This window comes from Eptatretus burgeri, chromosome 12 (genome assembly GCF_056783735.1).
Source record: "Eptatretus burgeri isolate ZD-2024b chromosome 12, Ebu_testis_v1, whole genome shotgun sequence".
In the NCBI taxonomy this organism is placed as follows: Eukaryota; Metazoa; Chordata; class Myxini; order Myxiniformes; family Myxinidae; genus Eptatretus; species Eptatretus burgeri.
The window spans coordinates 99,070,160-99,185,159 of NC_140972.1; the positions used below are offsets into that span (position 1 = coordinate 99,070,160).

The 115,000-nt window shown below is 44.0% G+C and overlaps 1 protein-coding gene and 1 long non-coding RNA gene across 6 annotated transcripts in view; one reads left to right on the forward strand and one right to left on the reverse strand.

Moving 5' to 3' along the window:
* The first annotated feature begins 2,613 nt into the window (after positions 1-2,613).
* Positions 2,614-81,535, forward strand: LOC147016225 (uncharacterized). Of its 5 annotated transcripts, none has more exons than XM_085849061.1 (11): positions 2,614-2,774; positions 7,186-7,303; positions 11,001-12,376; positions 18,804-18,962; positions 30,437-30,530; positions 33,155-33,292; positions 48,394-48,653; positions 48,761-48,941; positions 63,260-63,323; positions 75,575-75,674; positions 80,866-81,535. In XM_085849061.1, the coding sequence occupies exons 2-11, from the start codon at positions 7,198-7,200 to the stop codon at positions 80,908-80,910; spliced, it is 2,523 nt and encodes an 840-aa protein (XP_085705187.1). In that variant the 5' UTR covers positions 2,614-2,774; positions 7,186-7,197; the 3' UTR covers positions 80,911-81,535. The 5 variants fall into 5 exon arrangements, with proteins under 5 accessions (XP_085705187.1, XP_085705190.1, XP_085705188.1 ...); XM_085849064.1 differs by having other exon boundaries at positions 48,394-48,566; XM_085849062.1 differs by having other exon boundaries at positions 7,190-7,303.
* A 24,383-nt stretch (positions 81,536-105,918) lies between these two features.
* LOC147016226 (uncharacterized) overlaps positions 105,919-115,000 on the reverse strand; it is a 23,617-nt gene continuing 14,535 nt past the window's right edge. The window contains exon 4 of the long non-coding RNA XR_015050066.1: positions 105,919-107,011. This is a non-coding gene — a long non-coding RNA (uncharacterized LOC147016226). The remainder of the gene's footprint in view (positions 107,012-115,000) is intronic.

Here is a 115,000-nt window from a genome sequence, read left to right on the forward strand (position 1 = left end):
CAAACACAAAAAAGACACAAACAATCACACACACACAAACACACAAACAAAAACACACAAACAAACACGCACACACAAACAAAAACACACACAAACAAAAATACAGACAAGCACAGACAAAAACACAGACAAACACACACACAAACACACGCAAACAAACACACACACAAACAAACACACAAACACAAACACACAGAAACACACACACACAAACACACACACACAAATACAAAACAAACACACACAGAAACACACAAACACACACACATACAAACCCACACACAAACAAACACACACACAAACAAACACACACACAAACAAAAACACACAGAAACACACAAACAAAAACACACACAAACAAAAACACACACAAACAAACACACACAAACAAACATACACACAAGCACAGACAAAACACACAGAAACACACACACAAACACACGCAAACAAACACACACACAAACAAACACACAAACACAAACACACAGAAACACACACACACAAACACACACACAAATACACGCAAACAAACACACACAGAAACACACAAACACACACACATACAAACCCACACACAAACACAAACACGCACAAGCAAACACACACACAAACACACAAACAAAAACACACAGAAACACACAAACAAAAACACACACAAACAAAAACACACACAAACAAACACACACAAACAAACACTCACAAACACACACAAACAAACACACACACATAAACACACAAACAAAAACACACACACAAACAAAAACGCACAGAAACACACACACAAACACACAAACACAAACAAAAACACACACACAAACACACACACTAAAACACACACAAACATACACACACAAACAAACTCAAACAGGCAAAAACACACAGAAACACACACACAATCACCCACACACAAACATAAACACAAACACACAAACAAAACATACACATAAGCACAAACACACAAACAAACACACATAAACACACACACAAACACACACAAACAAAAACACACACACAAACACAAACACACACAAACAAACACACAGAAACACACACAAACACAAACACACACACACACACAAACAAAAACACACAAACAAAAACACACAGAAACACACAAACAAGAAAACACAAACACACAAACAAACACACACACACACACAAACACACAAACAAAAACGCACAGAAACACACCAACACACACACACAAACACACACACACAAACACAAACACACACACAAAAACACACACAAACAAAAACACACAAACAAACACACACACACACAAACACACACAAACAAACACAAACACAGACAAAAACACACACACAAACAAACACACACACAAACAAAAACACAAACACACAAACAAAACTTACACATAAGCACAAACACACATAAACACACACACACACACAAACACACATAAACAAAAACACACACACAAACACAAACACACACAAACACAAACATACACACAAACAAACAAAAACACACACACAAACAAACACACAGACAAAAACGCACAGAAACACACACATAAACACGCACACACACAAACAAAAACACAAACACACACAAACAAACAGACACAAACAAAAACACACACAAACAAAAACACACACAAACACACACACACAAAAAACACACACACAAACACACACACAAACAAAAACACACACAAAGAAACACACACAAACAAACACACACACACAAACACACATACACAAACACACAAACAAAAACTCACACTCTCAACCACACAAACAAAAACACAGACACAAACACACACAAAGAAACACACACAAAGAAACACACACACAAAGAAACACACACACACAAACACAGACAAAAACACACAGAAACACAAACACACAGACACACACAAACAAAAACATAAACACACACAAACAAAAGCACACACACAAGCACAAACACACAAACAAAAACACACACAACACACACACAAACAAACACACACACAAACACACACACAAACACAAACACACACACAAACAAAAACACACACAAACAAACACACACACACACAAACACACATACACAAACACACAAACAAAAACACACTCAAACACACAAACAAAAACACAGACACAAACACACACACACAAAGAAACACACACACACAAACACAGACAAAAACACACAGAAACACAAACACACACAAACAAAAACATAAACACACACAAACACACAAACAAAAGCACACACACAAGCACAAACACACAAACAAAAACACACAAACACACACACAAACAAACACACACACACACACACACACACACACACACACAAACACACACACACACACACACACACACAAACACACAAACACACACACACACACACACACACACACACACACAAACAAAAACACACACACAAATGGAGGCAATCAACATAGTTGTCAATTTTGTTTGTGTTTTTATTGCCAAGTAACAAACAAGACCCTCTCCTGTGGCGAGGGTAATAAAAATGGCCATCACCACGCCTTGGAGAAGCTCACCCTTTCAGCAAGAGGAAGATTCAGTCTTTGTGATCGCCAACGTCATCACGTTGTTACATCCGTTCCGTTCTCCAAATACGTCATCGCGTTCAAATCCGCCGAGATCTCGCGAGAGTCAGAGTTGGACCCGTGCGGCGGTTTTTGTGAATTCATTGTCTTTTGCTCTTCTTCTTCTTCTTCTTCTTTCTCGTCCTGAAATTGGTGTTTGGGTGTTCCCTGCGCTGTTACAAGTAGTATCCACTACCTGGTGCAGGTATTTCCAGTTTGTTGTGTTTTGCGCCCTCGGTATCCAAGGCAGACATGGCGAGAGCGATCCCACCTTTGAACTGCCTCGTCTTGATGCCGTTTGTCGTGTGCACGTTAAGCCGAGTGTCCTGTCCGCTCGTATTAATTAGTGTCTGATAAATATGGAAGAGTCGGTGAGTTATCAACAGCAACCTGAACAAATTACTAATTCCTGTGGGAATCACTTGAATCCGAACGTCAGACCAGGCAGGCTTGCTGAGAGACCAGAGAGAGCTCGTCCCTGGCGACGCCACAACAACAAAGCGCGAATAACGAGGTTTTTGGAATAAGTAGATTTACATCATTGCTGGAGGAACAAGTTTGGGAAGATCGCCAGAGAGACTGATTTGTTTTCTCATCGAACAAAAACTTTAATTTGAGCTGGTTTGGTGAGGAACACCCTCAGCAGGATGTGTACCCCTCTGTAAGGAACCTGGTTTGGTGAGGAACACCCTCAGCAGGATGTGTACCCCTCTGTAAGGAACCTGGTTTGGTGAGGAACACCCTCAGTAGGATGTCTACCCCTCTGTAAGGAACCTGGTTTGGTGAGGAACACCCTCAGCAGGATGTGTACCCCTCTGTAAGGAACCTGGTTTGGTGAGGAACACCCTCAGTAGGATGTCTACCCCTCTGTAAGGAACCTGGTTTGGTGAGGAACACCCTCAGTAGGATGTGTACCCCTCTGTAATGAACCTGGTTTGGTGAGGAACACCCTCAGCAGGATGTGTACCCCTCTGTAAGGAACCTGGTTTGGTGAGGAACACCCTCAGCAGGATGTGTACCCCTCTGTAAGGAACCTGGTTTGGTGAGGAACACCCTCAGCAAGATGTGTACCCCTCTGTAAGGAACCTGGTTTGGTGAGGAACACCCTCAGCAGGATGTGTACCCCTCTGTAAGGAACCTGGTTTGGTGAGGAACACCCTCAGCAGGATGTGTACCCCTCTGTAATGAACCTGGTTTGGTGAGGAACACCCTCAGCAGGATGTGTACCCCTCTGTAAGGAACCTGGTTTGGTGAGGAACACCCTCAGCAGGATGTGTACCCCTCTGTAATGAACCTGGTTTGGTGAGGAACACCCTCAGCAGGATGTGTACCCCTCTGTAATGAACCTGGTTTGGTGAGGAACACCCTCAGCAGGATGTGTACCCCTTTGTAAGGAACCTGGTTTGGTGAGGAACACCCTCAGCAGGATGTGTACCCCTCTGTAATGAACCTGGTTTGGTGAGGAAAACCCTCAGCAGGATGTGTACCCCTCTGTAAGGAACCTGGTTTGGTGAGGAACACCCTCAGCAGGATGTGTACCCCTCTGTAAGGAACCTGGTTTCGTGAGGAACACCCTCAGCAGGATGTGTACCCCTCTGTAAGGAACCTGGTTTGGTGAGGAACACCCTCAGCAGGATGTGTACCCCTCTGTAATGAACCTGGTTTGGTGAGGAACACCCTCAGCAGGATGTGTACCCCTCTGTAAGGAACCTGGTTTGGTGAGGAACACCCTCAGTAGGATGTGTACCCCTCTGTAATGAACCTGGTTTGGTGAGGAACACCCTCAGCAGGATGTGTACCCCTCTGTAAGGAACCTGGTTTGGTGAGGAACACCCTCAGCAGGATGTGTACCCCTCTGTAAGGAACCTGGTTTGGTGAGGAATACCCTCAGTAGGATGTGTACCCCTCTGTAATGAACCTGGTTTGGTGAGGAACACCCTCAGCAGGATGTGTACACCTCTGTAAGGAACATGGTTTGGTGTTCCTCGGTGAGGAAGAATGGTGTACACCTCCTCACTTGGATGTGTACCCCTCTGTAAGGAACCTGATTTGGTGAGGAACACCCTCAGCAGGATGTGTACCCCTCTGTAATGAACCTGGTTTGGTGAGGAACACCCTCAGCAGGATGTGTACCCCTCTGTAAGGAACCTGGTTTGGTGAGGAACACCCTCAGCAGGATGTGTACCCCTCTGTAATGAACCTGGTTTGGTGAGGAACACCCTCAGCAGGATGTGTACCCCTCTGTAATGAACCTGGTTTGGTGAGGAAAACCCTCAGCAGGATGTGTACCCCTCTGTAAGGGACCCGGTTTGGTGAGGAACACCCTCAGCAGGATGTGTACCCCTCTGTAATGAACCTGGTTTGGTGAGGAACACCCTCAGCAGGATGTGTACCCCTTTGTAAGGAACCTGGTTTGGTGAGGAACACCCTCAGCAGGATGTGTACCCCTCTGTAATGAACCTGGTTTGGTGAGGAAAACCCTCAGCAGGATGTGTACCCCTCTGTAAGGAACCTGGTTTGGTGAGGAACACCCTCAGCAGGATGTGTACCCCTCTGTAAGGAACCTGGTTTCGTGAGGAACACCCTCAGCAGGATGTGTACCCCTCTGTAAGGAACCTGGTTTGGTGAGGAACACCCTCAGCAGGATGTGTACCCCTCTGTAAGAACCTGGTTTCGTGAGGAACACCCTCAGCAGGATGTGTACCCCTCTGTAATGAACCTGGTTTGGTGAGGAACACCCTCAGCAGGATGTGTACCCCTCTGTAAGGAACCTGGTTTGGTGAGGAACACCCTCAGTAGGATGTGTACCCCTCTGTAATGAACCTGGTTTGGTGAGGAACACCCTCAGCAGGATGTGTACCCCTCTGTAAGGAACCTGGTTTGGTGAGGAACACCCTCAGCAGGATGTGTACCCCTCTGTAAGGAACCTGGTTTGGTGAGGAACACCCTCAGTAGGATGTGTACCCCTCTGTAATGAACCTGGTTTGGTGAGGAACACCCTCAGCAGGATGTGTACACCTCTGTAAGGAACATGGTTTGGTGTTCCTCGGTGAGGAAGAATGGTGTACACCTCCTCACTTGGATGTGTACCCCTCTGTAAGGAACCTGATTTGGTGAGGAACACCCTCAGCAGGATGTGTACCCCTCTAACTCTCCAACGATCCTCGTTTGGCGAGGTTCTCCGAAATATCAAATTGATATTCTCTCGAGTTATCAAATCTAATGGTGATACCATACGATCATCATGTTGGTGAAGCACATCCTGATATCTTGGTGGTTGATAACACTTTGTCATTGGTGAGGTTTACTTTCAGGATGCTGTTATGGAAGAGGTTGAAAGGCTCCTACGTCCACTGACAGTTGTACTCGTGCAGCTCGGCTGCTCTTCGAGCCTTGTGAACACTTGTTTCCCTCGAAGGGTCACTCACTAGTTATTCTGAACCACTGAAGACGACACTCACTAGTTATTCTGAACCACTGAAGACGACACTCACTAGTTATTCTGAACCACTGAAGACGACACTCACTAGTTATTCTGAACCACTGAAGACGACACTCACTAGTTATTCTGAACCACTGAAGACGACACTCACTAGTTATTCTGAACCACTGAAGACGACACTCACTAGTTATTCTGAACCACTGAAGACGACACTCACTAGTTATTCTGAACCACTGAAGACGACACTCACTAGCTTCAGACTAAAGAATGTTCCGAATTCTCGAAAAGGTTGACAGCTCAGCTCAAACAACTTCACTTTCACTTCCACCACAAACCTGTGTATTTGCTTCTTGCAAGGTGTCACGACCACCCTTGTAATTTTGTTTTTCGAGCAGGTATTGATCCCATCTTTTAAAACAAAGTGACTTGAGACATCCCCTGACTTGCGCTTCATATATCTAATGGTGTTCCAATTTGGTGAGAATGTCAAGAGCTGTATCGAGTTAAGAAAGGCGAACAGTATACTGTACTGCATGTCACCTAACTTTGATCTAAAATACATGAGATGTCCAGTGAAAGTGCTTGACCTCTTGTTACCTCCACCACCCAAGGTGTACGGGGGTTATATTTTCACACCTTTCTTTCTGTCTGTCTGTTTGTGAGCAGGATATCTTATGGATGGAATTTGGTGAACAGGTGTGCGTGCGTGCGACGAGGACGAATTGATTACATTTTGGTGAACATCCCAATCCGGTTACGAGAGGTTTTTTTTAAATCCTCCAATAATTCGTCGCCATTGAGAGTTCAGGCCAAGAACGGAACGTAGCACGATATTTCAATTCGTTGTGGATTGATTCCGATGATCCTTGGTGGACAGGTTGGGTCGGTGACGATGACTAATTGATTAGATATTGGTTCATGTCCAGATGTCTGGATACAGATCTGCCCTATCAGTGAGATACAAAAGGTAAACTGCTCAACCTGGCGGAGGTGCATATGCGCTTTACCGAGCGATACTTTAGTTTGAGGTTGAGGACATCCTTGCATTTATGACAAGCAGCCTGACCTGGGTGGAAGCCAAACAGACACTTCACCACAATGTAATGGAGTATTGTACTTTAAAATCTTGTTGATAATAATGATGATATTGCATCTTAATCATTGTCTGCTTCAGACAGAGTGGCCAATGCTGTGCCCATACAACCCACCTGGCAGCTCAAAGCTTTTCTACATTCCAATGGATCCAGAAACGTACAAGTCCTCATTTTCTATCTTGGAGAGTAAATGTTATGGTAAGTTACCTGGGGGGAAAAGCTGTGGAAAGGAGTGATATAGCTCCCCCCCCCCCTTACCTTTATGAGGAAGTAATACAAACTTTTTTTATGCTTATGTTGATGAAGTCACCTGAGGCATTATGTGTTTGGGTTGTCCGTACGTACGTACGTTTGTATGCATGTCCGTGCTAATTTTCTCTGTTTTCTCTACAACCGCTTATCTGATTGACACAAACTTTTCACCCTCGGTGCGACCACTCATGTAGAATGTTTTAATGATAATTATGACATCATAGGTCACATGGTGTGGCAGCCATGTTGGAAAAAAGGAAATAAACCAATGTTACCCGCAGGGTGACCCGTATCTTGCCAAAAGGTGACCACGTGTGACTTCTTTAAGGTCACACTGAGGTGAACAGAGCTGCTATCCACCAGGAACGACTCCTTGAGGAATATCTGCCTACGAGAGATTCCGATGAGAATCGTTCTACAGAGTAACCATGAAAAATATGTTTTTGCCTCATAACGTCACCAAATGACGTCATAATGTCTCAAGCTTGACATATCTAGAAAGCACTCATCGAGGTGTTCAATTTGAGGTACGACACGATATGGTTCCTAAAACTTGAAAATTTGACCTTGGGGTCAAATATGTTTGACCTGAGGCGCAAACCATGAAGGTCAAGGCCGATCTCCACCAAAAATTAATCAGCTGAGCGCCAGACCATGAACTATATTCCCATGAAGTTTGAAGACAATCCGATCAAAATTACTCAAAAAATAAGGGTTTCGTCGACTCCCCTGATTTGCGACAAAGTGACCTTGACCTTTGACCTTGACCTTGACCTTCAAAATTTTGTGCACTGAAAGGGACCTCTATAGGCCTCTGATATGCGAAGTTACAAAAATTTCCAATGATAACTGTGCTCTGCAGAATTTTTTTATCTGTGATTACAGACAAAAAATAAAAATAAAAAAAACATACAAGCTGACTAACATATCTTGCAAAAACTTCGTTTTGGCAAGATAAAAACTTTGGACCTCTATCTCTGAAACCACTCTGGAAATTTTTTTTGAAACTTGGACCATGTGAGGTACTCCTCATGGGGAATAAGTGATTTTTTTTTGATGATGTTATGATGTCATAATTGCATCCGTCGTACACTTTATTGAATCGGTTTGAAAAATTTTGAGGGTCATCTCTGGAAAAATTGGGTGTGAGGGGAAATTGGTGATGTCATCGGTCATGTGCTTCGCTAGTCTTTATTAGCTTATCTGGAATTTAAATTCCAGATAAGGTGTTTTCATTGTGCACCATCTGTCTGTTTGTCCGTCTCCTATTTCGACTTTTCTGGTGAAAGCGCTAGGGCGATCCGGCTGAAATTTTGCAGCAGCGTTCCACTCCTGACTGGTAACAGAGATTGCAAAGTTCGTTCTGGTCATATAACTTTAAGGTTAAAATGGCTGATTCCTAATTTTTTTCAAAAATCTTCTCCAGACTCACCAGTCAGAATGCTACCAAATTGTGATTACAACATCAGGCCAGGGTTGGGATGTTAAATTGCAGAGGTCTTTCCGATCGTGTTACCGGAAGTGTCAAAATGGCTGCCTTAATCAATTGTTGGAAAAAATCTTGTAAATTCCTTCAGAATCTTCTTCTCCAGGCTCACCAGTCACAATGCTACCAGATTTGGGTTACAACTTTGGACGCCATGCCGATTACATGACCAGAAGTGTTAAAATGGCCATCGTGTAAATTCATTCAAAAATCTTCTTCTCCAGACCCGCCAGTCAGAATGCTACCAAATTGTGGTGACAGGCCAGGCCCCAATAAGCTCCAAGTTGTCCTATTATATATATATATATATATATATATATATATATATATATATATATAGTAATCCCCCGTTTCTCGCGGGGGTTACGTTCCAAACCTCCCCGCGCTAAGTGAAAATCCGCAATGAATGGACGCCTCCCCCAAAAAATCGACTCATCTGGTCTGGTCGGTTTGGGGTGATTGGGTTTGAGGTGCTGGAGATCGACTCGTCTGGTCTGGTCGGTTTGGCAGTGATTGGGTTTGAGGTGTCGGAGATCGACTCGTCTGGTCTGGTCGGTTCGGCAGTGATTGGGTTTGAGGTGCCGGAGATCGACTAGTCTGGTCTGGTCGGTTTTGAGGTGCTGGGTATGAGCAATGCTCGTCCAACGGCGGCAAACCTTTTTCCTTCCCAAAGCATATATCGAGCACCTTTACCTTAACCTTCTCGTGGAGCATCCCAGGGCCTTCCTCTGGCGCTTCGGTTCCTTGCCAGAAGCCTTATATTAGAAGGTGCAGGGCGTTTGGGCGGCATCGTGGGGCTTGGAGAAAAAAAACGTAGAAAATATTCTAAGTTCACAAGCGAAACTTTGTCTCGTGCGTTGTGTGACTGGTCGTGCACCACGCGTTATAATTTATTGCTTAAATAATTTCTATTTTATATATTATTACCGCGATATACAGGGGGAATCCGCAGAAAAAAATAGTTACGTTCCAAGGGAAAACCCGCGATGAACCGGGGGCGCGATAGGTGAACCGCGATGAAGCGGGGGTTGACTGTATATATATATATATATATATATATATATATATATATATATATGTATATATATATATATATGTTTATGTTTAACGTAAAAGCCTTAAAAAATCATCTTCTCTGAAATTGCTGAACAGATTGTGGTGAACCTTTCAGGTATGATCGCCCATCTTTGAGGAACAAAAAGTTCTCCACCTATGGCATCATAGGTCACATGGTTTGGCAGCCATGTTGGATTTACCCTTAAACTTATAAAAATGCACGACTCAAAAGAAGTCTTGGCGAGGGTCTGCAAGCTCTGATTGCTCTTTTTTATGATATTGATTCTGTGCAGAGGTTGTTAAAGCTCATGCAAGACCAACTTACCACATAGCGTGCAGGTCAAGAATAGTGAAGCAAGCGATAAGGAAGCCCTGAATGGAAATGACATTTTTTATTTATTCACATACCCTGTGTTTTGTTCATTAATCCATTATGTTTTCTATTAGGTTATGTTTTCACCCATGTTTGTCTGCCTCTCTGTCAGCAGGATATCTCAGAAAGTTATGGACAGATTCGGCCAAAACATGGTGGGCAGGTTGGTTGTGTGAAAAGGATGAATTGATTAGAATTTGGTGAATATCCAGATCCAGATCCAGATCTAGTAGATTCTTCACCATTGAGAGATGGGGCTAAAAACGATATTAATCGCACTATCTTTCAAAAAGTTAAGGATGGATTCGAACAAAACTTGGCGGATGAGTTGTATAGGTGACAAGAACAAGCCGATTAGATGTTGGAGGTCCAAATTATCAGTACTGTAGGATATAAAATGTAAAATGTTCAGCCTGCCTGAGGTATGTGCTCTACCAAGTGTCGTTCTCGTTCCTGTCTGTGATGGGAGCGTGATTGCTTGCTGTTGGCATTTGGTAATTGTCCCATGTTTATCAGAATGTAGGGTTTACCTTTAAACCCTTTAAATCCTTATGCGTATTGTTTTCTGTGCTCCAGCATGATGATGTCAGGTGTACAGCCACCTGTTAGACTTGAATGGCTAAGAGAGATTGTGCAGTGTTCACTCCGTGATTTATTTATTTTATTTATTTTTTGGTTAATTTTCATTTAAAACCTTTCCGTGTTTTTGCATTTCCTTCTTACCACAGGTTTGACATGGGGGAGCGAAGGAAAAACGTGTTGGAAATCACTTCCGGTGAAGCAGAGTGACTCCTCAAATGTAGACGAGCAAATCCGACGGCCAGGATCACCACAAACGTCGACATTGGACTCTATTACCAGGCAACACGATAACAAGACCCAGTCCACTGTGAAATGCACCTTTTCAACACAATTGTATGAAGGAGCGAATAAATGCAAAGATTTGTCAAAGTATGATGTTGAACAGAACTTTCCTTCACATTATCTGGGTGCGAACAGAAAAAGACTGGCTTTCTCGCAATCAGACGGTGTTGGTATTCACAATGGTCGAGACGGCAGCAGTTTGTCTGACAAACTCCCCGTCTTGTGCAAATCCACAGAGGTCGAAGGCGGGTCGAAGATTCAAGGCAATGGATATGTGTCACTTACCGAAGTCTGTGGTGTTCTTCGTTCCAATGGTAGTCAATGTAAGCAAGGCTCAATTAGAGAAGGCAAGTCGTGTGCAAATCAAGAGACCGGTTGTAAAGATGTAAACGTACAAAGGCTGGGTACATCACACAGTGTAACTGACTTTATCTGTGTGAGGAATCGGGAAGGTGAAACTACTACAGATGGATACAGGTCAGGAAGCTCCAATGGACGGCATTTCGTGAATATTCCAGGATGCAACCAGCGAGATGAGACATCATATTCGGGTACATCGGGAGATACTGTTCCTATCTCTGTGATAGGTGCAGATCGAGTGGCATACAAGGATGTGATGAAACAATTTGCCTTTGGCAGGAGCATCGTGACCGATGCTGCCGCACAGGATAAAGAGCAACTCGTTGGAACGGGTACTGTGCTGCCATTGAGGGAAAAAATCGAACCAAAAGCACCCGATACAAAACCGATGAATTTGACATTGGAATGCAAGCATCCAGGAGAGATAGTTTGTCACTCTGAGAAAATGATGTGTGCAGAGGTGAAGAACGATCGTGACAGGCGGTTGTTGGAAGCCTTGGATAGAATTTGCAATCTCCTACACGTGTCTCCCATTCGCTCGAATGTCGAACACCGAGGGACGCGAGGAGCGAGGGTTTGCAAGGTGTCGTCCCAGGCCGATTCGTCCATTGCCACGCTCGAGAGCGCAAAACTGGGCAGGTGCCAATATCGTGAAAAAGGTGAAAGGAACGTTCTTCATGGTCAAAGGGAATTGGAGGCCCAACAAACAAACGATGGTTATCCGCCATCTTGTCTGCAGCGGCAACATGATTTCAAGATTTGTGAACCGAGTTCAGAACAGAAAGCTACAGCTCGGAACTTTGGAGAAACGTGTCAAACATATTCATCCTGCAAGGACTTTGGAAATATAACTGGACATCGCTTCGCAAAATCAACGTGGGTAAGTTTGGGGCTAAAAGGGCCACAGCAGGTTCACATTTTCCAATGTTAATTAGATGGGGTCTATTGAAACCTTGTCCACAAGTAGCAGTACAAAAATGGGCCTTTTAGTTTGTTTAATAACTTTATTTTGTACTTGCTTTGTTTTGTTGACATAGGTTTGTTTTGATTCATCATTGTTATTAATAAACTATACAACTTGTATTTCTCCTTGACAAACCTATCCTTCATCAAGGCTGGTTCTGGAGCCATTTTTATTTCAGATGTTCCTGTTACTATCACTGACAAAGCATGAGGAAGGCCTCTCAGAGTGATTCATTCAATCAAAAGCTGTGATCATGAGTTGAATGATCCCTGTAAATTATCCAAAGTTTGAAATTCCATGTAAAGATCATTGTTATAACCTTGGGGAGGCATATTGATGTTTGTTTTGTTTGTTTTGTTTGTTTATCCTCGTGCCGTTAGGTGCATTAAGGCTGCCGAGGCAGTTTCATTGGCAAAGGGTTACAATCCTGTTCCAGCGATGGCTCACCACCTCATCACAAAGGATGTGTGGGATCTTTAACTACCACCAACCAATGCATGCAGACGAGACTCCTGGCTTAACGTCCACCGGAGGGACGGCACTCCTATTGATGAATGGCCCTGCCTGTGAAACACCGGGATGGCAGTTTATAGCCGATTCAGGATTCAAACCCAGGCTAGACAGTTAATGAGTATCATATGGACATTGCCTTTTTTATTATTTAGTTATCTGGTGGGTGACATTCATGATCAGATTTCTCCAAACATCTCAACCTTGCACTGCTTCCTGAAACTCTGGCAGAGACAGCTTGGCTGCAGCCTTTACCCTATCCAGCGCATACATCGTCTGCCTCTGCCTCTTCTTCCATCAATCATACCCAGCATCGTTAACTTCTCCAGACTTTCATTTTCTGCATCCATGATGTTTCCAAAGTATGACAGTTTCTGTTTCAGCGTCAGCGATTTGAATGTACATGGTGGTCTAATTTCTTCAAGCACTGATTTGTTTGTTGTTCTTGCACTCCATCAAAATTTTAACATTTCAAGTCTCAGACACCACATTTCAAAACTGTCAGTCTTCTGTCTCTTTCTTTTTCACTGTCCATGACTCGCATCCATACGTGGAACTGGAAATACCCGAGCATTCACCAGCCTCCCCTTTGTATTGCCACATCTTTGTCTTTCCTGATCCTTATCAATCCTGACATTGCTGTTCTCCCCAATGCCAATGGTCTATTCATTTCTCATCCACATTCACTCTTAGAAACCTGGAACTTTCCACTATTTCCACCTGATTGTCTACAAATCAGAACATATTGTTGCAGGTCCGGGGTGGCGGGATTCTCACCCGACTCTTGGCGCCACCCTCACCACCGCCGTCTCTGGGGTTATAATGCCGGCTGGCTCAGCACAGGCCTAGGGTCACGCGTCTTCAATCGCGATACCAACGTAATCCTTGTACCTTACCAGTTGGGGAAATAGAATCCCGGTTACAGACTGGTTTTGTCGGATGCCGAACGTTTTCTGCCAGTCTGTAACCGTTTTGGTTTTATATGCCAAATGAATGGATCGTTCCTCGACTCGACACAAATTAATCCATAGTGGCAACTTCATACGAACCAACCAGATTTATTGGGGAACATCGGGGAACACGACACAAGCAAAACATTCATGACAATGTTTTTATTAACAATCTTTAACCAGTTCTTAACTAGGGAACTACGGATTACAGGTTTCAAGGGGGTCCCTACTGAGATATTCCTTATACAACACGTGCAGACAAGACAGAGTACTTGGTGAGGTTTCATGGACGAGAGGAAAGTGTCAAAAAGCACGAATGTCGCTCGTAACAAGCGGATGTCCACGGATTCGAGCCCCCAGCTCGAACTCGAACATGCCGCGTGGCAAGACTGCGCTTGCCCTTCTTCTCCGCACAGCACACGGTCACTGCGCGCTCTGACCCCGCGCAAGGTCGACGGCACAAGACCGTCAGATCAACGATGGGCCTCAGCTGATCTCTGTCAAGGTCCAGCATACAAATCCAGGCCTGGCCTGTGCACCAGACAAGGCCCAAATCGAGGTGCCAAGCTCCGCAGGCGGATCTACAAACGTGTTGAGCCGTGAGGTGAGTAAGGACCTTCAGAGGCTCCGTCGTTTCCTCTCTTGCCTTCCCGCCTCGAAGCCCAACTTCTCAACTCCGTCCTCTCAGTTTCTTTCTCTGCAGAATCACCTTTTCTTTCCTTTTCTACGCTCGACTCTCAAAGCCGGCTGCCGTTTCTCTCACGGCAGAATCACCTCCTCATAAGAGTCGATCACCGACTCGACGTGCAGGCAGCCTCTCTTACTGCTAAAAATGCAGACTCGGCACGCTCAGGTTCAGCGTCTCTCCCGGCAGATCCAACACTGTCCCTCCTTCATTCGCTCGCTTCGAAACACGAGCACACCTCGAGAGCGACTGTTTTCCCAAACCGAATCCTTTCTCTCTTTTTACCAGGTCCTCGTTCGCTCGCTGTGAGACACTGGCTCCTCCCCCTTTTCAAAGCCGACAAACTCTTCCCCTCAGTTTCACTTCCTCTTTTTGGCCACAACCTCTCAGCCGACTGGGCGGGGCCTCGTCCGGGATGGGGAGGAAGAAGAGGGAGCTCTCGACACACCACCACTGCATGAACAATAACATGCATCCTACACCGCCCGACACACAAGTAACGTCCATTTTACCAACAACCTCGCTAAACATGCATTTAATGGGGGATCTGAGCTAATCGTATATTTAGCAGCATACGAAGGACCATTTGCGTAACAATATTGATAAGATTTTTATCTTGCCAAAACGAAGTTTTGCAAGATATGTTAGTCAGCTTGTATGTTTTTTATTTTTATTTTTTTTGTTTGTCTGTAATCACGTATAAAAAATTCTGCAGAGCACAGTTATCATTGGAAATTTTTGTAACTTCGCATATCAGAGGCCTATAGGAGGTCCCTTTTAGCGCATAAAATTTTGAAGGTCAAGGTCAAAGAAAAAGGTCACTTTGTCGCAAATCAGGGGAGTCGACGAAACCCTTATTTTTTGAGTAATTTTGATCGGATCGTCTTCGAACTTCATGGGAATATAGTTCATGGTCTGGTGCTCAGCTGATTAATTTTTGGTGGCGATTGGCCTTGACCTTCATGGTTAGCGCCTCAGGTCAAACATATTTGACCCCAAGGTCAAATTTTCAAGTTTTAGGAACCATATCGTGTAGTACCTCAAATTGAACACCTCGATGAGTGCTTTCTAGATTAGATATGTCAAGCTTGAGACATTATGACGTCATTTGGTGACGTAATGAGGCAAAAGCATATTTTTCATGGTTACTCTGTAGAACGATTCTCACCGGAATCTCTCGTAGGCAGATATTCCTCAAGGAGTCGCTCCTGGTGGATAGCAGCTCTGTTCACCTCAGTGTGACCTTAAAGAAGTCACGCGTGGTCACCTTTTGGCAAGATGGTTTTTTTACTTATTTTTGTTGTTGTTAGGTTTAAATAAAGACCAGCTTTTTCATTTTCCTTTTTCACTGATGATAGAAAGTAAATAGGACTTGATGAAACTGCTGCAGACTGTGGTATCATCAGCATACCTTAGGTTGGTGATCATCTTCCTCCAATCCCGACTCCAGCATCTGTCATCCAAGTTTGATTTCCTCATGATGTACTCATTATACAGGTTGAACAAGTAAGGAGAGAGAATGCACACCTGTCTAATCCATTATCCATTTCTAAACCATTCTCTCTCTCTTTCTCCACACTATATTCTTGCTGAAGCGTCTTGTTTAGTGTAGACTTCTTATCACATACAAGCTGGGGTACCTGGTGTTGCCCGGTATTGTTTTAATCCTGTTGGCATTTTGAAGAAATCAAATTAATTTTTATTCTATTTTTTTTTTTTGTGGGGGCCTAAAACGCTTCCCTACAGCCACAAAGCAATGAGGTTTGGGATCATTTAATATTACCTTCTACAAAGCTACAAAGGCTTGGATACAAGAAAGCAATTAAAGAAAAAAATCAATCTTAAAAAAAACAAAACTTTTATTTCCAAAATTTTCTATTTCTTATTTGGGTACCCAGTCAGGACTGGGTAACCTATTGTTTTTCTTCTGTTTATTAGGGTACCCAGTCTAATGGACTGGGTAACCTATTGTTTTTCTTCTGTTTATTATTAGGGTACCCAGTCGATTGGACTGGGTAACCTATTTTTCTTCTGTTTATTAGGGTACCCAGTCTAATGGACTGGGTAACCTATTGTTTTTCTTCTGTTTATTTCCTTATTATTTTTCTTTTTCCGCCGGTAATTTGCAGGCTTTTTCGCTTTAAAAATCATTTTCTCAGGAACGGTAAGTCCGATCGACACAATTTTCACCATAGTATGTATCTTTTTTTTGATGTCATAATTACCAAATAAGTATGCTATCATAGGTCACGTGGTATAGGCGCCATCTTGAAAAAACCGATAAACTTTGGACCTCTGCATCTCTGAATCCGTGCAATGGAAAAAAAATTTGCTTCATACATTTTAATAAACTCCCCATGGGGAACACGGGTGATTTTTCGTGACGGCATCGGTGAAGCGGTATGCCGGTGGAACGCTGCATGGGAAAAATCTGAAATTTCTTGAGCGTCATCGACACAGCAAATCACCATAGAAAAAAATTATTATGATGTCATAGGTGACTTGGTTCGGCAGCCATCTTGTTTTGAAAAAAAAATCAAAAACATCTTCTCCAGAACGGCTGAACAGATTGAGGTGAAACTTTACACCCACATTCCCCATGACATCCTTGTACAAGTTTGCTAATTTATTATTGATAGGTCACATGGTTTGGCGACCATCTTGAATTTACCTTAAAACCTTCAAACATCTACAGAATGGCTGGTCAGAGGAAGGGGAAACTTAACAAACGTATTGCACACTATCGGTGAATACAAGTTTGTTAATTTCTAATTGAGAGGTCACATGGTTTGGCAGCCATGTTGGATTCAAGAATTGTATTAAATAATGTTTTCTCTGGAACCACATCACATATCGAAGCGAAACTTGGCAACTATAATCTACCCCCATGCCTGCATATACGGTAAAAATTATGATGTCACATGGTTTGAAGGCAATCTTGGATAGAAACACACACCTTGTCCAATCAACACGAAACTTAACAAGCATAATCCACTTCCCCATTAGAGGGAGAATTTAAATTTATGTTTTAATAGGTCACATGGTATGGCAGCCATATTGGATTGAAAATTAATAACTTTAAAAGTCTTCTTCTCTGAAACGGCTGAACAGATCGAGGCGAAACTCCAAGTATGACCGCCTCTCCATGACGAACAAAAAGTTCTCCCCCCCCCCCCCCTTTTGATGTAAGACTCATTGTTTGGCAGCCATATTGGATTGAAGGGAAAATATTAATTCATGTTTACTCCAGAACTACTGCATGAATAAATGTGAAACTTCAGGTTTGTGATGGAACAGTCATGTGGAATGAAGGGTTTAAATTTCAACTCGATCAGCCCCATGGTTTGGCAGCCATGTTGGATTGAAGGGGAAATATTAAGTGATATTTACTCTGGAACCGCTGTCAATATATGTGAAACTTCAAAATTATAATCTCGCCGAGATGTGAAACGTGGGTTTAAAATTTCAACTCGATTGGCCACGCGGTTTGGCAGCCAGAATTATTTAATTATTTTAATCTGAGAACTTTTCGATTTTATTTTTTCCAGAAGGCTCACTTGGCTGCACCTGCATGTGTTTGAGGGTATAGGAATAGCAATTCAATTAATACCGACAATGTCCCCAGTACAGGAAAAAGGGCTAACTGCATACGGAATACATGGATTGAACACTTTGTGTTACCCGGTTCGTAACGAGTCAGTCCCACGCTGTATCGAAGCAGGGCTGTATTTGTGTCACTATTAAATAATGTTTTCTCTGGAATCACTTATCCTATTGAAGGGAAACTTTGCAACTATCATCTGCAGAAAGTTTCATGTTGTATCAAAGGTAGACGTCTGCGTACCCGGTCATCACTGCCAGCAGATATAAAGTGGCAGTTCTAGTTAATTTTTTTTTTGGCCTAAAACACTCCCCGGCACTCACTGATGAACCTCCGGAAGTTTGACGATGATCTCATTGGCCATATCTGAGAAAAATGGTGGCACACAGACAAACATCTCCCTTATAGTAAAGTATTGTTCGGAATGTATAGAGTAACATGGTCTGTGTGCGAGTGGATATCCATCTTGATGTATAAGTCTGGAAATGTCAGCTTAAGAATTGTCTTGTTTGCATGTGTGCCATACAGGGGTGGTGGTGATAATATAATTATGGTTAAGGAAATTGTGTGTATAACCTCGATGCCAACCTCAACCAGGAAATCGCTGGAAGACCCGGCGCGAAAGAGGGGGGGCGGATCTATGAACACCTCCCGAGGGGCGGAGCGATGGATCGCCTGGGAGGGTCGGAGCATTGCCCAGAGAGGGGAAAGGGAGGAGCTAAACGGGCAGTGGGAGAGAACATTGGAGACGACAGGGTAAGAAAGTCTGAGGAGAACGTGGCTGAGTTTTTGGTGTGTGTGAGAAAGAGGAGAGCTTGAAGGAGTTCATCCTGCCTGCCTGTCTTTGTCCTGTGCCTGGTCGTCCTGCCTACTTGCCTCTGCCCATTTTGTCGTTCCTGCTTTGTCCCGTTTCATTGACCCGCCCATGTGCTTTGTCTCCTCATCGTCTGCTCACCTCATCATCTTACTCCTTGTCCCTCATCACCTACTTGTCCCCCCTGCTGCCAGAGCTGAGTCTCCCAGTTTTTGTTCCCTTTTCCTTGTCTGTAACTGAGAAAGGAGTGAGGCACCGTAGTTTCTTTCGATTCATTTTTACCTCATTGTACACAATTATTTATTACTTTTATTCCATTCCTTCCCTCCCAACCTGCCACCGTCTCCGAGTTTTTATTGGTTGTGGTTTGGGAAATAACCCCTTGGTTTTAAATGCTGTAAGGTTTTCTTGTGTGTCCTCATGACCCACGCACGTGTTGGCCGCCATTAATTCAGAACGTCTCCACAGGAGTTAAGCCACTCGGGACATCGCGAGATTCTACCCTCCCGCCGTGCCGAGCTCGTGCAGGAGATAGCGGCACGAGGAAGCGGCAAGAAGAAAGGAAGTGAGCTTGGGTTGGGAACCACTAAGATTAGGGTAAGAACCTCACCCATTTCTGAGTCGTCAAGCCAGGAAGGGGGTGCGATGACCATCCTGGCCGTGTTGGAGAGATTAATTAATAAAATGGATGAGTTTAATATGGAAATGAAGGGAGAAATGAAAAAATATAGAATGAAGGGATAAACATCACAGAGAACGAATGGATAGAAATAAAGGCGATCTGGAAAACAAAATGAACAGAAATGAGGAGGTCTTTGGGGAACGGGAGCCGGGGACATGTTTGTTCAATAATAATGGCTTGGAAGATCATCATGCTTGTGTGGATGCCGTTCTGTCCCAGAAAGAGGATATAGAAGAGGGGTGAGACTCCGTGGTGTGCGAGGCTACCTCCGTGGTTTACGGTGTGGCACTCGTGGGTGTGTGATTGGACCCGGCAGGGGTACTTCTGGTACACCGGGGCCCGTCAGTGTGCGACGCGGTCCGAGATACATGCAGGCGGTCGAACCTGACCCGGCAAGCCAGGTGCCCGAGCCTGCGACATGTAGGGCAATGGATGAACCTGCTCATGGGAGCGAGGCTGGACTGCTGGTGTGCAGGTCCAAGCTCGTGCTGTAGAGAGAGGCTGCCTCAGTCGTCGGGTGTGAGCTGAGGTCGTGTCGGCTCTTGGGGCTGTTCGGGGTGGATCCTGACTCGGTGCCTGGGATTATTGCTTCACAACGTACGAAGAGTGTTTTGGCTGCCACGGGGCAACGGGTAAGAAGAAGGAAATTAAACAGTCGGGCACTGAGAAATAGATACAGGCCAATGTGGGCCGGTGTCAGTTGGAGCCTCAATTGGAATTGCTTGTTAAACGTGCTTGTTTTTGTTACTGAGGTAGGAGAAGTGAGTCATGAGCAGCTGGCGACTCGTGACCATGGAGGAAAGGAAGAGCAGGAGGCTCAATGCCAGCAGCGGCTGCAGGAGGGAGCAGAAAAGTCCAATAATGGGGTAATTATATGCAGCCGCATTTGGAAACACGGGGTCAAGAATTTTAACGTAAAATAATAATGGGAAATTGTTTTGGAGCAGCCTTGGTGGGTGTTGGTCCCCAGGCTGTAGGATTTGAACCAAGTGAGGTTAAGGGGGCCGGCGTCATGGGAAATTTCCCCCCTGGAAGATTGTGTTGAGCTGGGGAGCTGCGCCGGCAGAATTTGGACGTGGGGTCCAACCATCGGTCCTGTGGCACGACCCGGGCCCCATGGGGAGTCTGGTGGAGTGTAGCGTCCCTTGTCCATCGGGGTGCCGTCCAAGTCAGTATCTCGGGCCGGTGGGGTTGCCGGACCCTGGAGGGATTGAGACCTCTGGGGGTCCGAGGTGATTTCTTCTGAGCACCGGTCATGGTGTACCATGCAAACCACTAAGGGGAGGTGTTGTGGGTCGTGCTTTGATAGCGGAGCCACTGAGGGCCTATAAGGACCTGATGAGGTGACCACCTGAGCATGCAGCCTGCAGCCTCTCCCTGACTCTGGGATAGCCAGCATGTGGCGACCATGCTCTGCTGGTCTATGGACGTGGGTCGATCCACAACAAATGGGTATGTATACAGCCCAAGACGTCGTGAGGTCGACAACTGCATTTGGACTGTGGGCACAACAGCCTGAAGCGCCTCCACCATCTTGTTTGTACAGAACCTCCCTGCTGCTGGGTTAGGGCCACACCTGTAGTGTTTAAAGATGAAGCCATGGCCTTGCAAGGAATGTGATGGTAGTGGTTGTTCTTGTTGTTGTGTATGAATGTGGGAATGTTCCACTCGGTCCCATTACATGTGACTTGATATGTACTATGGAGGGCAGATAGCCCGTGAAATTGGATATGTAGTTTTAAAATTGGGTATTTGGGCTCAGCTGACAGCTGGAGCAGGTGACATCCACTGGGGAATGTGGTCAAGTAGATGAGGGTTTGATTTGTTTCAGGTAAATTGTGGTTAAGGTAGGCCTGCTTGTTTGTTCATTGTTTTTGGAAGCAATTCTCTCCCTGCCCCAGGACATCGGAGCGTGGAGACAAGAGGGAAGACCGTTGTATATAAAAATTGTAAAGTGTTGAATTTTGTTTGCAATTAAGGGGATAGTACGGAAAGGAGGTTAGGTAAGTTAGTTAGCTACAGCTCGCTTCCCACAGCCCCTCCTGATTTATGCCATTGAGGTTAATTAGGTGTGAGTCTGTAAATGTTAAAGCTACAGCTGTTGCCCCTGCATTGAACCTTTCAGGAAATGTGGCTCCAGAGAGGGGGGGCTGTTATATTTGTTGGGGGGGGGGGGTGTTAGATATCCCGATAGAGCAGATTGGAATGAACAGAGTAGAATGGTCCGTGTGCGAGTCGGTAGCCATCTCGATGTATAAGTAGGGAAATATCAGCTTAAAAATTGTCTTGTTTGCATGTACACCATACAGGGGGTGGTGTGAGGTAATAATTAGTTGGGGATTATGGTTAAGGAAATTGTGTGTATCACCTCTTTGTCAACCTCTACCAAGAAGTGCTGGGAGACTAAGCACGAAAGGGGGGGGGACGGAGCTATGAACGAGCGCGATGGTTCGCTTGGGGGGGGGGAGAGCGTTGCCCATAGAGAGGAAAGGAAGGAGCTAAATGGTCAGTGGGAGAGAGCGTTGGAGACGACAGGGTAAGAAAGTTTGAGGAGAACGTGGATGGGAGTTTTTGGTTTGTGCGAGAATTAGGAGACTTTTAAGGAGGTCGTCCTGCCTGCCTGTCTTTGTCCTGTGCCTGGTCATCCTGCCTCTGCCCATTCTGCTGTCCTTGCCTTGCCCCGTTTCATCAACCTGCTCGTGTGCTTTGCCTCATCGTCCTGTTCCTCATCCCTCTTCATCAACTGTTCGTCCCCGCTGCCGCCAGAGCTGAGTCCCCTGGTTTTTGTTCCCTTTTCCCCATCTGTGACTGAGTTTTCCCCTCGTGAGTGAGGCGACTGAGTTTCTTTTTCTTTTCGATTCATTTTTACCTCATTGTACACAATTATTTATTACATGCATTCCATTCTGTTCACTCCCAACCCACCATCATCTCTTCACGATTCAATAATCTCTGGTTTTTAGCTCACCTGGAACATAGATCCAGGGAGCTTATGGGATGGCGTGACGTTCCTCTGTCCGTCCGTTTGTCCACAAATAATTTCAACTTCTCTGAAACTACACACATGATTTTGATGAAATGTTACCACAACATTCATCACCGTGTATGTACCAAAGTTTGTTCATTAAAAAAAATTGGGGCCTCGGGGTCCACGGCGGTTGCCCCCTCAAAACCAAAGTTTGTTCACGGCATTAAAAAAAAAAATCGGGGTCTGAGAGGGGGCCTACGGTGGGAGTTTATGGGGGGGAGGAAACCCCCTCCCCCAAGAGATATTTGCGTTCTTCTCTGAAATGGCACGCACAATTCCGATGAAACTTGACCACAATATTCATCACCCGTGGTGTACCAAAATTTCTTCATGAAATTACAAAAATCGGGCTCTAAGAAGGTGCAAGGGAGGTTACCCCCCAAAATATGTATTTGCTTTCTTCTCTCATAATACACACGCAATTTCAATGAAACTTGACCACAATCTTCATCACCCGTGATGGACCAAAGTTTGTTCATGCAATTAAAAAATTAGAGGTCGAAAGGGGTCTATTAGGGGGTTGCCCTCTAAAATAGGTATTTGCTTTCTTCTCAGAAACTACACTCGCAATTCTGATAAAACTTCACCACCGCCTTCATCTCCCATGATGTAACAAGGTTTGTTCATGACATTAGAAAATTTGGGGTATGGGGGGGTTACCCCCCAAAAGAGGTATTTGCTTTTATTATCAGAAACTACACACGCAATCCTGATGAAACTTGACCACTGCCTTCATCACCCGTGATGTACTAAAGTTTGCTCACGACATTAAAAATTGGGGTCTACAGGATTCTACATGGGGGTTGCCCCTCAAAATATGTATTTGCTTTCTTCTCTGAAACCACACACACAATTTAAATGAAACTTGACCACAAACTTTATCACCCGTGATAAATCAAAGTTTGTTCACAGTTAAAAAATAAAATAAAATTCCATCGGTATTTACTTTCTTCTCAGTTACATATTTTGTTGGTCATCCATCCCTACCGGTGGTTGCCTCGTTATCTTATCCAGCCGCTACCAGGTGAGCACCCAGGAGTATTGCCCCTATGTTTATTGGTTGTGGTTTGGAAAACAAACCCGTTGGTTTTAAAAGCTGTAAGGTTTTCGTGTCTCTCCTCGTGACTCTCGTGTGCGTTGTCCACCATTAATTCGGAATTTCTCCACAGGAGTTAAGCCGCTCGGGACATTGTGAAATTCTCCCCTCCCACCACGACGAGCTCGATGTTATTTGAGTTGTCGACGCTACAATATATACAGTAGATATCAGATGCTCTGACATCCCCATTTCTCTCAGCATGATCAACACAGTCAAAGGCTTTGCTATAATATTTAAAACAGTGATACACCTTCCTTTGATATTCCCTTGTTCAATGTTCCATGATTCACCTCCGATTTGAGGTTTCATCTCTAATACCTCTTCCTCTCCTGAAACCTGCTTGCTCAACGGGTATTTCTCTCTAAAGAAGTCGTCTATTCTGTGTTGAATGATCTTTAGCAATATCTTGCTCGCATGTGAAATCAAAGCAATGGTTTGGTTATTTGAACATTCTCTTGCTTCCCCTTTCTCTGGCAATGGTATGGAGACTGCTTCCACATTTTAGGTCACAATCCTGCTCCAGATCTGTGTTCAGATCAATGTTAAAATTTTAATATTTTAATGTTCTACTCTCAAGAGCCCCAATCCTAAACCTGAACTTTCCTGTGATCTCTGATATTTTGAAACGATCTCTTGTTTTTCCTGCTCTGTTGTCACTTTCTATATGTATGCATACCTCCATCAAATGTCAATCTTTCTCTTTCCTAGCTTGTCGTTGGAAGTCAGTATTTAGCCACTTGATGTCCTCTCTTGAGTGCCTATGGTTCTCATCTCTCTTCTTCTCTCTGCAATATTTATTGCCTCTTCTGACAGCCATTTAACCTTCTTCTTTCTGTTTGTTTTTGGGATGTTGTTTTGGACCTCTTACTTTAAAATGTCTTCAACCTCTGACCACAATTCGTCTGGCATTATATCAACCAAGTCCAGTTCTGCAAAATCTGCATTATATTTGTATTTAAATAATATAACAACAATTGAGCATGTAGAAGAGCATCATTTTTCCACATCGTCCTCCTCCTTTTCAACACACTTCGTCCATGGTTCACAAGCTTCTGTATGCCCTGAGAAAAAAACACGTTTTTGGCTGAGTGATGAGCCACACATGCACTGCTTCTTTCACTTGTTGGTCACTGGCAAAGTGGTGGCCTCTTTGAGTGAACCAAACAGGTGAATGTCCGAAGGGGCCAGGTCAGGACTGCATGGAGGATGCTCCAACACCTCAAAGTTCAATTGCCGGAGGGTTTCCATAGTATGGATGGGCATTGTAACGCAACATCTTTTGACAGTACCCTCGGCATTTCCATCAAATATCCGGTTTCAACTGGTCCCGGAGCATTTCACAATAACGGACACCGTTTACCGTTGTGCCCCCCTCTTGATAGTGTTCCAAAATTGGGCCTTGTGAGTCTCAGAAAAGTGTGAACATCACTTTTCTGGCCAATGGTTGACCTTTGAACTTCTTTTTGACTGGTGATGCCGGATGCTTCCACACCATACTCTGGCGTTTGCTCTCTGGCTCGTAATGGTGGATCTACATCTCGTCTCCAGTGACAATGTGTCTCAAAAAAAAAACATTCCCTTCATGACGAAAGTGGTTCAACAGACTTTGGCAGATTGTCCCACAGTTGCGCTTGTGCTCTTCTGTGAGTTGTTTTGGAACCCATCTTGTGGAAACGTTATGAAAGCCAAGAGTCGGTTGTTGATGATTTAATGTGCAGAACCATGACTGATGTTCAGATGTTGTGCCACTTCGTCAATAGTCGACCGTCGGTTATCCGCTCATGGTGCGGACTCATTCAATGTTTTCTTCTGTTGTGGACGTGGATGGGCGTCCACATCGTTCATCATCAGTGACACTTGTGGGACCGTTTTTGAACATGGTAATCCAATCATACACACTCCACTGTGGTAAGGCACTGTTCCAATATCGTGCTGAAAGTCTGCGATGGATTTCTGCCCCGGTACACCTTCAGGCCACACATTATATCACTGCACACTGCTCTTCTTTAGTCCAAATGGACAGCGGAGTAGACATGTTAACTTCCTTATAACGACACAACTACTGACTGCTCAAGGTTGAAACTGCTTGACAATGGTGCAGACAGTTCGTGCTTGTACCTGCAAGTCCAATAAGAAATGTAGTCAACACAACACAGTTTTTAATAAATCGTTGCGGATACTTTTCAGTCGTCCTCGTATATTGTTTAGATACCTTTTCAAGATCATATCTGGTGAGAGTTTTTGATGTTTTCACCTTTCTCAATTTCACTCATTTTACCACAAGGAATTCATGATCTGCCACAGTCTGTGCCTGGCATAGTATTGGCAGATTGCACACCACTTCTCCATCTTGTATTGATTAGAATATAGGCAGGTCAGGTCAGGTATGGGAGCATGTGCCAGAACAGCACGTCGCTGCGTCCACTTTCCGCCGGTACTCCAGGGGCCTCCGTCTGGCCATCCCCCAGGCAGATGCCAGGCCCATCCCCATCTCCTTGAGATGATGGTCAACCTGTTGCAACCATGAGGCACGTGGTCGACCCACTGGCCTCCTCCACTCATGAGACTCCCTCGCTGAGAGAATCTGGTGAGCAGGATCAGAGTCAGGAAAACGAGCCACATGTCCATACAGCCGCAACTGACGCTCACGGACTATGCAGGTAACAAATCTCATCCGAGTCTCTCTCAGCAACCGCTCGTTGGACTCAAAATCCGACCAGCGATAGCCAAGGATTCTCCGAAGAGACCTGGTACCAAAGGAATTAAGTCTCCGTCTCAGATCCTTGGTCAGAGTCCAAGTCTCGCACCCATAGAGCAAGACTGGAAGTACCAAGGACCTGAAGACTCGGACTTTCGTCCTCCCGCACAGGTACCGGCAGCGCCACACCCCAAGATCCAGTGAATCCATGACTCCCCAGGCCCGACCCAGACGTCTATTGACCTCTGACTCGCAGCCAGCAGAGACATGAATATCACTGCCAAGGTAAGTGAATCTCTCCACGACCTCAACATCCTCACCACAAACAGACACAGACAGGACAGCAGCATCCAAGATGTCACCGAAAGCCTGGATCTTAGTTTTGACCCAAGAAACCCGTAATCCCAACGGCTCCGACTCCTCATTCAGCACCTCGAGGGCCCCCAAGAGGATGTCTAAAGTCTCCGCAAAGATGACTGCATCATCTGCAAAGTCAAGGTCCGAGATCTTGACATTCCCAAATGACGCACCGCAACTTGATCTCTCCGATATCCTCCCTAGAATCCAGTCCATACAAGTGCTGAAAAGTGTGGGGGCAAGTACACATCCCTGACGAACTCCAGTAACAACTGGAAATAAGTCAGAGATGGTACCACCACACTTCACAGCACTCTCAGTACCAGAGTAGAGTTCAGACATCAGATCGATCAGTTTTGGTGGCACCCCACGAAGACCAAGAATCCTCCAGAGGACATCCCGATTCACTGAATCAAACGCATTACAGAGATCAACATCGGCTGCAAGCAGCCCCTGCCGAAACTCTCGTCTGCGTTCGGTGAGGACACGAAGTGCAAGGATACGGTCAATCGTTGACCTCTTTGGTGTAAAGCCTGACTGCTCTGGACGCTGGTGCTCAAGCAGATGGTGGCGAACCCTATCGAGAATTATCCGAGCAAAGACCTTGCCCGGCACTGAGAGCAGCGTCACCCCTCGGTAGTTGTTGCAGTCTTGGCGATCACCCTTCCCTTTCCAGAGAGGGACAACAAGGCCCCTCTTCTAGTCAGTTGGGATGATGCCTGTGTTCCAGGCAGAGCACAAAACTGCATGCAACGACACAAGTGCAGCATTTCCACCAGCCTTGAGAAGTTCGGCATGGATGCCACAGATCCCTGGAGCTTTGCCCCGTTTCAACTGGTTCACCGCAGCCCGTGTTTCCACAAGCGTAGGTGGACCACAGTTGATTCGAGGGTCAGCAACAGGGACTGTAACACCCTTGACGTCCAACTCGACAGTTGGGGGATCAGCCTGGTACAACCGCTCAAAATAACCGGCCCAGCGGGCCTTCACTTCAGACTCCTCTGTCAAGAGCCTACCACTCTCTGCTCGAACTGCAGTGCTCAGAGGGATGGGCTTGGATGAACGTAATGCGCGAATTCCCCTGTAAGCGGGACGAGAATCACCTGTCCACAGGTGATGCTCTACCCCCTCACAGATTCCTCGCACATAGGCCTCCTTGTCCACCCTCAGTGCACGTACAGTTTTACGCCTCAGCTCCCTGAACAGCATAGAATATAGGCAATCTGATTTCAATGTTGCCCATCAGGTAAAGTCCATGTGTATAAATCCTATGCTTGAGTTGTTTGAACTCTGTGTTTACAATTACGAATGAGCTCATTCTCCACACATAACCCCAGCATTCGGTCACCTAGCTCATTTTGGATGCCAAGTCCATGCTTTCTCGTAATCCCTTGTGCTCCTGCTTCTCCAATTTTTGCATTCCAGTCTTCCGTAATGATTAAAACATCTCCTTTAGGCACATGTTTTTACTTGTTCCTGCTGCTTTCAATAAAACTCCACATTTTCTTAATGCTGCAGAAGTTGGAGCACATATCTGAATGATGGTAGTGTACACTGGATGTCCTTTCACCCTCACCGATATCAACCTGTCCATTGACTGGGTTGTATCCAAGTACTGGCCCTGCCATCCTTTTATTGCCAATCGATGACGCTCCATTTGTTTTCCAGGTTTTGTGACCAGAAAAGAACACTTTGTCATAGTCAGATTGAAATGTCCCCAAACCAATCAATCTAAGTTCGCTTATATCCAACATTTCAGTTCTTATCCTCTCCATCTCTCTATTTACAACATCTAACCTCTGATTCATTGATGTTGCATTCCATGTTCCAATTTTGTGAAAATTTGAGAAGCTCAGTTTGACTTTCAGTTCTGGCAACTTCGGCAAATTAATTTCCTTGCTGGTTTGATCCATTCCAGCCATAACGGCCAGTTGTACTCATTAAAGCACCTTTCTCTTCCCCAGTAGCCATGTGGGTGCTTCAAAACGTGAGGGGAGGTGGTGGGGGTCATCTTCGATCACTGTAGTTTTATCTCTCAGATTTCTGATCACGATTGTGTTCTTGGTATGTACAGAAGTGGTTTGCCACTACTTTCTTCTCAGCAGTGTCTATACGAGACAGGTGATCATAGCCATTGTTCTCCATAAGAGAATCCTTTGCCTACATCAAGGCTATGCAGCCCATTACTGGCAATACTTGCCAGCTGCCTGCATGGCCATCCACCACACGCAACATGGATAAAAGGGCAGAGGACGGACACGCAACGTGGATAAAAGGGCAGAGGACGGACACGCAACGTGGATAAAAGGGCAGAGGACGGACACGCAACGTGGATAAAAGGGCAGAGGACGGACACGCAACGTGGATAAAAGGGCAGAGGACGGACACGCAACGTGGATAAAAGGGCAGAGGACGGACACGCAACGTGGATAAAAGGGCAGAGGACGGACACGCAACGTGGATAAAAGGGCAGAGGACGGACGCGCAACGTGGATAAAAGGGCAGAGGACGGACGCGCAACGTGGATAAAAGGGCAGAGGACGGACGCGCAACGTGGATAAAAGGGCAGAGGACGGACGCGCAACGTGGATAAAAGGGCAGAGGACGGACGCGCAACGTGGATAAAAGGGCAGAGGACGGACACGCAACGTGGATAAAAGGGCAGAGGACGGACACGCAACGTGGATAAAAGGGCAGAGGACGGACACGCAACGTGGATAAAAGGGCAGAGGACGGACACGCAACGTGGATAAAAGGGCAGAGGACGGACACGCAACGTGGATAAAAGGGCAGAGGACGGACACGCAACGTGGATAAAAGGGCAGAGGACGGACACGCAACGTGGATAAAAGGGCAGAGGACGGACACGCAACGTGGATAAAAGGGCAGAGGACGGACACGCAACGTGGATAAAAGGGCAGAGGACGGACACGCAACGTGGATAAAAGGGCAGAGGACGGACACGCAACGTGGATAAAAGGGCAGAGGACGGACACGCAACGTGGATAAAAGGGCAGAGGACGGACACGCAACGTGGATAAAAGGGCAGAGGACGGACACGCAACGTGGATAAAAGGGCAGAGGACGGACACGCAACGTGGATAAAAGGGCAGAGGACGGACACGCAACGTGGATAAAAGGGCAGAGGACGGACACGCAGAGTGGATAAAAGGGCAGAGGACGGACACGCAGAGTGGATAAAAGGGCAGAGGACGGACACGCAGAGTGGATAAAAGGGCAGAGGACGGACACGCAGCGTGGATAAAAGGTCAGAAGACAGACACGCAGAGTGGATAAAAGGGCAGAGGACGGACACGCAGCGTGGATAAAAGGGCAGAGGACGGACACGCAGCGTGGATAAAAGGGCACAGGACGGACATGCAACATGGATAAAAGGGGACAGGACGGGCATTTTTATAATTAGTGTTTGTTTTTAAAATCCTATTTCATTGAGAATTTTCTCATTTTTTGAATCGGATTACCATTGGTTGTTTGTAATGATGTTCTCACTGTTCGCTGAGTATGTATTATTATTCCTTCCATGGCATGCAGGCTGGCAGGTTCAATGAAAAGGAATCAAAGGAAAGTCCATCTGCCTTATCTGTGACATCTGGGTTGCAGGTACAGAGCAGGGGGATTCAAGTCGGTAAGTGTGCCATTTTTATCTACCTGTGTTTACATGTCGGTGTTTAAAAAAAAAATTGTTTTTTTTTTCTTTCCACTCACTGCCTGAAATAATTGATCATGTGGGTTAATGGGTAGCTTAAATAAAGGTAGCAAATGAACTTCATTTTAGTTCATTAATTGTTTATAAGTTCATCAATTTTCAGGTATAGTCAACTATATACTGTGGTGATGCTCTGGAGTTAAAACCTTTCTGTGTTTTTGTGAGGAATTTTGGAGCATGACTCGACTAGTGTGCCTTTGTGGCTTTCGTTGCCTTTTGAACTGGTTAGTCAATCTTGTGGTCTGAGGTGTACTGCCAGATCGACGAGCTTGACGAGCACACAAAGCGGCCTTGGCCATAGTCCCACAAAGTGTTCTAATTTAGCATAACTTTTTTGTCTAATTTAACCATTTGTTGATTTTGTACCTTGAATGTGGATGATGTCCAAGTTGATGTCCACTGTATTGTCAGCGTTTATGATTTATTCCAATGAGGGCATCTCGTTTTTATAGATCTTTCATTAATTGTGGAATTTAGGTTGATAAATAATTTGTTAATAACAATGGAAATGATCAATGTGTTGTTATTTTAAATCATTTTTTTTAGCACAGTTATATAAGATTAATACTATTCATGTTCTATATTATTTTGTGTAGTTTATTGTTAAAATGCAGTTTCACTTGTGATTAACGAGTTCATCACCTGATTAAGATGTGGTTATCAGTCTAGACTAGTAAAGTATCAAGCTTTAACATCCACCAACAAACTGGATACAAACGTGTATTGTATGGCCTGAGAATTAGCAGGAGTGCGACTAATGAGGCACCGAGCCTTAGGGACTCCTGAGCGGCTGAGAGTTCCTCGAGATGCCATGAGGGCAAATTTGTTAGGATTGAGGACACGGGCACCTGAAAGAAGACCTGTGGCATGCAAGTTCCAAGAGGGCATGGTGGGTGTCAGGAAGAGTGCCATGGAAGGCCCCACAATTGGTTAAGGAGTGAACGCTCGAGGTAAACCCCAAGGTCTTGGGTGCCACAGAAAGATAGAGCCAGGCGAGGAGGCCTGAGTTGGGGCTAAGCCACGCAGCCAATTAATTATGCCATTGCACAAAGTTAGAGGAATTTATGATGGCCATGTGCAAATTCATAGGATAGGACTAGCAAGTGAGCAACGTGTAAATTGGTCATTCGGACCACTGTCATAAGGACAAAAGTAAATTGAGAAATCAGTGTTTTGATTAAGTACAGCAAGTCGATGATTTATGTCGTGGATATGTTCCTAAAAACTGCAACGTTGTACGAAACGACGTTACTCAGATGTGATGTCACCCTAACTTAACTTGTCCTTCACTTAAGTACAGTACATATTAGACATACTCAAGTACATACTTACAGTAAGTACACTTCACCACAGGGTGACATGTGAGACTGGGAGATAAAGCAACTCGGCATCCACTAAACGCTTTCCATGTTGTCAGTTCTCCACTAGTGGGCGATGTGACCTTGTCGCTTCTGCACTGGCAGATGGTGCGCTGCTGTATTTAACCATTTGCAAGATGCACCACTACAGTACTGAACTTTAAAATTTCAAACGACGTTAGCACAACTTCAATCGATTATTGTCCCATAATGTGTTGACGACGTTCTATTGAAACGACGCAAATAGACTTGACGACTTAAATTGGTGACTTGTTGAATTATGATTTTGAGTGGATGCTCTCTTCTACACTATAATGTGTGCTTATCACTGGTAAAGATAGGGTAGGCTAGTTGGCATTTTACAGGACCCATTGAGTCTCAAATTGTTACAAGGTCCCACTCGGCCACCCTCTCCACTAACGAGCCAAGTAGGACCCCACAACATCAGCCAGCAAGCTTTCCAGGTGCACCTACTATTTCCTTCCAAGGAAGGAAATAAAGTTAAAGTTGGCTGTCCTCCCCTTTACTGCCAGACCTACAGCCAAGAATGACAAGTTGTTCCAAGTCTCAAGACCAGTCTGTTCCATTCCTGTCAACACTAAACATTTTCCTCGGTCTCTGACTTTTCCTTGCCAGCCCAATGGCTGTTGAACTATTGCTGCCATGAATACACTTCTGCCACGAACTAGTGCCCACTCTTCTGTGAACTCCAAATGTATTGGTTGCTGTGCAACTTTTAACAAAGAAAATGCTCATCCTCAAAGCCACTTTGGTTTTTTTTGCATTTCAAAAATTTTGTGAAGTAATGAATAAGTGTGCACAAGGATGAATGTGTCTGACTGACAGGAAATAAAAGGATTCTGGTTGACAGAATAGATACATGACCACATTCACTACACTTTGAATGCTTTGGGTATTAGAGGAGGACAGAATGATACCTTCTTTGATTGATTAGCACTGATTCATGGAAAAGGAAACACAAATGACCAATATTGTAAGCCAAAATAATTCAACATGTTGTCATGGTACAAGGAGTTGGTGTTATGGTAACACCGTACACGTATGTGAATCTTTGTGTTTGAAACAAAATTGTCCATGTTTTTATAAAATGAACATTTTCTGTGTGGGTTTACTTTTTACACCTAGCAAGCTTCATGATGCGTCATAATGTGCTTGTGTGTGCAGACGAGGGACAGCTGGGGCCTTGTCCTCGTCCCCACACTCAAGATGCTGGCTGCACCTGTCCATCACCTCAGACAACAAACCGCTCTGCCTTTCCTGTTTGTTTAGATATGGAGAACATCACAAAACCAAAAGCGGGCAGTAAGGACTCCAATTTTTTTTTACCTTTCCTGTTATGATAACTCTTCCTGTGTCCCACAAAGTAAGTATAATTTATTTGGGGAAATTGTGAATCTGTTTTGTTTCCTTTTCTACTATTTGTTGAAGATTTTTCATTTTTAGGTCATCTCTATCATCTCAGTAGAGACGACCTAATAATAACAGTCTCGAAGTCTGTCCGTCTGTCCATCTGTCCGTCTGTCTGTCCGTCTGTCTGTCCGTCCGTCTGTCCGTCCACAATCAAACAGAGTGGAGACAAATAACCAATAGTGGAATGGATAGAGGTCGATGAGACATGCACAACGATATAACTTTCAAGGTCGTCCAAGGTCGATGTCAACGTCATGAGGCTGTCAAAGTTGCGAAAATCGTCGATTTCAAATCGTATCTCCTCCCTCATTTATCAAGAGAGATCAAATGTTATTAGTGATTCAGTTACTACGGACTATTATCTAGAACAACACGAGCCATCTTTTTTGAAATTTGCTCTCGTTCCGATTTTATAGCCCTTCAAACTTCGCTCTGATTCCCCGTATGGGCCGTTCATAAAGTACATACTAAAATAAAAGTATTAACTTAACCGGAACTCTCCGAGACAAATATTACATTTGAAGCTTTTGTCAGATTTAACTAAAACAATGGAACACAAGTTTATATGCACACTTACTTTCATTTATGACATTAACATTGTCTTGAATGTCAATTTGTACTTTTATTTTCATAAATGACGTGCTGTGATATTAAATGAAAAAGGTAAATTACACCGTGAGGGACTGCATCGTCATGACTTACAAACATCGGTTCATAAGGAACTGCTGGCTTTGCAAGCGATTAGCGATGTATGAGGGGGGTGGGTGGGTGGTCACGAGCCTGCATACAGAGGGGGGTGGGTGGTTTTGAAACCCGGAAGTAGAGCGTACGTACTTGAACTGCCCCTATTCAAGTCTGGCACAGAGTTACTTTCGACCTCTGGCAGAGATGACCGGCACTCCCGCTCGGGGGTATTTTTTATAATGGTAACTCTGGGTTAAATTCCAAATGCAGACCTATCTGTGTTCAAGATCGTGATGAAATACAAGGACATCTCGACACAAGAGGCTGTAGAAACAAACTCTGAACCTTCAATAAAATTAGAATATTTATTCAATACACAGGACACATTTAATATGCGCATAGGAGATTCTGGACAATACATACAAGTTCCAGATTCTCAAAATAACCGGAGAATCTTTGTCTTCATATAGTTTCCAGTAAGACTTTTTTTTTATTATAATTTTCTGACGCTGACGCCAGTTCGCCCAGTCTTGACAATTTCCAGGTGAACCTTATCTTCAATCTTCTTTGACAGCTCCTGCTTAAATGGTTGGAACACATACTCAAACCTAGACATATTAATCGCACAGAATGCTAGAATGATGTCAAACACCAACCCTAATGGCCATTAAAACAAGTTTTCATCTGATGTAGGTTAAAAGTCAGTCTGCTTCTCCCAAAAATGGGAAGATGTATTATTTTGAAGCGACCAGAGCACCTGTACATTTTCTTAAGTCCACATTCCAACTCGTTTGTGTCTTCCATACAAAATTCCCAACATAGTTTTACATGACAGGCAATTCTTCTTTATATTCAACTTACTGGCAAAATTCAACCTGTTTATACATTTAATATAAAGGTGATCTTTCCATACAGCGGAGAAATATAATTATGTTAATTTCAAATAGATACACACTTAAAAAGAATATCATATCATGTTTGAGTATTTATTTCAGGATTTATATATTTTATTTTAATATTAGGTTTTAATCATCATCAATTTATTTATTTTATCACCCCTAAACCCATCATGATAAAATGTTTCAACAAGGCCAATAGGCCCATCATGCCTGTGTCACCTACAAACCCCACCACCCTTCCCCCCTTCCCTCTTCTCCACCCAAAACTCAACCCCAATCCCACAACCACACTCACCATCCACACCATAAATTTAATGCAGCCTGGCACACACTCACTCATTAGGAGGTGGACGTGTATGGGGGTTGGTGGGCAAAGTGGAACATCACATTATATGGGATCATGTATCTTGGGTTTTTATTTTTTAAGAAAATTAGACATGAGGGGGTTAAGGGTTCGGAGCAGTAAAGAGTGGGTTGCATCAACATAGATAATCTGATGTTTGACAACACCCATCACTCCGAGAATCATTATCTTAAAGACTTAAAACAACATGACAGCACAACATAGACACAACAGCCATGGAAATCAACTGACTCGATTCCAGTCTCCCTTGTCACATTGCTGTCTACGCTATCGCAGATGATTCACCAATAAGTGATGAATCCGGTCCAGTCGCTGAGGGGAGTGTATAGCATTTGGCTCTCGGAGCATGGTAGGGGTCAATCGTTTATATAATCCTAGCCCCCTGGGCATAATCGATTATGTGAGAGCTGATTGGCTATTCTCTCCATTCACAAGCGAGAGATGTGGGTGGGTCTTTATATATATATATATATATATATATATATATATATATATATATATATATATATTTCTTCTTCTTCTTTCGGCTGCTCCCTTTAGGGGTCGCCACAGCGGATCATCCGTATGATCCGCATAGTGATTTGGCACATGTTTTACGCCGGATGCCCTTCCTGACGCAACCCTGGTCGCCTCTGAGGACACAGGGATATGGTACACCTATTTTAACCGGGGTATACACCGGCCCAGTACACTGGTACTCATTTCGCCGACCTCGGAAGGATGACAGGCTGAGTCAACCCCCTGGTGTATTAATTCAGTGGCCCAACGGGGCTTGAACTCAGGACCTTTTTAATCCCAAGCCACTGCCCTAACCACTGCGCCAACACCAGGATATATATCATATATATATATATATATATATATATATATATATATATATATATATATATATATATATATATATATATATATATATATATATATATATATATATATATATATATATATCATATATATATATATATATATCCTATAGAAAGGCTCCACCCACTTTCTAAATTTTCACCTTCTGTTGTCTTGTCGCCTGGAATTGAATTACATAAAATCAGACTTTTTCACCTTTCTGTTCACATCGTAACCTACAACTTCCAAGTGAAAAACAAAATCTATAAATTTCAGGAAATTAATTAAAAATACAAAACTAGAATATCTGGGTATAAAAATATTTCAAAGGTCTTGAATATCGATTAGAACACAATGAAGACAATCATTAAGAAGTGGGAGGATGAGAAGGGGAAGGGTGGGAGGAGGGAGAGGGGAAGCGGAAGGGTGGGACCCGGCCTAGCTCAGGCCATCCCTCCAAAGTAGATGACCAAGCAAGGAGACTGATCAGAGGCGTCACCAAGAGGCCAATCACAACTTTGAAAGAGCTACATGACTTTGTCATATACTGGTCGCTGTGTGCATGTGACAACAATATCCAAAACAATCCACAAGTCTGGCCTGAAAGGTAGGGTGGCAAGAAGGAAGTCTTTACTTAGAGAGGCCCACCTTGAGTCCCATTTGAGGTTTGCAAAAAAACACTCCGGAGATTCTGAAGCCAGGTGGCTGAAAGTTTTGTGGTCTGGTGAAACCAAGATGGAACTTTTTGGCCTAAATGCAAAACGTTACGTTTGGCACAAACCCAACACAGCACATCACCCAAAGAACACCATCCTGACAGTGAAGCATGGTGGTGGCAGCATCATGTTACGGGGATGTTTCTCATCAGCAGGGACTGGGGCACTTGTCTGGATGGAAGGGAATATTAATGGAGAAAAATTCTAGAGGAAAACCTGCTCCATTCTGCAGGAAAGCTGAAATTGGGACGGAAGTTCACCTTGCAGTATGACAACGACCCAAAGCACACAGCCAAAGCTACACTGGAGTGCCCAAGGAACAAAACTATAAATGTCCTTGAGTGGCCCCGTCAGAGCCCCGATCTCAATCCAATTGAAAATCTGTGGCATGACTTGAAGATTGCTGTCCACTAACGCTCCCCACGCAACTTCACTGAGCTTGAACAATTTTGTTCAGAAGAATGGGCAAATATTGTCCAATCAAGGTGTGCAAAGTTGTGTATTTTTAATTAATTTTCTGAAATTTGTAGAATTTGTTTTTCACTTGGAAGTTGTGGGTTATGATGTGTAAGGCCGAAGTCACATTTGCTCTACGGCGAGGATACGGCGGCCGTACGCCCTCTGAATTGACAGAAACGTGCGGCGGCCGCAGAGTTTCTGCAGTGGCCTCAGGGTGGCTCTACGCCGTTTGGCTATATTTTACAGGTCGTAAGGTCGCCGTGGAATTATAACACGGAGTTATAACTTTTTCATTTCTACATTCGCCGTAGCAATTCGACAAGCCCAAAAAAACTGGTTAAAAAAATAAATAAAATTAACCCATTTGTTACCGTCCGTCTGGCCGCACGTTCGCCTTAGGGCCCCCTGCGGTCACCTTGCGGGCACCTTGAGGCTACCTTGCGTCTGCCTTGAAAATTATACGAGGGCCGCAGGGCCCCCTTAAGGTCACCGTGCGACATCAAATCAAAGACCGTACGGCAACCCCACGTTTTCGGTCTCCACAATTTATAAGACCTAAGGCCTAAGTCACATTTTCTCTACAGTGAGGATACATACGGCGGCCGTACGCCCTCTGAATTGACAGAAACGTGTGTCGGCCGCAGACTTTCTGAGGTGGCCTCAGGTTGGCCCTACGCCGTATGGCTATATTTTACAGGCCGTAAGGTCGCCGTGGAATTATAACGCTGAGTTATAACTTTTTTCATTTCTACGTTCGCCGTAGCAATTCGACAAGCCGAAAAAAAGAAAAAAAAAACTGGTTAAAATAAAAAAATTTTTAACCCATTCGTTACCATCTGTCTAGCTGCACGTTCACCTTAGGGACCCCCTGCGGTCGCCTTGTGGGCACCTTGAAAATTCTATGGCCGTCGCAGGAACGCCCTAAGGTCACCGTGCGACATCAAATCAAAGACCGTACGGCAACCCCACGTTTTCGGTCTCCACAATTTATAAATACGCCGTGCAGCTCCCCGAAAAATAAAAACATATGTGACTGCTACATTGTGTGACCGTGGAAATACTGCGGCCGCCGTATAATTGCTAGTGGCCGTAGATTTTGGAGACCCCATGGCCGCCGTGGAAAATGTGACTTTGGCCTAAATACGCCGTGCGGCTCCCCGAAAAATAAAAACATATGTGACTGCTACATTGTGTGACCATGGAAATACTGCGGCCGCCGTATAATTGCTAGTGGCCGTAGATTTTGGAGACCCCACGGCCGCCGTGGAAAATGTGACCGAGGCCAAAATAAAGGTGGAAAAAGCCTGAATTAATGTAATTCAATTCCAGGCTATAAGGCAACAAAAGGTAAAAATTTGGAAAAAGGGGGTGAAGACTTTCTATAATATATATATATATATATATATATATATATATATATATATATATATATATATATATATATATATACATACATACATACATACATACATACATACATACATACATACATACATACATACATACATACATACATACATACACACACACACACAGTGGGGAGAACAAGTATTTGATACACTGCCGATTTTGCAGGTTTTCCCACTTACAAAGCACGTAGAGGTCTGTAATTTTTATCATAGGTACACTTCAACTGTGAAAGAAGGAATCTAAAATAAAAATCCTGAAAATCACATTGTATAATTTTTAAATAATTAATTTGCATTTTATTGCATGAAATAAGTATTTGATTACTGACCAACCAGTAAGAATTCCAGCTCTCACAGACCTGTTAGTTTTGTCTTTAAGAAGCCCTCCCATTCTCCACTCATTACCTGTATTAACTGCACCTGTTTGAACTCGTTATCTGCAGAAAAGACAGCTGTCCACACTCAATCAATCAGACTCCAACCTCTCCACAATGGGCAAGACCAGATAACTGTCTAAGGACATCAGGGACAAAATTGTAGACTTGCACAAGGCTGGGATGGGCGACAGGACAATAGGCAAGCAGCTTGGTGAGAAGGCAACAACTGTTGGCGCAATTATTAGAAAATGGAAGAAGTTCAAGATAAGTCAATCTCCCTCGATCTGGGGCTCCATGCAAGATCTCACCTCGTGGAGCCTTAATGATCATGAGAAAGGTGAGGGATCAGCCCAGAACTACACGGCAGGACCTGGTCAATGACCTGAAGAGAGCTGGGACCACAGTATCAAAGAAAACCATAAGTAACACACTACGCCATCATGGATTAAAATCCTGCAGCGCACTCAAGGTTCCTCTGCTCATGCCAGCGCATGTCCAGGCCCGTCTGAAGTTTGCCAATGACCATCTGGATGATCCAGAGGAGGAATGGGAGAAGGTCATGTGGTCTGATGAGACCAAAATAGAGCTTTTTGGTTTAAACTCCACTCAACGTGTTTGGAGGAAGAACAAGGATGAGTACAACCCCAAGAACACCATCCCAACCGTGAAGCATGGAGGTGGAAACATCATTCTTTGGGGATGCTTTTCTGCAAAGGGGACAGGACGACTGCACCGTATTGAGGGGAGGATGGTTGGGGCCATGTATCGTGAGATCTTGGCCAACAACCTCCTTCCCTCAAAAAGAGCATTGAAGATGGGGCTTGGCTGGGTCTTTCAGCATGACAACGACCTGAAACACACAGCCAGGGCAAATAAGGAGTGGCTCCGGAAGAAGCATCTCAAGGTCCTGGAGTGGCCTAGCCAGTCTCCAGACCTGAACCCAAAAGAAAATCTTTGGAGGGAGCTGAAAGTCTGTGTTGCCCAGTGACAGCCCCGAAACCTGAAGGATCTGGAGAAGATCTGAATGGAGGAGTGGGCCAAAATCCCTGCTGCAGTCTGTGCAAACCTGGTTAAGAATTATAGGAAACGTCTGATCTCTGTAATTGCAAACAAAGATTTCTGTACCAAATATTAAGTTCTGTTTTTCTGATGTATCAAATACTTATTTCATGCAATAAAATGCAAATTAATTATTTAAAAATCATACAATGTGATTTTCAGGATTTTTGTTTTAGATTCCGTCTTTCACAGTTGAAGTGTACCTATGATAAAAATTACAGACCTCTACGTGCCTTGTAAGTGGGAAAACCTGCAAAATCGGCAGTGTTTCAAATACTTGTTCTCCCCACTGTATATATATATATATATATATATATATATATATATATATATATATATATATATATATATATATATATATATATATATATATATATAATAGTAGTAAATACCACTCATCGCTTTGCTGACAGGATATTAAAAGAGAGGAACAGAGAGTTGGTGTTTCTAGTTTTGCCATGTGTGCCCATCCATACACATCTTCCTTTTATTTTATTTTACTTTTTTCTCTCCCCCTCTCTCTCATCTCATCACACACCTTCCCTGAAGTTCTCTAAATCAACCGTCATTGGTTTCCTTGAAATCCGTTCTCAAGTTATAGCACGACAAACAAACAGACAGATAAGGCTCCTTTTATAATATAGACCAGCAGAGGTGCCTGCACCTTGTACGGAAGGAATTTAGAGTTTAATATTGTTGTGGTTGAGGAAATTAGCAAATCACCATTCAGGTCCGATAGGTGAGATATCTCTGTAAGTATATGTGTAGTTAGCCCAAACCCGTTGCTTAGAGGGAATAAATGTCATTCATTTGGGCTGCGACCCTTTAAGATAGCCGTTTTTCTGTTCTATCTTTATTTTGAACCAACTACGTCCCAACCGCCATCACACAACAACCACCAACCGCAACGCCGCTTCACAACAACAACAACGCCAACAGCCACGACCTTTACCGTCACAACTCGCTCTCGCAATCATCGCATCACCGCCATGCCAAGCGTCACCGTGGCCAGGGACCACCACAATAAACCCTCCACCACCTTCACCTCTCCTCCTTCTGCCGCCATTCCCGCACCGCTTGTGGGCACCGATCCTGGACTCGTACAGGGCGCGCGCCGAGCAGCGGGTGCAAAAAGCGGCCTTTCCGGGGAAGTCGGATCAGGAATGATTCACGCCCACTTCTGTTCCGTCCTATCAGCGAGCGCGGGGCGATTTGGCCCCGCCTCCAGGCGCGTCGGAGTAGAATCAATATATGCAAATTCGCGGATCGGGAATGATTCACGCCCACTTTTCCTCCGTCCAATGGGGGAGCGTGGCTCCGCCCCCGAGCCGATCCTGATCCAAAAATCTGCATATGGTTTCTCCTGTCGCACTATAAAGCGCCGAGCGCGGAGCGAATTGAGTCGAGTCGAGTTGAGAGTTTCTGTTTCGGGCTCGGGCGAGTTGGAGAGGTGTGGCAGCGGCAGAGAGAAGAGTTTCTGTTTCGGGCTCGGGCGCGTTGTGGCGGCGGCGAAGCGTGGCAGCAGCAGCAGTCAAGACGGGGTTCGGAGTGTGTCTGGGAGCTGCGGAGAGGGGAGGCCGGGAACGCGGTCGAGGTCGCAGTGGAGTCACTCGTTGCGGGACCCAAGCAAGCCAGATATCCTCTTTCCCCAGAGCATCAACAACCCCCCCTGTTTCCCCCCGCGTTGAGATAGTGCGAGAAGGGGGCCCCGTTCCCACCCCATTCCAGGCAGTGCCAGCGAGGCCCGCGGAGGAGCGTGGAGTCGGGGCACCGCCGCCATTTTGCGGCTCATCACCAGACGGGTAGGCTCGACGCGGTCTCGGGCCCCAGGCCCGTCTGCCCCCTTGTAGTTGAGGGTGGCCCCTTTTTCTTTTGCTTTGGAGTATATGTGTTGTCGGCGCCGTCTGTAAAGTAAAACTGTGTAAGTGTTGCCGTGTGCTCGCGTAGTCGGTAGTAGATCTGCATTGTGTCTCTTTTGTTGCATTTGCTTTTTGTGCATAATTGTTGTGTTACTTTTACATTTGCTTTTGGTGCATAATTGTTGTAATTGTATATGTGTGCTTTCCGTTTGCCGCGGAATAAATGTGCCTTATGTTGAACTGTTTTTCCCGTTTCGCTTCGTCTTTTCTTTAATTGAATCTCCATCTTACTTCACGTAAAGGGTTGGTCGTGGGCTAAATACGCCCAATAATTAATCGGAACCGTCGAGGTTGACAATAACACCGCTCGGTGATCCCGATAGTACGGAACGGGTCGCTTAAAGTGGCCTGTGTCCGAAGTCGACCTGCGGCGAGGTGCGATCGCCCGGTCTACCCTCCGTGTGGGTACTTAGGTAGGTCGAATTTGGCGAACAACCCTATCCCACGCGGGGGGCCGATTGGCACGATCGTGGTGAGCCCGAAAGGCCCACCCGTGACTAGTTCCCGGCGTTAGTCCGAGAGGGTCACGACGGAATTGTCCGTCCGGTGGGCGACGTGCCGCGATTCGAGTTACGTGGCCGTTCGCACGCCGGCGGGCGCGAATTCGCAACAATATAATAAGATGATTTGTAATACTGCCGACCACCAGGTGGTGCAATACAATAAACATTTAAATAGAGAGAATTGGGGTCTTCCCCCTACCCTGTAGGTTTGAAAATGTTATCTTGCATCTCCATTTGCCAAGAGTATTCCAGTGGTATGCAATATGATGGGGTTACTACCGGTGGGGCTGATTCTATCGATGGACAGCCAGACAGAAAATACAACTTTATAAATGTAGACCCCGCTATTCGCAGGGGATACATTCCTGAAAATGTCACAAATGTCGAGGTCCACGAATGTCGGGGCCTATCCCCTCCTCTCTCCTTCCCCTCTCCTCTCCCCCTACTACTGTTCCCTCTCCCTCTCTCTCCTGTCTTCCCCACTCCCCTCTCCCTCCCCATTCCTGAAGCATCAATCTTCACAGCAAGGAACCACGATTCATGGACTATGCTGTCTCCTTATCTGTGCTGCACCCAACAGGGCCTTCCCTGGTCCTGAAGTATCAGTATTTCCCTCAGCAGGAACCAAGATTAATGGACCAAGCGTGTTTCTTATCCGTGCTGCATCTCCCCCTCCCTCCTCTCCATCCCTGAAGCAGTGATGATGCAGACCCATGTGGCCTCTGGGGTACACCGGTCTCGATCCCTTCCCTCTTGGATCCATCTTTTCCTGGTCTCACCCCTCCTTGATGGGACAGAATTGGAAAAACCCAGCAAGCCGCTGTGCAAGGTCAAGATGCTAGACCATGACCCATACATATGTCAATAGGCTCAACTCCGGGCACCATGTGCGTGGCCCTTTGCCCCATCAAAACTGTTGTCCCCGGCTCGGTTCTCACTCGCATCAAAGCTGTTGTATTTGGCGCGGTCTTTGATCCCACAAATCTCAGTCTCTGTCGTCCTCAACAGGCAGAGCTTTGCAAGAGGGAGTTTGCAAAAGCTCAGGCCTTCTCTCCTCGAAGCACGGGGTCAACAAGTCTCACCACGCTGCAGGACCAGGCCACGTCACACGGCATGATATCGGGAACCTCGTGCGCAGCCTGTCCCGTCCAAACTGCCATTTTCGGCTTGGTCTTCACTTCCTTCAAAACTGATGTATTCGATGCAGTTCTCAGTCATTTCCGTCCCAAATGAGAGGGAGACGGCATATAAATGCCGTCTCCCTCTCGCCAACACCATCTTCTTCGTGTGTATGTGTTTTGGGGCAAGGGGTGCGTGGGAGGGAGGAGGCAGGGGAAGTTGTGGAAAGAGGAAGGAGATGAGTGAGAGTCCAGTTGGAGGAGTGGGAGGGGAAGGGTTGGCATCCAGAAGGAGAAGGGACAGATGGGAAGGGTGCAAGTCTGGTCGGGGGATCGGAAGGGTGAGAGGAGGGGGAGGGGAAGGGTGGGAGTCTGGTGGGAGGAGGGGGAGGGGAAGGGTGGGAGTCTGGTAGGAGGAGGGGAGGGGAAGGGTGGGAGTCTGGTGGGAGGAGGGGAGGGGAAGGGTGGGAGTCTGGTGGAAGGAGGGGAGGGGAAGGGAGGGAGTCTGGTGGGAGGAGGGGGAGGGGAAGGGTGGGAGTCTGGTGGGAGGAGGGGAGGGGAAGGGTGGGAGGAGGGGAAGGGTGGGAGGAGGGGAGGGGAAGGGTGGGAGTCTGGTGGGAGGAGGGGGAGGGGAAGGGTGGGAGTCTGGTGGAAGGAGGGGGAGGGAAGGGAGGGAGTCTGGTGGGAGGAGGGGGAGGGGAAGGGTGGGAGTCTGGTGGGAGGAGGGGGAGGGGAAGGGTGGGAGGAGGGGAGGGGAAGGGTGGGAGGAGGGGGAGGGGAAGGGTGGGAGTCTGGTGGGAGGAGGGGAGGGGAAGGGTGGGAGGAGGGGGAGGGAAGGGTGGGAGTCTGGTGGGAGGAGGGGGAGGGGAAGGGTGGGAGTCTGGTGGGAGGAGGGGAGGGGAAGGGTGGGAGTCTGGTGGGAGGAGGGGGAGTGGAAGGGTGGGAGTCTCGTGGGAGCAGGGGGAGGGGAAGGGTGGGAGGAGGGGAGGGGAAGGGTGGGAGTCTGGTCGGGGGATCGGAAGGGTGGGAGTCTCGTGGGAGGAGGGGAAGGGTGGGACTCTGGTGGGAGGAAGGGAAAGGGAAGGGTGGGAGGAGGGAAGGGTGGGAGGAGGGGAGAGGAGAGGAGGGGAAGGGTGAGAAGAGGGGAGAGGTGAGGAGGGGAAGGGTGGGATTCCAGAGGGATGGGGGTTGGAGAAGGAGAAGAAAGGGAGGGGGTGGGAGAAGGGAGGAAGGGGTGGGGTGGGATGAGGGAGGGGAAGTTATGGGAGGAGGTACCTGGCATTGCCCAGAAACGTCAGGTACCTTTGCTAATGTTCACACCCCTCCACTTTTTAAAAATTTTGTTGTGTTACAGCCTGAATTGAAAATGGGTTGAATTGAAATTTTTTGTCATCAATCTACACAAAATACCCCATAATGACAAAGTGAAAACGTGTTTTTAGAATTTTTTTACAAATTGCTTAAAAATTAAAAGCTGAAATATCATGTGTCAATAAGTATTCAAGCCCCTGAGTCGATACTTGGTGGAAGCACATTTGGCAGCGATTGCAGCTTCGACTCTTGTGTATGTCTGTATCAGCTTTGCACATCTGGATTTGGGGATTTTCTCCCATTCTTCCTTGCAGATTTGCTCAAGCTCTGTCAAGTTGGATGGGAAGCGTCTGTGAAGAGCAATCTTTAAGTCTTCCACAGATTCTCAATGGGATTCAAGTCTGAGCTTTGTCTTAACCACTCAAGGACTTTCACATTCTTGTTCTGAAGCCATTCCAGTGTTGCTTTGGCTGTATGCTTGGGGTCATTGTCCTGTTGGAATGTAAATCTTCACCGCAGTCTTTGGTCTTTTGCACTCTGAAGCAGGTTCTCAAGGATTTACCTGTATTTGGCTCCATTCATTGTTCCCCCTATCCTTACAAGTCTCCCAGTCCCTGCCACTGAAAAGCATCCCTATAAGCATGATGCTGCCACCACCATGCTTCATGGTCAGGATGGTGTTAGATGAGTGATGAGCTGTGCTCTATTTCTGCCAGATGTAGTGCTTTGCATTCAGGCGAAAGAGTTCAATTTTTGTCATCAGACCACAGAATCTTTTGCCTTGTGCACTCGGTCTTTCACCTGCGTTTTTTAAACTCCAGGTGTACTGTCATGTGCTGCCTTCTCAGGAGTGGCTTCCATCAGGCCACTCTCCCATAAAGCCTAGATTTGTGAAGCGCTGCAGAGACTGTTGGCCTTCCGGCAGGTTCTCCCATCTCAGTCAAGGAACTCTGTAGTTGTGTCAGAGTGGTCATTGGGTTCTTGGTCACCTCCCTGACCAAGGTTCTTCTTGCCCAGTTGCTCAGATTGGTTGGATGGCCAGCTCGAGGAAGAGTCTGGGTAGTTCCATATTCTTTCCATTTCCTAATGATGGAGCTCACTGTGTTCTTGGGAACTTTCAACACTCTAGAAATTGTTTTATACCCTTCAGCAGATCTATGCCTCCTCACAATTATATCTCAGAGTTCTACGGACAGTTCCTTGGAAGTCATGGTAGAGTTTCTGCTCTGACATGCATTGTTAGTGAACTGTGGGACCTTATATAGAAAGGTGTATTTCTTTAAGTCATATCCAATCAATTGAATTGGCCACAGGTGGACTTCAGTCAAGTTTTTGTAGACATCTCAAGGATAATCAAAGAAAATTGGATGCATCTGAGCTCAATTTGGAGTGTCATAGCTTTCTATGTATGGGTGTGAATACTTTCTGAAGGCACTGTAACGAATAAATGGATTCTGCTTCTCCTTAACAGCACTCCTTATCTCACTACTCAATCACCCTGGCCTTTTTCTGCCTCTAGTTTTACACATCATTGGAATGCCCTTACTCTGCACTCCATAGCCTGGTGTTGGCTTAGCGGTGAGGGTGGCTGGCTTGGGACATTACAGCCCTGAGAGTTCAAGCCTTTGTCGACCGTTGAATTAATACCAGGTGGGGTTGACTCGGCCTATCATCCTTCCGAGGTTAGCGAAATGAGTACCATTGCACTGAGGTAATAATAATTTGGGGTAACCTGAGTCGGAGTGGCGACCCGTCCAGGACTGTACTCCTTTTCAATGAAACTGTCTCGGCAGCTCTATGCACCTTTACGTCATGAAAGGAATGGTATTAATAATAATAATAATAATAATAATAATAATAACAATATTATTATTATTATTTTACTCTACACTCAACATTTTCTCCTTGAAGTTCTCCCATTTCTCTAATGCAGAGTGCCCTCTTCTTGGCCTCTCCCAATGTACATCACCCAACTCTCTCCTTATACCCTCAACATTTGCTTTCTTGAAATCTAATAACCTTACTCGACTATCCTGAATGAACTATTAACAGAATTCTTGCATACACCATGTTATGATCACTTGATCCTAAATGCTTCCCTCCCTCCACCATATTGGGATCGTTACTTAAAAGGAGGTCTAACAATGCACTCCCCCTCGTGGACTTATCTAAAACTGGGTTAAAAACAAATCCTGGACTAAATCTAGGAAATCCTCATCTGCTCTGCCCTTTCCCTGTTCCTGGACCCAATCTGTCCCTGGCAAGTTAAAATCCTCCATAATTAATACTCTTCCCTTACCACATGCCCTTTTGAATTATTCATGTATTCCTCCTTCCTCCTCTTCCTTCACACCCGGAGCCTTTTAAAGCATCCTGCCAGTATCTTACTGTTTTTACAATCTCTAATCTCTAAACAGAATCCTCAGCATTTATTCCCTCCTTAATGTCACCGTTTTCTCTTGATGCAATGCTGTCCTTTACCCAGATTGCTACTCCTTCTCCTATTCTCTCCTTCCTATCACACCGATACACCTTGTAGGCTTCTTATCCTATCCTCCAGTTACTCTCCTCCTTAAACCATTTCTCGCTGACTGCAACTTCTGTATTTTCACACAATTAATCCCCCCCACCCCAGAAAATTTCAGGCATTTATAACCCACACACGTTTGTAACATGCCAGACAGCTTTCCTCTCAACATGATCACAACAACGCGATCTCCACCATATCTTTAGTAGCCAACACGGCTTTTGTGGTGAAGAACCAACGAGCAGCTCTTGAAATACAACTGCGGTTAAATAACCAATTGACATTAACCCTTAGGTGCAGGCCTCAAAAACTGATTTGGAAGATAACCAAACAATGCAATTTTTTTGTTTTATTAAATACTTCCCCTTATTGTGGTGGCATGATTTCATGCTTTCAACTGGCTATGATCAACAGTGCAACACCACTGCTACCAAGTATGGAGGCACCACTGATGCAATGCCCCTAATCCTGGTACACTGGTACTAATTTCACTGACCTTGGAAAGATGACAGGCTGAGTCAACCCCACCTGGTGTTAATTCAGCAGCTGACAGGGCTTGAACTCAGGACCCTAAGATCCCAAGCCCACCACCCTAACCACTAAGCCAACAACAGGCTTACAATGCTAATAATAGAATGTAATCAAGTAACATAAATAAGTCCAACTTTTGCAGAATGCGTTCCGTGATAGTTTTCTCTTGTTTTCGTTCGTTTTCATTCTCACAGATGTATGTGATTATGGAGAATAGAAGAATGCAGCTTTTTGGATGTACCACATGCCAGTGCCACACATTTGTCTTTTGCAGAAGCCGCGAGTTGGTTTGTACCTTTGAACGACAAGGGAATCTCCAGTAACTCTCACACGTGCAAACTCAAGATTGCAAGTTGCACCCCGTTTGAGCGGAACCACGGCTCTTCCTTTGAGCACATGGCGATGACAAACGACGAGCCAATGAGGTGGAAACCAATGACCTTGCAGGTACAACTTGGAAAAGTTGTGAGAAATTCTTGTTGGAAATGCAGTTTAGTCTTGACGAGCAAAATCGGACCAAAAATGAAAACGAAGGTTTGTGAATAAGTTTGATGTTTTCTCTGCAAACCAATTGTCATGGGTGACATGACTGCATTGTTCCAGGCTGTAACAGTCAGTGACTCCTGAACCTCTATTTACAGGAAGCTTTGCGGTTAAATCGACCTTGGCTTTTGTCCCGGTCACGGGAACGTGTACGGTGTCTTGCACTTATACATGCTGAACGTCGGTTGAAAGTGGCTTTGGATGAAGAGCGTCGGCGCCTGTTTGCTCCATGCTCTGGATGCACAGCAAAAATGGCAGAATCTGGCATTTTAACCCCCGGTACAACAAGGCCTGCTTTTAGTTTGAATAAGTGTCACTGCCTCCTCTTTGTGAAACGAATGAGTTAAGCTGTATTACCTGAATGGGTTAAAAAAAAAACAAACATGATCCAAGGCTCATAGTGGATGACACACACACACACACACACACACACACACACACACACACACACACACACACACACACACACACACACACACACACACACACACACACACACACACACACACACGAAAACAAAAACAACCCAAAGAGATTCTTTCGCGAACTAGGAAAACAAATGCAAGATGTAATAAGTCCCCCCGAGAAGGATAGACTTGAAAACTTTTGTAAAGGAATCTAGAAAGATCCAACATAACACAACTAGAACTACGTTGTTGATGGCACACCATCTCATATTCCCGCGTGCACTGCTTTGTCCCATTAACGCTCGGTGAAATTTTATCTTGCAAAATGGATTGACTATTCTTTTCTATTTGATGTGCTTTATGACCAAAGACTTACTATGTTTACTAAATCAGAAGTCATTGCAAGCATGTCAACATTTCATGAAACATTAATTTAACACTGTGCATCAATTTAATCATAGGAATGAACTGTGTATAATATTAATTATAATAATTATTCATAATTAGATAAATACAGTAAAACCTGTGACTGTTTGTCACTCATGGGGGCTACATAAGTAAGTTCTTTATAAAAGAATTTACCATGTACAATGGTAAATACACTTTAAAAAAAAATCAGCCCCCATGACCCCACCCCCTCTTGCCTGGCCCCTCGGGGTCATATCAAAAATCCGACAGTGTTGTGCACTTCCCAATACATATATCTACTATGTCCCAAAGTTTCAAGTTCTTATCTCAAACGGTGTCGGAGGAGCTATTTTGACCCCCTATCTGCTAAGCACCCCCCAAGCACCCTCTGATCATCATGTGTTTTAAAAAAAAATGTTGTTAAATGTATAACTCATGAATATGTTTGCTTTCAAAAGCTACAAGACAATTTAAAAAAAAAAATCGACCCCATGACCCCAACCCCTCTGGCCCGCCCCCTAGGGGTCATATCCGAAGGTGTTGTGCACTTCCCCATACATATATGTACGATGTCCCAAAGTTTCAAGTTCCTATTTCAAACGGTGTAGGAGGAGTTACAGGGTAAAGCAGACGGACGGCGGAGACAATCACAATATTCCCGCTTTTCTTCAAAAGCGCGGGAATAACAAGGAGGTGGATTGGATCCAAAACTTGGAAAAGCAAAAGCAACACCTAAAGGAAATGTCCCCAGTGATAATTGATGAAGGAAAAAAAAAAAACACTTCCAAAAATGCCAAACTTTAAAAGCCTAGGCCCGATGGATTTCCAAATTTCTGGCTAAAGCAACTCGATGCTCTCCACAATCGCGATGCTCAAGCATTCAACAAACTTATCTAAGGGGAGGAGGTATTGGATGAGTGGCTCACCGAAGGTAACTCCGACCTCATCCCAAAATCTGAAGAAACCCAACTACCTTACAAGTATCCACAGTAAGGTAATCTTCATCCTGATGAAGCAGCACTTGTATGGAAGGAAGGAAGGAGGTATATAACAATAACATGTCTTCCAACAACATCTAAACTTCTGACCAGAATTATCACAGAAATTATGCATCAACTAACACAACAAGGAGGCCCAGAGACAGAACAGAAGAGATGTAAAAGAAGATGCCATGGAACAATCGACTACCTACTACTAAACAAGGCCATAGTTAAAACTGTAAAACGAGAAGAACCAAATTGTCCACTGCCAGGATAGACTATAAGAAAAAGCTTTTGATAGTGTTCCACATTCGTGGATGATAAAATGCATCTACTTGCACAAGATCAACCGAAAAAATCATCAAACTGAGTAAGAAAGTAATGAATCTATGGAATACCACACTCGTGCTGCAGCACTTAGAAGGAAAGATCAAAATACCAGGAGTGAAGATGCATCGCTGGATCTTTCAGGGTGACAGCCTTTTGCCCCTCCTGTTTGCCTGGCTCTGGACCCACTGAGCAACCTCATGAATGACCAAGGACATGGATAAACCCTTGCATCCAATAAGAGAACGTCCAAAGAGACAGTGAACGTGGCGCATCTACTGTGCATGGATGATTTAAAACTCTTTTCATCAAACAACAAATTATTGGAAGAACAACTGAAATTAGTGAAAGGGAACTACGCCAACATGAAAATAGAATTTGGTCGAGATAAGTGTGTCAAGTGCACATTCATACAAGGTAGACCAACAAGAATGGACAACATAAAAATTGATACAAATACAACAGTGCAGGAGCTCGACAATGAAGCATCTTACAAATACCTCGGAGTAGAAGAGGGCCAAGTATGTCACAAACAAATGCGGAAAACAATTACCAGAGAATACCTGTGTAGAACGAGGCTGATCCTGAAAACTTACCTCTCTCCAACGAACAAAGTCAAAGCCATAAATCAACTAGCAGTACCAGTATTCCAGTCCAGCTGTGGAATAGTAAACTGGTCACAAGCAGGAATCAACAAACTAAATATCAAAACAAGGAAACCCCTCACCACCAAATGTTTTACAATAATCAATGTATCCCGATAATGTACGTGCTGATACGAGAAGGAGGTAGCGGCCTGATGGAGCTCAACCAAGTGCGCAGAGTGACAAATGTCAGACTGGCTGAATACGTGAAAAGTGCAACAGACTACTGGATCTAATTTGTACACAAACACAAAGACAGCAAGCCAGAGAAGGTATTCCTAACTTACCAAGCAAACAACTTCCAAAGACAGTTACGAATGGAAGATGTCGCACAAGAAACTGAAATGGCAACGAATACAACCCCAGTGATTGCAAAAAACACAAAAGAAAAATATAAAGCGAAATATCAACAGACATGCACCAACAACTGGGAGAACTATAAAATCAGTCAAACAGGTGGAGGTTCTGCAAGGTAGAAACAGAAAATACGAGTTACCATCTATCAGGATGTAAAAAAAACCCCCCAAAAAACCCATGTCAGAACAGCTGTATAGTACACATTTTGGCACAACAAGGTTTGTGCAGCAATCCACTAGCATATCTGCAGAAATTTCAATATTCCAGTTCCAGAAAACTCCTGGAAACATAAACCAAAAGCAATCATTGATAGCAAGGAAGTAACGCTCACGTTCGACCTGATGATCCCATTGAGCGTGAACAAAGCAAACAAAGCATTGTGACCGGCTATAGTACTGAGGAATAAAAAAACGGCATTGCTAATTGAGGTATCAGTTACCAGCAAATTTGGCCTCAACAATGCAGAAATCAAGAAAATGATCAAATACCAAGACCTCAAAAATGAAGTGGAAAGATCCTGGAAGCTAAAGAATGCCGAAATTATACTAGTGATCGTTGGAGCAGTGGGAATGATGACGAAGAAACTCATGAATCTTAAAACAACATCCCTGGGAATAGGAATACAAACAAACTGCAGTTGGAAGCTGTCTGGGGCTCAGCGATAATCCTCAAAAGACTCGAAGGAACAAAACTTTGAGAACAAAACTTCACAGCTTGGGCCATGAATCGTGACCTCATCCCTTTTTCCAAAACAGAGGTAGATACTTCGAGACCTGGGAGAACTCCGTTCCACCTTCTGAAACCCGCATATGGAGATGACAACCAACAATGCACACACACACACACACACACACACACACACACACACACACACACACACACACACACACACACACACACACACACACACACACACACACACACACACACACACACACACACACGAAAAGACTATTAGAAGAGACAAACAGCCACTGAGATTGAGGGAAGTATCGTCACTTCCCAGGGCACTTTGGGTATCAGCAACACCACAACAATGGCTCCGCTTTTCTCACCATGCTCTTCTCGCTGAAGGGATGAGTCAATTTATTTGTATAATCCTAGCCACCTGGGTTTAATTAATAAGGTGAGAGCTAAATGGTTATTACTAACATGCGCAGGTGAGATGTGAGTTGGTCTTTGTTTTTCATTTTTTTTTTCTTATTTATTTTTTACCTTTACTTGTTTATTTTAATTCTTTCACACAACTTCCAATGCTAATGGGGACCTGTTAATACAAAAACCAACCAAATTCAAACAAGAGATTACAATGACATCTAAAAACCTTCTCGCATGACTGAATCAAACTCTTAGCAAAACAACCCCTCTCTCTCTAACATGATGGAAATGCATCTTCTTAGAACGAACCACACAATCATCCTAAACAGACAAATTCGATCAGATCTAATAAGCTGAGATGAAAACGCATTGTAGCTTATCTTAACTGCGACTTTACTAGATGGAAATGTACACAAGACAGGAAACCTAAAACATTTAACCTGATGACACACATTTGTACTGGACCTAAAACTATTTTTCCAACTCTAACTACCACATCCAGATATGTCACTACACTATCATCACGACGACTCTTATCTGCTATTACGCTTTCTGGATAAATCCTATGAATCAGTATCAAAAAACATAATTAATCACACATATATCATCAATATAACGACATGTAGAAGATAATATTTTAGCTCAGCCTAATAACTTCTTCTCCTTCATCGACTTCTGCACAAATGAAAACTCGCATTAAACAAGGAAAATATCCACTAACACGGGGCTACAGTTCCTTCCCATTGGAATACCTTTTATTTGTTGAAATATTTTCCCACCAAAATATACAAAAACGTGAAACAAAATAAAATTAACATCATCTTTCAATTTTTGTTGGTCAAAACAATTAAAACCCATAAAAATAAAGATTTATTATAAAAGTTAACAATTTTATCACGAACATGAAAGAGTGCCAAATCCAAATTTGTATCCAAGGTAGAAAAATCGAAAACATCAACAGATTTAATATTGAGGAATCTAATCCTATCCAACAACTTGAAAGTGGAACTAATACACCAGAAAGTGTTAAGACTATAATTGTTACTAATTGATGAACAATATTTCCTAGATTGATCCCTAACGACTCGGAAACCTGAATTAACCGTAACTGACAACTGTTTCAAAGTACAGTGACCTAGCTCCCTCAATAAACCTAAACTAGGATGGGTTTTATGAATTTTAAGGATTCAGAAAAAACGGGGAATACACAAATTTATCTCTTTACATTTAATGTTAAAATTATTACCCAAAACTTTGTGATGCTCAGCTATAATGACTTGGAGAGGCTTTTGACATGGAACATATGTGTTATTTTCTGCACTGATAAAGGTAACTATATCAACAGCTAACTCCCTTCATAAAACCTTAACGTAAAACTTTTTACAAACCACCACAAAATTATTAGCTGCTTTATCTGCCGGAGCTATAACATGCTTAGCATGCAGATCCTCAATATCCTTACGAACCTGCAGATCCTCAATATCCTTACGAACATTTAAGCTTATTCAACAATGGTTTTGACCAATCCTGGGAAAACAAGCCTCGACTATGGGCTGTTTCACAATGAGGACACCAAGTTTGTCTCGCAACCACTAAAAATTCAAACTCAGTATTTTTATTTCTCCAAATCCAACATTGTTAATTACAATATTTATATCCAAATTTTTGGAGCATCTGAATGAATATTTCTTATTTAAAATAATACCCCAAGGATGTTAGGAGAGTATTTTTAAAACTATAACAGTCATTAATACAATTCAACTATAACCACAAAATAACAACACTATCAAACTTCAGTGGTTTCCATATGTTCCACAAGTATTATTCCATTACTGGAATTATGATTCAGTATACAAATGAAGTATATTTGTAGAAATATCAATAAAAGACTGAACTAAGTTTCAAATATCCAGAAAAAAGATATGTTTTAATTACCACTGTCACTAATAGCACTGCATATGATGGAACTTAGCACAAAATTTTAAAACTACATGTACTTTTCTACATATTCTGAAAAAATTACTAATTTATCTCTGAAAATAAAAGTTTACCACCACAATGAAAAAATGAAGAAAATCACATATTTTTTCCGGAGAGGACATAATTTTTTGACATGAAGCAATACATTCTGTACAAGATATAACTGCAAAGTAATACATTTATCTTATAATGCCAATACAAAATACACCTAGTAAGTGAATCTAGACGGGATTTTGGCACTTTTTAAAACCGGCTGTATCATTTAGCCCAACGGTTTCTAAAGATGCGATAACTTTGAGATGTATTAGTATTCAGACATTTATTTAATAATATATTTTATTTTATTTAGTAATATAATTTAAAGCTATATGCAAAATAGGACCTGTCCTGAAAAAAAACAGCAGTTTATTCCATACACTAAAAGTTTCTCAGCTTGTTAAATATCATTTGGAAATTCCCCAAAATGCTTCCGGAGAGGACAATATGTTTTGACATGAATGTATGAATATTCTGAATAATATAACTTGAAAGAAATACATTTATCTTATTTTCAGATACAAAATATATATTTATTAAATCAAAACATAAGATATTATCTTATTCAACATGATCATTTGTCATGTATACATCATTAATCATACATTTGACACAGGCAAGACCAGTTGGAAATGTATTGTTACTCAGACATTTAAGTAATACATGATTAGTCACTAAAATTTATATATAACTGAAATATTCACCCTGCCTTGAAGGAAAAAGAAAGAGTTCATCTCCTGAACTAAATATTAATCTGCACAATCAAAAATAAGGAAATTCTTCTGGAGAGGACAAAATGTTTTGACATGACAAAATATACATGTAATGTCATGGCTACTTTTATAAGCATGGGGATGAAGATTACTGCATACAGTACTGTATCATCTTATTTGATTTTACTGAAGGCCTGAGTAACAGAGGCAAGATCCTCTATTATGAATGGGTCATTTCCCAGCAAAGTAATAGGCCCGAAGAAAATAAATGAAACATGTAAGTTTTCCTCAATGTCCCTGCGTCTTGGCCATTGGAATACTAAAGCAGTAACCACTATAGCAGTACAATGCTAAAACTACAGGAGAGTGAGGGGTTATTCTAACTGCCACCACTGTTTTCCACCAGCAGCAGTTGATTAATCTGCAAGCAGAAAAGTAGAAAATCTACATAAAGCAACAGGCATACATACGTCAAATATTTTTGTCCTCTCCGGAAAGTAATATTATGGGCTCTTTTATGTCTAGTATTGTACCAAATATCTGTATATTATTATTTGGGTGTAACTATATGTGATGACATGTTACTACATATTTATTTTTGCAAAAAGTGATCATACGGTGGGAATTATATCATATTTCTTTCTCAGACAACTAAGCATGTTCCAGGAAGCCCAGGTTTAGCCTTCAAAAACTAGAGTAAATGTGTTAAAAGTAATCAAATTCAGCATACTTTATTAACAATAGTCAATATTGTGCTGGATGAAGCAATAATTATACGAAATTCAATGTCATTTCATGTGATTAATCTCCTGTTGAATGCCATTGAATAACTTTCCGGAGAGGACATTATGGACATGGACATTCAATCAGTGTTGTAACAAGATAAATTACATAAATGTAAATACCTTTTACTGATGGATATTCATGACTATGTCAACCTTACAAAACATCAAAATTTATAGCCAGCAAGTAGTTTCCTTGTAACTCGTGGCAGTTTAGGTGTTTCCGGAGAGGACACGTTTTTGATGGACACATGTAAGGCAATCAGTGCAGGCCATGCAAATAGAAGGTTATTGGTTACACTCAAACTTTGTAGCATAATATCAGTGCAGGTATATACACACGTGGTAAAACACACAATAAACTTTAAAAAATATCCTTTATTTATATATAAAAAATGTATTCTACAATATGCATTTCCGGAGAGGACATTTTTTGACGGACGAACGGTGGGACATATTTATTGAGGGTGAAATAAATATTCATAGTCTGAAATGAATAATATGTTGTGGACAAAGTACAGAAGAGGTATTAAATTAATGCAACAACAAATAAAAGTCCCAATTTCTGCTTTTATTTGTTTATACACTGTGAGTGCAGTGTACCTGGAGAAAATGAGACAGCTATTTGTCAAAAAATGGCAATTTTTATGTCATTCTGCCAAAAATTGACATTTTTTGTCAAATAAAAAGTGGTCCAAGTTGTGCCATCACTAGTACCAACTACTGGCCCTAATGACAGAGATACTACAGCCTCTCATTTAGCTATTTAGCATGCAAGTGTACAAAATACCAAAAATGACCATGACTGTGAAACAGCCCCTATTAAAAATACTTGATCCTGTTGTCCAAAATATCCACAACCCTATCACACCATGTACTCAAAACATTTTCAGATAACCTAAACTTTTTATACATTTTTACGAACAAAAACAGAATTAAGAATAGAAGATCTAATATTGTTGCAGGGCCGGGACGTCGGCCACGGTCCATCAGCTGGATGGAGCCGCAAGTTAGCTCGACCGATCGCCCGGAATTCAGATCGTTGCCCAGGATAAGTCCGGGGTCGACAGGTCCTCTATCGCAGTGGTTCTCAACCTTTTGGAGCCGTGACCCACCAAAAAATTTAAGTTGGGGTTCGCGACCCCCCTCCCGACTCGCACTTGAAACACACTGCAGTGACATCACGGAGCGCATAAAAAAAATCCACAGTGCCTGGAGCACATTGGTCAACGCCTAGGTACTGCCAGCTGTTAAAACTAAACAGAACTAAACGAAACTGGCATCACAAATTAATTATTTACACTGATGTATAACACAGTAAAAACAGCCAGCCACATTCATAAAAAAGGCTTCTGTAATTGCAAAGAGCGGTATGTAGCCTATTTATGCACAGGACACAGACTGGAAGATTGAGCGACCCTCTGCTGCAGACAAAGGTTACAATCACACATGACAGCTACCAGACATACACAAACCTTGCATTACTGACCAAAAATATACAAAAAACAAAACAAAAAATTACCCCCGTGTGGGGGTGACGGTCATCTCTATAACACCACAAGTTCTCAATGTTCAGTTATGACCGAAGACTACTGCGCAACTCGAACTGCACAGTTTGGTTAAAGATGACTCGGCATTTTGGCGCGCGCGCACGAAATTATATTTTGAAAATAAATGCCGACGTTTACATTTCGGGTTTTGAAACTTTTCCACCTTCGGCGGAAAATGTATAAATATACAAGAGTCCAGTAGCAGCAGTAGGAAGGAGTTTGACTGTGAACTTGAGCATCACGTTGTCCATCATTACCTTCCTACCAAACCATCCCATCCTTCCCACCGATTAATTTGTTCTATAGTCATCATTTACTTTCAGTTATTGCAGAGTGTCTAACATGCATTCTGTAGAAGTTTGCTTAGTCCAAGTCAGTAGAATTGGTCGATTTTGATGGATGAGATGTTTGACCTGAACCAAAGAACCGAGCTAATCACCCCAACCGAACAGTAAAATAACCAAACCGCACACCCTTATTAATAGTGAAATAGTAAATGCAAGAAAAGCTCTCCAATAGACCTTATTCCTCGTCCGAGTTCGGAACATCTGAGCATGTGCAGTGCATTTTCAGCCTTAAATTTTGGTCAATTTCTCATCTATCACGAGCTCAAAGTTGCTGAAACTCGGCGATCTGTACTAAAAAATAATTCTCTACAAGTTAAAACCAAAACTAGCCTTCTCGCTGTTAAAATAAAAAAAGTGTTGCAGTGTTCCGAACGAGAGCCGAATAGGGTCTATTTCCTGACTTACCACACAGCTGTAGCTGTCTACTGGACACCAATCACCAAATTTATATACTATACTCTCCTCTGCACTAATGCCAACGAGTCCGTCAAATAATGCCTCGTTGGTATATGGCCAAAGTCCGTAGAAGTAGGTGGTATAATCACTATCACTCTATGTAGTAGAGTAGGTAGGTACACAGCAGCAAATGGCAGACAGACAACTATGACACAAACCAGTCAGTCAGTGGATTTGATGGGTAGATACGTAGGCCTGGCCTTTTTGTTTTCCAATCTCTTATAAAAAGTGCAACAACAACACTGACGACACCACACTACTCACTCTTACTATCCACAGTTCTGTTCGTTCAGTTCAGAATATTCCAGTGGACTCCACTGGACCAACCGATGACTAAGACAACTGATGACTGTGCACTATATGCAGGAATAATATTTATATGTGTACGACATAAAATAAACGCGGAAGGAAACCGGATATATCGCAATCACACATGGCGATTATTTGACGAAGCAATGATAAACACCGGAAATATCAAAAACACAACACTGTAAAAACTTCATATGACTGGACACCTGTCCCGTCGTGTCGGCTGCCGATCAATATTCGTGTCAAAAGAAGGATGGCGTATATCAAAGTGCTGGAAAACAATGGAGATCTCTCTATTGTTTTCCAGCACTTTGACGTATATTAAACACGTAACGATATGCCATCCGATATTTTTCGATTCTGATAGCTTCCATGACCTAGGCCTATGGCGATTTGCTGATTTGGTGGGGACATTCGGCTATGAGTGGGGGAACCTAAAAAGCTATGCTATGGGCAGGCCACGGGCGGGCAGGCAGGCAGATTATATAATAGGAGTCACAAACCGAGAGTTAACGAATACCAAGCACGAGAACGACCTTTACAAGCATGAGTTCCTGTTACTAGGGTGTAGTGTTCTCGGGTCAGGAGGGATTTTTGGCCAACTTTGAAGTCACGTGACGCGAAAACGAAAGCGAATATCGAAAATCCGGCCCGACCAAATCTAGATATTGTCCCATAGATTCATATGCCACAATCAAATTCAAGATAACTTAAGAAATGTAGGAGGAGATAGATTTTGAAAATCGTCATTTTGCAACTACATGAAGCAGTTTTCACAAAATTCAGTCACATGACGTGTACGTATTCGAAGATATCGGTATTCTTTCGAATGGACATGAAAGACAAGGTCTGCTGCTATGCAATGGCACCATTCACTAACTTTTACCATGCCCAGTCGAGAATATATAGCCTCCTGAAGGTAGGGCAGTTTTTGAAAACTTTGAAGTCACATGACGCGAAAACGAAAGCGAAATTCGAAAATCCGTCCCGATCAAATTTAGATATTGTCCCATACATTCATATGCCACAATCAAATTCAAGATCGCTTGAGAAATGTAGGAGGAGATAGATTTTGAAAAATCGCAATTTTTGCATTTTTTGCCAACTTTGAAGTCACGTGACACGAAAACGAAAGCGAATATCGAAAATCCGGCCTGACCAAATTTAGATATTGTCCCATAGATTCATATGCTACAATCAAATTCAAGATCGCTTGAGAAATGGCGGAGATAGAATTTGAAAATCGTCATTTTTGCAACTTCAAAGGCCTCGTGACCTTGACCTTCGGTGACCTTGAAAGTCATACCATCGTGTACGACCATCGACGTCTATCAGGATAACTAATGACCAGATCTCCAGCTTCAACTTCATTGTGAACGGACGGACGGATCGAAGGACATCGACACCCATATTATTAGGTCATGCTTGAAGAGATGACCTAAAACTAAATCAATTTGGCTTTAAGTACAGTTTTAAATTTTACTCAAGATCCGACAGCACAACTAATTGTGAAGGAGGCAACAGGACTGCTTTACAAGCTGATGGCAATAGGCTATTATCATTCATTCTCATATAGCTGGGCCTGCAAAACAAAACAACATATCCTCGTACATTTTCCCCTCGTAGCTGTATCTTGCAAAAACAAGTAACTGTGCATCACTGGAAACATCCGTTGTTTCGTCAATTTGGAGGGAAAATCTTCCACTTTTCTTCACTCGGTCAATGAGCTGCTCTTTAATGTCGTTGGCCATTTCACCAATGCGCCTCGCCATTGTGTCATTAGACAGTGGAATAGTCTCAAGTGTGCTCGCTATTTTTTTTTTCAACATGCATAGCTCTGGTCATTGCAATCGCTGCTGGGCGGATCAGGCTCTCTGCAATAGTATGGGGCTTTTTGGATTGAGCAACCAGGTATGCCACTTCATATGAAGCCAACAGGGCTTTGACAAGGATTGTAGAGTGCTCACGTAAGTCGTCTTTTGGCTCTGCAGTTCTCCCTCCTTACGAAGAAAAAAAATCTAATGGTTTGTCAATGTCTCTTCAATTTCACTGGTTTCAAGCTTTCGTGAGCAAGCACCTCTGAACACAGAACACAATGTGGATATTCCACTTCATTTTTGGCTAGGCATGTGAATCCGTACTGCAGAAAGTCAGTCTGATATTTCCGATGCTTGTTGGAGGCCAAATCTGTCGCTGGCGCCTTACGTTTTTCAGTTGAACTTGTAACAGTTGGCCCACCTTCACATGTGTCATCTTGGTCCGCATCTTGAGCTGGCAGACGTTTTTTGACAAGCCACCGATCCATATTCAGCCACCTTGCGCTAACATTGACTTTCAGCACCCGCCACACTGTGCCTCTCTCTCTCTCTCTCTCTCTCTCACACTCACTCACTCACTCACTCTCTCACACACATACTAATTTCACTTGCTGCTCAAATCTGTTTCATAATGACTACATTATAACATTGGTATGGGAGATTTAATTGAAAAATCATTTTCAAAAAATATTTATTAATTTCTTTATTGTTTATTTGTTTTGACAACCTTCCCGCGACCCCCAGGTTGAGAACCATTGCTCTATCGGACCGAAATTCGCCAATGGATAGACCACGTGGGGTAGGGTCAATTACCAATTTCAATTTACCTAAATACCCACGTGGTCCACTACCGGGGAGTTTCACCCTCTACGGAACTCGTACGGAAACGAGCCGCTTTGCGTGCTCATTCCGTGTGCGATTCAGAGCGGTTGAATCGCCGAGAACCGCCGGTCCTGATTATCCTGTGACAACGGCAATGGCCAGCTAATCCCTCACACGTGACACGCTCAGTCAATGCAAGAATAGACACAAACGAGCTGAAAACATTGAACAATCGGGGTATTTATTCACAATAGGGAAAGTGTAAACACAGAGCAGAATTAAACCGACTATAAAAGCAATGCAGTCAATGTACAGGCAAAAATCACTTAACCATTCCTACTTAAAGACGGGGCCCACAAGACACACACACGCACACACAAAGACCCAGGACGACATTGACCTTCCCGCCTCGTGCGGTCTTCGAGACGAGCGAACCAGGACGAGACCAGCCCAGCGTCGTCGAACTGCGACCCGTGCCCGAGATGACCAGCGAGCGTCCAGATGTGACCCGCGCTCGAGCTGACCAGTGAGCGTCAGGATCAGACCAATCTCTCTTCCTCATCCAAAAAGATCACCAACCTCTCTTTTCTCGTAGGGAGGGGCCTCTTCTCCTGACCACTCGCCTGTTGATTGGCCGGAACCATCGCGCGATTCCCTGGCCACCCTCCATTGGACAGATGCACGGTAGGCGGGGCAACTCCCACCCTCCTGGGCGGAGTCCCGAGCGGAGGCGTTTGTGGCTCCGCCCACCTCCTCACCTCTGACCGCGTGCTTCATGGCGATCGGGTTGAATCGGAAACGGGGAGGGTGAGACACCCACTCCTTGCCGATTGGCTAAGGAGGGACGCCATGCCCACGCTAGACTCCACCCACTGGCGAGCGCGCGAAGAATGCCGCGAGCGTCATGGCGTCAGGATGGAAGTGAAGATGGCGTTGTTATCGTTGGTATCGTCTTTGGTGTTGTTAAATAAAAGAAAACCTGACTATTAAAATAATTTCACAGTGCATTTACATTTATTCACCCATTAGACTAGGGGATGGATTCTAACTAGAAAAAACATACATATTGAAATAACTAAGCTATAGGAACTTGAATGTCTGTGTGCTCATGGCTTCCAGATTCACAACAATATAACGCCATGGCCGAATCACTGGTTTCCTTTATTTCAATGGGGTTCGCTCCCTCATTTTTTTCTGGCAACAACCTCTATGCTTGAGTCCCTAAAAATTGAATGTACATGAAGCGTATCCACCTGCATGCTAGAAAATTCACAAATCAAGAATTCATTACGAGTGTCATTTTTGGCAGGAGACTTACTGAAAAGAACCCTGCCACATAAAAAAGAAGTAAAGAGACTTAACCTCGTTTATTAAGCACATGCTCATCTAATGTAGTAATAGCTCGGTCCCCTTCAATGTCATGTACCAGTCTCTGCTGCACTTGTCCATTGATTTCGGTTTCTTTCTTTTTGACCCTGTTTTGCTGGCTGTGTATGCAACCTGACATGATGCATTATCTATCCTCATAATTCTGAGACTCATGTTCCCATTTGTTTTCTAACAGGAAAACAGAAATTGCCTCGGAAGAGAAAAATTTTGAGAAAGGAGGCTATCTTCAGATCAAGGCTGTGAGTTTGCTACTTCCTGTGATTAAATAATGTCCCTTTTCTTTATGTTCCTCTTTACAAGGGGCATCGGTTTGGGAAATAATTATAATGTTTGTTTTGTGCCATTCATTATTTGGCCGTTGGTGAGTGTCTTCTGACAACATTAAGGTCGGTGATGACAAACTTCACCGAAGTTTTGGACTTGTGGTAACTTGTGCAGCTTTATGCAATATATATATATATATATATTTTAAATTATCTTAGGTCATGGAAAGTAAAAATTATGTTACTGTGTTAACTTGTGAACCAGTGACTTGATTTTGCCCAAACTTGGTATCGGTATACAGTGTGAAAGAGAAATGAACTGATTAGTTGGTGGCATCAAGAGGTCAAAGGTTAGAGTCCGTGATAGGTTTTTATTCACGTGATAACTTAAGAAGAGCTGAAGTGATCTTCGTCAAACTTGGTTACAAGTATGTATAATGATGTATCCAAAAACTGATGAGATTATGGGGTCAAGAGGTCAAAGGTCATATCAGGTAAAAATGTGCTATTTGAGAACAGCTGAAGGGATTTAAATCAAACTTGGTACAAGCATGTATCGTTACGAATTCTCGCCCGCCGGTGTGCGGACAGCCGCTTTTCGCCGAATCGTGGCCGTACGCCCACCGGACGGACAAGTCAGTCACGACTTTCCGGAACAATGCCGAAAACCAGTCACGGGTGTGCTCCAAGCACACCACAACCTTGTCCGCACTCTACCCGCGCGCTACAGGGTCCGATCGCCAAATAATCGATTTACCTAATTATTCGCGCGGGTAGATTACCGAGAGATTGTACCTCAGCGAGGCCTGCTTGGACATGAGCCGCTTAAGCAGCTCGCTCCATTTTGGGATAACCGAGCAGGGTATTATCGCGAGGCCTCGCTGGACCCGATTCTATTATCGGCTATTTAAAAGCCCACTATATTCCGACGGCAAGATGGCAGTTCAATTGGGAAAAATGATGCGACGAACAGGTCAACATTTAAAGAAGCACATTTATTTCCAAACAACACATAAGCACGTAAGCAGTCATGCAATGAATGGGGGAAGCAGGCATGCAATTATACAGCCAAACACAATGCAAAGGAACTACGACCCTTTATTTATTATGTACAGTTACTTATACAATTCTACTTGACGGACTTGGCGCCACAACTTCCATACAAAGAAAAGCAAGGAAAAACCGCCTTAAAGACTGGACCTCTCGGGGTCTTTATGTCATGGAGCTTTGAGGACCGAAGGAGCTCCAAGAGGCCGCGCAGGTTACCTTCACCTCAGACCGTTCGGTGCTGGTTGGCGAGCTCTCTCCGGCTCTCTCCACGTCCCGAACAAGAACACTCAGCTCCGCGCGGCACAGCAGGCTTGGCTGTGCTCGCGTCTCCTCCGTTCTCCTCAGCTTTGCCACCGACTGCAGGCTCCAGGCACTTCGAACCCCAACAGGCACTCCACAGACTGGCTGACTGACCCTCAGCAGACCCAATTCGACAACCACCTCGAGAGACAGACCGACCACGACCCTCTCGTCAGCTCCAAGAAAAAGACCTCGAGAGAGACTCTCAACAACCGCCAGACCTTCTCATCAGCTCGTCCTTTATATCCACGGTGCGTCCCCCCTCCCCTCCGCGGCGTGTGGGGTGGGGGGGGGGGAACATTCCAACAGAGATCGGCTGGATGAGTTGTTTCCCAACTGTAAATCTTGTTTACCCGATCTGAGGGAAATTGGGGCGGGAGTTGAGTTCCAACCGTCAATCTTGTTTACCCGATCTGAGGGAACTTGTAAAGTGAATGCTTTTAACAGTCGCTTTCCGAGGGAGTGATGGAGTTGTTGTTGTTGTTGTTGCCCTTTGGTGTTCGTGGAGATGTCGGCGGTTGTGGAGAAGTTGGTTTGTGGTTGTTGTAAAAGAAAAATGGCTAACTGAAGATTCACAGCCCTGCACACGAATAATTGCCCGTTAAACATCGGTGGGGAAATCTAACTGAACACAGACTTATCGACATAACTGATCAAAGGACCTATATGGTGTCCTGTGAATTTCCACAGCCGTAACAGTATATTGATGTAATAATGTGGGTGGAGGCATATCTGGCAACGTCGTGACGTTGAAGAGTGACATATTTCAACAGACATTTTGACAATCTGGCAAACGCAAACTCACCAGTCACTTATCTGTGATTATCATGCGATATGTCTAAACGCATTCAACTTTAATGGCACCAACCGTTCACGCATCATGAATTCGAAAATTATTTAGATTTTATTACCAAACTTTAAAAGAGCTGCAGTGGCCTTCAAAAGTATTCACCCCATACCAAGTTTCGATGAACTACAAATTATGTAAAAACATTCTTTCCAAATTAACTTTCTTTATTCAATACTGAAGAGATCATGCTAAACACTGTTATAGTTGAATGAGGTTACATGTCAGGAATATGTAAAAAACATGTACAAATCAAAATTCACTGGTTGTAAAAATATTCAGTCCCTTTCTTAGGTCAGTACTTGGTGGAAGCACCATTTACAGCAATGGCTGCTATGAGTCTTTGGGTTGGTCTTTCCCAGCTTCACACAGTGAGATGGTGAAATCTTTACCCATTCTTCACATGACCATCTCTCTTGTTCTACCAAGTTTAATGGGGATCGTCGATGGACTGCAATCTTCAAGTCTTACTGCAAATGTTGAATTGGGTTCAGGTCAGGACTTTGACTGGGCAACTCAAGAATGTTTATTTTCTTCTTATTCAACCACTCCAGTTTAGCTTTGTGCTTCAGATCATTGCCCTGATGAAATGTAAATCTCCTACCCAGGTTCAGATTCACGGCTAACTGAAGCAGGTTTTCATCAAGGATTCTCCTGTACTTTGCACCGTCCATTGTCCCTTCTCTCCTGACAAGCTTGCCAGTCCCTGATTATGAAAAACAGACCCATAACGTGATGCTGCCACCACCATGTTTGGCAGTCTTGATGGTGTTGACTGGGTGATGTGCAGTATTAGGTTTGCGCCAGCTGTAACACTTTGAATTTAGACCAAAAAGTTCAATTTTTGTCTCATCTGACCACACGAGCTTTTAGTTGACTCGTTTTTCAGTCATGGCTTCTTTCTTGCCACCTGTCCATGGAGGCCAGCTTTTTGAAGGGAATGGGACATTGTTCATCGATGAACACCGACCCCCATCTTGAAAATAAACCTTGTAGATCTTTCAAAGTTATTGTTGGATTTACAGTGACATCCTGAACCAGTTTCCTGCTTGCCTGGCTGCTGAGGTTAAATGAGTGACCTGATATGGGTGGTATGATACGTCTTCCACTTCTTAATGATGGATTTCACCATACTCAAAGGGATAATAAGTGAGTTTGAAATCTTCTTGTAACCCTCTCCTGAATGGTGCTTCTCCACCACTTTATGTCTGACTTCTTTGGAAAGCTCCTTGATCTTAATGTTTACCTTGTTGGTTGACCAAGTGAGTTGTACCTTAAAACTCATTAGATAAGTGGGGAGATTAATTTTTAAGTTAAACCACTGACTGCAAACAGGTGTAACCTATAACACTTATTTTGTAACCTTTTAAAGAATTTGCTCCTGAAGTGATTTCTGGTTAAATGACCACTTGATGTGCAAAGATGATCTACAGCTCATCAGAAAGGACTTGGATAGTAGAGTGATGAGGATTTTTTTTTTCAGGGAGAAGTGGGGCAGGTTGGGCAGGAGGAGGAGGGATGGAAAGCTAGTTGACTTTGCAAAGGAAAATTTCAATTGGCAATATTTTTTATTTTTGCGTACAAAGTCACAAGACTGAACAAAATGGCCAGAACAGTACAAAGCGGCTAAACAGATAAATATCTGAAATTGTAGGAAGTCAAATACAGGGATTAAATAACAACAGAACAAATAAATGGAAATATGGATGTGAGGGAGAAGGGAAAAAGCACAATAATCTCAAAAGGAGGGTGTTGGCTTGGGTGAGGGTTAATGAGGGTAGAAAATATTGTTGTGGTTACCAGATTCGCAAACCACCATTCAGGTCCCTTAGGTGAGGTATCTCGGTAAGTGCATGTGTAGTTAGGCCCAAACCCGTTGTCTAGTGGGAATACATGTCATTTATACGTGCTGCGACTCTTCAGGATAGCCGTTTTTCTTTTACTATCTTTATTTTGGACCAACCGCCAGGATTACCATCACAATTACAACCACAACCACCGCTTCACCACAACCGCCACGACCTTCACGCACACCTCACAACCGTAGCATCGCCACCGTTCTTGCCCCGCTGTGGGTACCGGTGTTGGACTCATGCAGAACGCGCGTCGAACAGCGTGTACAAAATCACGGATTTTGTGCTTCAAAAACGGATCAAAAACGACACACGCCCACTTTTTGCCGTCCAATCGGTGAGCGAGGGGCGAATTGGCCCCGCCCCCAGGGCGATCGATATATGCAAATTTGTGGATCAAAAAGCCTTCACGCCCACTTTTTCTCGGGCCAATGGGGAGCGAGGTGAAAGGTCGAAGGGAGGGGGTCAAAGGCGAAGTTACGGGGGGATAAAAGGACGGTGTTCGTCAGTCAGAAGAGAGTCGCAAACGAGAACGAAAGAAGTCTGGAGCCCGAAGCCTGCAGTGGCTGGAGAAGCTGAAGAGAGCCGGACGAGGGGGTGCTCGCGTCGGTGCCAGGAGCTGCACGCCCGAGGGAGGCCGGCAGCGCGACCTGGCCGAGGTGGAGACGCACACCAGGGATAATAAAGATCCTCTATACCCCGAGCATCAGCAACCCCCTCCTGTTTCCCCCCGCGCTGAGATAGTGCGACCAAGGGGGCCCCGTTCCCACCCCCTGCCAGGCACTGTCCACGAGGCCCGCGGGTTGCGGGGCCATCGCCGCTCCGCGTCTCATCACCAGACGGGTAGGCCCGACCCGGTCTCTGCCTCAGGCCTGCCTCATTCTTGAGGGTATTTCTTTTCCTTGGTTTTGGGTATGTGTTGTCGGCGCCGTCTGTGAAGTAGAATTGTATAAGTGTTGCCGTGTGCTCGGTAGTCGGTATAAGCTCTGCACTGTGTTTTCACTTTTATGTTTGCTTTTTGTGTAAATGGAATTGTGTTTTCTTTTTTTTGTGTGCATTTGGTGGAATTGTATTTGTGTGCTTTCCGTTCGTCGCGAATAAATGTGCTTTATTGTTGAACTGTTCTCCCGCTTCGCTTCGTCTTTTCCCCCATTGAATCCCCATCTTGCTTCACGTAAAGGGTTGGTAGTGGGCTGAGTACGCCCGATAATTAATCGAACCGTCGAGGTCGACGATAACACCGCTCGGTTATTCTGGTCGCTTAAGTGGCCCGTGTCCGAAGTCGACCTGCGGCGAGGTGCGATCGCCCGGTCTACCCTCCGCGTGGGTACTTAGGTAGGTCGAATTTGGCGAGCAACCCTATCCCACGCGGGGGCTGATTGGCTCGATCGCGGTGAGACCGAAAGGTCCACCCGTGACTGGTTCCCGGCGTTAGTCCGAGAGGGTCACGACTGGATTGTCCGTCCGGTGGGCGACGTGCCGCGATTCGAGTTACGTAGCCGTTCGCACGCCGGCGGGCGCGAAAACCGCAACACTGGTGTCAGGAGTGGGATACAAATTCATCGCCCTCCTCGCGGCACTGGTATCGGAGAACAGGAAAACGGGCTCTCCTGTCTCCAATTAAATTCACGGGAATCGGTCCAGGGGTGAGAGAAGCGACCCCCGATTCCCTCCAAATTACGAGCGAGCAAATTAACCCTTCACGAGAAGCAAGATGGCGTCTCAAGGCGAGCGGGAGCCGGGGGTATTAGAAATGTATATGTGTAATAATGTAGAGTCCATGGTCCAGGATGGAATCCCCGAGCAGGAAATGTTGATTGTGCAGGAACACGGACTCGCCCAACTGAACCCAGGGCCCGAGGTGGGTGCGGCAGCGGCCGCGGTGTATGACACCTCCCCCCCCCCTCTCCACCAAGACCCTTCCCCAACCCTTGCCGAAACGGCTCAGCTGAGTGCATCCAACATGGCCCAGCTATGCGCCATGCTGGCGGCAATGAACGAAAAGATGAATGCGAAAATGATCGAAAAAATGGATGCAAACACAAATGAAATGAAAAACGAAATGAAAGACATGAACAAGCAAATGAATGAAGTGAAAACGACGATGGATGCGAATACACAACAAATAAACGAAAAGATGGATACAAAAATGAACGGAATGGAAACAAAAATGAAAGAGCTGCGGGGTGAGACGCAGAACATGGGCCAATGCCTGCAGGCGGGCATGAAGGCAGTGAGCAGGGAGCTTAAAATGGCGACTCCACGTGTGGGAGCAAACGAGCTGGGTGGGGGTGCAACGGCTGACAGGCCCGCGGTGGAGGCGGGTGAAAAAATAATTCGTGGAACGTGTTGGGCGAGGGTCGTGACGATGACCGAAAGGGAAAAATTAAATGGGGAGACCAAAACGTGTGAGACGAGACACGAGGTGACGACAACGGAAATAATAGTTGAGACAAGGGAGGTAAAGGGTGAAGAGTTGGCAGAGACACGGGAGACAAACAAAATAGAGGGAAGACGACACGATGAAGATGGGGTAAGTGACGCACACACACACACGGAGGTAGTGGAGGACAATGGGGGTGAGCTCGCGGAGCGTGTAGAGACCCAGTGCGAGCAGCTGGATGGCCTCCTCCAGGAACGAGGGGAGGGAGTCTGCCCCCTTGAGGCGAGTCACGACCAGGTGAGTTCGGTCGTGCTTTGCGAGGTTGAGAGGACGGGTGCTGTGGACAGGTGCTTGGAGAGCTTGGGGGGTATAGAGGCCCCGGAGACCCTTGTGGGGACACGAATCCCCAGTGTGGTTGTCCCTGTGTGTGTGGTGCAAGGGGTGAGTGCGTCCCCGTGTGTGGAAGCGACCCCGTGTGTGAGTGGTGTGGTGGCGATGGTGCCGGAGTACGTGCTTCCCAGCACGCCGTGTGTGGATGAGGTACCGTGTATGGAAGAGGCCGTGTGTGTGAGTGAAACGGCCAGTATGAGTGAGGAACCGCGGGTGAGTGCCCCCACGTGTGTGGATGAGGCACCGCGGTTAAGTGCCCCCGCGTGTATGAGTGAGGCACGGTGTGTGGATGAGGCACAGCGGTTGAGTGCCCTCGCGTGCGTGGGTGAGGCACCGCGGGTGAGTGCCCCCGCGCGAGTGAATGGAGCACCACGTGTGAGTAGTATGGTTTGTGTGAGTAGTGAGGCACGCGTGAGTGAACGGCCGTGTGCAAGGTCGCTGTGTGCCAGGGAGACCGTGTGTGTGAGAGAGCGGTATGAGAGGGAGATGTCAGTCGGCATGCGGGAGCACGCAGCCGCGTCTCCCCGTGTGAATGTGATGGAGTGGACTGTGTGCGTCGTAACACGCAGGTGTGCGTGGGTTGAATGGCGACGACGGCGACATGGGAGGAACGAAAGCCGGGTAGCGGCTGTAGTTGTTTCGAGGACCGTGCCGGGTTCACCCAGCAGTGAGCACGCGGTTCGTGCTGTGCAACGCACGAGACCACCACGTGCTCGCTTGCGAGAGTGAAGTCCCGGTCCGGAAACGCACGCGGTGGATTTGCCGATCCCGCGGACGGACAAAGTTTAGGCAGGTAAATGGATTTGGACCGGACGGGTTCTCCACGCGATCGTGTGTGTTCAGCTCCAACGGGCAAAGCACATGTGTTCGCGTGGGAAACCCCTCGAGACGTGGGGTTTGTGTTTTTTTTTATGCGCACGGTGACGTCATGGCTGCACGTGGGGTTGGAATCCGGCAGGAGGGGTATCTCTGCCGGATGGTAGCGTCCAAGGAGGGACGAGGAACACGTGCAGCTGCATGACGTCACGGCCAGGTGCAAAGTGCGCGAGCTCTGAGTTGCCGCGCAGGTGCTGCGCATGGAAAAGGAAAAAGCAAGCCTCACTTTCGGGTGCACAGGATTCCTGGGCAAGGGGTGAAAGACCCCCTTACCCTGGGCACAGGATGGAAACTAGTTAGGGGGAAGGGTTAGCTTAGTTAGACCGACTTCATGGGGCAGGGGTAAGTCCTCATGGAGTCCGTGGAATGGATTAGTTAGAGGGATTGTAGCCAGATTTAGGTTGGGAAATTGATTTATGGGATTATTTTGGAGACAGTGACAGACTTGTGGATGTGTAGAGGGGACGTAGCTTAGCTACGTAGTGTTAAAAGGAACGTGCTACTAGTTTAAGGGACGACGTGGGAGCACGAGTTAGTTAGGGGATGTAGTTAGAAGAATGGCAGAGTTCAGCGGTGAGTGTGTTGAAGAGTTGGTGAGTTGTGAGGTGAGGACATGTTGAGTGAGTGAGGCCAGCGGGTCTGTGTGTGTGGAGTGAATGGGGAATGCATGGTGCGATGAGTGATGGGGGGGAGGAGTGACTCCCGCCCAAGGGACCCCGGGGTCAGTGTAGAGTGAGTTAGCTGGGTTAGTCAAATTGAAAAATGGAGGTCGTTTTGTTGTTGGTGGGAAAGTAGGCTCGAGACCCATTTGGAGGGGTGCAGGAGCCCTGTTGACGGGCTTGGGAGCGTGGCTGCGAAAGGTGAGTATCGCTGAGTGGGTACCCCGGGCACCAGGCTAGTCGGCCGCGGTAGGCCATGGGCCCATGGGGGACCTGGATAGAGTAGTGGGCACGGGTGCGCCTGCTTGGTGCGGGGGCCCGGGGCGCCATTAGCCGCGTGGGCAGTGCAGTGGGCACGGGTGACCCTCGGAAAGGGGCCCGGGAGGCCGGCCTGCCACGTGTGCGTTTCAGGGGAGGTGCCATGGGGGGCACTCCCCGGTGTTAGGGAGCTGGTAGGCTCGGAGGCAGTGTAGTGCCCGGGGGTGCCATAGCGGGAGATTCGGCAGAGGGTCGTGCCTGCCAAAGGGAGCCACGTGTCCCAGCCAGGAGACCGTGTGAGGGCACGGAGAGAAAATTGGGGGGCGAGGCCCGAAATTGTGAGGACACCAACACAGGCGACGGGAATCTGGGTTTATAGAACCAATAGTTTAAGCGAGAGGCGCTTGTTGAAAGCCCCGGGGTAGTTTAGCAGTTAAATGGTTAGGGTAGATTAGGAGATGTACCCCTCCGCACCATCCATCCCCTCGCTGTCGTTGTGGGCCGCTGGACCCACTTTGGTTATAGATCGCCGAACTCTGGGGAGGCCATTCTGAGGCTTCGTTGGGCCTCGACACAGGACGTTAGCTCTCCCTTGTTCCCCTCCGGGAAGGGAACGTAGGGGTTGGGAGTCGGCTAGGTGACAGGATAGGTTAGCCGAACAAGGACGATAAAGGGGGTTAGGGGACGATTTATAGTGGGGAAGTAAAAATAAAAACAACAAAAAAAATAAGTGGGGGCTAAATTGGTTTTTCACAAATTAAGGGAGTGGGTATGTACAGTGACGGGCAAAGGCGATAGGTTGGGAGGGAGACAGGTAGGTAGGTCCGAGCCCGCCTTCCAAGTGGCCAGCACCACCGCACTCCCTCCACCAACCTCCACTGAACGGCAAAGGCTGGCCAACTTCATCGGCTGGCCGTGTTTGTCTTCAAGGCGGAGGCCGGCCAACTTCATCGGCAGCTGTTGTTTTGCTGCAAGGCCTGTGCCATCGGCTGGCCGTGTTTTGCTTCAAGGCTTGTGCCGGCCACGTCGTCTGCAGCTGCTGTACTTCAAGGCCTGTGCCGGCCAGTTCATCTGCCCGCTATGTTTGCCTGCAGCGGCCTTCTTCTGCGGGCTGTGTTTGCCTGCTCACCTTTGCCATGCCATGCCCACTGCCCACGTTCACCAGCCCCGTTCAATTTTTGCTTTGCCCCCCCTGTTCATTTCCATGTGCGCCAGGATCCGCAAGGCAACAGTTTGCAAGCTGCGAGAACTGCCCTGTTGGCAGCTACAACACGGGCCTGCAGTGGCGGCCCGTGCACCGTGTTTGTGTTCATGCATCCATTCGTTGTGCTCATTGCGTGTGCCACTTGAGCTGGCACGGAGACTGCGTTGTGCAGCCCAAGCACCGTTGTGGTTCACTGAGTTCAGTTCAAAAGGGAAGGCCTTGGACTGCGTGTGAGCAGCCAGCCACGTTCCCTGTCACCTGCATTGTTTGAGCCAGAGACTGCATGCGGGCAGCCTGGCTCCCTGCTAACTGCTTTCTTTTTGCAGAGTTCAATGATCCTGGGCCATGGTTTAGTGTAAAATTTGTAAGTTAAGGTTAAGATGTACTGTACATATGAGTGCGCCCCCGGCATGTTTGTCTTAACGCCGGCAATTTTATTTAAGTCGTCCGTGTGAGTGAGTTTGTTTAGATAGTTACGCAGCCCTCAGGTTATTTATTTTGGGGACACGAATACCATGAATGTCGCACTCAGGGATCCGTAGGTAAAGTGTACTAGGGGAAAACTACACATGATGGCACACGAAAATTTGACGACTCGGGACGAGTCTGTAAAAAGGGAAGGGGGTAGTGTTGTGGTTACCAGATTCGCAAACCACCATTCAGGTCCCTTAGGTGAGGTATCTCGGTAAGTGCATGTGTAGTTAGGCCCAAACCCGTTGTCTAGTGGGAATACATGTCATTTATACGTGCTGCGACTCTTCAGGATAGCCGTTTTTCTTTTACTATCTTTATTTTGGACCAACCGCCAGGATTACCATCACAATTACAACCACAACCACCGCTTCACCACAACCGCCACGACCTTCACGCACACCTCACAACCGTAGCATCGCCACCGTTCTTGCCCCGCTGTGGGTACCGGTGTTGGACTCATGCAGAACGCGCGTCGAACAGCGTGTACAAAATCACGGATTTTGTGCTTCAAAAACGGATCAAAAACGACACACGCCCACTTTTTGCCGTCCAATCGGTGAGCGAGGGGCGGGTGGCCCCGCCCCAGGGCGATCGATATATGCAAATTTGTGGATCAAAAGCCTTCACGCCCACTTTTTCTCGGGCCAATGGGGAGCGAGGTGAAAGGTCGAAGGGAGGGGTCAAAGGCGAAGTTACGGGGGGATAAAAGGACGGTGTTCGTCAGTCAGAAGAGAGTCGCAAACGAGAACGAAAGAAGTCTGGAGCCCGAAGCCTGCAGTGGCTGGAGAAGCTGAAGAGAGCCGGACGAGGGGGTGCTCGCGTCGGTGCCAGGAGCTGCACGCCCGAGGGAGGCCGGCAGCGCGACCTGGCCGAGGTGGAGACGCACACCAGGGATAATAAAGATCCTCTATACCCCGAGCATCAGCAACCCCCTCCTGTTTCCCCCCGCGCTGAGATAGTGCGACCAAGGGGGCCCCGTTCCCACCCCCTGCCAGGCACTGTCCACGAGGCCCGCGGGTTGCGGGGCCATCGCCGCTCCGCGTCTCATCACCAGACGGGTAGGCCCGACCCGGTCTCGGCCTCAGGCCTGCCTCATTCTTGAGGGTATTTCTTTTCCTTGGTTTTGGGTATGTGTTGTCGGCGCCGTCTGTGAAGTAGAATTGTATAAGTGTTGCCGTGTGCTCGGTAGTCGGTATTAGCTCTGCACTGTGTTTTCACTTTTATGTTTGCTTTTTGTGTAAATGGAATTGTGTTTTCTTTTTTTTGTGTGCATTTGGTGGAATTGTATTTGTGTGCTTTCCGTTCGTCGCGAATAAATGTGCTTTATTGTTGAACTGTTCTCCCGCTTCGCTTCGTCTTTTCCCCCATTGAATCCCCATCTTGCTTCACGTAAAGGGTTGGTAGTGGGCTGAGTACGCCCGATAATTAATCGAACCGTCGAGGTCGACGATAACACCGCTCGGTTATTCTGATAGTACGGAACGGGTCGCTTAAGTGGCCCATGTCCGAAGTCGACCTGCGGCGAGGTGCGATCGCCCGGTCTACCCTCCGCGTGGGTACTTAGGTAGGTCGAATTTGGCGAGCAACCCTATCCCACGCGGGGGCTGATTGGCTCGATCGCGGTGAGACCGAAAGGTCCACCCGTGACTGGTTCCCGGCGTTAGTCCGAGAGGGTCACGACTGGATTGTCCGTCCGGTGGGCGACGTGCCGCGATTCGAGTTACGTAGCCGTTCGCACGCCGGCGGGCGCGAAAACCGCAACAATATGATGATGAATGAGGGATGGTAAAGGGTTAAGTTTGGGTTGTTTGTCCCATAAATAATGGACATATCCCACTCTGCCACCTAAGTGTCAGTCATGTAAAAGATGACGCAAATTTGAGAAGTTAATTTAATAAAAGAATAATTGCATATCCTGGATTTTTATTTTCAGGCTGTATGAGCGGCTGCCAGAAATTGTGAAGAAGAAGAAACAGCAGCAGCAAGAAGAGATGTCAAGGCTTTATAGGCTGAAAGCTCTGCAATTCACACAAGTAAACATTTTGTCTATTTTGTAGAGAAATGTTTGGCCATTAATTTTGGTGATCTCTTGATTTTTTTTTTTTGTCAATAATACTGTGCAGGGTGGTCACATGATGAAACCTTTACAACTTTGAATCACTGAATGAAAACATCTTTTGATGGGGTTTGCTTTATTGAAAAGAGCATCTCAAAAAGTTTATGTTCACTCATTGTCATTATTCCACTTCAACATGAGCGCCCTTCATTACCCGGAGAATATCAAGACGATATTCTAGCTCTTGCCAGGTTCATTTGAGCATGCTTGCGTCGACACTAGAAACAGCATCAATCATCTGTTGCAGTAGTCGGGTAAATCTACAACAAAAAATAGCCTTACCCCCAAAAAATTGATACAAAAGGTTTTTTAACGGTTTTGGGTAGGGTTTGACCTCCAAAATAACATACTAAAAATCTACTCAAATCCACCTACCGGAAAGGGCGTATTTTCAAGATGGCGTCCAAAATGGCCGCCGTGGGCTTAAATTGCCATAGAATGGGCACTAGTTGGCCTATATTTGCGATTTTTGTGTCAATTTCTATGTTTCGGAGGTCAACAAATCTATTGAAATCATTTTCAAAGTTGATCAGTGATGGGAAAGCCTTAAATCCAAGATGGCGTCCAAAATGGATGGCGTAATTTCTGGGCGGGTCTAAGCCCTGATCTTGTCATCGAACAAACCTTGATGAGATCCCTGAAGAGCACTGGTGGCCTAACACGCAGAAGTGGGATGGGTGAAGAACAACGGTCACTATGGACAATGTCAATGCCGGTCACGTCGGAATATAACAGTGCGATGCAGGAATTCACTGATCTTTTGTACACGACTAGTGAACAACACAAGGAATCTAGTGGCGCAAGGATGGAAAGAGATGCTTCTGACCTAGCCAAAATCAGTTCAAAACTCATTGAATGCTCTCCATTTTCTCCAGATCCCTCACTAAGAAATGTTGTGACTGGAGTGGTGGCCGTGTCGGATGTGAATGTCCATGAGCATAAGTCTGTTGGAGAGAAGATTATGGAAAGTATGGTCAATAAACCCGCATTCACATCTTCCTTCAAACAAAAAGACAAAGCCAAAACACTTGGAGATGTATCTTCAGTCAAACTTGGTCCAGACAGAGCAATTGACCCTGCTCTACTCTTTCAAAGATTGCTTGTTGTGTCAAAAACAGGAGACATTTCGTTGGAAGATGTCATGGGCTATGAGCTGAGCCCATTTCCCCCTGCCCTGTTTGAGGGTATAGGTATTTTCAGAAAGGCTGACAAACCTCAATTAGTTCAAGCTATCAGAGACCATTCTGCCAAAGTGTCAAATGATACCGTGTCTGACTCAGTTCCCCAAACTGAGCACTATGTTCTTGATGGTGGCTCCTTGCTGCATCGTTTGTCATGGACAGCCGGGGACAGTTTCAATGTGATAGCCAAGTCGTATGCTGACTTCACTATTCGTCACTATGGAAAAGCAACAGTCGTTTTTGATGGTTATGATGATGGACCATCTATTAAGGACAATACACACAAGCGCCGTGGCCATATTGTTCATCCCGAAGTCAGCTTCACACCTGGAACAGAATTCTCTGGCAAAAGGATGAGTTCCTGTCCAGGAGCTCCAACAAGCAACAGCTCATCAACCTCATCAGTGAGGAAATGAAGAAAATTGGCTTGAACGTAATTCATGCACCAGGGGATGCCGATGTAGACATAGTAAAAGCGGCAGTGACATCGTCATACCAACAATCAACTACCCTGATTGGAGAAGATACAGATCTGTTGGTGCTATTATTGCATTACGCTAGCGTCGACAGCAAAGAACTGTATTTTCGTTCTGACAATTCATCCAGGAACTGGAAGGTGCACAATATCAACCAGCTGAAAGTATCATTGGGTGAAGAGCTATGCCCACATCTTCTCTTCCTTCATGCCTTCACTGGGTGTGACTCGACATCTCGAGTATTTGGAATTGGAAAAAAGTCAGCATTTCAGAAACTGGCAAAGGGGGATTCAGCAATCAAGACTTGTGCAAACACCTTCCTTGTCCCCAACCAAACAAGAGACATGGTCGTGGAAAACGGCAACAATGCCATGAAAGTATTATTTGGAGGACATCCCTGTGATTCCCTCGCCAAGTTGCGATATAATGTCTTTGTGAAGAAACTGGCTTCAGCTAAGTCGTTTGTCACCCCAGAACGTCTGCCACCAACAGCATCTTCAACAAGGTTTCACTCTCTGAGAGTATACTATCAGATTATGGTCTGGATGGGGAGGAACGGAAACTTGAAGGCAACAGACTGGGGTTGGAAACTGGAGGACAATAAACTAGTTCCAGTCATGTCAGACAAGGACGCTGCTCCAGAAAAGTTGTTGAAGATGATGCGATGCAACTGCACAACTGGCTGTTGAACAAGTCGCTGTAGCTGTAGGGGATACGGTCTGCCATGCCACAGCGTCTGCGGACCCTGTCAACTTGATACCTGCGAAAATCCTTTCAACAAGACAGTATCGGAGGACGAAGAGGAAGCATAGTTTATCTATGGTAAATGCCACTTCAATGAACGAACTTTCGTTGATGTTTTCGATTTACCCTAACTTGAAGGCATTTTAATTGAAAGTACGTTCTAGAGGAAATGGTGATCATTGTGAGAGCCGATTAATTTATTACTTTCTAAATTACCAAAGCATATTTTTATTTATGTTATGCACAAGATGGTCAATTAATCCTGATCACTACACATGGGACAACTTTTCAGGTAGACACTATTTGAAGGATTGGGCATGACCTCCAAAACATAGGAATAAAAACAAGCACTACAAATGTAGTCCATTTATTGCTTGTTTTAAAACAAGTACACGCCCATGGTGGCCATTTGGGGGGGGGGGGGCATTTTGGATGCCATCTTGGATACAAGGCCTTACCATCACTAGTCAACTCTGAAAATGATATCAGGTGATTTGTTGACCTCCAAAACATAGAAATCGACACATACATCACACAAGCACAGCATTTATTGACAATTTAGTAGCAAATTTATGCCCATGACGGCCATTTTGGGGGGCCATTTTGGACGCCATCTTGAATTTAAGGCTTTTCCATCACTGATCAACTTTGAAAATGGTTTCATTGGATTTGTTGACCTCCAAAACATAGAAATTGACACAAAAATCACAAATGTAGGCCAGCTATTGCACATTCTATGGAAATTTAAGCCCACGGCGGCCATTTTGGACGCCATCTTGAAAATAGGCCCTTTCCGGTAGGTGGATTTGAGTAGATTTTTAGTATGTTATTTTGGAGGTCAAAACCGACCCAAAACCGTTGAAAAACCTTTTGTATCAATTTTTTGGGGGTCAAACCACAAATTTACTCTACTACAGCTCCTGCATTGTGTTCACCTTCCTGTAGTAAACAATATCGTTGACATATCCGCACAAGAATAAGTCGAGTGGGGTTATGTCAAGAGAGCGGGGTTGCCATGGGATTGGACCTCCCCTGCCGATTCAGCGACCTGGAAATGTTGCATCAATGTCATTTTTTTTTCTTTTTTTAAACTCTTATATGAGCCTTGACAATTTATACAAAAAAACAACTCCAGCTTCCTTCTCCAATATGGGGGTGGGTTGGGGGGGGGTGGCACTGTCCTGTAAAAATCACTTGCTGGAGGGGAGCCACCCAGGGGACAACATGATTCTGCTACATCTGTAGGTAATTGTTGTTGTTGATGGCTGGTTCACCAAAGAAAACGGGTCCCACAACATGGTCATGCTTGAGTCTGCAAATCACGTTTACTTTCGGGCTGTACGTTCCGTGTCTCGAACAACATGGGGCTTTTTAGAGCCCCAGATCCTGAGGTTGTGGTGATTGATGTGCCCTGAGACATGAAAGGTAGCCTCGTCAGGAAATGCCATGCGTTTTAGGAATTCATTATCCACATTCAGCAGTTTCACCAAGTCCATGGCGAATGCGTAGCGTCGCGGACAATCATCGGGCTCGAGAGCCTGTACAAGTTGAATCTTGTATGCATGCAGCCTCAAGCGCTTGTGTAGCACCTTGTGCACTGTTGATTGTGACGTATGCAATTCTAAGGTACATTTGCGTGTGGATTTCTGAGGACGACGCAAGAACGATTGTCACATCTGTTCCACATCTTTAGCACTTGTGCTTGCATGCCTGGACCCTGGCTGCCATACGACACTTCTAGACTCCATGAACTTCTTATGCCAGTCATGTATCAATGATCTACTTGGTAGTGTCCTTTGGTCTTTCTTTCAGAAATTAGATTGCACCTGAACGTCCAATTTTGTTTCCATCAACCATGTTGCACACTGCCTTTTCCTGTGGCGTCGTTTTGGGGTTGCTCAATCACCTACATTCACTTGGAATTAAAAAAAAAACATTGTGCTGTAACAAACTTATTGAGTTGCTTAACATGATGCAGAAAACCCCTTCAAATTATATTACCCCATTTGGAAGTGAGGCTTATTGTAAAATGTAACGGTTTCATTAACCTCCACCATCGAAGATGGATGGAGGTTACTGTTTTCACCCGTCAGTTTGTTTGTTTGTTTGTTTGTTAACAGTATTACGGATAAAACTCCTCGACGGATTTCGACGAAACTTGGTGGGGGGGTTAGGTATGGTCCAAGGATCATGCCATTAGATTTTGGACTTGGTCCAAAGTCCAATATGGCCGCTATGGCGGCCATTTTGAAAAAAATATTTGAATTTTTGCTTTTACATTTCTACATGTTATAAGTGATTTCCAACAAAAAACATGCCAAAATTATAATTGCGGCTGGTTTTGGAACTTCAGGTGGATATACCCACGTAAAATCAATTTCTGTCTCAAGGAATCTAGTTATGACTAATGAATTGAGTATGTAAAAGAGAAAGTTGCAAACTATAACTCTGAGCACTGTTGACGTCAAATTGAATGAATAGGATATCAGGTTCACTTGAGTGACCTAGCAGTATTGGCGGCGGAGGTTTTGCACTCCACCGAGTGCTCCCCCTCTAGTTTTTCATGTGATCATCCTGTATGTATAGACTACAAAACGTATGGAAAACAGAGCATTTGATAGACTTTTATTACGATGCATGTCACATTGTTGCCATTGTATCAGGTTTGATTTTTATTTATTTATATTTACTGTCATGTCTCCTACAGAAAGTAACAAACCGGGTTCTCGGACGCAGCAAGGCGTGGGAGTGATGATCGCAGGCCCTGCAGCAGGGGTTGGCACGCGTCACTGATGGTGGGATATGGGTCATTATTATTTCTCCAGATTCATGTCAGGTGTCTGTCAGTAACCCCCATGTAACACAATAAAGGTCATGTACATCTGTCCTCTTCCGAGGTCAGCAAAATGAGTGCCAGCATGCTGGTATACTGTGTTAGAGTGGCAACCTGTCCAGGATTATGTCCAATAGCCAAGGAGACTGCTTAAGCAGCACCAACGCTCTGCACAGAGTATGGTCCCAATCTCCTTGTGTATCCGCGCGCACCATCTGGCTCTTCCCACCACCGGAATTAATCTTCAAATGTTAATATGCCGATTGTAAATGCTCCGCATCATTCATCAGCTTTTCATCCTTCCTTTGATTGCAGTGAATTATTGTTTTTTTATTGTTTTGTTAAATTTGCTTCACAGAAGTATCAGTTTTTACCCAAATCAAATTAGCAAAAGAAAAAAATAAATTAACAGCAAGCTTGAATAACTGACAACACCATGTGGGGTGGCCAAACCAGTTTAATGGCCAAACCAGTTTGAATCACTTTTTATTTGCATTGTCTATACCAGCGTTATGTCTGAGATATTAAAGTTGAAATCACCTCACTGACGTGGTCTCGTTTATGCTCGTGGAATTCTCTGAAACACCTAAACTGAATACTGTTTTTTTTTTCTCTCTCAAACTTGTGGAAAAACTTGAGCTTAATTTTTACATTTGGGTCAAAACTGGCATTTATTTGATCCAGGTAAAGTGCGTGCACCATTGGACTGTACAAGATAATTTGTAAAGCAAACTCCTTGAAGGAATCTGACGGTATCCATGACGAGTGTTGATTGTTTTTATGTCTGAGAATCAATCCTGGACATGTCATCTATCCATCTTTCAAAATACTTCACAATGAACTTTTGGTTCAAGTTTCTTATTAAGTGATCGATTCCATTTCAAGTGGTGTATGATTAAAGTTAGTCATGTGTAGTAATACTTTAAATAATATTAATAATTAAATAAACCAATGTCACCCGCAGGGTGACCTATATCTTGCCAAAAGGTGACCACGTGTGACTTCTTTAAGGTCACACTGAGGTGAACAGAGCTGCTATCCACCAGGAGCGACTCCTTGAGGAATATCTGCCGACAAGAGATTCCGATGAGAATCGTTCTACAGAGTAACCATGAAAAATATGCTTTTGCCTCATAACGTCACCAAATGACGTCATAATGTCTCAACCTTGACATATCTAGAAAGCACTCATCGAGGTGTTCAATTTGAGGTACGACACGCTATGGTTCCTAAAACTTGAAAATTTGACCTTGGGGTCAAATATGTTTGACCTTAGGCGCTAACCATGAAGGTCAAGGCCAATTGCCACCAAAAATTAATCAGCTGAGCGCCAGACCATGAACTATATTCCCATGAAGTTTGAAGACGATCCGATCAAAATTACTCAAAAAATAAGGGTTTAGTCGACTCCCCTGATTTGCGACAAAGTGACCTTGACCTTCAAAATTTTGTGCACTGAAAGGGACCTCTATAGGCCTCTGATATGCGAAGTTACAAAAATTTCCAATGATAACTTTGCTCTGCAGAATTTTTTATATGTGATTACAGACAAACAAACAAACAAAAAAAAAAACATACTAGCTGACTAACATATCTTGCAAAAACTTTGTTTTGGCAAGATAATAAGTTTTAATAAAGATATTGCGTTGATGTGTTGACTGACTATGTGGACACAAGTTTGACGTTGTAGGTCCATTGATGTTGAGTAATCTACTGATGTGGACCTGCGACCAGGGTTGTGGATCCATTGTTTGGAGAGATTCTTGGCTGAAAGGATCGAAACCTCGATGATCAACGGTGCCCAGCTGATGATCCAGGCAGCTGGGAAATCAGAAAATGGTTTATAAGTTCAGGTTATAACTTAAAATAAAATAACTTTTCAAAGTACTTACCAGTACATAATATATCCATGTTTGTGTGTTATATATATATATATATGTTTGTATGTTTATATATACTAGTACGTTCCCGTAAAGAAAAAAATATATATATATATTTCAACCGCGAGCAACAAACAACAACCACACAAGCCGTTTCTTCGCTCTCGCGTGCCCGTACGTGCGTGGCGCGGAAGTTCGCATATTACAGTTACAATGATTTGCAACTTAGGTTTTAATGGCCAATTATTCAATTTGCACCAACGTATTTTGCTTTTTCGCAATGTCATCGCAAGGAAAAACAAAAAGAGAAGAGAAGAGAAAAAAAATTACTTCCTGCTTCGGAGCATACCAGCACTCTGATGTTACCGAAATTTATGCACCGTCTCATATGAAAACGATCATAACTTGCGGCATTGTGTTTATCTATAAATGCGCATAAGAAATCGAGAAATTATTAGAATACACGAAGTCATCACTCTCTGGAAGTCCATACGTTGTAACCCGTAATGGGGAACGCAGCTGAGCTTCCCTTCCCCATCGGCCACGCACACGCAACAACGTGTCTTGTCATTGGTTTGGTAAATAAATGGCCATAACTTGGGAAGCACTTGTCCGATTAATATCAAACCTTGAAAAGGCACATCCTCAGGGCCCCAGCAATATACCTGGCAACTTTCCATTAGATCGGACCAGAGGTTGTCGAGAAACAGCGGTCACAGACACACACACACACACATTGCTGGAATTATAATATATATATATATCTTCTTCTTCTTTCGGCTGGTCCCGTTCGGGGTCGCCACAGCGGATCATCCGTATGATCCGCATAGTGATTTGGCACATGTTTTACGCCGGATGCCCTTCCTGACGCAACCCTGGTCGCCTCTTACGACACAGGGATATGGTACAGCTATTTTAACCGGGGTATACACCGGCCCAGTACCCTGGTACTCATTTCGCCGACCTCGGAAGGATGACAGGCTGAGTCAACCCCCTGGTGTATTAATTCAGTGGCCAACGGGAATTGAACTCAGGACCTTTCGGATCCCAAGCCGCTGCCCTAACCACTGCGCCAACACCAGGCTCATATATATATATATATATATATATATATATATATATATATATATATATATATATATATATATATATATATATATATATATATATATATATATATATATATATATGTATATGTATATATATGTATGTTTAGATAAAGATAAATAGTTCTGGGTGTACTACAAGAGGGTATCCTCGGTTCCCCTCGGAATTTCCATGCCTGAGGCTGCTGAGCAGGAATAACTGTCGTGGTGGGTTGTTAGGCAACTATGTGCCAATTAGGTAACCACATGGTCCAGTGTCCTCCATCTAATTGCTGTTTAACTGGAGGTCACGCGGTCTCCTGGTCGGGGGACATGCCGTCAGCTATGCTCATCTTAATTTGATCTTAATTGGGGTGGCCAAGCAACCGCGAGTGCATACCGGACTTGGGATGAAAGCCAATTAATTGGAGAATTAGGACAATGGAAGGACAATGTAAAATGTGAAAAAATGGTGATGTGCAGCATTTGAATGCACAAGCAAGCAATCAAAGAGGGGAAATGCGTTTAAAAAATGTATACAAGGATAATGGTTGCAAGTGAGTACAGGAAAGAAAATTGAAAAGAAGCAGAACTTAACTCTCTATGCCTTACCTATCGGCTATATATATATATATATATATATATATATATATATATATATATATATATATACATATATACATATATACATATATATATATATATACATATATATATATATATATATATATATATACATATATACATATATATATATATATACATATATATATATATGTATATATATATATATATATACATATATATATATATGTATATATATATGTATATATATATATATATGTATATATATACATATATATATATATATATACATATATATATACATATATATATATACATACATATATATATATATATACATATATATATATATATATATACATATATATATATATATATATATATATATATATATATATATATATATATATATATATATATATATATATATATATATATATATATATATATATATATATATATATATATATATATATATATATATATATATATATACATATATATATATATATATATATATATATACATATATATATATATATATATATATATATATATATATATATATATACATATATATATATATATATATATATATATATATATATATATATATATACAGGACATGGGTACCCAATCAGACTGATCTCGGAAGGAGAAGATAAGGATAGAAAGAGGAGAGAGGATGAGGTCATTTGACTCTTTGCTCACTGGGCAGGGCAGTGACCCAAACGCGAAAGGGAGGGGTCAAAAGTAGGAAGACTGAAGGTGCTTGACCGTAGAGGTGCGGTGGATGCTCGTAGTGCACGTGGTGCAAGAGGAAACTGTGAAAGTGCATATCAGTGGTGGTGCCCTGAAAGGGCAGTTGGTGGCAGCAAAGGCCTTGTTGAGCTCCTGCGTTCAAGTGGAACGATATATTGGAAAAGCGAATAAAAGAATGCATGAGATAGAGAATTGTAAAGTGTGTGCATGGGTGGCTTGGCTTCGGCCCTGTGCTTGCTCTGTCCATCCAACTCTCCAGCTTCCCAGGTCCGACCCGCCAATGTGAGCACCACCATTAGAGCCGCGATCGTTCTCTTGTGAAGCCCCACGAAGCAAGCACAGGATGAGCACCAAAGCCAAGAACCAAAGCGCAATAGTAGCGGCTCTTTTCCCATTTTTATAACCATTCAGTGAGGACGGGGCCTAAATGAGGATCAAAATGGCCTCCTGGGGTAATCTCGGCCGCCAATTGGTGCATCACCGCTTTCGCCACCCATGCCAGACCTCCACGATTCCTGCCCAGTTGGTCACTCAACCAAGACATGTGATGGACCCTCTGTAATGAATATGGGTGGGGGCTTGGGATGCGTTACAGGTGGGGGGCGAATGCTGTGAGCTCGTAATTGCTTGTCGGAGCAAACAGAGCGATTATTTAACAACAGGACGCTAATGGCCAATTAGTGCCTGTTTTGACAGTCTGGAGAATGGATGCAATTGCCATTGTCCTGCGTTACCGTCCCCGTGGTTCCAAGCCACGGCAGTGTCTGGGGGGGGGGGGGGGGAGGTTGCAAAGATGAGGTGATGATGGAGGAAGGTGGATAGTTCGTGTGTGGTGGAGTTGACGTCATGGATTGCATGTTGCGAGTTTTTTGGGTCTTGGGGTGTTAAATGGTGTGTATAATGTCTTGATGCAATGCAACTTAACGTGTGAAATAAAAACCAAGTGTAACCATTATTTAAAGAAAGATGTCGGGATGGTTTCGCACAATAATTTCTTGTGACCATCCCTACCTTGTTTACATACTTTTTGGAGAAACATCCAAACATCTTTTTCCATTTTTAACCTCTGCCACCGAAGGTGAAAGAAGTGTCTCTCTGTTTGTCTGTCTGTCTGTCTCTGTGCAGGATATCTTAAAGTTGTGGATGGATCTGAATGAAACTTGGTGGGCAGGTTGGGTGTGTGACCATGACAAATTGATTCGATTTTGGTGAAGATCTGAATCTGGATACGAGAATTATTTCATTTATCAAGTTAAATTGTGATGAGTAAGGCCAGACAAGAAAATATAATTTCAGGAAGGGAAAAGTTAAAGATATGCTCTACGAATGCCAGAAGTTTAAATAATAAGATGGAAGAGCTTGAAGCCAAAGTAGATAGCGAGGAGTACGATATAGTTACAGTGAGTGAGACATGGTTTAAGGACGAGAGTAACTGGAGAACAGGATTAGAAGGCTACAAGGTGTGGGCGGTGTGATAGGAAGGAGAGAATAGGAGGAGTAGCAATCTGGGTAAAGGACAGCATTGTATCAAGAGAAAGAGGTGACATTAAGGAAGGAATAAATGTTGAGGACTCTGTGTGGGAAGAGATTAGAGATTGAAGAAACAGTAAAATACTGGGAGGATGCTTTAAAAGGCTCTGGCTGTGAAGGAAGAGGAGGAAGGAGGAGTACATGAAGAATTCAAAAGGGCACGTGGTAAGGGAAGAGTATTGATTATCGTGGATTTTTAACTTGCCAGGGATAGATTGGGTCCAGGAACAGGGAAAGGGCAGAGCAGATGAGGATTTCATAATTTTAGTCCAGGATCGCTTTTTAACCCAGTTTGGAGATAAGCCCACGAGGGGGAGTGCAGTGAAAGACTTCCTTTCAAGTAACGATCCCAATATGGTGGAGGTCGGTGAGCATTTAGGAGCAAGTGACCATAACATTGTGTGTGCGCAAGGATTCTGTTGAGTAAGGTTATTAGATTTCAGGAAGGTAAACCTTGAGGGTATGAGGAGAGAGATAGGTGATGTACAGTGGGAGAAGCTAACAACAGGACAATCAGCATCAGAGAAATGGGAAACCTTCAAGGACCAAATGTGTAGAGTGCAGAGTAAGTACATTCCAATGAGGTGTAAAACTAGAATCATAAAGAGACCAGGGTGGTTGAGCAGTGAGATAAGGAACTCTATAAAGGAGAAACAGAAGGTATTTATAAGGTTTAAAATAACAGACTGGAGTTAGATTTATATCACTATCAGAGTAAACAGAGGCAAGTGAAGAAAATAACTCGGCAAGCCAAAAGAGAGGATGAGAAGGACATGGCTCAGAATATTAAACATAATAACAAGGCTTTCTTTAAGTACATCAGGGGAAAAGAATAGGTTAGGACCAGTGTGGGCCCATTGGGGAATCACACCGGGAGAGTGGTTAGTGATGAAAGTGAGATGGCAGGCTTATTAAACAGGTATTTTTCTTCAACTTTTACACAAGAACAGTCAGGAGAAATGCCAATAGCTGAGAGTATCTATCGAGGAGGTGAGGAAGGGCTTTTACAGAAGATCCAGGTTGGAGTGGAGGAAGTAAAGGAACAGCTAGGTAATCTAAGAGTAGATAAGGTTCCGGGTCTCGATAATATGTACCCGAGAGTATTGATAGAGGTGGCTGAGCAGGTAAGCGAGATGTTAACGGATATTTTCAGTGGTTCCCTGGAGTCAGGGACAGGTACCGGAGGATTGGAGAGTAGTAAATGTAACACCATTATTTAAGAAAGGATCCAGACAAGAATTGGGGAACTATAGACCTGTGAGTTTGAGTTCAGTTGTGGGGAAGATGTTGGAGACATTAATTAACGACCAGATGAGGAACCATTTAAACAAATACAAACTAATTAAAGGTAGTCAGACAAAACTACCTTTGGTAAACCCATACTAACAAATCTTTTAGAGTTCTATGAAGCAGTGTTTGATTGGGTGGATGAGGGAAAGGCAGTGGACATAGTATATCGACACTTTAAGAAGGTATTTGAGAAGGTATCACATCGGAGGTTGTTAGCCAAAGTGAGGGCTTGTGGAGTGGCTGGTCAGGTAGATAATTGGATTGCAAACTGGCTTCGTGATAGGAAGCAAAGAGTGGCTGTGAGTGGGAGGATGTCTTGCTGGGAGGATGTAAGTAGTGGGATACTTCAAGGATCAGTACTCGGACCATTACTATTCATTATTTGCATCAACGATTTGGATAATGGGGTAAAGAGTAAGCTTTCCAAATGTGCAGATGACACAAAGCTTGGAGGTGAGGTGGATCGGAGAGGGGGTGGTAATCAGATTCAGGAAAGTATTGATACTTATGTAGATTGGGCAAAAGATTGTCAGATGGAATTTAACCTGAGCAAGTGTAAAGGCGCTGTCACACCTTGACGATTTAGCCAACGTATGCCTGACTTATGCAAAATTGGGCTAAAATGCCGGCACACGTCGAATACGTTATGGGTAAGTTTGTATACGTTAAGAGCATGCTGAAAAACACTGCCATACGTCGTAGTACGCTGGCTTTCATCGTTGTACTTTGCCGTTGTCCTCAAATTTTAGCATGCTTGAAATTTTACGACGTATGCCGGCGTATGACTCACACGTTCTGCTACACTGGCCATAAGTTGTAGGCACGTTATGAGATCGTTGACACACGTTACTTGTAAGTTACTCATAAGTCGAAACACGTCGAGGTAATGATTAGCGTACCCGAAACTTATTTATAACCTATGAGTAATGTGTTGTAGGCACGTTAAACGATCTTGCACACACGTCGAGGCACGTTATGCGATCGTTGACAAACGTCGAGGCACGTTGCTTGTAAGTTACTCATAAGTCGAAACACGTCGAGGTAATGCTTAGCGTACCCAAAACTTATTTCTAACCGATGAGTAACGTGCTTTGAACCTATGGGTAACGTACCTCCGTTGACGTATGTTGGCGTATTTGGTTGACGTCTTCCGGATGACCACAGAACTTACTGAACGTGTTTCTAATTTACAGCTACCGTATAATGGCGTATTGGCAGCGTTGAAAAAAAACAAAAAAATCAACAACAATAATTTCCGATATTTCGTCACGTGCCGTGACGTCATGTCTGATTGCCTCTTCAGTTTGCTCATGTCTTATTCTTAGTTCCTCCTCTGTGAATATTTTCTGTTTGAGGATATTGTCACGTCGACGTCGAAACTTAAAAGCAAATGTCTGAATATATTTTAAAATTTGTGATAGACTAAAAAAAAACAACCAGATATTTCGTCACATGCCTTCACGGAACCAAGGAGAAAAAAAAGAAAATGTGCCTTGACGGAGAAAATAAGTTTCGGGTATGTTAAACATTACCTCGACGTGTTTCGACTTATGAGTAACTTACAAGGAACTTGTGTCGACATGTGTCAACGATCGCATATCGTGCCTACAACTTATTCCCAGCGTAGCAGAACGTGTGTGCCATACGGCGAGTACGTCGTAAAATTTTGAGCATGCTTGAAATTTCACGACGTACTAAACGTACCACGAAATATGACAGCGTACTTCGTTTTTCAGCGTGCTCTTAACGTATACACAACTTACGCATACCGTATTCAACGCGAGCCAGCGTTTTAGACACATTTTTCATAGGTCGGCATACGCTGGCTAAATCGTCATGGTGTGACTGCGATGTTGACACTTTCAATTTTCAGGCGGTTATGATTTAAATCGGCGAGCGGCAGGTTTTTAACAGGCTACGCCACGAGTTCGTCGGCGATACGTGCAGTGCGCTATGCCTAAGTTAAACTATCGTTGGGCATCGGTTGTGAACGCCGACAACAGGCTAAGCATTCGTTGGTATAAGTTATCTATAAGACAACGAAACGTTCTGTGCCCGTTACTAATATGTTATGCATATGACCAACACGTTATGAATACGACCAAAACTTTAAAATAAACATCAAAATTTCAGCGTACGCCAACGTGTTACATACATTTTTATACGTTGCCATTGCTGGCTAAATCGTCAAGGTGTGACAGCGCCTTAAAGTGTTGGGGATGGGAAAGAACAATGAAAATAGAGATTACAGGATGTAAGGGGTAATTTTGAAGTGTGTCACACAGGAGAAGGATCTGGGGGTGGGAATAGATATGGGAGGAAAGAAGGCAGCACAGTGCCAGGCAGCTATAGGTAGAGCAAATAGGGTTTTAGGTTGTATTCGGAGGGGGATCATTTATAAATCAAAAGGTGGTGTTAACATTGTACAGTAATTTAGTGAGGGCCATATCTAGAATATTGTGTGCAGTTTCGGTCACCACAGTTCTGGAATGACATAGATGCCAAATAAAGGGTTCAGCACAGGGCTGCAAGATTGAAGGTAGAGATAAAATAAGTTCAGATGAATTATTCAACAGAGTAGCCAGTGACAGAACCTGGGGCCATAGCTTGAGAGTTAAGACAGTAGTAAGGTAGGGGACTTTCACTCAGAGAGTAGTTAATGCATGGAATGGTCTCCCTGGAAAGGTAGTGCCAGCTGAAACAGGAGATAAGTTTAAATTAGAATTAGATAAGTACCTGGAAGTTATGGAGATGGAGGGGTATGGGGATTTTGATAAGACATTTAGGTATTATGAGCATTGATGGGTGATTGTGTTCATGTGTACGGAGTGCTGTTGGTGGGGTCTTGCCAAGGGGTGTTGTGTGGTTGATGTGTGTTTTTAACCAAGCCCATGCCCCCTCCCCTGAGGGGAAGAAGAAAAAAAAAATCAAAAAACTTAAAATAAATAGATAAAAGACTAAAATATATAATTTTGCATTGTCTTCTTTGGAACTTGTGTAGATGAATGAGTATTGTGTTCGTGCAGGCATGATGGGCTGAATGGCCAACACCTGTGTTGGATTTCCTTGTATAAAGTGATTCTTCACCATTGAGATACAGGGCCAAAAACGATATATAGCATGATATTTCAAAAATGTATTGGGCCCGATATGTTCTCGTGGATCAGGCATTACGGGGCGGAGGCATGCACTCTACCAAGTGTCCTTCTAGTTTAAAATATTATTCCTGGTAATAATACAGGTGATAAACATTGTTACAAGTCGGGTTTCGAGTGTGCACGGGGTGGTCGCCAGACCCGCTTCTCGCCCTATAACCCTGAGTCCATGACGCCACGGATAATTCTGACACGCATGTCTTTTGAGTAAGAGGTCCAGGCGTGCATAGTGAAGTTGGTTCCAAATTTCAGTCTTTAATGGGGAGTAACATTAGTTGCTGTTGACAAGATGAAACAAATCGAGTTCGTCATCAGGCAAGGCCATTTGCCAACACTTGGCAGGCAATTAATGTGACCTCAGGGCCATAGTGATTTGCCTTCCAGACTGCGCCGTTGTAACGTTCTGCTTGTCCGTTACCCTGCGGATTATAGCTAGTGGTTCTGCTGCAAGCAATGCCTTTACTTGTAAGGAATTCAAGGAGCTATGTGCTCATGAAGGAGGGCCCACGATCTGAATGAATGTAGGCGAGCATTCCAAAGAGGGGAAAAAGTTGGCAAAGGCAGTCAATGACAGTAGAAGTTGTCATATACGCACAAGGGAATGTCGAGTCCAGTACTCATCTATGACGGTGAGGAGGAAGTACTGGTGTTTGTCAGTGCTTGGGACAGGACCCTTAAATGCATATTCAGGCATTTGAATGGCTTTTATGAGACAAGCCCTTTAAGAACCTAGGTTTGCACTCTGCACAGGAGGATTGCACATGAAATGGTCATCTGTTGCACATCTTTCACTGAATGAGGCAGGTTTCTCGATCTCATGAAGTAAACAATGGGCGAGAACCATAGCTGCCCATAATAAACTCCAAATACAACAGATAGCAGAGAAAACAAAATAAAACTATGATGAGGCCAACAACAGAAGAAATCAAAATCAACAGTTTGAAAACAACCTGAAAAAGATCTAGTGAGAGCTTGGGGAAGAGAAACAAAATATGACAACTCCCCCCACCCCCCACCCCCAAAACAAAAAAACAAACAACACCAAATGACAAAGCAAAAAATTAGAAAACATCTCGCAAAAGTGCCGGACTTCAAATACTCAGGCCCGGATGGAATTCCAAACTACTGGCTCAAACAACTACGTGCTCTCCACCCTCACTACGCTCAAACATTTAACACAAACTCATCCAAGGGGAACAACCAGTGGATGGATGGTTCACAGAAGGCAAAACTTTTAATCACAAAATCTGAAGAAACCCATCGACCGAACAAGTACAGATTAATATAACATGGCTTCAAACAACAAACAAACTTTTAACAGATATAATGTTGCCTGCTGTTGACTTTGTGGTTGGAGTGGTGGCTTGGGATGCTGGGATGAAAACATAGGGTCTTGAGTTGGAGTCCCGTTAGCCACCGAATTAACACCAGGGGGTTGACTCAGCCTGTCATCCTTCCGAGGTCGGCGAAATGAGCACCAGTGTACTGGTAGGAGGAGCACTGCATCGGCGGCATAGCTGCACCCAAAACCAATGATGCGGCCAGCAGCCAAAAAGGCAACACACGATGGGAACAGATATAATCACTGATGTAATTTACAACCACCTCACTCAACAAGGAGCTTCAGAAGCAGAGCAGAAAGGATGCAGGAGAGGATGCTTTGGAACAATAGACCATTGATTGTTAAATAAAACTATACCCGAAAACTGCAAGCTCTGACAAACCAACTTATCCACAGCCTGGATAGATTACAAAAAAGCCTTTGACAGTGTCCCACATTCATGGATTATAAAATGTGTGCAAGTATACAAAATTGACCCTCAATAGTCACACTGATTGAGAAAGCAATGACACTGGAACACAACTCTGATACTACCTCACTTGGAAGGAAAGATTGAAATCCCAGTCAGTAAAGATACGATGTGGTATCTTTCAAGGTGACGGTCTTTCCCTCCCTCTTTTGTCTCGCTCTGGACCCAATGAGTAACCTCGTCATTAAACAAGGACACGGATACAATCTGATATGATCGGATGACATTTGGATTCGAGCAAGAAAACGACAGACTAGAAAAGGGATCTTTAATCTATTCAGCAACAAACTTCCAGACAGGTGCAAATTATGGATACTACTTAGGAAAATGAAACAAACAAATGCAGCCCCAATGATTGCAAAGAAAAAGGAACCCAAACAAAGAAAAAGAAAAGATGAAGTCAAGAGGAACCTGGATAGGATTCACATTTCAGCTGCAACTCCTCTACCCTCAAACCCATCCAATCACAGCCAAGTGAGCCTTCTTCCAAGAAAAAAAAAAACCCAGATCAAAAAATTTAATAATTCTGCCTGTCAGGGCATTCGTCCAATGAAGTTTAAAGTTAAAACATATATTCCCCATCACGACAAGATCATAAGTGTGAAGTTTCATGTCGATTGATTCAGTGGTTCCAGAGAAAACATTATTTAATACTTTTCGTCAATCCAATATGGCTGACAAATCATGTGACCTATCAATTATTCCTTAACAAAGTTGTACACCCATGGCTTGGGGAACATTTGTGTGAAGTTTCCCTTTAATCTGTACAGTCATTCTGGAGAATGTTTTTTGTAGGTTTTCGGGTAAATCCAATATGGTTGCCAAACCATGTGACCTATGACATCATATGTATGAACCTTTTGCTCCTCATGGATAGGCGGTCATACGTGTAAAGTTTCACCTCTATCTGTTCAGCCACTTCAGAGAAGAAGATTTTTTTTGAAGCTTAAAAAAAAAACATGGTTGCTGGTTGCATCATGGGTTGGGGATGCAGCTATGCCACTGATGCACTGTCCCTATTACCAGTATACTGGTACTCATTTTGCCGACCTCGAAAGGATGACAGGCTGAGTCAACCCCACCTAGTATTAATTCAGAGGCCAAGGGGGCACAAACTCAGGATCCTAGGATCCCAAGCCACCACCCAAACCACTAAGCTAACACCAGGCCTATTTTCATACTGGTCAGATGTGGCATTCTACATATGCAATTATGATGTGATAAAAAATATCACTTATTCCCCATGAGTACTTCTTGCTATGTGCCAAGTTTGAATTTTTTTCTTTGCTGCGGTTTCGGAGATAGAGGCCCAAAACTTTCCTGTTTTTCTTTCCTGTTTTCAAAACTTTCCAACATGGCTGCCACACCACGTGACCTATGATGTCATAATTATCATTAAAATATTCTACATGAGTCGCTCCTATGGTGAATATTTTGTCTCAATGTGACAAATGGTTGCGGAGAAAAACATGAAAGTTCTGTGCGAACAAACTAATGGAACCAAATGCAATACCCTTTTGTCTGGCGATGGTAAATATCAGCAGATATACTCTGACAAATGGGAGAATGACGAAAGAGCAGGAAGATTTAGAAAGGAGTTTGACAGGATGGGGATTGACAAGGAAGGTTCATTGGAATGGCGAAGAAGAAGTCAAATTGATTGGGATGTAGAACGAGTCATCATCAATGCCCAAGACCAAGGACAATATACTAATGCCTTTAAGAAAATGGCGGGATTGAGCCAATCGGACAAATGCAGGTTTTGTTGGGAAGAAACAGAAAGTACCAGCTAGTCATCTCCTCTCTGGATGTAAAAAAACACGCGTCAGAACAGCTGTACACAGTAAGACATGACAGTGTCTGTAACGTAATCCCATGGCACATCTGTAAACATTTCAACATCCGGACCCAGAACAGTCATGGAAATACAAACCAGATCCGACCCTTGATAATGAACAAGTAATGCTCACGTGTGACAAGATGATCCCATCAAGTGTGGACAATGCAAACAAAGCATTGTGTCCGGACAAGGAGCTCAAACACAAAAAGGAAAAGTCGGCATTGTTGATCGAGGTTTCAGTTCCCAGGGCCATTGGACTACATGCTAAAGAAATCAAGAAAATCACCAAATACCAGGATCTGAAAAATGAGGTCAAGATGATGTGGAAATTTAAGAAAGCTAAAATTATACCAGTGGTAGTCGGAGCTACAGGTATGAGAAAGAAAACCCTTACTGAGTAGTTAAAAATCATTCCGGGGAATATCACTACAAACGAGGTACAAGTGGAGGTTGTTAGAGGTTCAGTGAAGATTGTGAAAACAGCCCTTGGAACGAGGCTATGAGAACGAAACTTCACAGTTTGGTTCATGAATCACGATCCTTCCCCAAAAAATAGGAGGTGGACATTTTGAGTTCTGGGAGAAATTCCTCCCACCTCCTGAAATCCAAAAATGGAGATTACAACCAACGTAGTGTCGACAACGTTAAAAATAATAATTATGAGCAAATCACAAAAGTCATTCCTCTTTTTCCCCACATTTGGAACACTCCCACACTCTCTTCAATCCCATTCTTCCCTCCAGGTCTTCAAAACAGCTGTTCACCACCATTTCTTAGCTTCCCCCATCCAAAACCACGATCTTTTCTACCCCCGTTAATCCACCCCAAACCAACCTCTTTCAAATTCCCTGCTTTCCTTCCTGAAAGTTCCCTGTCGTGTCAGGTCCTGAAAGTCCCTGCAGTGTCCATCTTGTATAAGCTGTGTACCCTGCCGCATCCCTCTCCCTTCCACAGATCTCCTCATGCCTCTGTTCCCCACTGTTTTGTCCTCTTTCCCACCACTCTTGTCTCCTGCCCCCCTTGTGCATTTGTGTGTTAGCTCTCATATGAGCTTTGACAATGCATACAAAAAAAAAAAATATCAAAACTCTCACAATCAAACTGTCACAACAAAACTCAGGAACATTCTGACACACAACTATGTCATTCTCACTCCATCCACACACATGATCCACCACACAGGTATTCTCACTTCATGCACACACACGATCTTGAGGTTTACAAACCTCATCCGCACACAGTCAATCTCACTCCGTCACTCCATCCACACACACGATCTACCACACAGGCATTCTCACCATCCACACATACGATCCACCACACAGGCATTCTCACTTCATGCACACACGATCGACCACACAGTCATTCTCACTCCGTCACTCCATCCACACACACGATCCACCACAAGGTCATTCTCACTCCATGCACGCACACGATCTACCACACAGTCATTCTCACTCTGTCACTCCATCCACACACATGATCCACCACACAGTCATTCTCACTCCGTCACTCCATCCACACACATGATCCACCACACAGTCATTCTCACTCCATGCACGCACACGATCTCCCACACAGTCATTCTCACTCCGTCACTCCATCCACACACATGATCCACCACACAGTCATTCTCACTCCATCCACGCAAACGATCTACCACACAGTCATTCTCACTCCGTCACTCCATCCACACACAGTCATTCTCACTCCATGCACGCACACGATCTACCACACATTCTCACTCTGTCACTCCATCCACACACATGATTCACCACACAGTCAATCTCACTCCATCCACACACGATCGACCACACAGTCATTCTCACTCTGTCACTCCATCCACACACATGATCCACCACAAGGTCATTCTCACTCCATCCACACACACGATCCACCACACAGTCATTCTCACTCCATGCACGCACACGATCTACCACACAGTCATTTTCACTCCGTCACTCCATCCACACACATGATCCACCACACAGTCATTCTCACTCCATCCACACACACGATCTACCACACAGTTATTCTCACTCCATCCACGCACATGATCGACCACACAGTCATTCTCACTCCATCCACGCACACGATCTACCACACAGTCATTCTCACTCCATCCACACACACGATCCACCACACAGTCATTCTCACTCCATGCACGCACACGATCTACCACACAGTCATTCTCACTCCGTCACTCCATCCACACACATGATCCACCACACAGTCATTCTCACTCCATCCACACACACAATCTACCACACAGTCATTCTCACTCCATGCATGCACACGATCAACCACACAGTCATTCTCACTCAGTCACTCCATCCACACACACGATCCACCACACAGTCATTCTCACTCTATGCATGCACACGATCAACCACACAGTCATTCTCACTCAGTCACTCCATCCACACACATGATCCACCACACAGTCATTCTCACTCCATCCACACACACAATCTACCACACAGTCATTCTCACTCCATGCACGCACACGATCTACCACACAGTCATTCTCACTCCATCCACACACACGATCCACCACACAGTCATTCTCACTCCATCCACGCAAATGATCTACCACACAGTCATTCTCACTCCGTCACTCCATCCACACACATGATCCACCACACAGTCATTCTCACTCCATGCACGCACACGATCTACCACACAGTCATTCTCACTCCGTCACTCCATCCACACACATGATCCACCACACAGTCATTCTCACTCCATCCACACACACACAATCTACCACACAGTCATTCTCACTCCATGCATGCACACGATCAACCAAACAGTCATTCTCACTCAGTCACTCCATCCACACACACGATCCACCACACAGTCATTCTCACTCCATGCACGCACACGATCAACCACACAGTCATTCTCACTCAGTCACTCCATCCACACACATGATCCACCACACAGTCATTCTCACTCCATCCACACACACAATCTACCACACAGTCATTCTCACTCCATGCACGCACACGATCTACCACACAGTCATTCTCACTCCATCCACACACACGATCCACCACACAGTCATTCTCACTCCATCCACGCAAATGATCTACCACACAGTCATTCTCACTCCGTCACTCCATCCACACACATGATCCACCACACAGTCATTCTCACTCCATGCACACACACGATCTCCCACACAGTCATTCTCACTCCGTCACTCCATCCACACACATGATCCACCACACAGTCATTCTCACTCCATCCACGCACACGATCTACCACACAGTCATTCTCACTCCGTCACTCCATCCACACACATGATCCACCACACAGTCATTCTCACTCCATCCACGCACACGATCTACCACACAGTCATTCTCACTCCGTCACTCCATCCACACACATGATCCACCACACAGTCATTCTCACTCCGTCACTCCACCCACACACACGATCCACCACACAGTCATTCTCACTCCATGCACGCACACGATCTACCACACATTCTCACTCTGTCACTCCATCCACACACATGATTCACCACACAGTCAATCTCACTCCATCCACACACACGATCCACCACACAGTCATTCTCACTCCATGCACGCACACGATCTACCACACATTCTCACTCCGTCACTCCATCCACACACTTGATCCACCACACAGTCATTCTCACTCCATCCACACACACAATCTACCACACAGTCATTCTCACTCCGTCACTCCATCTACACACTTGATCCACCACACAGTCATTCTCACTCCATCCACACACATGATCGACCACAAAGTCATTCTCACACCATCCATGCACAACATTTGTGCTGTTCTTGTTCCAAATTAAATTGTAACGAATGACGTTGTGCTCCCTCAAAGCTTACTCTGTTGAAAAGTTGAGTGCTCCAACTCCAACAAATAGATGTGGCAGCTAGTTGGACAATCTTTAAATTAGCAATTTGTCCTGACGGTATCAAAGCACTCATCCTCATAACCTATGTAACCAAGGCGTCTGCTCCTCTTTCACTACTTTTCTCCAGGTTCTTCTTTGAGAGTTTCCTGCCACGACTATGGAAGGTGTCTCCTGTCATTACTATGCATAAGATGAACACCAAAACAGACCCTCCAACCTACAGCTCTATTCGACCTCTTCGCAAAACCAGTCTGGTTAAGCAATTGATAATCTCAGCATACCTCAAGGCCAACCTCTTGTCCAACTCTTTAATATCAAGTCATCAATTTTACTTTTATCCTGGCCCCTCAACCCTGTACATTATCCTCCTGATTTCAATGTCAATTACTTGCAGGCACTGTGATGAGATGAAATGGACAGAAGCTCCAGGGACATGCTGCAACAGTGGCAAGGTTCAGCTGCCCCAAATGAATAGTCCTCCTGAACCTCTTCGTACATTGTTGACAGTCAACAATCCAAATGCAAGTCATTTCCAAAGCAACATCAGAAGTTATAACTCATGCTTCAACACGACATCTTTCAGCACCACAAAAGATCAGCGAATCTGGCTATATGCCCACATTTAAAATGCAGCGTCAGCTTTATCATCAGCTTGGCAGTCTCCAGCCGCTCCAATCCAAATCCATTGGGACCATACTCTGTGCAGAGCGTCGGTGCTGCCTATGCAGTCTCCTGGGCAATTGGGCACAATCCTGGACGGGTCACCACTCCGACACAGGATACTGGAATGGCTCAATCATCCCAGCAAGCTGGTACTCATTTTGCCGACTTCGGAAGGATGACAGGCTGAGTCAACCCCACTTGGTATTAATTCAACAGCTGAGCGGGATTCGAACTCAGGATCCTAGGATCCCAAGCCCACCACCCTAACCATTAAACCTACAGCCACTACCAAGCTGGAAGTGGTGCTGCAGTTGCAAGATATGCTCCACAAGGAAAACAACTATGTTCAGTCTCAAGTGTGCCATGGAGAAGATGACACCTGAGTACAAAGTTGTCATTCATTCAGACAAAACTCCAGCTGGGGAGCATGAGCGGCACTTCGATGCACCTTCCACACCAGAAGTGGCTTACATCCTTGCTGGTAAAAACATGGCAATCGAGACATTGTGTTGCAATTCAGAAACAACTCCCTCCAGAGAATTGCTGAGACACACCATTAATATGATGCACTTCAGTATCCACTAATTTTCTGGCAGGGTGATGAATGGATACCATTTTGAACTGCGACAAACAAACAAAGCAACAAGACTGCCGAGTGAAAATAAGATTTCTGCCATGGACTTTTATGCCTACAGGATGATGCGAGCTGGAAATATCAATCACATCCTGCATTGCAAAAATCTCTTCCACCAATCTGTCATGGACATGTATGCCAAAATTGAGGCAGAAAGGCTGAGATTCATTCGAAAGAACCAAGAGAAACTCAGAGTCAAAAACTATGTTCACCTCAGGAATGCCATGAACAACGATGGAAATGCTGCCAATGTTGGCCAATTGGTCATCTTGCCTTCCAGTATCACAGGTGGTCCCCACTACATGCATGATTGCACTCAGGATGCCATGACATATGTGCGAAACTATGCCCTCCTGATAGACTAGGGAAATTCGGCAAGAAAGGGGTCATCAACCCAAAACAAATTGCAATAGTAATGATTCCAATATTATTCAACAGAGAAATATTCTGAAACAACATATCAAAAGTACACTTGAATGCAAGTATGGGAGCATTGTCTAATTTGCATAAATCTAAGATGGCTGCTGGTATGATGAAATGTATCATGTTCCAGCTAGTGATGTTATTCTATGTTGAGCAGTTCATGTTTGATGGTGTTTCAAGTGCTTACAGTTGTTACGAGCGGATAATAAACAACAATGACATATATGAGGCATCCCGCAGCAGAACTTGGAAAAAAAGTGCTTTCGCAAAAGCACTCTCAGCATCAGTTATAAAGCCCCATCGGTTATTATTATTTATTTCCTTTAAAATAATTTCTGTTACTAATTATTTACGAAACAAATTTTACAGTGACTTATTGTTGTCTGTAATGTGTAATATGTGTGTGTGTGTGTTTATTGTAATCTAGGTTGCCTGTAATGTTTCACTCATCCTCATCTTATAACAGTGACATGTTCGTGCACAGTCTTCGGTAGTGTCCACACCTGTAGAGCAGTGCAGTCCATTCTTGTGACAGGTACAATGTCTGGTACTACACCCAGATTTTCAGTTGCATCTGACTACTTCAAGCAATGATGAAGGAGCTGCTGCTCTATCAGTGAGCATCAGCAGGAAATTATCACCTTGTGTGTGTACCAGCCCCAATCCTCTGGTGACATCTCAGTGGCTTTACCCATCCAGTCCTGAACTTGTGGGTACACACATAAGCTGTGATATGCTGCAGCAGCTGATGAGGGTGGGAGCACTTCAGGTTGCATGAGTGATATACTACTGCCTACCTTCTGGTGAAACTGTTGGAACCTAAGGAAGTTCAATGCATCTCCAAGGAGACCTTTGTAGATTTGAAGTAATGCCTTATCTTCTGCAGCATTTACCTCTGCCTTTGTGCTGTTCTGTTTTGAGAACACCTGTGCTTGCTCAAAGAAGACCTTATTTGTGCGAATCAACTTCAGACCTATCTTCTTGCCAACACCATGCAAATAAGATGGCACATGTCAGGATAGCATTCACAAACAGATTGTTATCGCATACCTGTGGACCAATTCCTGTTCGCATCACTGCCATATTCCAGCATCTTGGACATGTTTTTGCACCTTCACGAAATTCTGGTCTGACTATATATCTGGAATTGATGGTTTCAAATGCCAGCAGAGCAGAATGAGGATATCTGTGTCATCAGGAACCAGGATTGTAGGCCGAGAAGGAGACTGGTGGGCAGCAGCAATGGCATTCTGAACAATCAGCAAGTCAGCATCCATTTTGGCATGTTCAACATAGCAGCCTGAGTGACTCACGTGATCAGTTAATAGGTGGATCAAATTTTGTTTGTCGACTTCATTGGAGAGAAAAATCATCTTTCTTCCCTTGGAACACCATGGAACCAGACAGATACTTGTACAGTAACGCCTACTTGTACAGTGAACCCTCTTCTTTGACGAGTCACATCTTTACTTGATGGCCCCTCAAGATATCCAAATAGAACAACCGCTCATCCATAATGGCTTCTGAGCTACTGTACTTTGTGTAGACTTGGCATATATCATCATACATCATTCCCTGAATACAAATTATTCTGTGTAGCAGCGCACTGTCATCCAGTATGTATTGGACATCACCTGATGGAGCGGGTATGTCAGAAGGCATCATTTTCCACAGTGCATTCACCAATGATGACTTAGTTGCAAGCTTGGGAGTTGTCCTTTTCTCAAACAGTGCGAGTAGATAACTGGGTGGAAATGTGAAAGGAACAACGAACAAAGATATTCACGATCTCCATCAAATGGGTTGATTCATTTGTCCAAGGTTTCCACCACTGCAGTGACTGATGCTTGATCCTTCACGATATGGGGTTTCTGGAGTTCAGCATGGTGCAGATCAGATTTTGTCAAGCCAATCACATCACAAAACTGATGTCGGTAAGCTGAGCGGTACTCGACAGTTAGTTAAAAGCAAGCAACCGCTCCTGGTTTCAGACTATTTTCTCACACCACCAGAGGTTTTTGTGTCCTTGTTGACCATCTCCTCTCTGGTCTGGTCTCCTGAAATTCTGGAACTTCTTGGTGTATGATGTCATCCTTAATGACAGATCGGAGACATTATGTTGCTTTGTAAAGATATGAGTATTCTTATCAGGTGGTGCTTTGCAGCTGTTAAAGTTCATCGATTAATTGGAAATTTTATTTTGTGAGCTTATACCTGGACAGATTACCTGGCATGATGTGAAGTTTACCTCCTTCTGGGAATATGTGCAGCATTTCTTTGAATTCACATTCCAAGTGTCTGCAGATGTGCTTCTTGGTTGAGTCCTTAATTTGTTTTAACACCAAGTGATTCCATGTAGTAAGAGTGAATTTAACCACTCGGTCATCATGCGGATGACTTTAGGTTCAGCAAACAGTTCACAGTGAACGAAGTCAAAAAAATTTCCTTGGGCTTGTTTCTCAAGAGTGTGATAGTCAACTTCATCAATGTCTGTTGAACCACGTGGGTGAGCATTATCAGATCCACATGAAACCGAATCAGGCATTGATCTACGAATGGAATCTTTCACAGCTTATTTGGTAATGGGGTTCAGCAGCCACAATCCAACGGGATAATAAGGACATGATTTTGTCATCCTGCTTCTCGGTAGCAATGGCTCTGAAGGATTTATCTCCCCATAGATCAGTGCATTGTGTAAGTGTTTCCCTTGTGTTTTGCTTTTTCTTATAGTTCTCTTTTTGTTTTGTTTTACACAAGATGCAGGACTTTTCAATACCCTGGAAGTTGAAGGGGGCTGTCTCGTAGAATGCTTATTGGATTGCACATTCTCCTGTGTGGTTGTACATTCAGCTTTGGATGCACTGCATTTATCTTCTATGGCATCTAGATTTCTACTCAGTCTGAATCTGGACCAACATAGCCTCTGGTGGTACACGACAGGAGATTATTGGTTCATGTCCGTCCATCCCGCTGATCAGGAACAACTTATTTAAATGGAATTTTATATTTTAAACACGAATCAGAAGACAAGTCTTTCATTTTAACGTACTTTTTCTCTGAATTCTTCCCGAGCGTACATGTGCAGAGAGGATTTTTTTTAAACTGTTTGCCCACCTAGCAGTCAAGTAAAATTGAAAATCATTCCAAACAGGAAACCAACTGTTTTTACAGATGTCATAAAGGACACAAACAAAAGGCACGAAGAACTAATGTAACTTGTTTGATAGGGTGATGTAATAGGCACTGGGTAGAACCCGGAATTCATTAATTTATACGCCTTTAAGTCGTTATTCAAATTAAATTATGGACTTGAACACTGCAGAACACAAATCGCCTTCATCATACCTCCACGAACTATGCTATACAGTTCCTATAGAAAGTCTTCACCTCCTTTCACAATTTTCATCTTTTGTTGCCTTATAGCCTGGAATTAAATTGCATTACATCAGGCTTTTTCCACATTTATTTACACGTCGTAACCCACAACTTCCAAGTGAAAAACAAATTCCACAAATTTCTGAAAATTAATTAAAAATACAAAACTAGAATATCTTGGTTGGATAAGTGTCCACCCCCCCCCTACCCCCACCCCCAAGTTAATACTTGGTGGAAGCACCTTTGATAGCAATTACAGCTGTGAGTATGTTGAGATAGGTCTCTACTAACTTTGCACACCTTGATTGGGTAATATTTGCCCATTCTTCTTTACAAAACTGTTCAAGCTCAGTGAAGTTGCATGGGGAGCGTTGATGGACAGCAACCTTCAAGTCATGCCACAGATTTTCAATTGGATTTAGGTTGGGACTCTGACGGGGCCACTCAAGGACATTTATCTTTTTGTTCCTTAGCCACTCCAATGTAGCTTTGGCTGTGTGCTTCGGGTCATTGTCATGCTGAAAGGTGAACTTCTGTCCCAATTTCAGGTTTCTTGCAGAGTGCAACAGGTTTTCCTCTTGGATTTTTCTATATTTTGCTCCATCCATTTTCCCTTCCTTCCCTACAAGTGCCCCAGTCCCTGTTGATGATAAACATCCCCATAACATGATGCTGCCAACACGATGCTTCACAGTCGGGATGGTGTTCTTTGGGTGATTTGCTGTATTAGGTTTGTGCCAAACGTAACGTTTTGCATTTAGGCCAAAAAAGTTCCATCTTGGTTTCATCAGACCACAAAACTTATTGCCACATGGTTTCAGAATCTCTGGAATGTTTTTTTGCATACCTCAAAACAGGACTCGAGGGAGGCTTTTTTGAGTAATGGCTTCTTTCTTGCCACCCTACCCTGCAGGTCAGACTTGTGGAGTGCTTGGGATATTGTCACATGCACAAAGTGACCAGTCTTTTCTATAAAGGGCTGCAGCTCTTTCAAAGTTACCTTTGGCCTCTTGTTGGCCTCTCTGATCAGTCTCCTCCTTGCTTGGTCATCCAATTTAGAGGGACAGCCTGATCTAGGCAGGGTCTTGGTGGTGCCATATGCTTTCCACTTCTGAATGATTGTCTTGACTGTGCTCCAAGGGATACTCAAGGCCTTTGAAACATTTTGTACCCATCCCATGAATCTGTGCCTTTCCACAACTTTATCCCCAAAATTTGTAGAATTTATTAACTTGGAAGTTGGGGGTTATGAGGTGTAAATAAAGGTGTAAAAAGCCTGATTTAATGCAATTCAATTCCAGGCTATAGGGCAACAAAAGGTGAAAATTTTGGAGATGGTGTGTAGATTTTCTATAGGCACTTCATGTCAATATATAGCATGAGGGCGTGAAATGTGAGAGGGTCGGGGTGAAAATGCCACTCATATGGCTATGTACAATGCTAATTGACGATGCATTCTATGGTGATCAATAAAGTTTCCATCTCCTAAATTGCGACTCAATGTTGTCTTATTACAGTGTAAAAGGATCTGGAGAAGACTGCTTTAAAGCGCTAACCTTCTGGATTTTTTTTTTTCAACGATCTTTAAAATCATCACTTAATTAAAATTGAAGTACGAGGTGTCCACATTGAAAGGAAACAACTTTCATGCCTTATAAGTTTTTATTGAACAAGTAAAAAAAGACATAAAATGTCATAGCCCCATTCCGAGGAATGCTCGAGGGCATGTTCGATACCTTTTCTTATTTTACAACTAAAATGGCCACCAGTCGGCCATCTTTGATCACATTGAGAAACCAAGTGATGTGCATTTGTATACCATCATGTGTTGTCTTTGTCCCAAGTACGAATAAATTCGGTCCATACATGTCCGAGATATGGTTGCGGATGCATGCACGGACACGAAACTAGAGACCAAATCCATAAGTCCCCGTTTCGGACAAAGTCCAACGGGGGCAAATAATGCAAACAGAGGAATATTCACACAGCTCAGTCGGTATGCTTGAGTTTCATTTGGTATATGAGTACATATCATTCAGGTACATGAGTAAACATTCAACATGTACACCATTCGTCGCACGGACGAAGTCACAACAGTACTCATTTTCCCTCCATACATTTTCGAACATCTCAGGGGTTATGGAGGCCACTGCCGCTGTGATGCACTCTTTCAGCTGAAATGTTCTGCAACCTTTGTGTAGTACACTTTGCACTTCACATAACCCCACAGAAAAAAAAGAAAAAAAATTGAGTGGGGTAAGGTCAGACGACCTTGGTAGCCAGGAAATGGGTACATCTCTACCCAGCCAGAGGTCTGGCACCCAGACATCAAGGAAGGAGCAGACATCATGGGACCAGGGGGGAGGAGCCCCATCCTGCAGGAATATGAAGTTCGGATGGCAGTCCTCTACCTGCGGTGCCATGAACAGCTTAAGCATGTCTAAGTACACATGGCAGGCCACAGATTTTTCCGCAAAGAAAAATGGGCCAACAATCCTGTTATGCATAAGTCCGCACCAAACATTAACTTTGGACTGTCTCTTTCGACCTTCTGGATTACATGTGGATTGTCCGCTCCCCAGATGTGGAAATTGTGTTTATTAACGCACCCACATGTGTGAAATTTTGCTTCATTGGAGAACAAGACAGTTCAGGTACTCACGGTTGTTGTCCAGACTGTGGAGCACATGCATAGCATCATTTCTCCTTTTGATATGATCATCCACTCTTCGCTGCTGAACCAGTTGAAGCTTGTATGGATCGAGCTACAACCATGTGCACACAACTTTATGCACAGTTGAACATGGAATTTGCAGTTCGTTGCCGCCACAACGGATCGACTTCCATGTGGAAGGCAGCACATGTGCGTTCAACATCTTCCTTCGATGGTCTGGGCTTTCCTCCACCATGCTGTTTTAGAACACTGCCAGTCTCCTCAAATTTCTTCATCCATGCGTACAGGTCTCTTGGGTCGGTGGTTCCTTGTCAAACGTTGTAAGGAATAGTCATTGTACCAGGTTAGGTGACTTCAATTCGGCCATCCATAACACATTTCACCATTTCTTGTGGGGTCATCATATTTCAATCTGAAACACAAAATAAACTTTAAGCTCAGAAACTGACACAAATGGTGTGGTAACTGTCTAACTTTCAACATAAAAAGAATTACAAGGCATCAAAGTCGTTTTCAATGTGAACACCCTGTATTATACTTGAACAGTGCATGGGGTCAGCCTAGTGTTGGCTTAACGGTGAAGGTGGCTGGCTTAAGATATTAGGGTTTTGAGTTTGAGCCTCTGTTGTGTTATTGAAATAACACCAGATTGGTTGACTCAGCCTGCCATTGAAATAGCACCAGATGGGTTGACTCAGCCTGTAATCCTTCTGAGGTCAGTAAAAATGAGTACCAGTTACTGGTAACAGGGGGCACTGCATAATCAGCAAAGCCATGCTCCCAGAAAATGATGGAACCAGCAGCCACAAGCTGCACGGGGTATCGTGTTCAATGAACTCTCTTGTTATTTATTTAATTGCGTTAATCATACATTCAGGATCATGCATACAATATCATTAAAATATAGAAAATTTCAAGTCATATTGTATTGTGTTCACCAAAAGGTGATCTGTTTTGTCATAGGGGTTAATTTAACTAATTTCAAAATGATTTTAATTTTTTTAAATTGTCATTTGGTAATAAATTTAATTTATTTCCCAAAATTAATTTCGCTGAACAAAAATTTAGCAACCGAGGTAAAATGTACGTCTTAGACCAATTTGAGCATGCTCGTTTCGAGTCTGAAAGCAGAATTAACCAAACACGAAAGGATTTTTACTTACACAGAAATAATTGGAAATGCAATGTTACATATTTTGAGTGTTCTTTTTAATACTGTGCACTTCAATATTATATTTTAATCTACCTATATAAAACACGGTGTGTATTTGTCTGTCCCCCTTCATAAGGACGATTGTTGTTGGGTCTTAAGGCCAATTTTTAAAAACACGACCATGTGTTCACTGCGGTATATTTTTCAGGATAAAAAACTCGAAAAACATTTTCCGTAAAAGAGTGATTACGTCCCTTCGATTGGAATTGTAGACGGTGACTTGCAAACCAAGCCTCAAATGCGGTGTACAGAAGCGTTTTCTCAGAATAACAATAAATACAAGGCATAGGGAGGTGAAATATGTTGCACATGATGTGCAACGCAGAGAGTAAAAAAGGGGTGTTCATTTATGTCCGTAGGATGTCTAATAAATAAATAAGGAAGCACACCTGAAGCTGAGCCATAGCCTCAGAATTTGGCTGTACCGTCGAAATGAAACGGGCCAGAAGATAAAGAAAATAGGATCACATTTGTACACGTAGTGTTTTAAAATAATATTTTCTAACTATGAAACATAATATCCTCCAATCTCCTTGAATATTTCAAATAAAATCATTTCAACCCCTCATTTTTGATGGGCTTTCAGACTAGTATTATTATATTTCAGACTAATATGAATAGACGAACGCGTCTCAACATGCAGACTGCTTTTGCTACGTATGTGGCAAGTATACGCCTCGTAACCAACAGAAGAACATGACCCATCGTCTCACGGTCGCATACAAGCATGACTGGTTGCAAGGTTGGCGACCAAGACAAGACATGGGCACCACACATATGTTGCACTGTTTGTACTTCCAGACTGACAATGGTTTAATTTAATGGGTTAAGGGGCTGTCACCCCTTGACATTTTAGCCAGCGTATGGCAAGATCTCAAAATGTATGTAAAACGCTGGCGTACGCTGAACTATTGATGTTTTTTTTTTAAAGTTTTGGGCGTATAATAACGTGTTGGACGTATGCATAACGTATTAGTAACGTAAACAGAACGTTTTAATCACATATAGAAAACTTATACCTACGAATGCTGAGCGTGTTGTCGGCGTTCACAACATATGCCCAATGATAGTCTAACTTATGCATAGCGCGGCAGCGTATCGCCGACGATCACATGGCGTAGGCTATTCATAGGCTGCGGCTCAACGATTCAAATCATAACCGCACTAGACATCGAAGTGTGAGGCCGCTGAAACACCTTGCCAGCGTATGCCGACGTATGAAAAATTTGCCGAACCAAGCTGGCACACGTCGAATACGTGATGGGTAAGTTTTGTATACGTTAAAAGCACGCTGGCATACGTCGTCATACACCAAGTACATCGAGAAATTTTCAGCATGTTGGAAATTTCTCGACTATTACTAACCCTAACACATGTTCCGCATATGCTGGCATAAGTTGTAGGCATGCTACGTGATCGTTGACACACGTTACTTGTACGTTACTCATAAGTCGAAAAACGTCGAGGTAATGGTTAGCGTCAGTGTTCCAGACTCCCTGTTGTTGTTTTTTTTCTTCGGTATGACGGTTATGATTTTAATCGTTGAGCGGCAGCCTATTAATCATATTATATTATAACCGCACGAGAAATCAGTGTCAATATCACCGTCATACCGAAGAAAAAAAAAAAACAGGGAGTCTGGAACACTGACGCTAACCATTACCTCGACATGTTTCGACGTATGAGCACCTTACAAGTAACGTGTGCCGACGTGTGTCAACGATCGCGTAACGTGCCTACAACACGTTACTCATAGATTAGAAATAAGTTTCGGGTACGCTAATCATTACCTCGACGTGTTTAGACTTATGAGTAACTTACAAGTAACGCGTGTCGACGTGTGTCAACGATCGCGTAACGTGCCTACAACTTATTGCCAGCTTTATGCGGAACGTGCGAGTCATACGCTGGCATACGTCGAAAAATTTCAAGCATGGAAAATTTGTCTAACACCTCGGCGTACTACGACGTATGCCAGCGTGCTTTTAACGTATTCGACGTGTGCCAGCGTTTTCGCCAAATTTTGCATACGTCAGGCATACGCTGGCTAAATCGTCAAAGTGTGACAGGGCCTTAACGAACATCTACACCATTCGCGATCCCAGTGGTGTGTCAAGAGCCAAAGAATTGTCTGAATGACTTACTTCTGCATGGTTAAAGTGGCTGGATTCACAAAGAAAAACATGGGTAAAAAAAAAGTAAACAAAAACAAGATAACATATCCAGACTGTGAATCGGCACGAAAATCTGTGCCGCATGGTGAGGACAATCCCGTACCTCTTCCACCAGCTGCTGCTGACATTGAAAGTGATGATGATAGTGATTACACTGATGACATTAGGCTTTATGAACCAGCAGAGTTGAAGTATGTGAAACACCCTCACCTGACCAACCAGGAAGAATTAAATGACCTTGTCAGGGACCTTGAGCTGTTAAGGCAAAAGGTGAAGTCATTGGGTTCATGTTTGCAAGAGTGGAACTTGTTGGCAGAAGGCACAAAAATCGAATTTTTGTGAATGCCATGCAAACTTGGCAACATTCTACCAGAAGGAGAATAGTGTGTGCTTCTGCACTGATGTGAACAGCCTCATGAAGGAACTAAGCTACGAACACAATTCTGATGAATGGAGGATATTCAGACTCCAGCAAGCACAGACTGAAAGCGGTGCTTCTCCACAATGGCAATGAAAATCCATCTGTGCACGTGACGCATGCTGTCGACATGAAAAAGACGAGTCCATGGAAGTTCAACTGAAGCTAACAAAATTCAATGACCACAAATGGAACATATGCGGTGACTTAAAAGTGATAGGCCTATTGCTTCGTCTGCAACTTGGGTATACCAAACATATGTGCTTCTTAAGCCTGTAGAATAGGTGAGACGAAGTAAATCACTACAAGGTCAAAGAATGGTCAGGAAGAATGGGCCATACTCCAGGAAAATTCAGTGTGCAACATATATGCCACAAGTACATCCGCAAATAATATTTCTTCCGCCACTGCATGTAACACTGAGCCAAATGAATAACTTTGTAAAGGCAACGAGTGTTGAAGGTGTGGGATTTCTTTACCTGAAAGGAAAATTTGGAGCGATTTTAATTGATACCAAATTGAAGGCTGGAATATTTATCGGACCACCCACTGGAGCTGGCTGCATGGGAGGCTTTCAAGCTGGGAGTCCACAATTTCCTTGGGGAACCACAGAGCAGCCCACTTTTCCAAGTTGGTTCAAGATATGATAAAGGCCTTTAAAGAAATTGGCTGCCATATGTTGCTGAAGTTGAATTTTCTTCATTTACACTTGGACTTCTTCCCAGCCAACCTTGGTGCTGTGGGCGATGAGCACAGTGAGAGGTTCCAAGATATCAGCACAATGGAGACGTGCTATCAGGGCCGTTTCAACCCCACCATGATGGGAGACGACTGCTGGTTTATTCAGAGACAAAGCACTGCAAGTCAAGCAAGTGCTTAAAACATTTCTAAACAAACAGTTAATGTAAACTTTATAGTGTTGATGTTGTTCAATATGCTTCAGTTTATGGTAAACAGTTACTGTATATTATACAATGTGTTTATATTGTGCAAATTTTGTAATGTGCTTGCTTTTTTTTTTTTTTTAAATAAACAATGCTGGAAAAATGTCATATTTCTGTATCATAACCAAAATTCCTGAGGTACTAATTCAATTCCGACTTCAGATTTGGAATCACATGCTCAAATTATTGAAGGGCACCGGCATTTATCTCTGTAGCAGACGGAAAGTTTATTATTTTTGTTGGTGTTCGGTGTTTTTCGGACCCAAAGGAGCCTCAGATTTATATATATTTTTTAATGTTTTTTGTATACCAAGTGGAAGGTTGTAAAAAAGATGGAACAGAACAGAAAATTAAACCAATGAAAAGCAAGAAACACACCAACAGTAAGGTAGAGGGACACTTGGAAGAAGAATGGACGGGTGGAATAATGGAGAGTGTCAAGGGATGAGGCGGAAGACAGGGCATAAAAGCCCAAGCACAAGTAGTAAAGAGCTGAAAGTACAAGAAAGGAAAGCAGGGGATGAAATAGCAGTGTAATAAATAAAGGGTGGGTCAAGGGAGAGATGAGAAACAACAGCCAAAAAGGGTGAGCTTGGGGAGAGTTAATGAGGGTAGAAAATATCAATATTGATGGGAGATGATGTCAGACAAACAGCCACCTTCACGCTATTGGCATAGGACATGGTTGAACAGATTGATGGAGGAGGTTAGGTCCAAATAGGTCGGAGATAGGACAAATGAGTGAAGGTGAGCATTGTGCCTCGATTTGGGAAATTTCAGCAGAAATGAAAATACCCAAAACCTTTGTTTCAAACAAGCACTCAATGACATGTTTGGGGCAATGATCACAGCAAGGTATCGGCAGTTGGAATGATTTTTGAAAAAATAATTTTCACATGAAGGTTGGAGATGGAATTCTAGAGGATAATTCCCATCTGATGGCATATCAAGATGCTTTCCTCAATAGTAATCCAATAAAACCACATACTTATTAATTAAACCATGATGTTTATCTTGTCCACCAAGACTCACCTTTAAGAACACTAACATTCCACCTCTACACCTCCACCCTCCCCCAACACCCCTTTGCTTTTGTACAATATATACCTGAATGTGAATTATCCTGATTTTTGCACAATTCAATTTTTGTTTCGTTTTTATACAAAGTCAAGGCTCGTGGAAGAGCTACAACACTGAATTGATCAGGTTACAACACAACAAAAAGAGGAGTAGAGAAAAGAGGAAAAAAAAAAACAGCAGGGTTGAAGCATAAAATAGAGGGAGACTCAGAAAAATAAGCGAAGTGGGGAGGAATGGGGGTTAGGAGGGACGCATGGGTTAGACAAGATGGGTACAGAAGCAATCTCTCAGGAAAGAAAAACTTGAAATTTGGAAGGAGGACCAAAGCACCAAACACCAACTTTAAAGAGCGACTTCAGTTCAGAAAGTGAATTAAATGACTTGGTATCAATAAGGTATAATAAATGACCAGGTTGTATTAATTCATCGATAAAGTTCCATTGCTTTGATATTTGATACTCATTTCAAAACGTGTTGAATAATGCACCCTCTATAAACAAGTGGCATATTTATTGATTCCCAGTTGAGCGGCAAACCCTGAGACAATGGTTCAGACTTGCTCGTGGCCGCTTTCACTTCATTTTCATGTGCAGACTGCCTGGAATGACTGACGAGAATTCTTCACGAAGAATAGACTTACGAGAGGCCCAGCGGCATTCGTGACACAATGTTTCTCTGCCCAAACAGCACCTGGCTAGATGACTGAGAAAAGAAAACTAGGTTAAGCCAGTGCAGCTGTTGTTTAATATAAACCTCAGCTCTCCTTCATGGTTGAGGTGAAGGTAAATGAGAAACGAGCACCAGTCAGTGATTTGATACGATAACGACAAATGGAGGATAACTCTGACATGATGTCTTTGGACAAAATGTGGTTTGTAATTACCTTCAAACGTGTGCTGATGGAACTACACAAAAGAACTTTCAAAATGTTTTGATACCAAAAATGAGCTGGAAACAAGGCATTGGATTTTTGTCTACAAGAGAGAACATGCACACGACTGCTTGCCATTTAAAACCGCAAAGTTTGATGTGACAGATGCCTGTTGCTCAAGGCAGCGGATGGAGCGGGTGGGGAGTGTGAGGGTGTGAAGGAACATTGCTCAGATTTAAAGAGACAAGGGTTGGGAATGTCGTGTGGGTGGGAAGTGACATAGCTCAGATTTAAAGGACAGGGTAGGGAATGTAGTCTCATGTGGTTGGGAGGCTTGCGGGTGTGCAAAACGTTGTCCTGTCGTCAACGTGAAACAATACAACAAGAAAGTTCATAACCAATGATTTATACCCAGAAAGGATCGTTTCAAGTATAACTTTTTGCTAAATAAACACCTGCTTATCAGTACCTGCCCAAGAATCATCGTCCCATGCAAAAGCTTTTAGAAACCATCTCAAAAACAAACGTTTTTGCTCTTGGGATAAGAGTGAAAGTCATGAACAGAAGACTTTGGGTGGGGAGGGGGGGGCAGAGAATTATCACTCTGCAAGTTGGTAAGCATGTCCATACGCCTCGATTGGCTATTCGAGTAAGCGATTGTATTTCGTGAAAACACCAGTTTTATGATAAAAAATCGATCTTGCTTTTTGTACCATTTCTGTTTTTGATTTAGAATGCCTGATGGAAAATGGGGCTGGCAGGATCACAGAGACATAGAGGTAGGCACACCTGCTTCTAAGCTGTCTAGCCTGGGTTTGAATCCCATCCCAGCTAAAAACTGTCATCCCAATGCTTCATAGGCAGTGTGATTCATCCATGTGTATGCCGTACTGTCTGCTAGCATTAGTTGGACATTAAAGATCCCGGTGTCCTTCACGAAGAATAGGCAAGCTATCACCGGCACCATTAACAAATTACAAATTCCTGGCCCTGACTTCCAGAATCGGAGTGGTGACCCATCCAGGATTGCAGCCCAGCAACTACTTCCACAGCACCAACGCCAATATGGCATGGTAGATTGTGATGAATTTTGCTCAGAATATGATTTCTAAATGTTCAGAAAACATGTATGTAACCCTCCTGAATAATATTTGAATTGATAAACGTTTTATTAAACCATCTCAGATAACATTTCTCTGTCAAATTAAGACTTTTTAGGTACAATTCATATTTATGGAATTAAAATAAATTTAAATAAAAAATAAATTTTTCTACCTTGTTTTTGCGAGCCAAGCTCGTTACATTTTTTTCACAAGGGCAACCCTGAATGATTCCACACTCACTGCAGATTTATTTACCGGTAATACGATCATCGATGCTCCATTGTCAGAAGCATAAGTCTCGGATCGAGGGTTCTCCTCCGAGCCATTCCCAAAGGATTTGGAACTTGTAGTCAATGCCAATGGTTCAACCCATGAACCCAAAAGGACTTTACAAAGAACACTTACGATATTGCAATGCGGGTCCCAACCTTGTGGGATTGTTTGAAATGTCTGTTCCAAGAGAGTGAATGAACTGTCTTTCATCAGGTTAGAAAATGTTGAAGGAAAGAAGGTTGTGACAGTTTATGAAAATGAACAAAAAACAAAAACAAAAAAAAGATCTTGCCTGAGTTTTTTGTGATGGTTATTTTCAAGGTAA

What these genes read in the sequence shown, in the direction of transcription:
- LOC147016225 (XM_085849061.1), top strand. Translation starts at nt 7,198, where the DNA reads ATGCTGTGCCCATACAACCCACCTGGCAGCTCAAAGCTTTTCTACATT. An exon ending in CTTGGAGAGTAAATGTTATG is followed by an intron (nt 7,304 to 11,000) that starts GTAAGTTACCTG and finishes TTCTTACCACAG; the next exon opens with GTTTGACATGGGGGAGCGAA. An exon ending in AGAACATTGGAGACGACAGG is followed by an intron (nt 18,963 to 30,436) that starts GTAAGAAAGTCT and finishes CATGGCATGCAG; the next exon opens with GCTGGCAGGTTCAATGAAAA.